The sequence below is a fragment of the Podarcis pityusensis genome (genome assembly GCF_964106645.2).
Source record: "Podarcis pityusensis genome assembly, chromosome: 6".
NCBI lineage: Eukaryota > Metazoa > Chordata > Lepidosauria > Squamata > Lacertidae > Podarcis > Podarcis pityusensis.
Window position 1 is genome coordinate 74,008,957 of NC_138030.1, and position 126,438 is coordinate 74,135,394.

Consider the following 126,438-nt stretch of genomic DNA (forward strand, 5'->3'; position numbering starts at 1 on the left):
TAGGCCTTTTTGAAATACCTGGGGTTATGTGAACGTAGGGCAAGTCCTCAACTTACCAACTTCTTAGTACTAAGACAGTGGTTTTCCACCAGTGTGCCGTGGCACCCTGGGGTGCTTTGAATGATGGTCAGGGGTGCCGCAGGCAACATTGGCCTCTGTCCCTCTTTCCTTCCCTCCCTCCTCTGATGCCCTCTCATGTCTCTGCCTCCTAAAGGCTTGCACAGTAGTTTGTTGCAGCAGCCCTGGCTGCAAGCTCCTCAGACAAATAGTGCCTCTAGGGCTGCTTCCTTAGGCCCTTGTGGGGCAGTGGGAGGAGACACCTCTCTTTGGGGCAGGGGTGCAGATCAGAGACCAGGGGTGGCAGCGGTAGTTGCCCGGAGGACTCCCAAGGAGATAGGAGAGGAGAGGAGGCTGAGGGAACACTCCACAAGGGAGGGTGTTTGAAAAAGACTGAGAGGCTACCGGTTCTGCAGGCAAGGGGTGACACATCTGGGCTCCTGAGCCCACAAGTTGTGCTGCAGAACTAATGGAGTTTGTTAAGGAAGCCGTGGACTCAAAAAGGTTGAAAACCTCTGCACTAAGGGAATACCTGTGAATTATAAGCTTTACCATTACAGATCTCCACAGTCCAGCCTTAGCTGCGCCACTGCATACAGAACATACCCAATAGTTTCCTACCAGAGGATTCTAGTCCATTTATGCTAGGAGGCAAGCATGAAAAAAGTCATGCAGAAAGCCTGACTCTTTCATTGCTTCAGACATGTTGGGCACACCTCTTCAAGTGTGCCATCCTGTGTTGCTGAATGCATGGGAGTCTGGTCATCTATACACTGGGATTTTTCAAACTAGTGCCCTCTAGATGTCATTGACTCCAATTTCCATCAGCCAATGGTGAGGGATGATGGGAGCTGTAGTCCAACAAAAATCAGGAGGGCACCAGGTTGGGGAATGGTGATCTGTGTGCTGATAGGTAAAGTGGCTGGAATGTTTTTTGACTACGAGTTCTAGTGAAGTTTATTTAAGCAGTCTCTCTCCCTCCCTTTAAGAATGCAGATTTCCTATTCTGGAAGAACAACTTTCTCTGTAAGAACATACAAGTGAGCTGAGGACAGTTATATGTTCGGAAATGTTTGCTGCACCTGTCTACTTGCATTTTTTCATCAATGAAAACTTTATTGCTTTTTCAGCACACTGTCTTCCTTAAGTAAGGTGCACAACAGCTGCTTGTCAGCATCTGGTTCTTCTGAGCTACGGTTAAGTGCAACTGAATGTTGGAATAGGTGACCTGCATAAATTTAGGTTTGCCCTTTCGTATTCAGAAACTGTGCTTGAAGACGGGAAGGGGAGCTTTGCTCAACTTGCCTTGCCCTGTCAAAGCTTTAGCAGCGCAATTGTAACCAGGTCTACTTGGAAGTAAGTCCTGCTGAATTCAATAGGTCTCACACCCAGGTTAGTGCAGTTAGGATTGCAGCCTTAGTGACTAGGGAAACTTGGCAAGATCCTGCGGTTCTTGTTGTGGCTGCTGTGAATATTCTACTTCAACTTGCGAGACACATCCCAATGATTAATTCAGCTCATTAGGAAGCAAGCTTACCTAGCTTATGCATGGCACAGCACAACGCTGCTTATGTGAATGGCCTGGGGGGATATAATGCCTCTCCCTTTAAATAGATAAACAGGAGTGCTTTTTTGCATTGCGTTATTCAACTAACCGGGCTAGATGGGGACATAAAGAAACACCATGGAAAACTAGGTATTTCAGAAATCCAAGAGGCAGGCAGTTTTGAATTTTTATTGCAATTCTGCAAACACTTTCCGCTTCCATATTTTGTGTTTTACTACCATTTAAGCAATTGTTTAATAAAACATCTGATTTTTAGTAGCCAGCATTTGACTTTTTTAAAAAATGCACTGAAGTTTTCCTCTTGATAATATCAAGAAGGCAGCCCTGTATACGGAAGTTTTTAATGTTTGATGTTTTAGTATGCTTCTATATTTGTTGGAAGCCACCCAGAGTGGCAAGGGCTAACCAGTCAGATGGGCAGGGTATAAATAAAATAATGATAATTATAACGATAACGATGATAGATTTATTTGAACTGGGAGAATGTTTCACTTCATTCTTTCATAGCAATCATTCAATCCTTGGCTGTTCCCCCACCTCTCTGAGGCTGTGCATACACACACACACACACACACACACACACACACACACAGGATCCCTGGACAGTTAAGTCCAGTCAAAGGCGACTATGGGGTTGCAGCGCTCATCTCACTTTCAGGCTGAGGGAGCTGGTGTTTGCCCACAGACAGCTTTCTGCGTAATGTGGCCAGCACGACTAAACTGCTTCTGGTGCAACTGAACACTGTGATGGAAACCAGAGTGCATGGAAATGCCGTTTACCTTCTTGCCACAGCGGTACCTCTTTATTTACTTGCACTGGCATGCTTTCGAACTGCTAGGTTGGCAGGAGCTGGGATTCAAATTGCCAACCTTCTGATTGGCAAACCCAAGAGGCTCAGTGGTTTAGACCACAGCACCACCCATGTCCCAATCCTGTGCATATAGGAAGTGACTAGGAAGCATTGTGGATTTTGGAGGGGAAGTTCCACAGCTGTCACTGGAAGTACTGGTGGGCATAGTTGCTCCTGTGGCATCACGTTGGCAAACTCTGATGTAGGGTAGCAATTGTGGCAGTGGGGAAGGGATAGCTGGAGAGCTGTGAATTCAAAGAGTACATGTAGTGAGGGGGAAAGTAAATGTAGTGAGGGAAATTGTTCCTCCTTGTATGAAATCAGAACAACCTACATTAGAAAGCTCGGGTCATGCTCTCTTTAATGTTCTCTTTAATTCAATATCTAGATATTTGGGAAGTTCTTTTCACAGGGTTGATAAAGGACCTGCCTTTTCTCCAGTCCGATAAAAAGAATTTCGAAAAGAAATTCCACAAAGCTACTGACATTGTAAGTCGCCTCAGAAACATTCACCAGAGATGCCATTGGCAGCGTTTGTGTGCATGCTAACTGTTGACCCCCAGGAACGTTTGCCACATTAGCCACAAGCCCAAGCATAGCAAAAACATAATTGCTCCAGGACAAAACCAGTATTAATGTTCCATCAAGGCCAGATTTTCACGGTAGTTAATATTCCATAGATGTGCCTATGAGAATATTTTATTCCGGACCTGCAGTCCCAAAAATACATTGCATAGAAAACTGCATGACTCTCGCTGCACTGCACTGGCTCCCAGTGGAGTACAGGGTCAGGTTTAAGGTGCTGGTTTTAACCTTTAAAGTCCTATGTGGCTTAGGACCCACGTACCTACAGGACCGCCTCTCCTGGTATGCCCCACGAAGGACCTTAAGGTCCACAAGTGACAACATTTTGGAGGTCCCAGGTCGCAAGGTGGTTAGATTGGTCTCAACTAGGGCCAGGGCCTTTTCAGTACTGTCCCCGACTTGGTGGAATGCCCTGTCACAAGACACTACGGCCCTGTGGGACTTGACATCTTTCCACAGGGCCTGCAAGACAGAGTGTTCCGCCTGGCCTTTGGTTTGGACTCAGTGTGACCCTTATATTTCCCTCCCCTTATGGTTTTGATCTATGGGCTACTTTTAAAATGAGGCTGCATTTTAAATTGCATTTTAACCTGTATTTTAAATTGGGTTTCTTTTCCTATTATGTTTTTACTGTAATTTTACTGGTGTTAGCCGCCCTGAGCCCGGCTCTGGCCGGGTATAAATAAAATTTATTATTATTATTATTATTATTATTATTTGTTATGTGTGATGGATACACATGTAGATCCATTTCACCAGTGACACTATGTGACAACCTTATCCTGGAGATATGCAGCCCCCCCCCCAAATTGATGTCAGTGCAGGAAATTTATCTTGTATGAAAACAGCTGCATTGATAAAGAAAGTATTAAGCAGTATCAGTGGCTCAGCTACATTGTCTCATATGTAACTGTTGCATCCAGTAGTGTTGATGGAACAGAGAGGAAAACCTTACACACACATACAAACACACAAAAATACACACACTGCAATACTCAAGCAATTGCAATCCCAAATGTAGCATGCAGTTTTCCAATGGAAGAAGATTGACTCTGTAGCAGTGGCTGCATCCACATTATACCTTCAAAGCGCATACCTCAAAGAACGATGGGAACTGTAGTTTACCTCACACAGAGCTGCACCCTTAAACTACAGTTCCCAATGATTCTTTGAGGGGAGAAACGTGCTTTGACAGCATACTGTGTATGCAAGAGAACTCTTTGTGTGCCCTTTGTTTATTCAGTATCACGACCCTTCTTCCATCATGAAATTCAAGGAGGCACACAAGGAGATTCTGGGTGGCTTCTCATCCGGGTACTGGCCAAACCTAGGAGATTTCTGGATTGTCACTATTTTCAGGTAGGACTGAATCATGTTTTGGCAAGCCCAGGTTGCACAATGACTGCTGACTGGAGATTTTTGGGCTTTTTGCGATAAGGAAAGTGAGGAGGGGATTGCGCTAGAAAGTGTGGGTGCTTTGATGGAACATCATCTAAACGCAGGTCAATAGTGCTGCTGAAGACAGAGCGATGCTAGATGAAGTTGTGGCTTTTCCCGTTGGGCAGCCCTTCTGTCGTTTGCACCAGTTTGCATAAGAAGCCTCTCAAGATGGTTGGATTCTGAGAAGCGTCTCTTGTGTTTCTAAGCAGCTAGTACGAGCTGAGAGCCAGCTGCAATGCCAGAGCTTGCAAGCAGCTAGTTCTCAAAGCAGGAGGAGGAGGGAGAAGGAGCTATATATATTATATATATATAATATATTACACACATGGGAAGCTGATGCTTCGATTGACGAGCACGGGGGAGTTACTGCTTCCGCTTCTTTCTTTAAGGGGGAAAAAAGCCACACACAACCAAAAATCCTTAATAGGGGAGGAAAGACGCGAGCGAGAAGGAAGCGCCTTTTCAAAATCCACCCACCTCTCTCCCCACCCCCTCCAGCTCTCCGGCAGCCTTGGAAACGGCATTTGCGCTGCCTCCGCCGCTGCGTTCGGGCAGGGACCGGTTCAAAGCAAGGCAAGGGATTAAGCGCAGGGCGAGCTTTTCGCAGGCGCGGGGGCAGCCAGCGGAGAGGCGCCGGGGGGCCGCATCCCCGCGGCGAAGGATGGAACTTTGAGCGCGCCGGGGGCAAGGAATCCGGTCCTGGAGTGGAAAGGATCCCTCCGATCGTCTCCAAGGCTTGTTGGATCCAAGTCTCCAGTCTGAGGGATTTATTTAACTGGGGGTTTTTTTGGAACGAGTTACTGATTTTTTTTTTTTTTTGCACTCAGGCAAATCTGCAAGAGGAGACTTCCGTGCGCCTGCGGGGGCCTGAGTCCACTACCCACTCTGATCTATACGGGACGCTGCGGGATTAAAGGACCGGCGACGCCCCCCCCACACCAAATCCCCCTCAGTGGTCGCAGCGGAGCGCTGTGCGCGCGCGCGCCGCGACCCGTTTCCCCGGCGCGCAGTTGCTGCGCTCTCCTGCCTCGATCGGAACGCCTCGGAGAGCTGCCGCGGACGGAGCGCGCTTAGGACCCCCCTCCCCAGCCCCTCCAGCGGCGCCCGGGGCTCCGCCTGCTGCGGGGGAAGCCCGTGCTGGTTGTCTCCATCACTCCCCCGGAGGGGCCTTGCCCCACGTGCGCGATCCTGCGCCCAGGACCTCGCCGCCTCCGCCCCTTGCCATCCATGCGCTCGGCCGTGCGCCCGGACGCCTTTGGTCCTGCTCCTGCCTGGGACTAAGGCGCCTCCTCCTTCCCCCGGTGGATGCCTCCGGGAAGCGGGCGGAGCGCGCAGCCGGGGAGGGGGGCTGCCGCTGCCGCCGCCGGAGTACATGCCAGTGCCCTCTCCTCCTGCTCCTCCTCCACCTCCTGCTGCTGCTGCTGCTCTTCTCACCAGAATGCTTTACTTCCAGATGGTGATCATGGCAGGGACTGTGATGCTGGCTTATTACTTCGAGTACACCGACACCTTCTCGGTCAACGTGCAGGGCTTCTTCTGCTACGAGAGCGCCTATCGCAAGCCTTACCCGGGCCCGGAGGAGAGCAGCGCGGTGCCCCCCGTGCTCCTCTACTCGCTGGCGGCGGGGGTGCCCGTGCTGGTGGTAAGCGTCGCTGTCGGCAAGCGAGGTCCCTCCCCTCTGCCTCTCCCACCCTCTGGGTCTGTCCCCCTTTTTCTGGCACACCCCCACCCCCGGGAAATATATACAGTATATGCTTTTCGCCTTTTAAGTTGCTCAACTTGTTGACAAGGTGTCAGGAGGGCACAGGGGTGCCAACTTGAATAAAATATGGGGGGGGGAGAGGCAGGTAAGCCCCATCCCACATAATTGATCACATGATGGGGCACACCCACACCATTGGAATGCCAATGCCTATCAACTTTGGGGAGGCCCTCAAATATTTTATTGGGGGGCGGGAAGGCAAAGGGACCTCAGCCCCTAGGAGTTGGCACCTATCGGAGGGCACAAGGAGGGAGCAATAAATTGAGGGGGGTGGAATCCACTGTCAGTGGGTCAGTTGTTTGGGGGTAAGACATCCTCCTTCATGCTATGCCTTGTTGTTAGTATTTTGAGTGCTGGAATATTATCCAACATTCTTGCACTTCTGTTCCTTTATTGGGATCAGATAGCGCAACCCCCCTTTTTTTTGCTTGAGTCCAAATATGTTCCCTGGTGACTTTGAGATGGGTTCAGCAATTGGGCCACCAGTTGGACTCTCTCATTTGGGGAGGGGGCTCTCCACTCTTCTCAGCCATTTTCTAAGGACAGCTAGTTGAGAGAGGGCCTTCGAGTTTTCAGAAAAGCTAGATTCAGTGCTAATCTGTTTCGGAGAAGGAATAGTGCCTCCCCTGCCCCCATCCTTCTTTAAAAACCAAACCCAACCCTGACATGATTTTTGTTTGGCTCCATTCAAAGCATGTGTTAGTCACAGATCCAGTGGGTAGCATTCTGGAGGAGACCAGTTGCTGATAATAGCCACATGTTAATATTTCAGCCAACGGGAAAACAAAAAAAAGACAAGCTTGGTTATTTCTGACAGTAGATCGCTATTTAAAATGGAGCAGGTGCTTCTTCTGATTTCTGCCTAGTACATTTAAGAGATACACGGTGTGGCACGTGGCATGATGTGCAAGTGAAATCCTAAAATCCTGCTACTTATATGTGGTTTTCTGTACATATCTTTTTTTAAAATAGAAGTAATTACACACACACACACACACACACAGATATGTGGCTGTGTTGTAATGCAGTTCAGCTGGGTTCTCAACTGGGGGGTGGGGAAGAATATCAGCAGCAAAGCAACAAAACATCTGCCTTTAAACGGCTCAGTGTACAAGTTGTAATGTCAGCTGACAAAAGCATTAGCATCATTTAATAATCCTTGACCATATTGAGCAGATGAACAGAAAGGGGAGTGTGTGGCTGTTAGGGCTGGATTATATATAGACATGAACGCACACATGCGTGCATGTACACACACACACACACACAGAGAGAGAGAGAGAGAGAGAGAGAGAGAGAGAGAGATACTGCATAGAATTAGTCTTGTTCTCGAATCTGCTGATTTCCCCCTTGGTAGCAGTAAATATTAAGGCCATAAAGATGAATGGTAATATTTTGGAATTTGCAGTTTAATAAAGCAATGGTCTCCTCGGAAATTCTGAATGGAAAAATAAAACTCAGAGAGAATTTCCTTTCCATCACAGCAGGGCTTTGCTTAGGAGTCTCTTTAATTATAAATCAATCACACTTGCAACCCTGCGAGTCTTCATAGTGATTTTAAACCTGAGAGCCAACTTATGCCCTAATCAAGAAATAATTGAAGCCAGGGCTAGCACAGGTTGCCTCCCACCTTGCAAATGTTAAGGCAGAGTGTTGGATAGAATGATATTGTGCTTTTCTCAGGCTAGGAAGAACTGGAAAGGGGAAAACTTTTTGAGTGCCCTTCCAAGAAACCACACACAAAAACTTAAAGTTTTAAACTATGCAACTGCCTGTCCTCTTTTTAAAAGCTTCTTTGCTTTTCAGTTATATATATATATATATATATATATATATACACACACACACATATACACATACATATATATACATACATATAACAAACAATCCCCATATACCTCCCACCTCCAAGAAACATTCCATGCATCTACACAGTAAATGATAACAGCTGAACATTAAGCGGGGTTGTACTATACTGTAGTTTTGTGTTGATTTTAGCAGCTAAGGGTCTTTGCTTCTTAGCAGAGAGTGACATACTGTATTAAAGTTTGCTTGCATTATAGGAGGGGTCAAAGAAGGGAAAGCATTTGACTGTAGAAATGTCACCTGCTGACACTGAGACTTAAGGTTGCAATCCTGTGCCCATTTACTTGGGAGCAAGCAACACTGAACTCTATGGGACTTACTTGAGTAAGCATGCTTTGGATTGTGATGCAAGTCAGTTCCTTACATGGGGTGCAGGGAGATGGCAGGGCAGGGAAAAAAAGAGAGAGAATATTAGCCCATAATTCCCATAGAGTGCTGGGCTATTTTTTAAAATGTAAGGTAAGCTGAAATCTACTTCCATCAGATACCTGAAATGTAATTAACAGCAGGTATGTGATGGACACCACTGTTGCCGGTGTCAGCAAAAAACCTCAAAGGCATTGCATACTGAAGGTGTCATTTTCTTAATACATTTGGCCCCTTATAGGAACCCTTTAGCAAGTCCATGAGGGCAAAAGATTCTTGCATTGCAAGGGGTTGGACTAGATGACCCTTGTGGTCCCTTACAACTCTACAATACTCTGATTCTGTTAATGTACAGTGCCTTTGCATTAAATGTATTGGAGCAATTAGGGACCCTATTCTTCTCTCCAGATAGTTATTTTTGTATCCATGTGAGTACAGTACAGACCCAGCGGTATGTAGCATGGATGTTATTTTGTTAGCTTGGCTTCATTAGGTGGGCAGGGGCACCTAGGTGTATGAAATTCCAAAAATGGAGAGGATCGTGATAAATCACCAGTCAAGACCTCCATACATCTAAAACACTCTGTCGTGGATCCTCAGTGATCCACACTGGATTTGTGGCCGTGTCTGTATCATCCCAACGTGATTTCGAAAGAAGGAAGTTCACAGCTGCTTTTGTGTGGCTGTGCGATTCTGGATTATTACCCCAGTCCACAGAATTTCTCAAGCAGAGTCAGCGGTACCTACATGACTGCATCTCTGCATATTCACCTGTGGAAGAGGCGATTGCTGATCAGTTGGAGTGGCACAAGTTTAGAAGGGGATGCTGGGTTCAAAACAGTCGAGAAACACTGCCTGTGCCCTGTCATTGATTGGTCCCATTGATTCTATAGTTGAGTTTGGTACCTTTAGAGCTTTCTGCACAGATCAGCCATTCCCGATACAGGGATCTCATATCGAAAGAGATGGCATGAAAGAAAGAGGACACATGGGGGAATAAACCACCTTTTTAATTAGCCACATCACATGACTCTGTCACTGCATCCAATACACATTGGCTGCCAGACTTGTTTCCCAAGATACAAGATATTAATTTTTAAGGAGATTTGCGGTCCAGTTAAATATTCATTACACACTTCTATCTGGCAAGACTGTTTAAAAAGTGGCCGTTAGATACATTTTCTCCTCCTTATTTATCTTTCCAAATGCCTTGTTGCAAGCAGGAAACAGGAACTGGAGGGGAACTGGATGCCTCTGAACTCCCATCAGCCTCAGCCAGCATAGCCAGTGGCCAAGAATGTTGGGAGTTGTAATCCATCAACATCTGGAGGGCCCCACATGGGCTACCCCTGGTTTAGACAATCTTCCAAATCTTGTGTGTGAGAGACACATGAGCAGAGATAAATGAAAACCAAAAGAAAGAGTTGTATATTTGTTGAGTAACTGGTGAGAACAGCTGTTAGCTTCCTCCTTGCTTGTACTTTTGTACGTGGGTAGCATAATCAGGAGAGAGCGCTCAGCCAATTTTAGGCATGGTGACAGGATGGAAGAGAGAGGCAGAGTCTTAAGTATGTGAGCTTCAAACAATTCTACCATTTTTTGTGTGGATCAAAATCTGTACCCCAAATTGTGCCTCGAAGGCCACCAGAAGCCAATTTGGACTGCGGAATAAGTAGCTGAGTATTCTCTTTTCTTTACTGATTGAAGTATTTAATATCTAGAGGTCATAGTCATGTTGAGATATTTTTAGTTTCTCTGTTATGTCTTGAAATCTATTTAAGAAAGTAAAGGAGAACTGTCTCGCTTGATTCTCCACTGTGTGTGCTTTTCTTTGTCAAAAACATGTGAATTGTTATACAGAATTTTTTTATTCAGTTCTACTTACAACCTTTCCTACTATGCTTCCTGGTTCTTTAGTAGGACTGCTTGCCTTTTTTGAACTCTTGCCTTTGAAAGCTGGGAAATACATGTTAGCCTAATCTTTCACCTACAGTTGAAATGATGCGTATATTACTTTTCCAGGAGGACCGCAGTTAACCTACCAGATGTGCTATGAAAAGATGTGCCAATGGCCAACAACTTAGATGTATTTGAAAGGGGGTTAGATAAATTCATGGAGGTCAAGGCATGATGGCTGCATGCTATCTCCAGGATCAGAAGCCTTTGAATACCAATTTCTGGGGAGCAATAGCAGGAGAGGGCTATGTTCCTCCTGTCCTGCTTGTGTACTTTCCATAGGCTTCCCATCTGAGCAAGGGGATGCTGGACTAGAAAAGCCTTTCATTTGATGACTCCTTTTTCTATTTTTCTATTGTGCTTTATCCCTTCTGCTTTCAGTGTCAAACAAAGTTGTCTTCTATCGCTTTATCACTATTTTACTAAGATGCAAAAAGAATATCTTGACAGCTAGCAAACCCGATGCCACAGAACCATTTGGGCGTACGATTTTTGCGAAGTGTTGTGATGGTTTTGTTGCTTTTCATTTACCCTTGTAATCTGCTATTTGCCTGGAGCAAGTAAAATGTACGTTCTGGCAAATGCAAACTGTGTGTCTTTCTGCTTCTCCTCACCATTAAGAGGTACTGAGCTCTAAACCAGGGGTGGGGAACCGAATCTGGCTAGCAGACCAGATGTGGTGTAGTGGTTAAGAGCGGTGGACTCGTAATCTGGTGAACCGGGTTCGCGTCTCCGCTCCTCCACATGCAGCTGCTGGGTGACCTTGGGCTAGTCACACTTCTCTGAAGTCTCTCAGCCTCACTCACCTCACAGAGTGTTTGTTGTGGGGGAGGAAGGGAAAGGAGAATGTTAGCCGCTTTGAGACTCCTTCGGGATATCAAATCCAAACTCTTCTTCTTCCTCATGATCTCCTCATAGGGCAAGTTTGACATGTGGGTAGCCCCGCCAACAGTCAATCACTATTACATCACCATGACAACAGTTCAGCATCCTTCTTGCTCTGAACTCTGCTCCAGATAAGAGCGGCCAACTTAGGGGTGCTCTCAGAGTCCCCCAAACTCATCTTTCCTTCAGAGGTGTCTTGGTAAGTCCCTGGCTCCTAGCATAGGAGAGCTGAGACTCTTCTCATTGTCAAGCTCTCCTTGAGGTTAGCAGACAAGTTCCCTTCACACTTCCCTCAGTGCCTCTTCCGGTAAGGAGTTTACTTCCTAGGTTTCTACATCAGGTTGCAACCCGGAAGGATTTCCCTGTCATCTCTGAGGCTGAGACAGTGTTTCTCTGTGTATCTCTTCCTTCCAAATCTATGCTGCTCCTCTGGCTGCCTCCTTCCCACCTTCTCTCACTCTTCATAGTATGCAGAGGAGGAAAAGCACCACTCACACAGCTGTGAGGTTCCATGGAGGCAAGGCTCAGTTATGTCAAGCCCATGACAAGTCCCAGCTTTCAGCCAGCCTTTGACAGCCAGGTGACTCCCCCCCACCATGGGTTTTGCAAAGTGCTATGCAAGGTGCTGTGTTAAGCAGCTGTTCTGAATTCCCCAAGCTGCATGCACTTTTCCTTGCCATGAGAGGGAGGTGCTTGGAAAATGAATCCCTTCCCCCTCTCCAAATAAACACATTCAACAAGAGAAGGTTTTCTATTTGGATTGTGGCTGGCTGCTGCTGGTGCCACAACACGACTTACAACAGTTGCAAGAAACAGTTGAGAGAGCTGACTCAGATACTCAGCAAACAAAAGGGGCTTCAACGTTCTCAGGGCTCAACAAGAGTTTCATTGAGAAGGAGGGATCAATATTAAAAAAAACCTTTTGCACAAGCACAGTAGTAGTTGATTTTGGGTGCCTGGAGTGCTGAACATTGACCATGTAGCTACAGAATGTAGTTTAACATTCTAGATAGACATTGGCTTGTAATGCAACAGAGAATCATAAGCAGGACAAGTTCATAAACCAAACCAGATTCATATTCAAGCTTTGGCAATATCACTGCTTGAGAGACCAAGGGCCATGTAGGAGCAGAAATGGTCTCCCTACTCCTCATTACCAGTGTTAGAAACTCAGATTTATAAGCTAGGACCAAATGGCTCCTTAAACCAAGGTTACAGTCACCAAAATGAAATGTCTAGTTGTCATTTTGGGGCAAGACAGCTCTAAAGTCTTATTTTTGAAATGATGGACTGACTGTGAGTGATTATCAGTTAAACATCTGGCTAGTTCAGATGCAACTTTGAGTTAAGGTTAAGAGCTTTGAAAATTTAAAGAAGAAAAGTCACTTGATCCAGAGACAGTCCACCTATATACTGGCTTAGTCCAACCTCTTTTCCTTAATGGTGACATGGACCATTCATAACACAGGGATATTCTTCACAACTGTGAGCAGGGCAGTGGGGGCAGGGTGTAAGTGAGGATAGACTAAAACAATTAACTGTAACGTTGTTCATTGCTCCTCCTCAGGCTGCATAGAAAAAGGATTTTGGTTTCTGAAATTCATTCTGGCTGTGCGAATAAAATAGAACTGATAGAATTCTACAGGGTGTGGTATTAGTGTGTGAAAACAGTCAAGATCCAATGATGCCCAGGCATGCAGTTCCAGATGGTGCAGATGTTAGGTGCCATCCTGGCACCCAGACATCTTCACTTGGTCGCAAGTGGCCAATAGTCAGATGCAAAATGTGCCTGGCTAATTTCGAACCCAGTTCATTACATAAAGGTTATATGGCATATCGACTAATAAGGAGATACACTATCCAATCAAATGTGATTTACTTATAAAGATGATAACTGTGGATTATTATTATTATTTGCCAATTAAAAAAAATCCACATAATTCATTCGATAGGGTGTTTTGTTGTGGTTCCTAAATGTCTCGTTGCAGCTAAAATGTGGCTTTTCAAGGACAACTTTGAGAGGGCAGTTGATGGCAGCAAAAACAACATGTCTTGAGGCACTTTAAAGACTTAACAAATTTATTAGGGCATACGGTTCTGTAGAGACCAGAAAAAGTTTGTCCCATAATAAATTTGTTAGTCTTACAAATGTGCCATGGGGCTCTTGGTTGTTTCAAGGACAGTAGCACAGACCTGAAAACTTGAGAAATATGTCAGCTTCTCACATCTCGAGACTTTCTCCCCAAGGCACAGCAGTCAGAAATCACCTTTCTTGGCACTGTTATCATTTGTCCTGTCCTTGGTGGCACATGATTTTCTAGCTACTGCTGTGAACACGTTTTGTATCGTTTGAACAGAAAGGAAGGAAATAAATTTGCTGCCCAGACAATTCAGTGCTTTTTAAGTGATCACCGCATATCTGTTAAAAATTGAGCTCAGAATCGTGAGCATTATGATTTGGATTTGGGGCTCACATTTTGGATTTAGCCTTTTGATGCCTTCTTTGAAGTTTGTTGAGCTGTCAATTTTAGTACTTGGTAGCATTTCAGGACTGATGGGGGCACATCCTGGTGACGTGTAGATATAATGCCTGCTCCTTGTGAAGGAAGCAGAAACCAACATCCTCCCCCTTTCTGTGTACATCACTGGGCAGCGTGTTCGTACAATATCAATACAAACCCAACTTTTGTACATAGGTACAGTGTTGATCCCTTGGAACAACCTTGGACAATTAATCAGCAGGAATTTCATTACCTGGCATATAGGACACCGTTACGAGTCCCTTCTGAACACATTCCCTAGCATGTTGCAGTTTCAATTGCAAGTGCTTTGTGCTTTGCTTACAACCTTCAGAATTCAGCAAAGCCAAACATGCTTTGTTGTCCTGATAAACCTGGATTGGACATTTGACAGGAATTCTCATGTCTTTGCACAACTGTAACAACCATTCACAATCCACAAGTGAATAAGTTCAAAGTCCAGCCTTGAAGCCATTAATTAGGAACTGGCAGGCTTCCCGGAGCAAGAGCACATTCCTTTCATCAATCATCTTGATGCGCAGAGCAGATAACGTCCCGTTGCCTCCGTCGTCCGTCATTCCGATTCGACATCTGGGCCCATAACCAAAAATGTTAGTTTATTCAGCTCTGGCCCATATGGAGCTGATATGGCTTGTCTTATCCTGAGCTCAGCAGAGTGTAATCTTGTAGTCCGCAACGAAAGGATGAGGCCGGTATGGCCACTTTGCTATTTTATTTCACTATACCGAGAACACACAAATGTACATCTTGCCTCTGTGAGAGCAGAGAGCAACAACCTCAACAAAGAAACGACAGAACAAAGAAACCGGAAACCAGTGTACGTCACATCCAGTCTCCCTTTCCTGTGGGAACCCAACAGTAACTGAACTGTGGAATGTAAACATTGTCTTGTGACATGCAGCTGCTGCTCAGTGAAGGAAGCAGAAACCAACATCCCTGTCTCTGCTGGAAAAGATGCACAGTGTCTTACAAAGCACAGTATATTGTGTGCTTCTTTCCCTTCCCACTTTCTGTCCTTCTTTCCGGAGTGAATTCTTCCTTCCTTTTCCTTTCAGCGATAACTATGATGTAGAGTTATACATGCACCACCAGTGTAGGTGATGATTTGGTTTTTAATCTCTACATTGCAGTAATGATATCAGCCATAGTTAGTGTTGATAGCATGAACCCTAAACCATGGATCATAGCAACCAGGGAAGGGAGGAATCTGTGAGGCGTGATTGATTTTCCAAGGCTAGCCCCCTTTGTGCAAACCATGGTTTTCAGGAAGTCAACTTTGTACATGCACTGGTTCTTGGCTAATCACTTTCAACCATACATGAGTAACAACGAATGCTGCCATATGATGCTGATATACATTTCACTTTGCTTGACGTTGAGAGGATTCTGCACATCTAGCCTTTCTCGATCCTGAACACGTTGCATGGAATCTTTTTTAAAAATATATTTCAGTAAGATGTATTGCCACATTTTGTGCTAGAAAAGCTTTATTTACAAGGATAGTGACTGAGAATCTTCATACCTCTAGAGTAGGTCCCATCGTTTCAATAGCACGCAATAGCGTGTTGCCTGTTTCATGTAATGTAAAGGAAATGCACCGTGTATGAACAATGATTAATTGTATGAGTGAAACAGTAATCACAGAGCATCCACGACAGACTGGGCTTTCATGCTTTCCCTTATCACCCAAACCTTTGCAATGGAGGCAGTTTATGCCTTCAGCTGTGATTTGATGGGTGCGTTATTGAATGATGTACAGTAGAGGTGTGTGTCAATCATCCATTATTTTCATGCGTTGCAATCCTGCTGTTTTCGAGACATGTCAGATTCCATTTGGACTTAATATCATCACTAATGTGTTTAAGATCAGGATGCCAGTCATCATTATCTATGTCAAATGAGGGCACCATAGATGATAAGGAGAGCGAGCGTGATCCTTTTTGTAGTCCATTTCTAAGGCAACTTAGATGGTGACATACTGATGTTGTGGGTGCATATGTCATTGCAAATGCTTAGGATAAAGCTATTAGTACAGGCTATGTAGAAATGCGAGGGACACGGGTGGCGCTGTGGGTTAAACCACAGAGCCTAGGACTTGCCGATCGGAAGGTCGGTGGTTCGAATCCCTGTGACGGGGTGAGCGCCCATTGCTCGGTCCCAGCTCCTGCCAACCTAGCAGTTCGAAAGCACGTCAAAGTGCAAGTAGATAAATAGGTACCGCTCTGGCGGGAAGGTAAACGGCATTTCCGTGCGCTGCTCTGGTTCGCCAGAAGCGGCTTAGTTATGCTGGCCACATGACCCGGAAGCTGTACGCAGGCTCCCTCGGCCAATAAAGCAAGATGAGCGCCGCAACCCCAGAGTCGGTCACGACTAGACCTAACGGTCAGGGGTCCCTTTACCTTTACCTTATGTAGAAATACACAATCTATGCCCGTGGCAGGTGTCTCACACTGCCTTTCAACAGACCAGTAGCCAAATACAATATTTCCTTAGACCAAGGTTAAGGAGTCTCTGACCCACTGGTGCAATCCCAACCATTAAGGTCAGGGTAAAGAGGTGTATCTTGAACATGTGGTAAAAACTGTCTAGTGAAGGTGCCAGGCACACCTCTGTGGGGAGGGAATTCCACAAGTTAGGGGCCAACACAGAGAATGCCATCACCTCCGTCACCTTCTGAAGGCAGTGGAACTAACAAGAGGGCTTCCTCTGCTGATTTTCACACATGAAACTGTCTATAGTGAAGAAGGTGGACATTCAGATATTTGGGGCCTATGTCACTTAGGACTTTAAAAGCGCACATGAGCCCCTTAATTGATCTGTCTCCAAGGAGACACACTCTAGCCAGGTAAAAACAAAATGAGGTGGGTGAGGGATGTAGCCTGGGGAGAAGTGTGTGGGCTGGGGAGAGTCCAGAGGGTGAGACAGAGAGGCTGGGGCGGGGTGGCACCTGCCTTTGGCCATCCCTGCTCTAGAAAGAGGAAGTATTGACGTCCTCAGTATGCATTGTACGTAATACAGCCTATAACCTCACTGTATACAATGATAGACCAAATCACAATGCAGATCAGATACTACTCTGAGGGTGTGAGTTCTTTCTTCTGCTAGACTAAAACTGTTTTGCTGTCCATTAAGCAGAGGCGGATCAATAGATGAGGACTTGCAAAAAATCCTTGCATTGGAGAAATGTGTGCTATTAAGGTCCCTTACTTGGGAGGGATGTGCCATAAACATAACGTGTTGGTCTTTTGAGCATAGAGCTGTGTCATATCCAGCCCCTTGTGGGAAGGTTAGCCCACCCACATTGTTACTCTCTTCCCCCTTACTCTTCTCAGTTATCTACTTTTTCTAAGGAAATGGAGTTCATGTGTGCTTGCTTGAAATTTACATGTTAATTGGGTTTTGGGCTCTCAGGTTAATTAGGTTTAACATCTGTTTCACACTGGGATTATTCCTGTGATTGACTGAGGAAGCGATGAGGGTTTTGAGGTTACCAGGCAGGCCGTTGCATGTCTCTTCTCTTAACCCCCCAACCACACATTTTGCTCATATAATTCCCTGGGCTTGGGAACAGGCTAACTTTTGACTCTGCATGTTTCAGCTGATGCTGTTTGTCACACAACTTTAGTGACCAACATCCAGCTGAAGTAGGATTTAGTCAACGTATCTTTTGTTTAATGTCTCCAAATGTAGTGTAGTAAATAATAATGAACAGCCGTGAAATATACTCAAAACTAAAACCCCAGTGAGTTCAATGGGACACTGTTTCAAGGATAGGGGTGCGGGGTGCAGATGCTTCAAATAGTACTTTTGCAAAGGAGATGAGTGGGGATGCTCACCAAACCTTTGACCATCCTCCCCTCTTCTCCTTTGTACCCCTAATGTTGAAGGTGTAAAGGAGCAGTGCTGGGTAAGAGACTGCTAAACAAACAAACAAACAAACAAACAAACAAACAAACGGAAGTGTGTTTGCATCTGGATATGCAAGAGCTGATCTTGTTTTCCAGAGTCCTGCTAAACTTGTGCTAAAGAAGGATGATGAAAGAAGGGACACTTCTCTGAAATATGCTTCTGAATACCAGTTGCTGGAAACCACCGGAGAGAAAAGTGCTATTCTGCTAGTGTCCTGCTTGCATTTGGGTGGCTACGGTCAGAAGAGCATGCTGCAATAGATGAGCCCTTGGCCTGATCCAGCAGGCCCTTCTTTTCAAACCTTGAACTAGTAGAAAATAATGTAGGAAAACAATTCATAACTGATGGTGCCAAAACAAATAATTAAAGCTTGTCTCAGTTTCAGAGTACATAGAACTTCTTCAGCCAGTATGCAGCAATTACCGTAGCTACTATTCTAAGGCCTCTGCCAAAACCCCCAGATTGGCTGTGGTTCCCTAGCACATGTCAGGTAGGTGTTGGGAGGAGGGAAAGGACATGCATAGCCAAAGGGAGACATGTCTCCAAACTTGATTTTCTGATCTGCTGTTGACCTTGTTTGCCTTTGCAGAAAATGTATTCAAGCAGTGATAGTTTTCTCTCTCTCTCTCATGATGACTGATTTATGCAGTAACACTGTAGACAGCAGCGGTTTCAAACTGTGTCCCAGGGAATCCTGCATTCCTTAGAGGTTTCTCAGGGTTTCCTCAATAGGCAGATAAATAATAGGGAGTGAGTTTCTCTGAAAATTTGCTTACCCACCACGACTGATCCTCTCTCCTGTGTGGCCATAGGAGACTGTTAGCTGAGTCTAGGGGTCATTTTTGGTTCATGGAAAAGTGACAGAGAGGTCCAACAGGACTGGTGAACCATACTTCATCCCCCCAGCCTTCCAAGTTTTGCCCTGTAGGGAGATGAAAATGCCCTCTGGGGAACATTCATTCTCTGCCCCCACATCCTGTCTCTTCAGCTAGAAGAAACAGGAGAGGAAGCACCAATCATTAATGATTCCTCTCCCCCCACTACTTCAGAACATGTCAAGCAGCTCTGTGGCTAGAAGGTTGAGATCCACTTTTGAGGTGCAAGAACAAGCTACTGCTGAACTGGCTGGCTATGTTTCTTATGCCAGAACACTTTGTGGTGGAGATCAAGTTGCATCTTGAGGATTTCCTTCTGATGCCGGAGCCCCTCGCACAGTCAGTTGTGCATATGACTTTGTGTACAGGCTTGTGAGGCCGCATGGATGGTATGTTTTCTGCCACTCATGGCCCTTTGGCTCCGAGCTTAAATGATTTATCGTAGCATGAATTTTTTCAGACAACAGCATATGAAAGTTTATGCCACAATAAACCAGCTACTCTCTGAGGTGCCATAGCACTTTAAGGCTTACTGTAAATAGAAGTGCTGCCTGATTCTGAATATTACAGACAAATCCTTTTGCCTTTTGCTAGGCTTTTAGTAATATTCTTATTTTTGAAAAAAACAACACCATGTATGAGCATCATTTTGTGTGTGCGTGTGTCCGTGTGTGCTTTCTGATTTGGCTCCTGTTAAAAACAGTCTTAAATACTCTGCAGTTTCGAGGCTGAAGAAGCAGATTGGATACGTGCTCACACCCGCACAAGAGGCCAATGTGCTATTCTTTTTGCGGTACCTCATATAAAAGATACAAGCTCAGTAACTCAAGCAATTTGTCTACCTGTTTGTCTCTGAAGGGCCTCCTGACCCACTCATTTATCTCTGCAATTCCCAGCTGACATGGAAGGTTTTGCGCATGGTGTGAAAAGACCAATGTTCTGTTGCGCATACAGCCTTCATACTGTGGCTGTGGGTGACATGGCCCTAAAACTGTGCCTGTAATGAGGGTTTCTCATAGATGAGAGTCATATCCAGTCAGAGAGAATCTGCAGATCTGCAGTGATTATTGGGGGTTTGCGATTCAGCATTCCTTCCATTCTAAACCATTGAGTAATAGGGTTTTTGTCTGGAGTCCAAAGGAACAATCTGTCCTCTCCCCCCTGCTGGTTTCAGGAGGCACTGCCAGCCTTGGCGTTCTGAAAAAATGAGATTACTAACAGTTCTTTTAACTTTTCTCCCCCTTTACATAGTACATCTCTGAGGCTCGCTGGAGTCATGATGGCACTAAATAGGATGTGATTCACTCTAATCTATTGTCCCTGGGAAACTCGGAAATAAAATTCTGTACATTTCTTTAAGAAAAGCGATCGCTCATCTTCTCTAAATGAAACACTGAATGCAGGAATGCAGAAATAGCACTCCTATCCTGTATAGTCTTGTGCAACAGAGATTTGTAGTACTTAGCTCTGAAGAGGATAGGTTTCTCAGCTTGTCAGGGTTGGGGCAGTTTCCAGTTGGTACCCTTTGTACAGTTTGTACAATTTGTCATGGATGCTTTAGTTGAGATTCCTGCGCTGTAGGAGGTTTTTGGTCTAGGGTCTCTTCCAACTTTACAGTTCTATGACCATTGTATTAAGAAGAATATAGGATAATCTGCAACAAAGTCTAAGGCAAAAACCTTTCACTGGAAATCCAGAACTTGTCTTCATTTTAATCTCTGGCTGTTCAGTGGTTGAGTTTTTCATTGGGCCATTTGCTCTTCCCAGTCAAATATCTTTTTAAGAGGGGAAACATAAAGGGATATGTTCCTTGGAAATGGAGTACCACATGTGTATTATTTTTATGAAGTAGAATGATGGGTAAGCAAATGCCAAGGGAAAAAGAATGTAACGAGCTTCCATCTGTTCCACTTGGCATATAGCTTTGCGGATTTTAATGGCAATTTTGCCTGTTTAAGGGGAGCTGATAGATGTTCCATTCCGTTCACAGCGACATGCACTTTATAGGGATCTTTTCTTCCTAGGTTTTGCCTACGCTAGGAAGACAGGCTGAAATCTTCAGCCTTCCTCCTGTGCGTTTAATTCCACCAAACAATGTCAATACTAATGCTGAATAAGGCAATGATAACTCTCTTAATGCCATCTTCAGAATGCTGGCTTGGGTCCTAAGTTCCTCTGAGTCAAACTCTGCTCAGGAGATGTTCCTACTAGTGGAATAGGGATACGGCAATTGCGTGGCGAGTTCCCACCCCCCTCCCCCATGGAAATAATGACACATGACACAATTATTAAGGTTAATGGGCCAAATAAGGCCACAACTTTATTGGTTACAGGTGATGAGCGGTATTGGCTTAGGCATTGGTCCTAACCGACTATATATGACTTTAGCCCGTCCGCTTGAAGTCCAGGAAGGGTTAACCACCAGTAGGGGGAGTCCTGCTGATGCACATCAACTAAGAACTCCCCCGGGGTCACCGATTAGGGGTTTGCATTAGGCCCTCACCTCCCCCAGGCTTCGGACAGAGCCACACCCCTTGGAATCCTTTATCGGACTATCCTTCGATATGCGGGGCAGGTGATGGCGCTACCTACCCTCTTCCATTTACAGAACAATACCAATGCCTAATCGCCAATACCAAGAAAGTTGTGACAATTTGCTACAAGGTAGGCGAAAACCAAGTGGCTGCTGCCAATTTGCCAAGTGGAAAAATTCCTACCAGGCCCCTCAACGGTGACCAACAAGGTTCATGGCAAGATGAAGGAACAAAAACCTTATAGGGCGGGAGGGTAGGGAAAACCGGAACAGCTGGCAGGTGGCAAACAGGGAGATCCCCAGCTGTGTTCTGCCTTAAATAGGGCAGGTCATGCCCCCAGAGCCAGCCGATTGGCTGGCCAGGGGGTGACGTGGCAGGGAATCCCCCCAATCGTGTGGGGGCTGGGCTCCAGCCGCCGCATGCATGATGGGGCCGTGAAGCCCGCAACCCTACCTCCTCTGTAGGGCAGAAGTGGCTTTCTGGACAGTTGCTCCTACAGCACCACTATGCCACCCCAAAATGGTTTAACTGTTTGTTTGCTTTTTAAAAAAACAAACAGATTGGTAACATGAGGCCTGGGATGTTAATACTAATTTAGGGTTGCCATACGTCTGGAATTTCTTGGACCTAACCGGTAATCAGCCATCGGAAATAGTGTCCGGGCGGAAATTGCTTTAATGTCTTGGAAAATCTGTATGTATGCCATGTCGGCAGTGTCGTTTGCAGAAGAAGCTTAACAACTTTGGTCAAAACTAAAATATGGCAACCCTATACTAAGTGCACTGAAATTTCAAAAGCAGCAAATAAGTAATCTGCCACATCTGTATGGATGCCAAAGCTGTATTAAAAATCAACTAACAATTGACCAAGGAGAACCTGTTTGTATCTTCAAAAAGGCAGAAGGTGCCTTGAAGGAAATGTCACACAATGCATTTCCAGGAAGCCAGGAATTTTCTGCCACCCTAATAGTTCCATCAGCTTCCTTCATGGAGAAAAGAAAGAAAGAAAAAATCAAAAATTGAACTACTACGGCAATGGAAGCATAGTGCTGTTTTGTGTGTAGCATGACACCTACAAGAACTTATTTTAAAATAAAGCCCTTTGTTGTCTTTGTCGAACATTGTCTGGTGTTATGTACTGAGTTGAATAGGATCCAAACTGTAGCAGTCTGATTGGTCCTAGAACAATAGGATCCAAAAGGCAGCAGTCTGATTGGTCCTAGAACAATAGGATTCAGAATGCAGCAGTCTGATTGGTCCTAGAACAATGCAGCAGTATGATTGGTTGGCAGGAACCACCCAATCCTGCTCCAGATAGAAGTGAATCCACAACCTGATTGGCTTACAGTAGAATTCCAGAATTAGCCAATCATGTGCAGCCCATTGTGTAAATAATGTATATAAAGCAGATACTGTGAGGGGACATTTATTCATTCCTCCTCACCACTATGAGCTGAATAAAGAGCATGAAATCACTTTGCGACTCTGAGTATATTTCACTGGCGACGAGGATGGGATCCCGCTGAGCTGACTGCCACACACAGCACCGCAGCACCGCCAACTGCCGCACCGCTGCCTCGCACCGTGTATCCAGGCTTCAGCTCCGGGGCACAAGGAACTCAGAATGGCAGCCAACAGCAGCTTCTCGCCATTCAACCCAGCATCTGGAGACTGGGAAGCGTACGCCTCCCGTTTCACCTTCCTCCTAGAAGCCAAAGGGGTCACCGACGAAGAAGACGCCAAGAAGAGGGCGATATTCTTCAGCGTCTGCGGAGAGGAGACGTTTGAAATCGCCCGGGCTCTCCTTGCGCCTGAAGACGTCGCTACTGTTCCATACAAAACAATAATGGAACAGCTGAAGGGGCACTTTTCGCCGCAACCCTCAGTGGTGGCTCGTCGAAATGCCTTCTACGCAAAGCGGCAAGCCCCTGGGGAAACCATAACTGGGTTTGTGACCTCTCTCCGCCAAGCCGCCCGGTTCTGCAACTTCTCAGAGCTGGAGAACATGCTTCGTGACCGCCTCGTCGGTGGCCTGAAGGATGAGAAGCTGCAACGACGCCTCTACGCTAAGAAGGACCTAACGTTCCAGGTCGCTCTGGAGGAGGCCCTGGCAACAGAAGCTGCCGAGAGGTCGACCCAAGAGGCACGGCCGAGCCTGCCATCCCAACCGAGGGTCCACCATGAAGACCTCACCGACGACTCAGGATCCGACAGGGAGGAGGTGCACCGAGTACAGCAGCGCACTCAAGCAGCGCACAGACCACAGCTGCCTCGACGAGAAGGAGGGAACTGTGCAAGCTGCGGGGAGAGTCACGAGAGGAGGACCTGCCGTTTCCGCAACGCAGAGTGCAGGCAGTGCAGAAAATCGGGACACATCGCCCGGGTGTGTCGGGCTCGGCCCACCCGACACCAGGCATCAGATGACCAATCCAAGAGCCCCAGGTCCCGGGGCCCAACGCACCAAGGCAACTCGACGGAGCTCACGGACTTCCAGGTATACCAGTTGCCCCACCCCAACGTAGAGAAAATTTATGTAGAGGTACAGATAGAGGGGGCCCCATGCCGCATGGAGCTTGACACGGGTTCAACTCTATCCATAATCTCGGCAAGGACCTTAAGGAAACTGTGTCCCACTGGGGGTCCCAAACTCAGGCCGGCCCCATTCACCCTCCGGGACTTCCAGAAACGTAAGGTCCCCACAATGGGGGTGGGGACCTTCAGGGTGCAATACCGAGGGCGGACGCGGCAACTGGACTTGCTTGTGGTCAAGGGCCCCTACATTAGCTTACTGGGATTGGCATGGTTTGGACCACTGGGGCTAGCTGTCACCGGGGTGAACCACACTAGCTTACAAGTGGACGTGGACACCATATGCAAGGAATTTCCAGGGGTTTTCGATGGGAAATTGGGACAGTATACGGGCCCCCCCATTGCGCTACAGCTTGACCCCGCAGTACGACCGGTCAGGCTCAAGGCCCGCCGGGTCCCGTTCGCCTTGAAACCCCGTATAGACGAGGAATTGGACCGACTCGTAGAGCAAGGAGTGCTGGAGCCGGTGCCTAATGCTCCCTGGGAAACCCCAATCGTCACACCCGTCAAGCCTAATGGTTCGGTCCGCATCTGCGCAGACTACAAATGTACCATAAACAAGGCCCTCACGGCCCACGCATACCCAGTGCCAGTGGTCAGCCATGTCCTTGCCACCCTGGCTGGGTCGAAAATTTTTGGCAAGCTGGACTTGGCCCAAGCATATCAACAGCTGCCAGTAGATGAGGCCACAGCAGAGGCACAGACGATTGTGACGCACAGAGGAGCGTTCAGGGTAAAGCGGCTGCAATTCGGTGTCAGCGTGGCACCAGGCATATTCCAGAATATAATGGACTCTCTCCTTAAAGGGATTCCTGGCGTCACCCCCTTCTTCGATGATGTGTTGATTGCCGGCCCCACACCAGAGGAGTTTGAGGACCGCCTCCGCACCGTTCTGCACCGTTTCCAGACGGCGGGTCTCAAGGTGAAGCGGGAAAAATGTCTACTAGGAGTGCCTCAGGTGGACTTTCTGGGATTTATGGTGGACGCAGAAGGGGTCCACCCGACTGGGGACAAGGTACGGGCCATTTGTGATGCCCCAGCGCCCAAGAGCAAGACTGAACTTCAGGCCTTCTTGGGACTATTGAACTTTTACCATTCCTTCCTTCCCCACAAGGCGGCGGTAGCGGAGCCCCTACACAGACTCCTGGACAAGCGGGCCCCTTGGGTGTGGGGCCAGCGCCAGGAGGCCGCATTCCAGGCAGTCAAGGACTTGCTTGTCTCAAACTCGGTCTTGGCACACTTCGACGAGAGGCTGCCGGTGGTGCTAGCATGCGACGCCTCACCCTATGGCATTGGAGCTGTCCTGGGGCACCAACTCCCGGATGGAAGAGAGGTACCGGTGGCGTACTTTTCCCAGACACTCAACACAACCGAGCGGAACTACTCGCAAATCGACAAGGAGGGTCTGGCAATCGTAAAGGGAGTAAAAAAATTCCATGATTTCTTGTACGGGCGGCCCTTCACCGTGGTGACTGACCACAAGCCGTTGCTTGGCTTGTTTGCCCCCGAAAAGCAGACCCCCCAAGTGCTGTCTCCTCGCGTCCTCAGGTGGTCAATTTTCCTTGCCAGCTACCAGTATGCACTGATTCACCGACCTGGGAAGGCGATGGGCCATGCGGACGCCCTCAGCAGGCTACCACTACCGGAAACAGGCCCTGACCCAGCACCTGCACAAGAGGTTATGAGCCTGGAGCTGCTTCCCGACCGCCCCATTCAGGCACAAGAAGTTGCACACCATTCCAAGAAAGATAGGGTCATCTCCCGGGTCCTGGACTGGGTGTGGAGGGGATGGCCCAGCAGCAGCCCCGGGCCAGAATTCGCCGGCTACACAACCCGCAAACATGAACTGTCGGCCCACAAGGGGTGCCTGTTATGGGGAAGCAGAGTCGTTGTTCCCCAGCCCCTCTGCAAAAGGGTCCTCACAGCCCTACACGAGACACATCCAGGGGTAGTAAGAATGAAGGCCCTTGCCAGGAGTTATGTGTGGTGGCCGGGGATCGATGGAGAGATAGAGGCCTGGGTCAAACACTGCCAGGCCTGCCAAGAATCCCGCCCAGACCCCCCAAGGGCCCCAGTCCAGTCCTGGGAGTCCGCCCGAGCACCATGGTCACGCCTGCATGTGGATTTCGCTGGCCCCTTTCAGGGGAAAACATTCTTCATAGTGGTGGACTCCTACACCAAATGGCTGGAAGTCGCACTGGTACCGTCCACTTCCACGTCCGCAGCCATCCGGGTACTACGCAGGCTGTTTGCAACCCACGGGCTCCCTGACACTCTCGTCTCAGACAACGGGACTGCATTTACGTCAGGAGAATTCCAAACCTTCACAGCGCAGAACGCCATCCGCCACATCCGTTCGGCGCCGTTCCACCCTGCCACCAATGGCCAAGCAGAACGCATGGTGCGGACCACCAAGGACACCCTTCGCCGCATGACGCAAGGGGACTGGGAGTACCGCCTTGCCACATTCCTTCTAGCACAGCACAGCACCCCCAGCTCAACGACTGGCCGGAGCCCCGCTGAACTACTAATGGGTCGGCGCCTTGCAATCAGATTGGACCGCCTTCACCCCGATAGAGCTCAGGATGAGGTAGTGGTGGGGGAAGGCAGGAACCCCCGGACCTTCGAGGCCCAGGACCCAGTGTACGCAAAGAATTTTGGGGCAGGCCCAGCATGGGTACCCGCCACAATCACCAGGGTCACTGGCCCCGTGTCGTACGAGGTGCTAACGGATGGGGGGCAATGCTGGCGCCGCCACTGCGACCAGATACGGCGACGATTCCCGGGAGAAAACCAGGAGGAGGACAGGTCAGAGGAGTCCCAAGGGAACAGCGGGGCAGTGAGGCCCATAGAGCAGGAGGGGCCAGCAGGAGAGGCAGAATCAGTAAATACAGAGAGGACCCGTGAGCCCGAAAGGACACCGGAACCAGAACCACGACTGAGCGAGCCGGTTGCACCAGACCAAACAGCCGCATCACAGCCAGCATCCTTGGAACACGAGCCAGAACCCGGAGCCCGGACCAGGGAACACCCCAGGCCACAACGCACACGTAGGCCGCCGGCATACCTTGAGGACTATGAATGCGACCTCCCGGGCAGGACTGGAACTTAGAGGGGAGGGGTGTTATGTACTGAGTTGAATAGGATCCAAACTGTAGCAGTCTGATTGGTCCTAGAACAATAGGATCCAAAAGGCAGCAGTCTGATTGGTCCTAGAACAATAGGATTCAGAATGCAGCAGTCTGATTGGTCCTAGAACAATGCAGCAGTATGATTGGTTGGCAGGAACCACCCAATCCTGCTCCAGATAGAAGTGAATCCACAACCTGATTGGCTTACAGTAGAATTCCAGAATTAGCCAATCATGTGCAGCCCATTGTGTAAATAATGTATATAAAGCAGATACTGTGAGGGGACATTTATTCATTCCTCCTCACCACTATGAGCTGAATAAAGAGCATGAAATCACTTTGCGACTCTGAGTATATTTCATCTATAAAGCACTTTTGCCTGTCAGCATTATTATACTAAGCATTAACTCTACACATTGTTATGTGTTGGTTCAAAAGAAAAACACTAAAAATAGCATGGTTGTTAAATCACATGGAAGGAAGAAACACCCTCTTCCCTGTTTTCAAAAGGCATATTTGGAAGGATGATACTGGCAGGAAAAAAATGAGTTGCAAAAGGCAGGTTTACAAGCATATTATGCAAAAACTTTGCAGAGACATTTTTGGAAATAATTCACATTGACGTTTGGGTGGCCATCTAGAGGCAAGTCTGTTGACAGTTCGATGAAAAAGAAGCACGGGAAGAGATAAATGATCAAAGGCAGCAGTCAGAAGTGTCAGAGTAGATGTCACCTAAGATGGTTATTATATAATGTACGAGGAACCTACAACAAAATGTTGCTGGCAATGGTGTTCTCACCTCCTAATTGCTCAGGGTGCCTGCCAGCCATGCTCTCCTCCAGCCTTCCATTCCACACCCAAACTTCTCTGTTTTGCTTTTCTGACAGCCAACCTCCCATGCAGCAGTGGTTGGCAAGGTAGGGTGCCCCTCTGCTTACCTGAGCTCCCATCACGGTTGTTGCTGTGACATACCAGAAGGGTGAGAAGGAGGCAAAGTTGGTGTGGTGCAATTGCATTGGCAGGAGAGCTGGATTGACTCCATCACATTTGCATCTTGCTGCTGCCTCGCCCCTCCTTCTTGCCCTCCCAGTATGCCGTAGGGCAAACATTGATAGATGGTCAGGTGAGCAGTTTTGCCATGTCAACCACTAACTATTTCCATGACTATTTCCTCAATGGGCTATTTTTTTGGAGTTTTTGCTCCCTTGGATATTCTGTCAAAAGTTTTTTTTTTGTTTTGTATTCCTGAACACTTAGTAGTTCCCCCAAGCATGCAGATACTCCAGTCTTGTTTCTCAGTGGCTCTGTTTTGGCTATATAGTGGTATCTCGCGTTACATATGCTTCAGGTTACAGACTCCACTAAACCAGAAATAGTATCTCGGGTTAAGAATTTTGCTTCAGGATGAGAACAGAAATTGTGCTCCGGCGGTGCGGCAGCAGTGGGAGGCTCCATTAGCTAAAGTGGTACCTCAGGTTAAAAACAGTTTCAGGTTAAGAACGGACCTCTGGAACGAATTAAGTACTTAACCTGAGGTACCACTGTAATCCTGTTGGCACTAGTTACCCACACTCATTATTCAAAAAAAGTGACCAAACATTTGTATAGCGCTTTTAGGTGTTCAAAGCGCTCCACATTCATTATCTATTTGTAAAGATTACAACAACATTGTAAGGCAACCCTGCATTATCATCCCCCACACTGAGGGGGGAAACAAACAGCTTGCCAAAGGCTACTGTCGGGAGGAGGTCAGCAATAAAACACCCAGTGTCAGTGATGTTAACTCTTTATTCAAAGATGCCCAAACAGTGCAGGCCTAGCGATCACATCATCTCTTCTCTGTAGGTATTGCCCCAATGAGGCAGTTGTGAAGACTGAAGGTCGGTGCCTTCCACTGCTCTCTTGAAGCTCCTCCCCCAGTTCCTTCCCCAGCTTCTTTGTCTTGTCTCTCTTTGTCCCCCCCCCCCATTCCTCTCCATGTTCTGGGAGACCAGGGGGAAGGGGAGCTGGTCGCAACAGGAAGGGGAGACTCCCTGGCTTCTTCAGCAACCTGCTTCATCTCTGCCTCTTGGTCCCACTCCTCTCCAGCCTCTGCTTCTGCCACTGATTCTGAACTGCTCTCTGCCACTGCCTCCTTCTGCTCGCTAAACCCTGTTGCCTCTTCAGCTTCCTCTACCTCCTCCTCCCAGTCTGCTCCCTCTTCTCCCTCTGAACACTCATCGTCATTCCTCCACCAATCTCTGGGCTCTGAGCCTTCCTCCCTTGGGGGTTCCCCAGTTGATGCTTCCTCTGAATCCAGCCAGTCCATGACAGCTACTTACTGACTGCTGACTGTATGGCCCATGTGAGATGTTCAAGAGGCTTTACTGAAATATCAACAATAAACCAAACATCTGATCCTTTCATATTATATATATATATATATATATATATATATGCAGATATCATGTTTTAATAGTTGATGTTTCACTAAGATTCATCCACACTCCCTATTTTTTTTAAATTTCCAATAGAGTGGAGCATTTGTGGCTTCCAGTTATAGCTGTTGGTATAATGGTTGCAGTGAAGCAACCATTTTAAAATTGCTGTTAGATTTGAATTTCAAAGGAAGTTAGTATTGAATATCCATCTGGCATATATTTGTTCTATTCTGCATTGTGCAAACACCTGACCATAGGCTGTTGAGTCTCCAAAATTTCACATCTGATTGCTGCAATATCATGCTTGGATTCATTTCTTACTCACCTATTAGGGGTTTTCATGCCCACTGCTACAGCATGGCTTTAAATTCATAGGGCTGAGTAGGGAAGGGAGCATGGAGCAAGAGTGTCCTGGGAGAATATTGGAGATGCTGTACCTTAAGCGATGTAATCACGCATGGATGGCCTGAAGATCTTAATGTGCTTTATTGCTGCTTGTTTGCACAAGAGGCAGAGGTTTAGGAAAGGACAGATTGTTGTTGTTCTAGGTTCACATCTTCTTTTTTGCCATTTGATGAGTGAAGGCATTCTTGTGTATGTATCAATGGAAAGGTGAGATATTTATTCATAAACGGCCTCCACAGAAGTACATAATTTTGTTTTGCCTTTATAATAATATTTTTTTTTATTTATACCCTGCTCTCCCCAGCCGAAGCCGGGCTCAGGGCGGCTAACAACAATAAAACAGTGCAAAAGTACAACACAACAACACTCTAAAATCATTCATTATAAAATTAATTTACCTGGGCAAACGACACTGAACCAGGTATGAGCATTCGGTGCTGTTCATCTGAGAATGTGCTTATATAAGGCTAAAAAATCCACCCCTTTGTTCTTTTAAAAAGTACCCAAGTGCAAAGGCTGAGCATCCTCTTCAACAATGGTCACCTGAAAGAAGAGGCCTGCAATGTATCACAGCAATTCCTACAACCTCCGGTCCTAGTTTGCATTTTGGCTGCCAGTTGATTACCAATAGCTGTTTAATCCACTTCAACAAGGTATACACCTAGAATTGCTGTGGATTCAATTCAAGTTTCGTACAACAGTAATTGCATTAACAAGCAAACACTTCTTCTAATAGCACATAAATATAGTCTAAGGTAAGCAATAGTGGCACTTAACCATTTCTTACAAAATCTAGATCTTAAGATTTCAGTAGTTCTAAATAGGAGAGCATTTTTCTAAGTTTCCAGCTCTTGTAAGATATCACCACTCAAGTGATGAAAGCAGGCCGGTATGTTCAAACTTCTGAGTGTATACAGTTTCTGAGAATCTTATCATGTGAAGATAGTAAGTCACTACTCCATAAATTAGGGTCACAATTGAAACTACCTTACTGTTTCTTATCATTCCCACAACTTGAACATATACAAAGGGAGTTTATTAATTAAATTACTGACCCTAAAAATTCCTCAACAACACATATAATTCTTCTGAATAAGACAAATTCTAAATTTATTTTTGACAAGTTTGACAATAGTGCATTTTTTGGCTGTTCTTATGATATCACTATATTCAGCTTATCATGTCCAAACATTCCTTCACCCCAAATTTATTGGTCATTGATTGATAAAACATGACTTTAAGTACCATTGTGAACTTGAATGATAGATTGAGCATCCCTTAAGCTTCATATAAACCTTTGCACTCCAACAGTAGGGAGGAAGTCAATGTAGGGTTAAGCAGATTGCTCCATCAGCACAACCATATCTTTTTTCCTGGTGGAACAATTTGTCCCTCCTCTCCCCACATGCTGTTCTGGGATTCTCTTGACCTACATGGGGGATATGGGAGGAGGAGAGAGGGAAAGCCCCATTGCTCTAGTGGAAGTACTTGCGTGGGCTTCTGCTGCTGGAACCAAAAAACTAAATCTTAGTTTTATTCTCTAGCATTCTTCCTCCATATATTAAACCATTCTGGCTTGTGAACGAAGTTGATAGAATTCATTATGAGCTTGCTTTGAGCCTATATCCTTCCTTAGTATAATTATTGCTTTCACTTAATTACCTCTTAACATTTTTAATTATTTCTCAGGACCCGTTCCCATTTTGCAATGGCTTGCTTTTGTTCAATATCTTCTGCTCCTGATTTGGAGAAGTCATTCTTAGCAATTCCAGCAGAGCTAAAGGAGATGCACTGCTGTCAGAGGCCTGGCATATAGGTGGTGTGGTTGACTTAAAAGTGCTGTGTGACTGGATATATAACAGCACAGTATGTGTGTTGCACATGCAAGCTTCTGAACATGCACTCTGTTCTTTGTCAGGAGCTCGTCCTGCACTCGAGTAGGACCCTGGCAGAGACACATGCCCGACTGGCATGTTCTCTCCCTCCTGGTCGATCGTTCGGGAGCTTCAAAAGCTCTCTTCAGCCCGAACATCACAGTGACCGATGCCAACCGACATCGGCACACAGAGTCTGTGCAGTTTGCATAACAGACTTCAGCAACTCAGCATTTTGGCTAATCTACTTTATTTACATATAAACACACACGGAGCACTGCAATATGGCTACCTCTCTCTCTAGTATCAGACAGCAAAGAGAAAAAAAGAACAAAGGACAATAGTCCCACTTCATGGAACACAGTAACACAAATATCCTGTCTCCTCACTTCCCACTCTGTGGAGTCAAAAGATATACCGTCATGTGATATACAAAAATCCCATGACTGCAAACATGGGGCAGGAATTCTAACATCCTTCCTCCTTTTTAATGTGAAGTGGGACATGTGAGTGTAGGGATGTGCTGAAGTATGCTCTTTAGCATGCAGCATGTTCACCAGAAATGGACTTGGATCCTGAGTTGCCCTTCTGTGAATGGAAAGAACTCTGATCCAGTGGATGCTAATAGTGGTAGAAAGGTAGGCAAAGAGATTTTCACCAATTGTCCCTGAAGCCCCCAGTGCCATCTCCCACACTTTTCTGGAGTATCCTCCAACCCCCAGAGCATCATTTTGTTGGCTGGTACAGAGGACTATAGGAGGAAGTGATGGAAACCAGCTCCTTTTGCTAGCAGGGATATCTCATGAGATTGCTCTCTTTTGGCCCAAATTTACATTTCATATCTTCTGTAAAGTGTGTTACATGTGTTGGTTTGGCTTGAGGATGGAAACTCCTCCTGAATGAATGCATGAAATCATGATGAATAATTTCCAAGGCTTTTAATTTAGATTTGTTATCATGAATCAGTAATTTTTTTTTAAATAATAATAATATTATGAATCATCTTAAAAGGAGCCTCTTTTGTTTTGGTGTGCTTGCAGTTATTTCTGAAGTTCATGCAAATCTGCATACCAGGCCTTTTTTCAGGGGGAACTCATAGGAACTCAGTTCTGGCACCTCTCTGCTGGGTTTCAGCCTCTCTCCGGTGGGTGTCATTGCCATTCTAAGAGAATGAGGGAGGTGTTCACATTGAGTTCCGGCACCTGTTTTTTCTAGGGAAATAGCACTGCTGCGTACCATTAGGCTAATAGTTCACATCTGAAACCAGAGGAGGGGTGGCTAACCTGCAAGTTGGATACATTCCACCAAGAGGCTTGGAGTGGACCACAGAATGAGAGTGAATGGGATGGGGAAGGGAAGAAAGATAGAGAGCAGGCAGAAGAGGAGAAAGAGGGAGCTGTCAACCCATCTGCTGTATTCCACTTGGTGTGTCAGTCCTCCCTCTCTCGTGTGTGTGTCTTTGTGTATGTTTGTCTGCACATGCTTGAAAGAGCGGCCAACCCACAATGTAAATTTGGGCCAAAAGAGAGCCATCTAATTTAGCACATTGCATTTTACTTGTACTCATAGGATCGAGGCCATGGTGTGTGGTGATGCGTCAAATTTTTCTTCCAATTTCTTAACGCTCATGCATTCCCAGCATTGGCAATCTAGGCTTGAAGAGAAAACCTCTTTCATGGGGAATGAAAGGGCATACTCAGACGATGTATAAAATAATAGAACAAAAAAGCTTTTAGCTCCGCTGTGTCACAAAACATGCCACTCTATACCGCAGATTGTTTTTCAAAAGGCTGGGGGACTGAATAATAGATCTTGTCACTTGGTGTTGTGTGAAATGCTCTCATATAGATCTCCACCTGAAACTCCCAGTTCAAAATATCTGATTAATATGTTCTTTCCAGCCAGCCAGTCAATCTTTATATATGGCTTTTGCCAAATAATCGTTTCAGCTACAAACTGAAATTTAGTCTTCCCTACTTACCTGTGGTAAGTAGCAATTTCCCCCTGGGGACTGGAATAGAGACAGGTTCCACCGTTACTCCCTTTTGTCAACTCATAAGACTGCATCTATCTCAGCTGTGCCTGCTGTCCTCATTGTTTATATCCAGGACTGGCATTGTGAATTGCTACACACTTTTAATTTCTGTGATCTGTGTTGGCTGCCTCCTTCTGCCCTGATGTCATGGACTAGTTGGGCACAAAGGAATGGTGGGAGGAATCCACTGGGGAACCCCCAAGGGAAGAAGGCTTAGAGACGTGGTATTGGTGGTGGGACAATGAAGAGGGAGAAGACTGGGAACAGGAGGTACTGGAAGCTGAAGAGGTAACAGGTCTGTGGCAGAGTCCAGAATCAGAGACAGAAGCTGAAGCAGGAAGAGGAGGAGGAGTTTGGACTTGATATCCCACCTTTCACTCCTCTTAAGGAGTCTCAAAGCAGCTAACAATCTCCTTTCCCTTCCTCCCCGACAACAAGCACTCTATGAGGTGAGTGGGGCTGAGAGACAGGATTTACCGAGCCAGCCCCATAAAGACATTCCCCCCTCTCCTCCCCCATGTACCCCCAGGCCCCAAAATTGGCTGGAGAGGGGAATGGGAGAATCCTAGAGCAGTGTGTGAGGAGGGGGATAGGTCCACCAGATGAGCCGCAATGCTTCCAAGGTGGAACAATTGTATGACATTGTATCCTCAACATGTATATAAGTATAGGTAAAGGTAAAGGACCCCTGGATGGTTAAGTCCAGTCAAAGGCAATGATGGGGTTGCAGCACTCATCTTGCTTTTCAGGCCGAGGGAGCCAGCGTTTGTCCACAGACAGCTTTCCAGGTCATGTGGCCAGCATGACTGAACCGCTTCTGGCGCAATGGGACACCGTGATGAGTGCCAGAGTTGTTTACCTTCCTGCTGCAGCAGTACTTATTTATCTATTTGCACTGGTGTGCTTTCAAACTGCTTGGTTGGCAGGAGCTGGGGCAGAGCAACAGGAGCTCACCACCGCTGAGCAGATTTGAACCGCTGACCTTCCCGCACTGTAATGTGAGTAAGAAGGAATACAGGAGAGTACATTAAATGCCCTCAATAGTCTTCAGTGGAGTTGTGTGAATACCTGGAATGCCAGATACATTCAGCTTCGTCAGCCTTCCTCAGTAGTCTGCATTCTTACTCCAGTTCCTATGTTGTACGTGTCCAAAATTAAAACGTTTCCTTAAAAAATAAATTTTAAAAATGAACAGATTGACCACATATCTTCCATTCCTATGACTTAAAATGATCTTATGCTCACCAAATACTTCAAAATCACCCTTGCTTATTGCCAGGTGAATGGTCAGTGTCTTCAAATTGCAATAATTAGCAGAATCGCTTGTTAAGAATAACACATTAAAACCACATTTAAAAAACCCTCAACCTTCCTCATTGCAGCATGTCCAGGGGGGTCCCTGGCAGTTCCTCCCTCCCTGTGACACCAGCCCTGATTTTTACCATTTACCTCACAATGTCCATAAAGGGAAAGATGGGCTGTTTTATGCACCTTTGGTAATGTTACGATAGCAAATTAAGCTGACATGTGACCCACATTTTGCCCTAATATAGCTAGCTCCATTATACTCTTTAATGTGTATCGCAGGTCAATTGGTAAATAATATGCCGTGCACAAGCCCCATATCCAAATATCAATAACAAGCTGGAGGTGGTGTGTAATATTTTATGCACAGAAATCAGTCATTGAATTCCTAATTTCATTTATTTGTTTCAGTCTTTTCCTGCCACCGTTCAGAGAAAGGCCTCACCATCAGAATCACCGAAACAATTTAGGCATAGAAACCAGCACGTGAAACTTTAAACCAAGCAGCAGCATAAAAAGGTCCAGATAAAAGAAATTAAACAATTTAACATGATTTGAAGCAGAGAAGCGGCGACAATTTAAGATCACAATCGCAAAGGCAACATTAAATTTACGTGTGGCATCAAATTTGTTTCTTAATGTTCAGTTCCAGTGTCAATCTCATTATTTATTCTAATCAGCAAGATATCCAGCTGAATTTACAAGGAAATTGTTTTCCTTTCCCTTCAAAATGGCTGGTTATTTTTCCCAATAGTGGGGAGAAAAAACAGCATCCTGCTTATAAGGGAATTAAGCAGGGCATTCTGTGTCTATTAAACAAACAAGGAGCAATGGCAACAAGGATATACAACAAAAATGGCCCCAGGGGAAGGCTCAGCATAATGAACTAGAAATTGCTACTGATAGTTCTTTTGCTACTGCTCTTCCTGTCAGCGGTCTCACCTCACAAGCCAATATCAGTTTACAGAAAAGTGCAGTTCTCATTTACAAAACCTCAAAGGACCACAGTTTACACTGTTGGATTTTTCTTTAGAGCAATTGCCAGCATGCAAAGTAGATTTCCCCGAGGCAGCAACAGTTGCTAAGGATGCACAAATGTCACTTTTGGTGAGTCCAAGGGCAGATCTTTAAGATACACCTACCTGCTATGAATCTGCACAACAGCAACAAGCTTGCATTGACTTTTCCTTTGTGGTGTTTAACAGGGATAGGGATTAAGGCACCAGCTATGTATGGGGATGCGGGTGGCACTGTGGGTTAAACCACAGAGCCTAGGACTTGCCAATCAGGAGGTCGGCGGTTCGAATCCCCGCGATGGGGTGAGCTCCCGTTGCTCGGTCCCAGCTCCTGCCAACCTAGCAGTTTTGAAAGCGGGAAGGTAAACAGCGTTTCCGTGCGCTGCTCTGGTTCGCCAGAAGTGGCTTAGTCATGCTGGCCACATGACCCAGAAGCTGTACGCTGGCTCCCTCGGCCAATAAAGCCAGATAAGTGCTGCAACCTGAGAGTTGGCCAGGACTGGACCTAATGGTCAGGGGTCCCTTTACCTTTTTATGTGTGTTGTAGGGGTTAGAGTGCTGGATCAGGAATCTGGGAGACCAGGGTTCAAATCCTCACTTGTCCATGAGGTTCTATGGCACGTGTTACTGCAGCACTGGTGGGCAGTAAGGAAATTTTACCATCAAGAAAGATGCATTAGTGGGCGGTAGGTATAAAAAGGTTGACTACCCCTGCCATAGAGCATAAGGTCAAAGAAATCTGAGAGGTTACCTGCATGGTTAACAAGGGGCACAGGTGGCACTGGGGTCTAAACCACTGAGTCTCTTGGGCTTGCCAATCAGAAGGTTGGCAGTTTGAGTCTGCACAACAGGGTGAGCTCCCATTGTTCTCTTCCAGCTCCTGCCAACCTACCAGTTCGAAAGCACACCAGCACGAGTAGATAAATAGGTACCGCTGTGGCGGGAAGGTAAATGGCGTTTCCGTGCGCTCTGACACTCATCACAGTGATGCATTGTGTCAAAAGCGGTTTACTCATGCTGGCCACATGACCTGGAAAGCTGTCTGTGGACAAATGCCAGCTCCCTCGGCCTGAAAAGCGAGATGAGTGCCGCACCCCTTTGACTGGACTTAACCGTCCAGGGGTCCTTTACCTTTTACTTTTAACAAGCAGAGTCAAAGAAGCTAGAAAAGTCAGGGAATCTACTTTGAAATCTTGTTCAAAGTAAAACTTGAAGACAACATAAATTCTTGAAGACCTTTCAGTAATGCAAGCAAATAAACATTGAGAAGCATATTGATAAAATCATTTCATAAAACAATAATAATTTATTTAAATACACGAGATAGAAGAGACAGTCACAGGGGTAGGAAGATTGCAAGATGACAGAGTTGTAAAAGTATTACTGAAGAAGGGTAGCAAAACTGCAGAGAAAAATGAATTCTTTACATCCACCAGCAGAAGATGTTAGACAGGTACTCACACCTGAAACACGTGTTTTTCAGGAAAGGCATTTGAAGAACGAAGTCAAATGGAGGTGATAAGAGATGAAGTGCCAAGACTAACTGACAAATTAAAAATTAACAAGTCACTAGGCTTGGATGGAATATATCTGAGAGCTTCTGAAGAACTCGAGTGTGAAATTGTTGCTCTAGCAAAAATAGGGAACCTGTCACTAAATTGGTCTCCTTACCAGAGGATTGGACGGTAGCAAGGGTAATATAAATTTTTAAAAAGGTATTCAGATGAAACTTAGAAATTACAGGCCCATAAGTCCGACTTCTGACACTGCTAAGTTGTTGGAAAGCATTATTGAAGCTAAATTGTTCAACGTGCAGAAAAAACAAGTATTGATGTGGAAGAATCAGCATGATTTCTGCAAATGAAAGTCCAGCCTCACTGGTTCTTTAAGAATGTCAAAAAGAATGGTAGACATTATAAGCTTAGAAGCAAAACCTTCTGACAAAAAGTTTAGCAGTCGTTGGATAAAAAGGCAAGCCTTCTTGTGGATTGATCATTGGTTAAATAATATTAAGAAGAGGGTAGAAATAAATATATTTTTTTACAATGGAGTGAAATAAGCAGTGGGCTCCCCTAATAATTTATACTGTATATACAGTCAGAATTTAAGTCTTGACAGATCTTTGATTGACACTTGGGGATTTATTTTTGCTGTAACATGTGGCTTGACAATCACTCATAAAAACTATTTGCAATAAACCTGAATGTGAACCCTAGAGAGAAATAACATTCAATGCTTTGTTACTCAAATTATTGTGCAAGATCAAAGAATTGTTTACTCCATATTCTTGAGCCTCAGAATATGATATTTCTAAACTAAAGCACACAAGCCTTTAGCAGAGAAGAAAGTCAAATTCATATTTGCAGATTTGAATATTGAGATGCATTCTTAGCAGGAAAAAAGTATTAAAAAAATCACAAATTGTCCTTCACTGCCTGTACTTGGATTTACATTTAATAAATCCACAAAGAGCTTAGAGATTGCTGCCTTATACACTACTGTTTTGTGGTGTGTCATTTAGCTCTCAGATTAGGTTTTACTTAGCCTGTTTAAAACATGGGTTAAAAAATTAATAATTTTGAAAATAAAGAATAGTGGTTTGACACAACTAAATATTCAAAACAGGAACTGTCCTTCAATATTATGCATAGTTCAGTGGAAACTTCAAAGGCAGTCTCAAGTGTAAAAAAGAAGCAGGTGAAGATTTTCCTGATGTGAAATGTAATTGACTTGGGAGAGAGGTTCCCCTATTTAATTTTGGTGTGTTAAGACCTTATGTGGCATTCTTCAGGGCACAGGGCAGCCATTGACATGAGTCCTCCACCAAGTCTTTCTTCCCCAGTTAACTTCCAGTAAAAGAAACAAATAACATCATGCAATGAGGGTAAATGTTTATCTGGTCTGATCTCCAGTTTATTGGCTCTTGCCTGAATACGATACACTGGAGACAATTATGCTACACAGGACACAGGTTGGTTGGTTTTTAAACCCAAGATGTGGGAAGGTTGATTGGTGGCAACAATGCACCTCAGATCATGTCTACTTAGGCTGCTGTTATAAAAGACATATAGGAAGTTTCCTTAAAGGTAAAGGGACCCCTGACCATTAGGTCCAGTCGTGGCCGACTCTGGGGTTGCAGCGCTCATCTTGCTTTATTGGCCAAGGGAGCCGGCGTACAGCTTCCAGGTCATGTGGCCAGCATGACTAAGCCGCTTCTGGCGAACCAGAGCAGCGCACAGAAACGCCGTTTACCTTCCCACTGGAGCAGTACCTATTTATCTACTTGCACTTTGACGTGCTTTCGAACTGCTAGGTTGGCTGCTAGGCTGCTGTTGTAAAAGGCATATAGGAAGTTTCCTTAGACTGAGTCAAACCACTGGCTTAGTGTTGTCTGCACTGACTGGAAGTGGCTCTACAAAGTTTCAGGCAGGAGTATTTCCCAGACTTAGCTGGAGATCCTGGGGACTGAACCTGGGATCGAACCTTCAGCATGCACAGCAGATCCTGTACTACTGAGCTGCAGCTCAGGAACAGTAATGAAGCTGGCAAATCCTATCCATAGATTATGTGGATCTAATGATTTGGCCACTGGAATCTATGCTTAAAGTAGAATTGTTTTGTTTTTAATGGGTGTCTTGACTATAGGGTGTCTTGACTTTAAGAACTGCCACAGGGTTAATACAGTAGGTGCAAAATCCCTTCAAAAGAATACACACACGCACGTGCGCGCGCACACACACACACAAGCACACGAGTAGGATTCCACCCCTTTGGTAAGTGGTAAGAGAATAGTGGTTGGAGCAGACTGCTGAGCAGAGTTGTAAACTTCCCAATACCCTCCATTTTCAAAGAATGATAAATTGCCTTTCTAGAAACGAACTACTTGCTAAATGTGAAATAAAGCAGTTCAGCTATATTGAGCCATATATGTTCAACATGTATCATCTGTTCAGCAGCACATGGCAATTATTGGAGGAAATCCTGTCTCGTAAAGATGTCAGATGTGGCGTCCTTTTAGACCTCAGAATTTATTGCCCTGAGTACAAGAATATTAGGTCTATTCTTGGATATTTAATGAGAACATCAGTCATACCTTGAGGCCATATGATATTTCACCTTCATCCTGCAATTTCCAAGTTTTAAAATTCAATGCATTTGGTCTCTTCCAGTAGGTTGAGCGCAAGGATAAGACAATGTGATTTATTCTTGGTGATGTTGGACCCAACTCCCAAAGGCACCAGACAGCTTGGTGAGGGACGGCAAGAGTCTTAAGGGGTGGTGGAAGGTGACTAGCCTTGTTTTAACATCATAAACTTCTTCGTTTAACTTAGCAGTCTGCTTGTAACATGGCAAAATAAGGGTTTTTCGCATTGGTACACAAGGCAGCTACAAAGAAGTTGCAGGATAAACCCATTGTCAAGACTGGATTAGAAGACTGAATGCAGTGACAGAAACAGGACTCATGGTTACAAGGGCAAAAGCCAAAAATGGAGTAGTGATAGAATCAGGAATAAAAAATATGCAGGCCAGGAAACTTATGAATCATCTTAAAAGGTAGTTGTTGACTACTGGAAGTGGAAAGCTTGCCAAGACTAACCTTGCATGACCCAGCAAAACAAACAGGAGTGGAGGAAGGGGGCGGTGGGGGTGGGCTGTCCCGGGTGTCACCACTGAGGTGGGGGTGACAAAATGCTGGGCGGCACTCACCACTCGCCACCGTGTTACTCCCAGGAGAGACGCATGGCTCAGGCACACTGCAGGCCCAGAGCTGCCCTTAACTGCCTGCCCGCTGCCCCCCCCCCCCTCAGCTGCAGGGTGGCTGAGTGAAAGGAAGCAGGCAGACTCTTTGGAGGCCCCATGGAGCGTCCTGCCCCGGCTTGCCCCGCCCCTGGGCACAGGACATGCATGCCGCCCCAGGCACCCAATCGGCTTGCTCCGCCGCTGAATACAAATAATATATTTTTTTCTGTGTGTTGGTTTGGCTTGAGGATGGAAACTCCTCTTGAATGAATGCATGAAATCATGATGAATAATTTCCAAGGCTTGTAATTTAGATTTGTTATCATGAATCAGTAATTGTTTTTTAAAATAATATTATGAATCATCTTAAAAGGTAGCCTTTTTTGTTTTGGTGTGCTTGCAGTTATTTCTGAAGTTCATGCAAATCTGCACACCAGGCCTTTTTTCAGGGGGAACTCATAGGAACTCAGTTCTGGCACCTCTCTGCTGGGTTTCAGCCTCTCTCCGGTGGGTGTCATTGCTATTCTAAGAGAATGAGGGAGGTGTTCATGGTGAGTTCCGGCACCTGTTTTTTCTAGGGAAATAGCACTGCTGCGTACCATTAGGCTAATAGTTCACATCTGAAACCAGAGGAGGGGTGGCTAACCTGCAAGTTGGATACATTCCACCAAGAGGCTTGAAGTGGGCCACAGAATGAGAGTGAATGGGATGGGGAAGGAAAGATAGATAGAGAGCAGGCAGAAGAGGAGAGAAGGGGAACTGTCAACCCATCTGCTGTATTCCACTTGGTGTGTCAGTCCTTCCTCTCTCTCGTGTGTGTGTCTTTGTGTATGTGTGTCTGCACATGCTTGAAAGAGCGGCCAACCCACAATGTAAATTTGGGCCAAAAGAGAGCCATCTAATTTAGCACAGTGCATTTTACTTGTACTTAGTAAACACATTAGGTGGAATTCAATGTAGCGCTCTTCAATAATTCTAGCTTGCCAGATGGAATGATGCCCCCACCCCCCTGCATGCTGCTCTGGGAGTTTTTCTGACCCCCCCCCCCGAGCCAATTGTGTGTGTGTGAGAGAGAGGAAGAGGGTGGGGAGGGGGACACAAGCAGTTGTCTTTGCACAAAGCTTCCACTGATGGGACTGGTTAGATGAAGCCTGCCCATTGAAACTTCCATACTTTCTGAATCTACTTTACTTGGGCAACTTGAATTTTCTGGTGTGTGCTTGATGCCTTCAGAATAGTAACAGTTAGGGAAGATCCTTTGATTTTAGTCTGTTTCCTGCCATTCTGTAATTTTGAAATAAACTCTATTGTTTTCAGTGGGGCTTACTTCCTGATTAATGCGCTGCAACCTGAATACTTTATGCTTTTAAATTTGTTAGGAAAAAAACCCTTTAAAACACCCACTTTGAGAATCTTTGAGAAGCAGGATAAAAGTGTTTTATTAAATTTATAAAATGAAAACTGCATCAGATTGGCATTTTCTTTCATCAGCTTAAACAAGCATCAGAGACTTGACGCAATCCTATGAGTTTCTTCATTCGGATATCACTGAACAAACGATTGTCATGAGAACACTGAAACTAAATGCTCATTTTATGGGGAAAGAGAAGGCTAATGAGAAATAATGCAGCCAAGATTTGGATCGTTAGGTGCAGGTGTCAGCAGGTGCCTCAAAATTAGAAATAATCTGGGAGGGGAGAAGGAGGGGGGAATCTAAACATTGGTCTAACAGCAATTGAGAAGAATGTAGGCAGAAATCTACCGAATTACTTTTACGAGGTTAATAAATAAAATTTGCAGGACAGCTTGTAATTGGCAGTAAAGGAGATTCCAGAATAGAACACGGAACATTGCTTGACCTTCCCAGTGGGAGGAGTGATAACAGAATCATAAATAGCAGCTAATGCTGGAATACAGTTCAAAGTGTGGGCCATGTACTTGTATTGGATGAACTGGATGTAAATCCAAAAGCATGACAGTTTCAGAAGAGTAGAAAAGCCTACATCTCTATCCAAGCATGGACCTAAATCAACCGTTGCATCCAAGGTGTAAAAAACGCCCCCAGCATTTTGAGAAGGCATCTGTTGTGCTAGGATTTGTGTAGGGGACCTTTGGTTGCTAAAATACAGCTCCCATCATCCTTAGCCATGCTTGCTGGGACTGATGGGAGTTTTAGTTCATCATTGTCTGGAGGGCCAAAGGTTCCTCACCCCTGCACTAGTAGGGTGACAAGGCACTTTAATCCACTTTGATTGCGGAAACCTAAATTTGTACTCTGCCCTCGAATCTGGTGTGTAAAGCAGCACGGCAGGAATCCAGAAAACTGATAATAAAGTTTAGTTGTGCCTCACAACTAAATTTTGTTGGTGGGATTCAAGTCCAGAACTGCAGATCAAGGCCAGATATAATCTCCTGAGACCGAACCCATGACATGATCAACAGTCTAAAGATTTGGCAACCAAGCCAGAACCAGGACAATCATCAGATGAGGCCCATTCCAGCTTTCCAGGATGGTCCGTTATGCAGGAAAGCAAATTCTATCAGTAAGGCAAACAACTCTGGTGAGGCAAGCAGGGCTCTAGGAATCACGGAAGAATGGAGAGTCAGACCAGAACAACCAAGAGGCCTTAACTGACCTTAAAAGCCCTGTGTGGCTCAGGATCCCAATAACTTTCAGAGTTCCTCTCCTGATATGAGCCTACCTGGACCCTTCATCTGAGGCTCTCCTCTGGGTGTCCCCTCAGAAGGAGGTTCAGAAGGTGGCTTCTTCACTTGTGGAATTCTCTCCCCAATGAGGTCCACTCCATCACTGACATCTTTTGTGCACCAGCTGAGATCCTATCTCTTCTCCCAGGTGTTTGACAGATCATGATCAATGTTCTCCTCTTTGCTTGATAACTGCTTGCTGATGCTGAAGTTCTGCTGTTTAAGCAGCTCCAGGAGATGTTCCTTGTCCTCCTCTGGCTCCAGCTTTCCGGCAGTAAATCCAGCACCTTCATGGCTAGTCCAGCTCTGTTGACCTCACCACACAAGCTCCCTAAGCCTCACAGTACAGGCTCCTAGCAATCTTTGGCATCACCTTGCCACTGCCAGCCCTCGACTCAGGAACCATACTCTAAAAAATGCTCAAAAACTCCAAAAAATAGTTGGGTCCATAACCTGATGGATAGCGTCTTGCAGCCAACCAACCAACCAACCAACCAACCAACAAACAAACACCATGCAGAGTCAAAGGTCCAAAAGGGGGAAAAAAAAACTTTTACTAAAAGGCAAAGGCTTGTTACAAAAAATTTCAGAAAAAACGTCAGACACATGAAGTACAAACGAAAGTAAGAGAGAGCGAGAGAGCAGCTTGCTGAGCGCAGGAACTTATCTCTCCTGACTCAGTGTGACCTTGAGATAGTCAAAACAATATTTGCATCAGAAATGAACCTTATAGAATCTTCCAGAATCTTCTAGCGCTTTCCAGTTTTTGCCCTCAAAGACTTTAGTCATGACAAGTTTATGGGTCACTGTAAATGGTTTTACTGCAATGGCTTCTCTTTGTTTCTATGTAAATTCTTTTGGCTGTTAATTTTTGTAAGTTGCTTTGTAGTGAGCAAATAATTAAGTCAAAAAATAATAATGAGCCCCATTCCCCAAGAGTTTGAGAGTTCTGAGGTAAAGCTGGCTAGAGTTTGCCCAGAGAATACTACTGTCAGATTTCCTCAGGCATGAACAGCAAATTGGAGCAGATTCTTCTGAACTTGCACCCGCTGCCTTGGCCATTTATCTGCTTCTGGACTCAGTTAAAGTTGCACTGGAAATGAAGTGTCTACATACGGTGCCAAATCCATTGTGTTCTTTACAGTTGCTGTGGGGAGATGGAAGGAGAACAAGATTACCTCTGAAATACACATGCTGTCAAGGCTTTCACTCAACACTTGAGTAAACAACACTTAAAATGCTGTTTTAGGATTGGATATAAAGAGCTCTCTTTGTTGTTGTCATTGTTCTGATTAATTCACATTCAAGGTGAAATTCATATTTACTCAAGGATTGAAAGCAGAGGATATCATAGATATGTGAGAGATGAAGCCCTGTTTATAAGGATTGTAGGACTGGTGTGTGTTTATGTGTTCCATAAGAATCCAGAATTAATTTACTTCCAAGACTTCTAAAATTGTATGCTAAAACTGCCTGGCTTCTTTAACAAGAATATAAAAAACCTGCAGTGAAAAAATTCCAAGCTATCACCCATCATTTCTTCTGATCCCCGTTTCTACCTCACAGGTTGCACCTGAAAATATTTGTCTTAAATGCTCAATAAAAATCTAGAAAGAGGAATTTAAAAAAAAATACATGATAGCATAATAATTATAATACATAATCATAGAAAACTTTAAATAAACGAGTAGCCTAAAGTTTATTCCATAGTGGAATACAAGGTTCATATTTATACAAATCATATCAAATAATCATGAGTGTTGCCAAATAAACTCATATTTAGTAGCAGTGTGTCCACCATGAGTTTGTTTGGTCATATAAAGTCTGCCTGTAGAGAAGGGCAGGTCATTGGTTTTAATACCTGGCCAGTCACTGAAGACAAAACTGAGCTGGGAACAATATCTTCACTTAGTATAATGCAGTTTCCTATGTTCCATGGTGGTTAGGACTGGTGGGCGCCAGGTTGACTATCCCTGCTCTGGCATAATAAGGGAACAGATGACAATCTACAACCTCCCTCCTCCCCCAACATCAGTATACTCAGCACCTCACTCGGTTAGACACTGGCTTCTTTAGGGACTGTTTGCACACACTTTTAAGCATATTTACTGAAGTCCTTTTCTTCTTTGTTCTCTCCCTTCAAGATCATCGTTGGAGAAACTGCAGTGTTTTGCTTACAGATGGCCACGCGGGATTTTGAAAACCAAGAAAAAACAATATTAACCGGAGACTGTTGCTATATAAACCCACTGGTGCGCAGGACTGTCAGATTTCTTGGTAAGACTATCATGCATTCTTTCCAGATCTTCATGTGTCACACAGGCTGTCTACCTGTCAATCATCCATTTTTGTTTAAAGGCATGCGCCCTGACGCAGCACTTTCAAAGCCCTGATGATCAGTGGATTCTCAACGCTTGCAAAGTACTGTGTATAGGGTTTTGCAGCTGATGCCAGTCAGCGGTGCCTGCAAACCCCATTTAGTCCAGTTGGTTTTTCATCTGCCTCACATGTATATGATGCCCAGTGCAGGGCAGGTGAGTGTGGCTTCACCAAAACAATTTTGTGGGCCAAATGAGGAGGCCTGGTGGGATGAATTAGGCTTGCAGGTCAGTGGTTCTCTGCTGCTTCCTTTGAGGTTTTTGTGCCCTTTCAGGATGAAATTCTGTTGCTAAATCATCTACACCAGACTAGTCTTCAAAAACTTCTTACTTTGTTACATCAGACAACCTAGAATTTCATAACTCTTACATTATTATTGATGGGACGTGGGTGGCACTGTGGGTTAAACCACTGAGCCTAGGACTTGCTGATCAGAAGGTTGGCGGTTCGAATCCCTGTGATGGGGTGAGCTTCCGTTGCTCGGTCCCTGCTCCTGTCAACCTAGCAGTTCGAAAGCACATCAAGTGCAAGTAGATAAATAGGTACCACTCCGGCAGGAAGGTAAACAGCGTTTCCGTGCACTGCTCTGGTTTGCCAGAAGTGGCTTAGTCATGCTGGCCACATGACCCGGAAGCTGTATGCCGGCTCCCTTGGCCAGTAAAGTGAGATGAGTGCCGCAACCCCAGAGTTGGTCACGACTGGACCTAATGGTCAGGGGTCTCTTTACCTTTTTACATTATTATTAGTGAGCACCATGTGCAAAGACATGGTCAGCCTTCCGTGCAGATTTGTCCTGTTCTCTTGAGATGCCCACTAGAGTGATGTAAAGCAAAGACAATGCCAGTCTTCACCCTAGATCAGGGTTTTCCAAACTTGGGTCTCCAGTTTTTGGACTACAACTCCCATCATCCCTAGCTAGCAGGACCAGTGGTCAGGGATGATGGGAATTGTAGTTCAAAAAACAGCTGGATACCCTGGTTTGGGAAAACTTTTCCTAAATGGTGGTTTTTGCCAACCTGTTACTCACCAGATGTTTTGGACTACAACTCCCATCAGTCACCCAAAATCTCTGGAGAGCAACAACCTGGTGAAGAATGACCTATGGTAATACTTTCCCCTCACGTTAATATTCATCTTGAGAACTACAAGGAAGCAAATAAATAAATAAAAATAGGATGCTGCACTCCATAGTCCTATAAATCCCAAAACATAAAAATATGCAACAGTGAAAAGGAATCCCTACAAAAAGTGTAATTTTGAGGCATCTGAGAGAATGTTTTTTTTGTTGTTCCTGAAAACCTTTTCAGAATATTTTAAAAGAGAGGCAGTGATTTTCAACTTGGTATTCCCAGACAGGTTTCTAAGGAACTTGATGAAACCCCCCTGAAAGAATTCGTCACATGATAACGCATCTGCTTTTTCTTTTCAGTAATGAGATGAATACATCTGTACTTGATGAACAATAAAGACCCAGGGCCTAATACATGCAGCTTTGATAATAAAAGATTCAAAATAAACATTCCTCAGTTTTGCTAACGTTTGGTGGGAGGAAGGACAAAAACGCACCTAATGATGGAGCTGCTTCCTCTAAGGGAAATGATTACCAACATTTCCCCATTTCATCTATTTTCCCAAGCTTTCTTTGCCTTGCAGAGATTCTAGGACTTTATGTAAGCTATGCTAAAAAACAAACAAAAACAAAGTTCTCTCTTGGATTGCTGTGCCTCTAACTAGCTAGGACAATGCAAATATACAATACTTCCAACAATACCCAAACTATATCTTCTTTCTTCTTTGGCGATCACTCGTAACCGAGCAAGATTGTCTTCCACAAACACGGTTTTAACAATGAGTCCGTAAGTGACTGTGGAGGCCAATTCTGGATCCACATGTCCTTCCACAGTGGGGATATTGGTTTCTGGGCAGGAGTTGATCACAGTGTGGATTTGCCAAGCGTGCCTTCCTCTTAGCACGTTTCTCCTTTGCGTCCTGAGTTTGAGCGTCTTCAAAGCCCATGACACCTTCGGTAAAGGCTGTTCTCCAACTGGAGTGCTCGCAGGCCAGTTTTTCCCAGTTGTCAGTGATTATTGACCCGACTAAGGCTTTCAACATTGTAAATCATAATGCCCTGTGGACTGTCCTTCTGAAAATTGGCTGCCCAGATAAATTTGTAAACATCATTCGGCTCCTCCATGATAATATGACAGCAACCATCGCAGATAACAATGTCTCTCAAAGTGAACCATTCACAGTGGGATCAGGTGTTAAACAGGGTCGTGTTATTGCCCCAACTCTATTCATTATTTTCATTGCCATGATCCTACACTTTGTCGAAGGGAAACTCCCCACTGGAGTAGAAATCATATATCCAACATATGGAAAGCTCTTCAATCTGAGCAGGCTGAGTAAGAGTAAGGTTACCAGTTACAGGTAGGTAGCCGTGTTGGTCTGCCGTAGTCAAAACAAAATAAAAAAATTCCTTCCAGTAGCACCTTAGAGACCAACTAAGTTTGTTATTGGTATGAGATTTCGTGTGCGTGCAAGAAGAAGAAGTGTGCATGCACACGAAAGCTCATACCAATAAGAAACTTAGTTGGTCTCTAAGGTGCTACTGGAAGGAATTTTTTTATTTTGTTTCGGGTAAGGTTACTGTAACTTCCATCACAGAGCTTCAGTATGCTGATGACAATGTAGTGTTCACACGCTCAGAGGATGACCTCCAAACCATCCTAAATACCCAAACTATGTATTAGCATCGTTATTGCTCATGCATTCTGGATGGTATTTTAATGGAGAAATTGCCATTGCTGTTTGAAGTAACGTTTGGTCAGCATTCCAGATTATGAACTCTTCCTTTTCCTCTTCCTTTTCTCCAGGCATTTATGCATTTGGACTTTTTGCAACGGACATCTTTGTAAATGCCGGACAAGTGGTGACTGGGAATCTTGCGCCACATTTTATTGCACTTTGCAAACCCAACTACACCGCTCTTGGATGCCAGCAATTTACGCAGTTCATCAGTGGTGCAGAGGCTTGCTCTGGAAACCCAGATCTTATCATGAAAGCCAGAAAAACATTTCCTTCCAAAGAGGCAGCTCTGAGTATATATGCAGCGACATATTTGGCCGTAAGTAAAGTAGACAGCCTCGTTCTGTGATGCCTCGCCTGCTTCTTGAGCAACTACCGTATCTTGTTCTTCCTAGTTTATTTAAACTTGCTCTGCCTTAACACACATGCCTCATGGGTCAGTGTCAGGGGTGTACTGTGGGAGGTGCCAGGGGAGCCGTGGCCTCGGGTGCACAATTGGGGGGGGGGCATGAACACAGCGCCCCCCAGCACAGCCTGGACCAATGCTCCTCTCTCAGTTGGCTGGCCAGGCTGCCCATTGCTCGGGTGGGCAGCTGGCTCAGTGCAGCCCTATTTTGCTCTTATGGGGGCAAGCAGTGAGGGTTGGGCTGCTACCCTCCTGGCACATGCACCCACTCGCCCCAGGACACAGCAACCAACACTACGCCACTGGTCAGTTTTGCATTTCTTAAAAGTATGAAGACGCGGGTGGCGCTGTGGGTTAAACCACAGGGCCTAGGACCTGCCAATCAGAAGGTTGGCGGTTTGAATCCCCGCGACGGGGTGAGCTCCCGTTGCTTGGTCCCAGCTCCTGCCTACCTAGCAGTTTGAAAGCACATCAAAGTGCAAGTAGATAAATAGGTACCGCTCCGGCGGGAAGGTAAACGCCGTTTCCGTTCGCCAGAAGCGGCTTAGTCATGCTGGCCACATGACCCGGAAGCTGTACACTGGCTCCCTTGGCCAATAAAGCGAGATGAGCGGCACAACCTCAGAGTCGGCCATGGCTGGACCTAATGGTCAGGGTTCCCTTTACCTTTACCTTTAAAAGTATGAAATGCCTCTGTTTTATTTACCATGTGCAGGTGTTTGAAACAAGGGATTTTGGAGGGGGCGGAGAACAGATCATGGGGACCTGCCTCACCCCTCCTGTATCGGCACATTAGAGTGTTTTGTTTGGCATTGCAGCCCGTGAGAAGGGTAGAGTTCAACCTGTTTAGGCCAGGGATGGGCACAAGAAGCTGGGATAGCTCAGTTGGTAGAGCACGAGACTCTTAATCTCAGCGTCATGGGTTTGAGCCCTGTGTTGAGCAAAATGATTGCAGAGGGTTGGAGTAAATGAACCTTGTGGTCCCAGATTGTGTACAGGTATGCGCTAGATGAGGGATGCCTTCTACATATGTTTTGGAATACAATTCCCATAATTCCTGACCATTGGCCAAGCTGGCTGGGCCGATGGGAGTTGTAGTCCATGATACCTGGTGGACACAACAGTGACTACCCCTCATCTAGAGCATGTCTGCAGACAAACTGGGACCCACCAGCTGTGGCAACAGCTCTAAGAAGTGTTTCAGAGTTAAAATGTTAAAATGACTGTAAAACGATTGAAATGTATATAACTGAAAATCATAAATATATTATTATTATTATTATTATTATTATTATTATTATTATTATTAAAATGAAGTGTTTCAGAGTGTGGGGCGGGTCTGGGATAGTTCCAGGCAAATGCAAGACTCTTACCGTTTTGGACGTACTTAGCATTCCACCTAGGTTCATTTGTTCTTCAGATGGACTAAAATAATTAACCAAAATACCCAAGGACCGATCTGAGAAATGCATCCACTGTCAGATTGAGTTTGTCCCCAGATTAAGCAAGGGCATGTTTTAACCTATCAAATGGAATTTTCCTCCAGCTTCCCCATTAATGTTGGCACTGGAGTAGCAGAGAATAAGGGTGGGGGGGAAGCTAATTTCATGCTGCTTTCCCTAGTTTCTGCTGGCCTGGTTTTATGTGGAGTCCCAGCCACAATCTAAGTCTTCCACATGAGTGAAAAATAGGCCTTGGGAGGGCAATTTGACAACCCTGATGTTGACATCTTTGGGTCTTTTTCAGCAGCCAGAAGAGCATGATCACATGTCAGGGACTCTCATATGTACTTTATTTGGGTTTGTAGGTTGTGAGTTGTACATTTGAATCAATTAGGAAATAACTGATGGAAAGCAGGCAAGGAGAAAAATTCCAGGCATGCTGACACAGTTCTGGGTAGGGAGCGAAACTGAAGCAATATCGAGCGCCTCATTAAAATGAGTTAAAATCAAGTGTAACGAGTAACAACATAGCAAAAACTAAATAGTCTAGCTCTCAAAATGCCCTTTATACAAGACTACCTGTGCCGCTGCAACCGCGTTTATCTTGTCAAACTGTTTCCCTTACACTCAACAGCTTTCTCTGCTGATTATTTCAGGAATAATTCTACGGTGGAAACATTTTCCTTTTCCTGAGATCAAGTACAAATAAGAAATGAGTCAGATCTCACACAAAGCAGGCTGTGTCACACATTCTTTTGTGGCCCAAAGTCTTTTCACAAATTCTTGGGTGTATGCCAACTAGAAATATTGAGAATTAAGATGGGAGGGAGAGAAATACCAAAAGCATAGGGAAGAGAAATACTCTTTGGTTATTCCCCATAGTATATTTTCGTTTATTTTTTTATTTTTTTTAAAGACTGAAAACGTATATAAAAGCTACTTAAAAATAGTTTCTGCTTTCAAAAAGTTACTGGCATGCACTTGAGCACTTGTGCTGCAATTTCAGTGCAGGTAAAGCTTCAGATTTATGTCATTACTAGAAATACACATGGCTCATATCTACCAGGAGTCATGTGTGGTGAGTCCAGTTCCGTGAATTCCCCTCCCAGCTGAGATCAGTCGTCTCTCCCCTGCTCCCCCGATTGAAGTTTATTATTAATTATATTTGCACATTGCCCTTCATCTGAAGTTCACAGAGTAGTTCACAATATAAAGATTTTTTTATGTAAAATAATTTTAAGTAAAATGAAGTCTGCTTTTCTGTTGGATCCCATTGGTATGTCTTCTGTAATCCCTGTTGCAAACTCAGTGGTGTATAAATTATATAAAGAACAAAGTGCATACAAGTGACATAGAAAAAATAAATCTGTTAGCATCTAAAGCCTTGGTCAAACAGCCTGCACAACTTACGGTTCACGAGTCCAAAGGTAGTCGCAAAGTATGGACTTGAGGAACTTCCTGTTTTTTTTACTTCCTGCCAAGCACGCAGTAGTCACCAAGACATGGGAGGCTACATATTTGGGTAATGAATTATGTCCTGTCTTTGGAGGTTTGGAACAGGGAGTGGGATACTGCCATGGTTGCAGCGGGGCAACAGGTGGACCCGGTAATAATAATAATAATAATAATAATAATAATAATAATTTATTATTTGTACCCCGCCCATTTGGCTGGGTTTCTCCAACAAAGATTAAAAATACATTAAAAACATCCCTGAAAAAGGCTGCCTTCAGACGTCTTCTAAATGTCAGATAGTTGTTTATCTCTTTGACATCTGACGGGAGGACGTTCCACAGAGCAGGCGCCACTATCGAAAAGGCCCTCTGCCTGGTTCCCTGTATCTTTGCTTCTTCCAATGAGGGAACTGCCAGAAGGCCCTCAGCGCTGGACCTCAGCGTCCAGGCAGAACGACGGGGGTGGAGACGCTTCTTCAGGTATACTGGGCCGAGGCCATTTAGGGCTTTAAAGGTCAACACCAACACTTTGAATTGTGCTCGGAAACGTACTAGGAGCCAATGTAGGTCTTTCAAGACTGGTGCTATGTAGTCTCGGTGGCCGTCACCAGTCTAGCTGCCGCTTTCTGGATTAATTGCATTTTCCGGGTCACCTTCAATGGTAGCCCCACATAGAGCGCATTGCAGTAGTCCAAGCGGGAGATAACCAGAGCATGCACCACTCTGGCAGGTAGGGTCTCAGCCTGTGTACCAGGTGGAGCTGGTAGACAGCTGCCCTGGACACAGAATTGACCTGCACTTCCATGGACAGCTGTGAGTCCAAAAATGACTCCCAGGTTGTGCATCTGGTCCTTCAGGGGCACAGTTACCCCATTCAGGACCAGGGCGTCCTCCACACCAGCCTGCCCCCTGTCCCCCAGCCCCCTGGCTGGCAGAGGAGGGTAGGGGTGGCGTGGCTCACCTGGCTTCTCAGCTGTTGCCATTAACTGAGAGGGGAGAGGCACTAGGCTGGTTGGTGCAATGCAGGTGCTGCGTTAGGAGTGTCCGATGGGCTCCTGTGCTGCCCTGGCACTGCAGAATCTGCAGCAGTTTCTTCACCACATTGATTCCCTCTGGGGCATCCAGGTAAATAGCAGTGCCCCACCAGCTGCTGCCAGTTGGCATACGTGAATAGGGAGCAGGGAAATAACTTGGGTATCATCCAGGGCTACTTCACCAGTCCACCAGAAACATCCAGTGGGGGTGGGTGGGCAGGACTATGGAACTTGAAGACCAGCATAGAGTCAAATTAATTTGAAACCCATTATCATGATTAGTACCGTATTTTTCTGTGTATAAGACTAGTCCCTCCCCCCAAAATGTCAAAAATTAGGGGGCGTCTTGTACATGGATACATCTTCCCCCATTTTCTTAAATCTGAGTCCCCCAAAATAGGGGTGTCTTATACATGGGGGCATCTTATAGACGGAAAAATACAGTATTTGTTACATTTGAATGCCACCCTTTATTTGAAGATCACAGCGTAGTTCACAACATAAAAATCGAAAACAAAATACATAATACATAAATACATTATAAAAACAAAAACAAGCCAATAAGCCGCCTTCCACGATCCAACACATGGGTACTTGCTGAGTTCAATAGGACTGACTACCTAAGTGGGCGTCTAGGTTTTAAGATACAGATAATCATTAAGGCATCTTAATGATGCTTCATCCCCTTGATCATCTAAACCAGGAAAAACCATTTAGGCTAGTTACCAGCTTACATTGGCTAATTCCATAAGTTCAATAACTGTTGAGTGAAGAAACATTGCATGCTGTGTTAGGATCCAACAGTGACCTTATGAAGTGACCTTGCATATGGGTACTGTGGGTTGGGAATATGGTACCTCTGATCTCCTAAACAACAGCAGTGTAAGCATGGCCTTTTAGGCTGCTGGAGGCTGGGATTGAACAATGGAGAACAATGGAGAATGGTAGCCACTGTAATGAGTAGTGTTTTGGACATGGACTTGGGAGGTCAGGGTCAGACACCTGAAACTTGTAGGACAGATGGAGAACACATAGTCCTCCAGATGTTCCTCACCTGCATAACAAACAACATTTAGAGGGACGCAGGTTTTGGGCCACCACCTTCCACCCTAGCATTTCTCATGGTGGTTGTGAGGAGATGAAATGGTGAAAACTCAGGAAAGCAGCCCTGACCTCCTTGGTGGATGGGTGAGAGAGAAAAGTACACAAATATCCAATTTTACTCACGTTCAGTTCTATGCATTCTGCACTCTTAACTGAGAGGAGTAGCCAATGTTATGTCTCACACCATTATGCCCATGTTAATTATCTCCAGGGTATCTTCTAGCTTTTAAATATCTTAGCATATTGTTTTATTAACAATAGGCTCCCTTTTTTCGCCACTGTTTAGTGTGGGTTGATGCTGCTATGACAACTTGGGACTTTCTCTCCTGCTGGATATGCAGCCTTCTACCAACAGCTTTTATATTGCCTGTTTGGAAAACTTCGTGGTTATTTATTTTGTACTGTTGTTGTTTTTTAACCAAGAATCTCCCAGGAAAGATGGGAATGTTGTGGAAGTTTAGGAAATTGCCTCCTTACCTTCTCTCATGTGTAAAACACTCTAAATCAATTTATTTTGCACAGTTGGACACACTAGCAAAAATAAATACACTATGGGGTGGGGGGGGAAATCAAATTGGATATCATCATTTATGAAGAGTTTTATCCCCTCTACTTTTGCTACTTTCCAATGTGATACAATTTGTTCTGTTAGGGATGTTGGAATTGGCATCAGCTTGTAAATCTGTTTTCAGTAAACACTACTTGTCTCATCCTTCATTTTCAACAGAAACCCAAAAGCCAAGTACAGTCATAACCTTTAACTATGGCTAGTGATAATCATGGTATGTTGGTTAACACCCCCAACACCCAGTGGCTAAGTGATGAGATTTGGCTTCCCTTGGAGAACAATGAGCCCAGCATTTGTCACCTCCGGGCATTTCCTGGAGTGTATAAATGTCTTCAAGCTTGGGGAGGTGGCAGGGGAAAGAGTCCTTTTTCCAAGGGCAAAATGGTGTTGGAATGGAGGAACTTCGCAAAGGTTTTGATTTTATATGATTCATAAAGCTAGGTATATTCCCTGAGCTGTCAAATCGAAAGGATACATTCAGGCATAATATTTGTAATTGTTAACAACTTTAAAGATGTGGCCCCCCCCGTAATATTCGTAACAGTTTGGTTCTGTTATTGTTTGTATGTTCATGTGTTAGCTTGTAGATATAAGGTAAAATAGAACAAATAAAGGAACAACCAGGCCAACATGGAAAGGTCGGCGAGAGGGCCATTTTGGGTTTTGGTGGACCACAGGTTGTAGCAAGCTTGCCCTTGACACATTCCTTGCAAATACGACTGCTGGCTTTCACTTTGGTGATTGTGCTGGTCCTTTTGGAAGCTCTCAGGCAGGATGAAAGGATTCACCCACTGGATCATTTGCAGTGACTTAGGCCGCCTTCTCCCCTGGGCCCCCACTGCTCATTCACACAGGTTGAGAGATGGGAGAGAAGGGGAAGGAACTGTTGAGGCAGCGACGGGGACTCAGAAATTTCTCCAAGCTAGTCTCTTGTCTTCAGGCCATGCCCTTCCTCAGCCCCGCTTCCTCAGATGTTTTTGCCTTGGCTGGAAGGTGTGCTTGAACTCTTGACAATCCTTCTTGTTTCCCTGGATAGAAGTTAGGGGTGTGTGACTGTGTGCATAAACTACTGTGCAAAGGTAAAATTTACATTCCTTTACCCGCCTACTTTTCTTTCTGGTCCCACCCACTACAGTGGTACCTCGGGTTAAGAACTTAATTCGTTCTGGAGGTCTGTTCTTAACCTGAAACTGTTCTTAACCTGAGGTACCACTTTAGCTAACAGGGCCTTGCGGCGCCGCCATGCGATTTCTGTTCTCTTCCTGAAGCAAAGTTCTTAACCTGAGGTACTATTTCTGGGTTAGTGGAGTCTGTAACCTGAAGCGTCTGTAACCTGAAGCGTCTGTAACCTGAAGCATCTGTAACCTGAGGTACCACTGTACTGGCATTTGGCCCTCAGAAGGTTGGCCAGAAGGGAATGTGGCCCTTGGTTCCCCATCCCTAAATTTAGGGCGGCAGAAGGAAGGAGCCACAAGTGCAGACCCTCTTCCTGTTAGAGCACTGTAAGGAGCAGAAAGAAGGCTCAGGTTGACACCTGAGACTCCTACTTCTAATTTGCCTCTGTTTTAATAAAACAATGAAAGGGAACAGGACACAAGGACACACACGTTGTTTTCCCCTTCCCTACCAGTTCTGCTTGTTGCTCGTATTCTTTGATAAAGGAGCAAGACTCCTTGACCTATTAACTGCTTTTTTGACTATGAAAAATGGCCGAGGCTGCGATTCTGGACAAGAGCAGAAGGCGTGACACTAATTGGCTAACACCGCTGAGCGATTGATCTCCTGCCCTCCCATTCCAGTTGTGCATGAAGTCCTTCTGCATACTTCCTCTCATCTCACATATGTGTGGAGGCACTGCAGGAGGCTGCCGTTTCAGCGGTATGATGGTGACGCTGCTTTCTCCCTCGCTTCCAGATGGCACAGTCTTTCAGCTCACTCCCCTCCACCACACCTCTCTGCTTCCCAACGGCTTGCTCTGAGGCTGGGTGATGAATAACTGCTGGCTGAATATCAATGCAAACGAGGAGGTGGTCCCGTAGAAAACATTTGGAGGAAATGCCATTGCGGGGACTGCTTGGAAGTTGGGCTATACATTAAAGATAGATAGATACAATAGATGATAGATAGATAGATAGATAGATAGATAGATAGATAGATAGATGATAGATAGATGATAGATGATAGATAGATGATAGATAGATAGATGATATAGATAGATGATAGATAGATACATGATATAGATATAGATGATAGATAGATGATAGGTAGATATAGATGAGAGATAGATAGATAGATAGATAGATAGATAGATAGACAGATGATTAGATGATAGATATAGGCATTTTACTTGCTTGATGTACAGTGGTACCTCGGGTTACATACGCTTCAGGTTACAGATGCTTCAGGTTACAGACTCCGCTAACCCAGAAATAGTACCTCAGGTTAAGAACTTTGCTTCAGGATGAGAACAGAAATTGTGCTCCAGCGGCATGGCAGCAGCAGGAGGCCCCATAGGCTAAAGTGCTTCAGGTTAAGAACAGTTTCAGGTTAAGAACGGACCTCTGGAATGAATTAAGTACTTAACCCGAGGTATTGGTTTTCCCTCTACCTAAATTCATACCTGTTTCCAGTTAAGCCAAGCTGGAGTTGAAAAGCTCTTGTATTTTTTTCAGGTAACAAGTGATAATTAAAAGATCCCCCCCCCCAACTCGATGGAAGGGCTGTAGCTCAGTGACACAGCATCTGGTTTGCATGTAGAAGAACCAGGTCTAATCTTCAGGTCTGGTTGGAAAACAACCCTGTCTGAAACCCCAGAGAGTTACTGCCAGTCAGTGTGGACTATACTGAGCAAGATAGCGCAGTCATCTGACTTGGTATAAGTCAACTTCCTATGTTCCTGTGTTGTGGTTACAGGTTGTCTCCATGTCTAGCAAGTTCAGATAGAGCCTCAATACTTCATCCCACGACATACTTCTCAAAGCATACTTCTCAGTTGTATACACAGGAGCCATGTTTGCTGCACACCAGCAAACTGTATCTGCACAAATAAAGTGTTCTTCTAAGAATACCAGTTGCTGGGGATCACAAGTGCGAAGAGTGCTGTTGCATTGAGGTTTTGCTTGTGAGCTTCCCATTGGCATCTGCTTGGTCATTGAGACAACACTATGCTTGACTAGATGGGCCTTTACCCCGATCCAGCGGGGGCGGCTCTTCCTGTATTCTTCAGAAAATACCCAAATAGTACTGCCGCACAAAATGTGAATCTCAGACCTCAGTGCAACCCTGCCCTACAATCATGTCAGCTTTGTTCAGTGAAGATCTTTGTACCCACATAAAGCTTTGGATGGGGGAAAGAAATGGAAGAAATTTGAGGTTATCCTTTGAGGGTTAGTTTCCTTATGGCTATAGCCTGGTTGACACGTAATGCTAAACCACAGTTTAGCCTTTTTAAGCATAAGCTCATGTGTTCACCCTTCCCCTTGTCCTGCATGCCTGCAAGGAGCCTGAAAGCTTTGTCTTCAGTTTTCAACTAACCATAGTTACTGGTTATTTGACAACTGTGGTTAGGGTGAACTATGGTCTAGGAAAACTAGCCAGAATCATTAACCACAATTTGAGGTCTGTTGGTTTCCCTAAACTAGGCACATCCTTGGATTTAGAGGTCACCCCCAGCTATTACCATGATTTCTCCCCTGATTCTACACTTCCTGCTTCTTTGTTTGGCAGCCATGCTCTCCTCCAGGGCTGGGAGAGCTGGCCAGGCCTGTTGGTGATTTAAAAATGGAGCCTGAAGGGAGTGGGAAAGCAATTGCACTCTGTAGTCACATACTATAGTTCCCTTTCCACTTATTGTCAGGAGTTCAGCCTACACTCGAGTAGGACCCTGGCAGAGACACATGCCCGACTGGCATGTTCCCTCCCTCCTGGTCGATCGCTCGGGAGCTTCATAAGCTTTCTTCAGCCCAAACATCACAGCGACCGATGCCAACTGACACCGGCACACTTAGGGATCTGCAGAGTTTGCGCAACTTGCGTGTAACAGACCTCAGCGACTCAGCATTTTGGCTAATCTACTTTATTTACATATAAACACACATGGAGCACTGCAACATGGCTCTCTCTGGCGTCAGACAGCAAAAAGAAAAAGAACAAAGGACAATAGTTCCACTTCATGGAACACAAACATCCTGTTTCCGTCACTGCCCACTCTGGGGAGTCAAAGCATATACCGTTATGTGATAGACAAAAATCCCATGACCGCAATCATAGATCAGGAATTCTAACATCCTCCCCCAATTCATGCTCTGTTTTGCAGTCATCAGTGTAACTGCAACAACCATACAGATGTCATACACACAGTATACCCCGTATCACCTGTTCCACCCTTGGAACTACCTGCAACTGGATTAGCCTTGGGGGCCTGCCTGATGCCTCCGTCTCCCTGGCAGTATCCCAACACTTCTTTGCAGCTCCATTATCAAAACAGCAGCTGACCATCCAAGTTATCTCTTGTCAAGTTATCAATAAAAGTGTCACTTGGATTTGAAAGTGCATTTTCCTTCTGGTGTTTTAAAAACAGCAATGGTTTCCCTTGGGAGGTTAGCAGCAAGGTTGGACACCCGACCTTGGCTCAATCCAGAAGAAGAAATGAGAGCGGGGAAACTCTGGTCATCTCTCTCTGAGTGTGGAAGCTCCAGAGGTCGCAGAATTTGGTCCCCAAATCCATTCCTAGCAGCGCCACTGTGCTAAATCACAACTAACATTAACCACAGTTTTGTGTAAGGTTTTTATGTAGTGAGCAACCATGGTTAATGGACTATAGAAGCGAAAGGGGGAAGAGGGAAGTACAGGAATCCACATTGCCGCATGTCCTCTTAATGCTCAACTTCAGTTGAGCATTACATGCAAACACAGTCATTGTCATTTACTGTTTTTCTTATGGTAATACTGCTTGCGTGGTCAGAAATCTAAAATCTGAGTTGTGTGCATTTCATAAATACTTCATTAAATGAAAAACTAAATTGATAATGAAGCATCAGAGCCCTTGGCATACAGGTACTTTTTTGAGATACAAAGCGAAGCGACGTTCATTATTCATTAGCAGTGTTTGTTTTCTTACCTTGATGTGGGCTTTGCGTTGCACAGGAAAAGTTCAGCTCATTTTTGTCTTCTGGTAATCTGTGTAATAAACAAATATAATTAGGCCGGGTCAGTTTCAGGGAGATTTATCACTTGCCTTGCAGTGAAGTTTTATCCTTTAAGGTGCTAGGAAGATGTAAATCTTAATTCGCTCCGGAGGTCCGTTCTTAACCTGAAACTATTCTTAACCTGAAGCACCACTTTAGCTAATGGGGCCTCCCACTGCTGCCGCACCATGAGAACACGATTTCTGTTCTCATCCTAAAGCAAAGTTCTTAACCTAAAGCACTATTTCTGGGTTAGCGGAGTCTGTAACCTGAAGCGTATGTAACCCGAGGTACCACTGTATATAAAATGACAAAATACACGATAAAAGCAAGAACAAAACCCACAAACCAGTAAACCTCCCCCCCCCCCCGCAAAAAATAAAAAGTACATTTAAAGGGGTAGAAGATGTTAATCAGCCCAGACACTGAGGTCCAGCTCTAAGGGCCTTCTGGCAGTTCCCTCACTGTCAGAAGTGAGGTTACAGGGAAGCAGGCACAGGGCTTTCTCTGTAGTGGCGCCCGCCCTGTGGAATGACCTCCCATCGGATGTCAAGGAAATAAGTAACTATACAACCTTTAGAAGACATCTGAAGGCAGCACTGTAGAGGCTGGTTTTTAATGTTTTATTATGCCTTGTATATGCTGGAAGCTGTCCAGAGTGGCTGGGGCAACCGAGTCAGAGGGACAGGGTACAAATAATAAAATTATTATTATTATTATTATTAAAGGCCTGGTTGAAGAGTAACGTTTCCATCTGGCGCCTAAAGTTGTATAATGAAGGTGCCAGCTTGCCCCTTCATCCTTCTAAATCATGCCTGCCTTTGCCACTTTTCAAGGTATTAGGTGGATACCCAATTCGTATTCTCTCATCTCCCACCAGATGCCTAGTCCAACCTTTAGGCTGCTTAAATCCTGTTGAAGTCGGTCGGATTTAAACAGCTTGGCTGTGCAGAAGCTTACAGCTTTTGCTTCGAGTAAAAGGAAGGAGAGAGGAAAACAAGCTTAACTGTCCTACTTGCAACCCTGAAGTCGTATCTGTAGAGTCACAATAATACAGTGATTACTATATTGATCAAGAACCCGAAATTTTTATTTTTATTTAATGAAAAACTAAGCCTGCAGTCACAAGAATTGGCTGTTCAGTTCCAAACCTGTGAAATTCAGCTCTTCCTCCTTCTATATTTATTTACACCCACTTTCTTGACCTGCCCTGTCTCTTGTACTTATTATCTTTTTCCTTGGCAGGAACTGGATATAAGGGCTTTCAGGAAAGGAAGTTGTTCTGGTGTTGTTCATCCTTACATTGTGCTCAGCCTGCCCTGAAGGTCTTTGTGAATTTTGATGAAACTGATGAGGACTCAGCTATACAGCTACAAATAAAACGTTTTGAATGTGTTGTAAAGTGCAGCACACAATTGTGCCATCAGATGGCAAAAGTGAGCTATGCCAAATTCAATATATCTTTTGAAACGTTAATGTGTTTTATATTGCCCCACTCCCTCCCTCCCTCTTTTATTTTATTTAACAATATATAAAAAACACTTTTTTTAAAAAAAAGCCCTCTAAGCATTTTACATAACATAAGAGAAAAAAAATCATGAGAAATTGCTGATACAGTCAACAGATTTTAAGAAGCTAAAAGATATAAGAAAAGCATCACAATATAAAACCAAGTGGGTTTTTTTATTAAAAAAAAACACAAATATATATTTTTTAACATGTGTCTGGGGAGGCTTGCCTAAACATAGAAGCTTTTAACAGGTGTCGAACACAGTACAGTAAAGTCGGTTCCAGAAAATAGGTGCTGCCACACCAAAAGATTGATTTGTCGCAACTGCAGAAATGAACATTATATGGAACTTGTTATAGTGCCATTTCCGCAGATGGAAGCATATATTGAACACGGAAGATAAAACTTTGTGGTTTTTCAGAAATAAAATAATACGAGAGATTTTTAAATAATAATAATAATAATTGAACTAAATACAGTGGTACCTCGGGTTACAGACGCTTCGGGTTATAGACGCTTCAGGTTACAGACTCTGCTAACCCAGAAATAGTACCTTGGGTTAAGAACTTTGCTTCAGGATGAGAACAGAAATTGTGCTCCGGTGGTGCAGCAGCAGCAGCGGGAGGCCCCGTTAGCTAAAGTGGTGCTTCAGGTTAAGAACAGTTTCAGGTTAAGAATGGACCTCCGGAATGAATTACGTTCTTAAGCAGAGGTACCACTGTAGAGTATTTAAAGTAAAAGTTCCTTTTTTCAAAAAACAAACAAACACAGTTTGGTTAAAATTAAACCTGAATTATACAAGCACCTTATTTCCTTGAGCTAAACCCATCTCCCTTAGACAAAAGCTGAATTTGGGGTGGGGTTGCGCAAAGAAACATGGGCAATACTTTCCTGGAAGCAATCACTGGAAATATGGCAGATGAGGTCATATACAGTGGTACCTCAGGATGCGAACAGGATCCGTTCTGGAGCCCCGTTTGCATCCTGAACATAATGTAAGACGTGACAGTGTGTCTGCGCATGCGCGGGTTGTGTTTTGCCACTTCTGCGCATGCGTGTGACGTCATTTTGACCATCTGCGCATGCGCGAGTGGCGAAACCTGGAAGTAACGCACCCCGTTACTTCTGGGTCGCCACAGAGCTCAACCTGAAGCGTATTTATCCCGAGGTATGACTTTACTATATTACTGGTGGAACTGGACATGTCAGGGACATGTCATCACATGCACAGGACTCTGTCTCTAGTTCCTGGTTCCAGGAGATGCCCTCCTTAATTATCACTAGGAGGAGGATTCTACCCATGCCAGTGAGCTTGTGCCCTTTTATTTTTATAGCTACCTGAGCTATTCAGTTTGCTTAGTTCTCAAAATATGTATCTTGACCCTTTATTTGCTTTTCAACCTATGAAAGGAAATGATTCTACCCAGTAACTACTAGCTTCTCATTCTGGCACTGTCAGGGGTTGGACTGAGGAGGAATGGTGGGAACACACCCCTCTTCCTGCAGCTTCCCAAGAAGAGGAGGACAGTATAGATTTAGAACAGCGGTTTGCAGAAGGTCATAGTTCAGAGGCTGCAGAGGGGAGAAGCTGGGGAATATTGGGAGAGGTGTTACGATATAGAAGCAATGCGGCCGCGAGCTGGTAGCTTGAAAGCAAAACATAATGGGAATGTTGGGACTGTTCCGTGGGAAACAGAGGGACAGTCAATTCACAGTGCAGAGGGCACCGGAATTAGCTCAGAGTGTAATATGAGCTGTACAGGAAGTACAGGAGGAGTGTCTCTCGACTGCTGGAGCTTGAAGAGAGCAGTCATGATTTTTGTAACGCTGCAAAGACAGAAATAAAGGCATGTAAATACGTTTCTGTCTATCTCTTTCCCCTGCCTGGGGGGCAGGAAAGAGGGGGTGTGTTCTTCTCACTCTGAGAAGGATCGCCTATCGCGACCTAGCCTGGATCCTGCCGGGAATGCAGACAGGGAGGTCAACAGGAGATCAAGCCGGGTGCCTGGAGAGTGGCCAGTTTCTCCTGGTAAAGGCTTGAATCCCAACAAGAGGGACAGCAGGAAGAAGACGGACCAGGAAAGGGACAGCTGACAGACTCAGTGTCTTTGGAAAGCATGCCAGACCACCCCCCCCCCAGGTCCCAGCAAGCATTGAGAGTAGTAGAACAGAAAGCTCGGAGGCAGAAAGCACAGATCAGCTGGTGACGTAGAATAGGAGGAACTGGGAGTGGGGCTTTACTTGGAGCAACACCATTATCTAAGAGAGACTGCCTTCCTTCGTGTCTCTCTGTGAATATTGAATAAACTACTTGGTAAGAACTCTTCTTGTTTATCTGCTTCTTGGCATCTCACCGTGGAAGGGATAAGATTCCCTGATAGGCACACAAAATCAGCAAAGATCTTAGATGTTCAATAAGCGACACACCATCTTCTAAAAGGAGTAAGGATGCAACATTTATATAAGGTTAGCACCAACTAAGTTCTGCCAGAGTAGAACCTTTGAAATTAAATTAGCCAAGTTTCTTTGTCTCTTACTGCACTGAATTTATTTGTTGGTCAGGGACGCGGGTGGCGCTGTGGGTAAAACCTCAGCGCCTAGGACTTGCTGATCGTAAGGTCAGCAGTTCGAATCCCCGCGGCGGGGTGAGCTCCCGTCGTTCGGTCCCAGCTCCTGCCCACCTAGCAGTTCGAAAGCACCCCTAAGTGCAAGTAGATAAATAGGTACCGCTTTATAGTGGGAAGGTAAACGGTGTTTCCGTGTGCTGTGCTGGTGCTGGCTCACCAGAACAGCTTCGTCACGCTGGCCACGTGACCCGGATGTTTCTGCGGACAGCGCTGGCTCCCGGCCTCTTAAGTGAGATGAGCGCACAACCCTAGAGTCGGACACGACTGGCCCGTACGGGCAGGGGTACCTTTACCTTTACCTTTACTTACCATCTTGGTCATTTCAACCACCACTAAAAAGGAAATATATACATACTATACAAGCTATACAAAATACACATAGAGACACCATTACAAGGCAGTATAACCCAATTAGTGCATATGTATATTAGAAAAAAACAAGCTGAGACAAATAAGTTTCTCAAATTCATTGCTGATCAGATATTTACAGTCCACCATATTACCCTTAATGTACCTTCTCGGCTTTTGAGCAGTAGTCGCAAATCTTGCAATGTTGTGTGCCACAAAATTATCAAAGCCAGACAAAAAATACATGATATTCACTTGGTCGTCCACTTCAAAGTTTGTTATGCTCCTCAATTTTGCTGGGTCTGCTCTAAGTAAAATTATTATTGAGTACGACCCAAAAATTATACAAAGTGTACACTCCTAGGTAGTGTAAATGCTCTCTTTAGGTGTCAAATTTTAAACACATTTTATTGGTTAGATTAACCAAGAAGTTAGCAACATTGGTGCCTTCCTTCCTTTCCATTCATATATCTTGTTTTCCTCCCAGTTGCTCAAGGCAGCACACCTTGATCTCTTTGCTCCTCCTCTTTTTTTTAACCCTCACACCAACTATTTGAGAAATAGTTACCATTCTCAGCTAATGACTCTCACGCCTAGTCCAGAACTCAAAATGCTCCATAATGAAACCCAGCCAACTATTCTGGCCTTTTCTTTTCTTTGTTGCTGCTTTAAATAGCCTTGATTTGTATTGACCTGCTGCACTATGAACCTGCAATATCAAAGTTTCAAATGCATTTTTCTAGTCATGATTTCCACAAGCCGTTTTCTCAGCAAGATTCGTTTACCTTTCATCTTCCAGTATGTATAACGGTGAAGATGAGTATTCCTGACCTCTGGTGGAGTTTACCACAAATTACCATGTTATTACATAATTATGAGAACCAATTGTTTTGTCTAACTTTACAAAAAAGATTTAATATGTCTAGGGTGAAAGAATGAATTTATTTATTACCATGCCATGGGCTGGGCGATGATCATTTATTGTGCATTTATCATCATAAGAGGCTGCAATAATAAAATATTCCCTCCTCTTTGATATTTGCTAAATCGGACCGTTTGACCCAATTATATAAAATTTGTTTTTTTGTGCTTTGTTTTTTCTTATTTAAGAATTTTGAATTTTATTTATTGTGTTTTTTAAAAAATAAACCCCCCCATGAATGTATGTTTGCATGTTTGAGCTTGTTCCCAAGCATTTTCAGCAACATGCTTAGCATGTTCCTCCCTTTGTTTCCTCCCTTTGCCTCTGGCCAACGGGACTGGCCCATAACATTTTGTTGCCCGAGGTGGAAGAGTGTGAACAGTTAGAAAAAGATAATGGCTGCCTAGCAACTCCAGAGCAGCATATTGTGGATTTCTCTGAGCAGATGACTTCTGTAGGTCCACTGAAGGATTCTCCTTGGTTCTTGGTACAATCATCTATTCTAGGCTGTACCTGTCACGCTAGGCATATTAAGGTAAAGGTAAGGTAAGGGACGCGGGTGGCGCTGTGGGTTAAACCACAGAGCCTAGGACTTGCTGATCAGAAGGTCGGTGGTTCGAATCCCCGCTCCCGTTGCTTGGTCCCTGCTCCTGCCAACCTTGCAGTTTGAAAGCACATCAAAGTGCAAGTAGATAAGTACCGCTCCGGCAGGAAGGTAAATGGCATTTCTGTGCGCTTCTCTGGTTCGCCAGAAGTGGCATAGTCATGCTGGCCACATGACCCGGAAGCTGTACACCTGCTCCCTCAGCCAATAAAGTGAGATGAGTGCCGCAGCCCCAAAGTCGGTCACGACTGGACCTAATGGTCAGGGGTCCCTTTACCTTTACCTTTACCTTTTCAGGTAAGGTAGGACATGGGTGGCGCTGTGGTCTAAACCACTGAGCCTCTTGGGCTTGTTGATTGAAAGGTTGGTGGTTCGAATCCCCACGATGGGGTGAGCTCCCGTTGTTTGGTCCCAGCTCCTGCCAACCTAGCAATTCGAAAGCACGCTAGTGCAAGTAGATAAATAGATACCAATGCAGTGGAAAGGTAAATGGTGTTTCTGTGTGCTCTGGTCCCCATCACTGTGTTCCGTTGTGCCAGAAGCGGTTTAGTCATGCTGGCCACATGACCTGGAAAGCTGTCTGTGGACAAATGCCGGCTCCCTGAAGGCGAGATGAGTGCCGCAACCTCATAGTCACCTTTGACTGGACTTAACCGTCTAGGGGTCCTTTACCCTAGGCATATTGAATGGAGCTTGTTTCCAGTAAGGATGTTTACTTTATACCCACTGAATTTAGTGAGGGTTACTTCCAAGTAGACTTGTATAAAGGTAAAGGGACCCCTGACCATTAGGTCCAGTTGTGACCGACTCTGGGATTGTGGCGCTCATCTCGCTTTATTGGCCGAGGGAGCCGGCGTACAGCTTCCGGGTCATGTGGCCAGCATGACTGAGCCGCTTCTGGCGAACCAGAGCAGCACACGGAAATGCCATTTACCTTCCTGCTGGAGGTATTTATCTACTTGCACTTTGACGTGCTTTTGAACTGCTAGGTTGGCAGGAGCAGGGACTGAGCAACGGGAGCTCACCCCGTCGTGGGGATTTTAACCACCGACCTTCTGATCGGCAAGTCCTAACCTCTGTGATTTAACCCATAGCGCCACCCACGTCCCTAAGACTTGTATATAGAAGTGTGGTATTGTGGAGAAGTAAAATTAAGGATACACAGCTGTAACTTCTGCATTATAGTCATGGTGTTGTTAGTATGCTTGTTTGGTATGTGTGCCACTGTACATACCTGCAGACTAAGGCTGGGTAAGCCCTAAGGCACATTCAAAGCACAGTGTTTCCCTCAAAGAATTCTGGGTGCTGTAGTTTGTTAAGAGGTACAGTGGTACCTCAGTTTAAGAACAGTCTGGTTTAAGAACAATTTGGTTTACAAACTCCGCAAAACCGGAAATAGTGTCTTGGTTTGAGAACATTACCTTGTTCTAAGAATGGAATCCAAGCGGTGGAAGGGCACTGGGGGCGGGAGGATCATTAGGGAAAGCGCGCCTCATTTTAAGAACAGTTTTGGTTTAAGAATGGACTTCCAGAACAGATTACGTTTGTAAACCGAGGTACCACTATACTTGGAATTACATACCCTTCAACATTTCTCTGATAAAAATAGGGACGTCCCATTCTGTAATGATAATTTCGCTATTCATACCTCACACATCTTACTAGGTTGCCCCAGCCACTGTGGGCAGCTTCCAACATATATAAAAACACAATGAAACGTTAAACGTTAAAAATAACTTCCCTATACAAGATTGCCTTCAGATGGCTCGGGAGTCAAATAACTCCATAACCTCCAACATTTCTCCAATGAAAACAGGGACATCTTAAGAAAAAGCAGGACATTCCAGGATCAAATCAGAAACCAGGACAGCTTCTCTAAATCAGGGACATCCCTGGAAAATAGGGACACTTGGAGGGTCTGGAATGGTATCTATCTGAAGGATATACTACAGTATCCAGAATACTTTGAGGGAAATAATGTGCTTTGAATATGCTTTAAAGGTATATTGCATGCACAGTTTGCGTCTGTGTGTTCAGAGACTAGCCTCTTCTGGAATAGAAAGGACTGGGGGGAATTAGATCAAATGTGCTAAGGGAAATGTCCAGGGTTCTATTCTGCAATCCTGGCTCTGTTGCCAGAGGAGGTGTTCATGTCTATCCATAGAATCGGCTCATAAACTTAAGCACATTTAATTAAATGCACAGGATCACAGGCTGCATTAACTTTGGGTCAAAATCTGAGAAGCAGAGTGCCCTTGGACAGTGGTGGGGAGCAACAGAGACAAGATCAGAGCTTTCCCAAGAAGTGAGATTTATTGGGAGAGAAGAACAAAGTGGTCGTATAATAATTGACTGTGAAGGCTGTTCCAGAGAAGGGAAGGAGGGGTGGGGATGAGAAGTGATATGGCTGTCAGCCACGGAGGCTGTAATGTACAGTGGATTGCTTCAGGGAGGGGAAAGGAGAAGGTGTAGTGGGAATAGGAAAGCTGGAGAGAGAGAGAGAGAGAGAGAGAGAGAGAGAGAGAGAGAGAGAGAGAGACTTATGCTTTGTCTGTACAAGGATCAGTAGCATTAGGGTAAGCTGAAAAATAAAATAAAAAGGAGAGACTTCCTTCAATCTCAGCTAGTCTTCATGGCACACAGTCTACTGTTAGCAGGAATGAGGGAAAAGGAAAATGCAAAGCTAGGCATCCAGAGTAAGTCAGGTTGATTTTTTTGTAGCAAGACTTCTCCTGGGATCACCTAGAGTTCAGGGATCCCGAGGTTCAAAAGCAGGAACTCATCCAGGAATTCTAGAGGCCATACAAATAGAGTGTTTGCAAGCATGGCGCTAACAGTGGCATACTAAGTTGGAAACCAATTGTAAGACTGTGGAAAAGAGAATTCCTGCACAGCAAAAACAGTCAATTTCACGTAATTATTTCATATGTAAAGAACGTTGTATCATTTCTGTGCACTGTAACAAGAGTGTGTCTAGAAGAGAGGGCCTAAAAGGGAGAGGGGCCTGGAGACTAAGGGTTTGTTCACACCAGAGTATGTTGTGGATTCAAAGTTTGCTTGTGTTCTCATTAAATGAGCATCATCAGCATGACACCCACTGCGGAGAGCTGCAATTTCACACATTTTCTCCACTGAATTTGGATTTTCCCAATTGGGGGATAATTCAATAAGGGGAGAAATAAATGACCCCAAACTGCTGCACTGTGGTCGGTGGATGATTTGCATCAGGTTCCCCCCCTCCCATGAATGGATCAATCCTTCCCTTGTCCTTTCCATGTCCCACACTCATCCCGAGCTGCGAGTGTTGCTTTGATTTTTTAAAAATAAAAAAGTGTTCACTCAGATTGACAAACAAAGGGGGGGGGGAGGAGAAAAGCATTAAGAATAAATAAAAAATGCCCTTGCAGGTACAAGAAGTGGGAAAGAGAAAGGGGAGGAAAATAAGTGGCAATCTTTCATGTGAGGGACTCCAAATTGCACCCAGGGAGAAGACATGGAGCAGTGCTGGTGAAGAGTTAAGACTGGGGAGAATCCCAAGGAGCTGAATGAGAGGCTTAGACTTTGGTCCTCAGACTGAAAGTTCCCTGCCCCTGAAATAGCTCATAAAATCAAAAGTAGACCCCCCCCCCGATTTGTCGTGCTTTTCATTTGAATGTCTCAAAATGACAGCAGTGATTTCCCCCACATTTCAAAAAACCAACAACATAACTTTAAACAAAGTTTAGGCAATCCTTGCTGAGTTTATGAAGGCTCTATTTACCAGGGAGCTTGAATTTGAATTCCATTACTAAAAGCAATGTGTAGTTTTTCCTGAACATTCTGTAAATGTTTTCTCTTGACAGATACACAAGCTCTCGTTTCTATTTCTCTCCCTGCCAGCACACAAAACCTCTGTAGCACTGCGCAATCAGAATCAAGTTCAAGAAAGACCAAGATTAAAAATGGCAACAATACTGGAGGGCAGGATTTAACAAGAATATGGTACTGGAGGAGTTAGTACAGTCTGTGAAATGAATACAGTATCAGTTTTGACTGAATGCGGTCACAGATTTATTTGCTTGTAGGTTGCCTTTTACATTTAAACCCCTCCCAAGGTGACTTCCTATATATAAATTCATGGTGTAAAACTGATAACCTATTTAAAACAATAAGAGGAACCCACAATACCTTTCAGGGGAATCCATTGCATAATCTTTCAAAGTTTTGGTTCCCCTGCCATACCACTTCCATATTTTTAATTGCTGCCAGTCAATGAATCAATCAGTCAATCAATCATAGACATGTTCAGTCTATGGCTGGCTATTGATTTGTTTATATACTGCTTCTAACGGACGTATCTTAAGCAATGTACAGTAAAATCAACACACAAGAGACAAAAGAGGTTGAAGAACAACTACTGTGTCATTGCGTCTTACACACATTTCACTTGTGTGATTTCAACTATACACAGTTGCATAACTATTGTTCTTCAGTATCTTTGCAATTCTCCTTGGTATCCTTTCTAGTTTGTCAATGTCTGTCTTGGATTGCAGTAACTAAAAGGGGTAGTGTTTAAAGATGCCAGCCTGTTTTGTTAAATTCCTGCAGTTTTGTTTTAATAAGATGAGTCTATTCTATAAAGACAATTAAGAATAATGGAACATTTTGATACTGTTCACTGGCATCACCAATAGGTATGAGACTGATATTATTATTATTATTATTATTATTATTATTATTATTATTATTTAGATACGGTTGGAAGCCTTGATCTTACAGGATTTATGAGTTTGGAAAATGCACCTTTTAGAGTGTTCTCAGTATGATGTGTAAAGGTTGAGAGTATTTTGTGTGAAAGTGAAAAGCCAGTTTAATTTAGAACAATTTGTTGTGGTGGTGGTGGTGATTATCCCGTTGTGTGTGCTATTGAGGCTCACAAGGAAAGTAGGCAGCGTGTGGTGAAGTCAAGTAAAAAAAGATAATGCCTAGTTGAGATAAGCAAGGTTGAGTCACAGTAGGCCATGTCAGGTTCATCAGGTAAGGTGTAGTTTAGCCTTTCTCAAACTTGGGTTCCTATGTTATTGGACTACAACTCCCATCATTCCTCTCCAGCATAGCCAGTTGTCAGGGATTATGGGAGTTGTAGTTTAATAACATATGGGGACTCAAGGTTGAGGAAGGCTGGTGTAGAAAGTCAAAGCAGGCCAGGTTGGGAAAGTATGGTCAAAATTTCGCTTAACAAAAAACAGGACCTTGGATAGCTCCAAGAGAGCCCTGCTAGCTGAAGTCCCCTTCTACTGAAATAGCTATGGGAAGAGGTTGGCTCATCCAGGAATGAAACAGAACCGAAAATTTCTGTCAACCAGAGCCTTCTGACAAGACCTGTAACATGGTTGGCTTGGCTACCCGTAGAACAGCAGGCTGGTTAGTTAAAAGGCCCTTGCCTGATTTTGCAGAAAGCTATTCCCAGCCCTGCCCAACCCAAGGCCCCTCCTGGAGACCATCTGCTTCGGATCCAACCCCAAATCAATTCAGGGGCGGGGCTAATGCTTAACTAAGATGCTAATTAAATGTATGGTTGGAAGAAATGTTCTTCCCTCATCCCTGACCAAGAGCAGGAGGGTTCAATTCTGTGCAGGGTGCTTCTTCGCAAATGCCTTCCCCACAGGAAAGGTGCTTGTTAAGAAAGTATGCCCAGCAGGATGGAATTCCAACACTCTTTCCCCAAATATCTCCCTGCCAGGCCTCCTCACAGTCCACTCCCTAGGCCCCGTTGCCATAGCAACCCCACAGGCCTACCTCCATATGTGATGCAGCCTCCACAGCAGGGCTAGGCTGTATTTGGGCTCTACCAGCCATAGCTCTCCGCTTACTTCTTCCTGATCGGGATGCATTTTCACCAAGTTTTCTGCAGCCCAGTCATAGGCCTGGATGGTTGCCATGGGAACAGGGCCTTGGAAGAGGCCACAAGGAGGCCTGGAGTGGGGATTATATAGGGCACGCCTTCAAAAATGCCTTCCCTGTGCTGAGAGTCAAGTCCACACTTTATGTGGCAAGTGTTTTGTCCCCCCTGCTGGTTCAGCATAATGTGTGAACAGCGGCACATAAATACAGTAACTCAGAGCAGGGCTTTAGGTGTGGCTGCCTCTGTTCTGTGGGACAGCATCCCTGCTGACATACAAAAGGCACTCACTATTTGTACTTCCCAGAAATCATTGAAGACATTTTTATTTTCACAAGTTTTTTCAGCTACGTTTGAAAATCTCTGCTTATTCATTTTGTATTTTTCTTAATGCTATCTTTACTATTGCCTCTAAAACCCATTTTTAGCTTTTCATGGTATATTTGTAAATCACCTTGACACATAGGTAATCACTGAATAATAAATTTTATAATAATAATTGTACATTTGAAAACATTTGGCAGGAAGCCATGGGCTTCCAGGGATATGCACCAGGTTTTTTTAAGGACAAACATCTGTGCTTTTGAGTTTGCTGCAGGAGAAACCATTGAATCTTGGCCAGTAGGATGGCCACATTAGTTTGGGTCTGTGTTAAATGCAGACCTTAGGGAATACACCTCCCAAAAGCAGCTGAGTGTTTATTGGTATTTGAAGACAGATGCTGTGAGAAAGACAAGAGAAACTGAATTCTTTCTCGGTTCATCAGTATTATATGCTAATATAGCAACTTATCTTACTACAGAAGAGAGAATTCACTGCAATTTGGGGAACAGAAATAAAAGAAGAGCTGCAAAAACAACACTGATTCCCGACTGCAGGGAGAAAGAAGGAAAAGTGGTATTAGAGATGCAGCCTTTTTAAGTCATTGTTTATTCTCTATGTTAGGCAGAATTGTTTTTGTTAGCTTGCCATTCATAAAGGAGCACATTCACAAGCAGATGATGAGCTTCAGCATTTTTCTCTCAAGAAAAAAAATGTAATGTTTGCTACTATTTTTTCTTTTTTGCTTATGGAAATGTACGTTAAGCAAAATGACTAAAGTGTCATATTCTGAAAAGGACTGGAAGTTTAGCCTTCACAAAGGATCCCAGTGTGTATTATGGACAGACACATGTACAGACAGAGAGCCTTGCAAAAACTAGCCGGGCAATGAAAGTAAATAGTCTACATGCAGGGACTGGAGCTACTACTTGTAGCAAGCGGTTGCCATGAGGAATGGTTCCAACCATATTATCTCTTTCTTCTTAAACTGCCACCAAGAATATCTGTCAACAGCATGGGGGAAAACTTGGTGTGTGGTGTGGGCTTCAACTTGATGAGATGCTTACAAATTTAGTCAGCATATAAATTCAATTTCAGGTAGTGCATCATGGACCTGGATTTCCAGTTCTAGTTTAGCCTTGACTATGACCCTATGAAGAGGGAGAAAAACTTTAGTTTTTTTAAGAAGAGAATTGGAAGTACTGTAGTATGATGAAGTCATTGATTCCCTTGGTGTATATCAGCCTATCCCAATCTGGTGCTCCCCAGATGTTTTAGACAGCAACTCCCACCATCCCTTTTTATTGGCAGTGCTTGGTGGGAGTTGTAGTCCAAAAACATATGGCGATTACAGTGATGGGGAAGGATGATGCACACCAGGAGAAACAAGCATGGCGCCCTTTAGATGTTTGGGCTATAACTTCCATCAGCTTCAACCAGCATTACCAAGGATGATAGGAGTTGTAGTCCATAAGATCAGGAGCACAGCATGTTTGCTACTCCTGGTGCACACTCACCTTTCCTTTGTCCCACTGCCATCTCTGGTCAAATAGGTTTTGCAGGCATTTCAGAAACTCCCCCAAAACTGCAGAACCCTGTTTTCCAGGAGTGGCTATCATACTGCCTTCAAGATGCCAAAGAAAGCATCTCTAGCCTTGATCAGTAAAGCTCCCGATCAGTGTAGATTACTTGCTTCATAGGATTAATCTTCAGGATGAATTGGGTGATTGCCTCTTAGTTGTAACCTACACTGATAACAGGTTTCAAACATTGTTGCTGACCGGTTCTTGCATCCGGTGACTAGAAGCAGTGGAGAGCCATCAGGAATTCAAAGTGTAGCGTTTTGTTGTTTGTGTTTCATTCCTGAGTCTGTTGAACACATTTTACTGGGCAGCGAAGAAAGATGTTAAGTCACAGTTTAATGCAGAGTTATGTGCAATCAGTCCATTGATTTTACTTAAAAGTGCGCCAGTGTTGGATGGCAGCCATAGACTGCAGCAAGATTACTTGCTAGTCTGCAGCTTGCTGGAAATGTTAAGAGCAAAGATGTTTCTTGATTAACCATAGAGACATTTCAGCTTATGTCCTCTCCACACAATGAGGTTGATTAGCATTAATTGCCCTTAGTGAACATGAAGAGGCAAGAGGCAGAAGTGCATTAGCTCTCCAATAACACTGAAAGTGGTGGGCGCAATTTTTCTTGCTGCTGTCAGGGCCCATTGTTAGCTTATTCAGCCCAGAACACTGGATGAGTGCATGGTGCTGTTTCGACTGTGTGCACAAAGGAGAGGGGCGGGGGCAGGCAAAACAACACTAAGCACTTGTTTCTGCTGGGCTTTCCACTCTTCCTCCCCCATGACCATCTACTACCAACTGCCCTGTGGGAAGATACAGGGAAGTGAGGGAAGCAGAGATGGATTCCCTACTCCTGTTCAATCTGGACTCCCCTTTCTGACAACAGCATTTTGCCAACAATTGCTCTGTGAGAGCAGGTAAATACATCAATCTCCTGCTGGATGGTTCCTTCTCCTACCATCTATCTATCATCTATCTCTATCTATCTATCTATCATCTCTCTCTAATCATCTATATCTATCTATCATCTATCTATCTATCTATCTATCATCTATCTATCTATCTATCATCTATCTATCATCTATCTATCTATCATCTATCTCTATCTGTCTATATCTATCTCTCATCTATCTATATCTATCTATCAGCTATCTATATCTATCATCTATCTATCTATCATCTATCTATCTATCTATCTATCTATCATCTATCTATCTCTATCTATCATCTATCTATCTATCATCTATCTATCTCTATCTATCTATCTATCTATCTATCTATCTATCTATCTATGTATCACCTATCTATCTATCTATCTATCTATCTATCATCTATCTATCTATCTATCATCTATCTATCATCTATCTATCTATCTAATCATCTATCTATCTATCTATCTATCGATCTATCTAATCATCTATCTATCTCTCTCTTATCACCACCGGCCTGGTGGAAGTTGGTAGATAACAAAGGAAGCAGGTGAAGACAACATCCACCTGGTCCTAATGCAGCTAGACTGTCGTTGTCCCCACCATACACAGGGTCATTTACCACTAATTGCCTGGTGGGAAGGAGCCAGAAAGAAAGGGAGGAAGGTGAGGACAACATCAGACATGTATTCCTGCTGGTTTTGTTTTGTTTCAGGTGTATTACTTTTAGTGTATCCATTTGATAAATGGTTTCAGGTGCTTTGAGCACTTCTGTCTAAATTGCAGGGGTATATAAACAATTAAATGAATCAAGGCTTAAATTTGTATGTACTACATTGGATTGTTTAAAATCATTATGTTCTATTCCCCACCAACCAGCAAAGTAAGTTTTGCCTTTTTAAAAATCTGAGCAACGCTTTCCCCACTTAAGAATGAAAACTCACGCTGCTTTCATCCCCTCCCCGGTCTTTTCACCCTCAGATGTATATCACCAACACGATAAAGGCCAGAGGAACAAGACTGGCAAAACCAGTCCTTTGCTTGAGTTTAATGTGCATGGCATTTCTTACTGGTATCAACAGAGTAGCAGAATATCGAAATCATTGGTCAGACGTGATAGCAGGATTTCTAGTTGGCATTTCTATAGCAGCGTTTCTGGTAAGTACGGCTGCACGTGACTCTTTCTATGACTATGAGTTTGACCATGAATGGGTTCCTCACATGCTTTATTCATCAGAATGCAGGCGGCATGCTTGAATAACAATCATTCATAAATATAAACAAATGCACAGTTAATGCTAATCCTGAGCTCAATATGTGCTCCAGCATGGAACACATTCATATGAGAGATCACTGATTTCACTAGTTTAAATTGTTACATGCGTTCATCCCTTTGCCTGCAGTGAAAGTGTCTCCTCCACTGAGCTGTGTGCATCTGCAACTACTGGATCCCATGTTTAAAATAATATGTTAGTTTTTAAAAAAGGTTATTATCTAAACCTCACCATTCAGTTCCAAATGAGTCCACTGTATTGGAAGACTTCAGCACAAATTGGGGCTGAGGCCAATGTGAGTTCATGTTTGTCAGCAATGTCACTAAATTATTGTCAGTGCAATGTGTTAACTGGCTTTCCTTTTTTTTAAAAAAAGTTCAAAATACTATACAGTCATTTAGAAAATGGCATTTTTGTTGCAGCCTTCGGACAATGTGGATCCACGTTGCACAAGTTGAGTACAGAAAGTCACCATGTGCTGGAAGATATGCCACGTTATTTACAATAGTGGGCAATGCAGGCAGAGCTGCATTGCTAACCTGGTTTCCCAAAACAGTATGTCACTGCTGGCTGTTAAGAGGGAGGCGGGAGGTAGTGGGAAGCTTGATGTGGTGCAGTTGCAATAGTGGGGGTGTTGGATTGGCTTCGCTGCTGTACCTGTGAAGAACTATCTGTTGCCTTGTCTCTCCCTCTCGATAACTGGCAGCGATGTGCAGTGTTGGGAAACCAGGTCAGCAATACCACACCAGCCACTACTGTTTATTTTATCTATGAGCTCTTGATGGTTAGACTATTCTGTTCAAAGAGTGCATGTTGATTGATAAGTGCATATTGAGAAGTGCATTAAGTTGATGTATAAGTGCATGTTGATGTTTGTTGAAAAAACACTCCAGAGGCATCTAAAAATGTCTATTTACAAGCAATTGTTGGTAGGCATCTAAAAATGTCTATTTACAAGCAATTGTTGGTAAATTCAAAGAACGGCAATGTACACTGGCATCTTCTTGATAATTATCCTAAGCATATACTAGCTGTGTTTTTACAGTGTTGTGCTTGTGCTGTAATCTCATTCATTATGGAAGAATGATTTAATAATTAGCATTTCTATCGGAGGACATTGTACAGTTGATGTGGGTGTTCAGGATCCAATCTATTAAACTCTCTCATAATATCTGATTTCTTCCTTCTCTTTCTAGGTTGTGTGTGTGGTAAATAATTTTAGAGGTAGACAACCAGAACATGAACATTCTCACATGGACAATCTGGCTCAAATGCCTATGATCAGCCTCCCTCGAGTAGAGAGTCCTTTAGAAAAGGTAATGGATGCTCTTCTTGAATTTGAAATGTCACTTCCTTTCTAAATTCTGGTGACACAAAAGGAGAACTTTCTGATTCATAGCCACAAGCTACCATTCACCGAATGCTAGGACAACTGCAGACTTGGGATAGCAAGGGAAATCTTGCATATAATGCCAAGCCGGTATTTAGTGCAGGGGTGGAGAACCTAGGGAACATGGGCTGAATGTGGCACTCCAGCCCTTTCTGTCTAGCCCTTGGGAGTCTTCCATGGCCACACACCCTTCCCAGGCCACACCCACTCTCTCCAAACCACACCCTCCCTTTGATAATGCCTGTTGCTCATCTTAATGGGAGATGGAGAAGTGTGTGTGTAGAAACCTCAGACTTCTGCATGGTTGTAAAATAACCTAGTGTACAAAGTAAGAGTCACATCCATTGGCTTTCCCACTTTTGTCTCCAGTTCCTGCCCACCAGCTGGTTGCCCTTGAGGGAATGTGGACCTTGGATTGAAAAATGTTACCCATCTCCCCAGGTTTCGTGCTCTGTGCATGAGTGACATCAAGTCTTGGGTTTCCACACTTTTCTCTCCTCCTTTGGCAAACCCTGAGGGGGAAATCAGAAGCAGCATGTTGTGATTTAAAATTGCCTAGAAGTCTTTGGAACTCAGGGGAGCTGCAAGTATTTTAAACAAAGGTTTGTTCACACAAGACAACTTCACACCACTGTGTATGATCCAGCTTCCCTCCAACCTGGTCTCTTCCAGATGTTTTGGACTTGACTTCCAATATCCCAGATGATTGGCCATGGTGGCTGGGGCTGATGGGGGTCTGGAGGATACCAGGTCGTGGAAGGCTTGCTGAAACGATCTAGAATTCCCCTGAGTTCAGATGCAACCATGAATTATAGGTGCTTTAAAACCCGGTGTGGATGCTTTCAAAATCCTCTCGCCATGCCAAGGTGGAGCTTGTGGTTTCCCATTATATGCAGCACAGGCATGGTAGCTTCAAACCAAAATCCAGTAGAGGGTACCAAAGAACATCTTCATTGCTCCTCTCCTCCCAACATATTCTTTATATGAGAAGAAACATCTAGTGGAAGAAATTCAGGAAGTGAGTCAGCCAAGAGACAGCTGCATGAAAGAGTAGAAGGTTCAGGATGATAGGCAAGTGTCAGGGCTGCCTCAGGTCTCAGCTCACAAAAGACCAACGCCAAGTTCTTCTTACATACAAAAGTGTTTATTGGAGTTCATTGTTTGCTTCACATCCGAGGCGCGCAGCCCCACGTCTGCTACGCTTAGACCGTTGAAGTCCCCTCTGAGTCAGTCCCTCCCCTGCACCAGTTTAAGAGGCTTGCGCTGCTCCACCTCTTCCTCTCTTTCCTTTTCCGCAGGGTCTTCCTGCCCGCTGGGGTTTCGCCCCTCCTGGATTCCCCTGACGCGGAATCCCCAGATTGCTCTTCCCCCCTCCTGCGGGCTTTGGGACCCGGCTCCTCCTCCGGGCTCCCTGTACTTCCGCGCGCCTCCACATTTGAACTTGGCGTGCGCGCCCAACCTCTAACCTTCCTTTTGACAGTTACACTACTCCCTTCACTACTCCCCTCCCCTTCCGGGAGGGTGGCTTGCTCCGACCTCCCTCCCTTCTCTGCTGCCGGAGCTGCTTCCCCTGATACACTGGAACCTCCACCCCCTTCGCTGCACTCTGGCGGGTAGGCTGGTCCTGACGCCCAGCTGCCACTTTGGGATCCCCCGCTGGCCCCCTGCTCCTGACACGTCCCCCCTGGGGCTCCCCTGGCCTTGACCACCGGCGCCCCCTTCTGGGAATCCTCTGATTCGCTGGAAAGACTCATGGAATCTCTTGAGTCATTGTCCTCCGCTTCCTCGCTGTCCTGGGATTCATCCCCATCGCTCTCCATCTCCTGCCTACCCTGTGCCTCTGTCCCTGAACCCCTGACAGCAAGTCTTCCAGCAAACTCCCCCGCCCCCACTTCCCAGGCACAGAACTGCTAATGAAGTGAGCAGAATTTTGGTCTCTGGTAGGATTAAGCAATCAGGCATCACACTGCACTTCCTTTGATCAGGACAGCAGAACTGTGAATGGTTAGGAGTTATTATTACCTTGCCAAAGCAAGGGCTGGAAAGCCTGCAGCAATCACAGGTGATTCTAGGAGATGTCAGTCAGAATAAATAATACATGGGTATATTAGGCAGTAAGGAACATTTTTAGTTCCGAAAAGATGCCACATGGTTACATAATAGAAAGTCAGATTGTGTCAGAATGGCTTTTTGTGACAAAAGCAACCACTGAAATGGATAATGAGGCAGGACAAAATGTTTTAGAAATATTAATTACCTTGAAAAAAAGTTAGATTACCCCTTATTTGCACAAATCTGTCATTATCCATTAACCTAGCATGTAATATACAGCCCATTAGTGGTGGTCAGTGCTCCTATCATTTATTTACTTTTTAACCTTATACACAGTCTAGAGAACTAGAGAACATTTAGAGCATCTTACATGTCAACACAAGGGACGCGGGGGGCACTGTGGGTTAAACCACAGAGTCTAGGACTTGCCGATCAGAAGGTCGGCAGTTCGAATCCCCGCGATGCGGTGAGCTCCCGTTGCTCGGTCTCTGCTCCTGCCAACCTAGCAGTTCGAAAGCACATCAAAGTGCAAGTAGATAAATAGGTGCCACTCCGGCAGGAAGGTAAACGGCGTTTCCGTGTGCTGCTCTGGTTCGCCAGAAGTGGCTTAGTCATGCTGGCCACATGACCCAGAAGCTGTACGCCAGCTCCCTCGGCCCATAGAGCGAGATGAGCACCGCAACCCCAGAGTCAATCACGACTGGACCTAATGGTCAGGGGTCCCTTTACCTTTACCTTTACATGTCAACATGAGAGGTTGTTTTATTACTGTTCATTATACTGCAAAATTCTACACTTAAATGTGCACCTGGAGTTTCTACCAGGCGCACTCACCAGGGAGTTGTGGGCAGTGAGTGGCATTCAGCTAAGTTTGACTCAGAGTGTATCTATTGGAATGAATGAAGATGGCTAAATTAGGTCCATTAATTTCAGCGGCTCTGCTCTGAGTACAGATTCATTGAATACTAATCACTTTTCATAGACCCACAGGCAACTAGTCACACAAAACAACTTTTTGCCCCAAATGCGGATACACACTCCTGGTTTCCATCAAAAGAGGCACCCAGCCAGCACGAGAGAGCTCAGAAGATCAATACAGTGTAGGTGAGGTATATATCTGCATTGCCAGGGTGCATGAGAAGCAGCTTGCCACCATGGAAGCTCCTGGGTTGCAGTGGTAATACATGAAGTGGCTTAAAGAAAGAGATGAGAGTTGTTGTTCCTTGCTATTGTTTCACTTGTTTATTTTACCACGGCACTCGGTATCCTTGTCTTTGGGATATAACCCTGTGATTTCCCTGAAATTTGTGGGAGTTACAGATGATCAGGGACAAGTGTAAGAGCCTTTGTGTGTTTCAATGCCATCGGAGAATAAACAGATTTCTTCTTGGAATTCTTTGACACACCACTCAACGCAAAGATGCCTGGGACGCTTTGTCATAAGGAGGTCACCATCTCCTTTGCTCGAGCCAGCATTTGCTTGATGAATGTGCATCTTCTACACAAGCCATTCTGTTAGGCCTTTGCTAGATGTCAGAATGAAGCAAGATACTTGGGAAAGGGTTTAGCCTTCCCCAAAGGAACTGTGGAAGGGGCAGCCAAATATCCCATCGGAAGAGTTGTGTGGGTTGAAGAGAGCTCCGTCCTTCAGTGGGTCATCTTGTGCCCCATCACTTTAGGCAATTTACTGAGAGCCCAGCTCACTTCCACTCTCAGAGCTGGACTGAGAGAAAAGTATCAAGGAGGAGGTGAGGAGCTCCATTCGAAGATGAGGTGGGGGAGATTTCAGATTTCCTCACCCATGGACTTTTTCTGATGTTAAAAAAGCCAGTCCCCACCTGCTGCTTTGTTAATGAGTGGGGAAATTAAATGACCCACTCCCACCACCACTCCATGAATGTTGTATTTCATGTACAGACTGTTCCTTCTCAGATGGAGAGGAGAATATCCATGGCTGGGAATCTGGGCACATCATAACCACCTTGTGGAATCATATGGATTATTCCAAATCTAGCATGTGAAAGGACTCTACCTGTGTGTTTCAATGGAGAGCACTTTCTTGTGAGGGGGAATCCTGATTGGCCTGGGATTCCCTCTTATGTGGAAGAACTCCAGAAGCCTGTCTGAAGCAAAAATAAAACCTCTGTGAGCCTATCAGAGGTGGAGGTGGTGGGGGGAGCATGTGAAGGTTGTGTGTGTTTGTGTGTCCCCCTATCAACTTGTTAAATAACCAAAGAATAGTGGAATGTATTGGGAAGGAAACTCTTTCCTTTCAAGGCAGGCGTATGAAAGCTCAGACATGGAGCACAAAGGCGGCCTCCCAGGCCTCTCCATTCAGCCCTCAAGAGACTCCCCAGGCAGGCCACACTTCTTCCCCCAGACTCCACCCATTATTTCTCCTGCTGCATGCCTTCCTTGGGTGCATTTGCCTGATCAGAAAGTGTCCCTGAACTGTGATGATTCCTCTTGCTTGTCTGGCTGGTTGGCTGTCTGGCTGGCTGACTGGCTGTCTGGCTGGAGCTTATCCTTCCTAGCTGTGGCAATTGCAGAGCAGACGGAACTCAGGGCACTTTCCTGGCTTTGGCTAGAAGACTAGTGTTCTAGTGGTGCTCTTGGACACTGCACAAGCTGTCAGCTTGCTCTTCCTTCTTCCCCAGGTGATGGCCAGGACAGTGGGGGCCCACAGTGAACCTGATAGAACACAAACAGGGAGAGATGTTTTGAGACTGTAGGAAAACACAGAACTGGATAAGGAATGGCACTGTGAATCATTAGTGAAAAAAATGGCAGCTTGGCGTTTCCCATCTGTCTAGCTGAAATGCAGTATGTTACTTTACAAAGGGGAATCAAAGCCTGGTATGAATATTAGGAAGCCTCCTCTTGCCTTTGCTTGTCAAGAGAGCAATAACCTCTGCTTACTGCATTTCAGGCTTCAGCTTTTCCCTCTCCCAGCTCAGCCACTGACCTCAGGAAACCAGAGCTAGAAGGTCTAGATTTGGCACAGCTGCCCACAGGCCTGCCTTATCCCTTATGTTCAGTTTGAAAATTCAGTGTGACATTTGCATTGTCTCTGCTTAAATATATCCTTGGATCTATTCAAAGTGTTGGAAGGTCAGGAAATTCTTGTTATGCCCAGCTTTCTTCTCTGATTCACCAGGCATCTGTACACCTGTGGTCCTCGGATGAAGGGTGGTACAGGAATTTAATGAATAATAATGACAATACTGTAACGATGATGCTACAAACAATGGAAATTGTTGAGCTGGTTTTGCTGCTCTTCTAAAATATTCTGACAGCTGAAATGAGTATTCACGGTGTTTGGAGTATGATGCAAACCAAGAGCTCTGTTTGCTGTACCTTTCTCTGTCTATCCTATAAAACCAGCCATCTCTACAATCTAAACTATATTTCTTTCATTTGCCATAATGATCCATACCTTTTACTATCACATGTACTGTCACTGTGGCTTAGGATATCTTCCTAAATTGCATTCCATGATGCGCTGGGACTGCTTGTGGAAGAGAAAATTGACAAACCACCCACACTTAGCATGTAGAACAACTTTGTATGGAACTTTAGATCCCAGGCTGGTAGAAGTTAGCACTAAGGGAAAACTGATCCATTCCTCTATCTTGAGAGGCACACATTTACCTGCTTTGCATTTTCTAAAGCAAACACACACACACAAACATGACATAACTATTATCAGCAGCTAGGGACTGGGCAGAAATGGGAAAAGCTCTCATTTAAAGGTGAGCATATCCAGTTCAGACTATCTGAAACAATCTGCAACCTGAAACAGCTATCAATTCAAATTAGCCCTTTACTGAATTTTGCAATGTATTTCTTAAGCCATATGTGTACACAAATGCATATGTTTAAGTAAATCATGCATAAAAATGCATATATTAGCAAAAATAACAAGCGAAATTTGTCATATCTGGGGAAAGAAAAATGTGTATATTAGGGGAAATTGCATACAAGCCTTCTGTATTAGAAGAAATTTGCACTAAAATGCGGATGAAATTGCATGAAAATTATTTTTTTTTAAAAGTTGCAATCTGATGTCGAGAACTGAATTTAAGACTGGAAGACTGAGAAACTGAGATAAACCAAAATTGAGAGATTCACCTATTCCCACTGGCAACCCAAGAAACTGAAAGGATAAAAATTCCTTGCCCCCCCTCTCTTTATCCCCTGTACACTGCCATCTGTGCCACCTTGTGCCCTCCCTCCTTAAGATGTGCTTGGATGCAATCTCAAACTAAATCAGGAGTTTTTTTAAAAAGCAAGCAAGCAGAAACTACTGCTCTGTTGCCCAGACAAAGGCAAAAGGTCAAGCTTCTGAAATTTATACTAGGCCAGGCTCATCTGTGATTTCCCAGTGTTCAAGAGAGAACTTGCATTCCAAACAGACAGAAAATACCAAGAATGATTTAAAGCAAGGCTCTGCTTGACTAATGATCCACAATGTCATTCTTACCCATTGAGCACAGAGGATGTAAACATGCCTAGGGTTGTGTCATTTTTAAGAAATGCAACACTTTCAACTGTTGCCCATAGGCTGTGATTGTACTTTGTGCACAAAAGATAATCATTTTCCCACTGTAACTTTAAAAAATGAACTTAATTGAGAGTGTTACCTAGCATAGAGAATGCAGACTAATGGTAATGACCAGCAATTAATTATATGCTCATTCTATGTAATTGACAGTCAAGTGATCAAGTTTAACAGAGCTAGAGACAAGCCTTATGTGTTTAGCATAAAAGCTGGGGGAACTATGCCTCACCTCCAAGGATTGCTAATTAACATGCTTTTAACCCCAGCTATGAGTATATTTATCCTTAGGATTGTAAGATGAGGAATGGGAGGCAATAAATATTTCCTGTGTTCAATTCTCCCTGTGCAAAACTCTTCCTTGCCACTTCCAGGTTTCTCTTCAGCTCAAATATGTTCTCTTTCTCTAATTGCTGCCCAAACCAAGCTCTGCATTTTGCAATGAAAGAAAGAAAATACTTCCAAAACGAAAAACACTAGCTTCTCTACCTCCTTATGATCACTGCACCCGGGTCTTGTTTGCAGGCCAAAGATTGAGAATCCACTACACCCTAGGGAAAAAGAACCAGAGTAGATGGAAAAGGCAATGAGAAATATCTTCCAAGTAGGACCTTGCACAGATTCAGTGGGTAGACCACGAGACTCTTAATCTTAGGGTTGTGGGTTTGAGCCCCCATTGGACAAAAGATTCCTGAATTGCAGGGAGTTGGTCTAGGTGACCCTCATGGTCTCTTTCAACTTTACAATTCTATGATAGAATGGAAAAGATATGCCTCTGTGCCTGAAGCTACATGGAAGTAGAAAGTGCCACTGGTATTATATCCAGTGTAAGTTGGTTGGGCATCCTGACCTCAACAAAGAAATTGGGCTGGGGACATAGGCAACTGCCCTCTAACAGGAGCAAGGGAGGAGCAGGGCCAATGAGTTGTTTATCTCTCTCTCTCTCTCTCTCTCTCTCTCTCTCTCTCTCTCTCACACACACACACACGCTGTCAGGAGTGCAGGTTCCCACCTTGATAACACAGTAAGCGTAGGTAATTAAAAAGGAGGATTTATTGCAAAAACAGATAGCTCTGGACGGCTCTAACAAAGCCTCCGGCATCATCACTCAAGATGACCCTTCTGAAGATTCCTTCCAATGTCAACAGAAGATATTGAACTTATGGTGCTTACGTCTCTTGTGTTGCTTCCTGTCTTGTAGCCCTCCCATTCTCCGACTCCTTGGACCTATTGGATTAGCTCCAACCCCTTCATGTTCTGACATGCTATCTCTGTGTTTATTCGTGCCTGTTTGAGCTTCCTGCAAGCTTTGACTGTGTTCTAGCCTGCTCTCCACTACTGCCTTATCAGCCTGCCCTTCAAGGTCAGGAATAACCAAAGTCTGCAGCTGCCAGCTCTCCCCTGCCTGACTAACATCTAAGCCTCTCTGTTCTTGGCTGCTTTCTGCAGTTGGCTGCAAACCTTTGTTAGGAGCTGGCTCATTCCTGACACCCACACACTCAAAATAGTTTAAAGCAGACATTTCCCCCCTTTTGGTGTCTTCTCCTTCTCACTGTATTCAAATGTCTCCCTTTTCCATTCTCTTCTTTACCTAAACTTCTGCCATTATTTTAAACCATAATGTTCCCTCCCCCCAGTAGCCCTCCCTTCTCACTCCCATGCCATAGCCACTGGTGTTGTGCAACTGCCTTCACATTTGCTTCCCTATCTCATCCTGATTTCACATAATTCCAGGATTCTGATGAGGCACTACAAATCCTCCGATAGGGGCTACACAATGATATTCATACATTTTGTTAGAGAGAGAGAGAGAGAGAGAGAGAGAGAGAGAGATTTAAAGCATATTTTTTCCTGTTCTTCAGTCAAGAAAATCTTCCAGAGCAGCATACAAAGTTATGAGACAATCCTTGTCCTCCGGTTTATAATCTTAAAGACATGACATGAAAAGGGATTCGAATGAGAGAGATGACACACAAACTTGAGTGTTAGACTTATTTCCTTTATCGCCTTTTGTTTTGTTTTGTTTATTTATAGTCTGCCTGTCTGTCATATATGTATATACTTCCCACAAGAATATGAATAAATATATTTTCACGTGGGAAGTGCTGGCTGTTCTTGTTCAGATGTCACTAAATGTTAATACACAAGCCAACCATAAACCAAGGCCACAATCCCATGCCCACTTACCTGTTGGTAAGTCCCATTGAATATAGTGGGATGTACTTCTGAATAAACATGTCTAGGGTTACAACTGTTATTCTCAAAAGAGCTGGAAAAGATGTTATTTGAGGTCTCAAGCTGCAGATGGGGTGCAAAAGACCTTTATTCAAAATAGCTGTTGCATCATGATAAGATCACATGGAATTGTTCTCATATTGCCTTATTTATTTATTTATTACATTTATATTTATATACTGCCCTTCCTTCCAAAGGAGTTGAGGGTGGCAAGCAATAAGTGGCAAAACAATAAAAGCATCTTTAAAACATTTTTTAAAATCTGTACAATCTCAAGGTAGCACTGGTTGTCTTTACATGCAATGCATCTTTCTTTTCCTCCTAAATATATATACATTAACTTGCCTGAAGGCTGAAATAAAATCAGTCAATAGGCATTTCCACAGTTCATAATCCTTCCCACTCCACTTAAACTTGATTCTGAAAGCAGCTCATAGCAAGCAAGAGCCAGTGTGGTGTGGTGGTTAAGAGTGGTGGACTCGTAATCTGGTGAACCGGGTTCGCATCTCCGCTCCTCCACATGCAGCTGCTGGGTGACCTTGGGCTAGTCACACTTCTCTGAAGTCTTTCAGCCTCACCTCACAGAGTGTTTGTTGTGGGGGAGGAAGGGAAAAGGAGATTGTTAGCTGCTTTGAGGCTCCTTAGGGTAGTGATAAAGCAGGATATCAAATCCAGAATCCAATACCATACAGTCAAACCTCGGTTCCCGAATGGCTCCGTTTTCGAACGTTTCGGCTCCCAAACGCTGAAAACCTGGAAGTAAATGCTTCAGTTTTCGAACGTTTTTCAGAACCCGAATGTCCGACATGGTGTCCGATTGACCTCAAGAAGCTCTTGCAACCAACCGGAAGCCACGCCTCAGTTGTTGAACGTTTCGCAAGTTGAACGGTCTTCCGGAACGGATTATGTTTGACAACTGATGTTTGACTGTACCTGTTAAATCAGTTCAGAATGCTGATTGGGATGGTGTGAGGGTTCGTTCTCAACTGGGCTTAGATCCAGGCACAACTGAAAGGTTAAAATATGCTCCACAGGCCCAGAATTAGGCAGGAGGTTATTTTTGTCTGCTTGGTTGCAGATATATCAGTATATCTAGAACAACTGGAATGTATTACAGCGAACTCCACAATATGCGATATTGTTTGCACAGAACATCCACATTTCTTTCCCCATCACATATTTCTCCCCATTCACCGGCATTTTCCTTCAGGGAGCTGCCTATAAACTGTTGTTATTACTCTTCATGCTTTGTGCTTCGCCTTTCATATTTTATTTTATTTTTTGCTTCACTTGAAGTGCTGGTTAGATGACAGTACATAATGTGGAAAATATGTCTAACTCGATTCTGTCTGTGTAATTATTGTACATTTTGCAGAGTCGAGACATTGGTAATGGTCAAGAGGAGCCATTCCAGCAGAGCTCTTTTAAAGCACGCCTCTTTAGGGTTTTCTCCTGGATAGTAGGAATGGACCAGTTTGAGCATCTTCATATAAGGCAATAAACGTATGTGCGCATATAAGCGCACTGGTGTGCTTTACATGTGTTCTCACGAAGGCGGACATGTTAGCCTTCAGTGCAGGCTAAGGGCATTTTGAGAAACGGAACTTTTGTGAAGTATTCTTTTGTATTCTATACTTGGTTTGCCTCTGCTGTAACAGGGGGAGGCAAAAAGAATTCATTTGCTGAGGAGATGTGCATTTGCAAAATTTGCACTTCAGTACTGACATCTCTCATAATATCATTTTAATGCTCTGAAATCAGATCTAGAATACAAAGTATAAATAAGGAGTCTGTAGTCAAAATTTATATACAGATCTCCAATATTTAATACAGCCCCTTTCTTATTTTTCACAAAACATATTTTATATGACTGTGATACTCCTTCATATATATATATATTTAAAAATTAATAGAATAAACATTTAGCATAGTGCTAAATATGCTGAAATGTTTGACTGAAAACCTGCACTTGAGGTTCAGCCTTCGCATCCTGCTTTCCTAATGGGAGGGTGATTTTACTGGTTTGATCCCTTTGGGCTTTCGTGTTATGCCATTTTCTCTGGTTCTCCCGTGATGCATTGGTGGGAAATAATCATTACAATGCATGCTGTGCTTCTAATCTTTTCTGTTGCTGCTGCCAGTTACTGCCTCTGACGATTAGAACAAAACAAACTCGTGTAGTGCTCTGGTAGGAAGCCAAAGAGGAGGCTGATGCGAACTAATTGTGAACACTGACGGGTAGAAACAAACATTCATTTGGGAGCCTGCGTGTGTGTGCTGCTTGCTCGCACGACATTTCAATTTGTCTGCTGTGTGTGTGTGCTGTGGGAGTGCACCTCAAGGACTTGCTAAAGATTGCATGGTTAGAGAACTCCAGAGTTCACCAATTTGGGGTCAGACATATTACAAGCCCGCTTACTTGATCAAATATCTGCATTAGAATATATATCTCTTCAAGGTTAGATTTCACAAAGACGCATTTTAAAGAGCAAGGCTTGTAGCTCATTATTACAGGTGCCTAAAGGCATTCCTGAAGAATAATCGTATGAATGATTATTTGAACAACTGGCACCGGTGTGTGAAGGGTTGTGGCAGGATGGCAGCAGTAGCCTTCTGGTGACACAGTGTGCCAGGATAGGAATGGAGCGCACACAATTGCAGAACACCTTCGCACAGCCCAAAGCCCAGCCCAAAGCTCCCTCAATGTCATGGACTTGATGGACGCAGAGGAATGGTGGGAGGAACCCGCTGGAGAACCCCCAAGGGAAGAAGGTTCAGACCTGGGTATGAGTGGTGGGACAACAAAGAGGGAGAAGACTGGAGGGAGGAGGTGTTGGAAGCTGAAGTGGTAACAGGGCTTAGTGAGCAGGGAGAGTCTGTGGCAGAGAGAAGTCCAGAACAAGAGGCAGAAGCTGAAACAGGAGAGGAGGGAGGCCAAGTGGCAGAGATGAGTCTGGCTGGTGAAGAGGCATGGGTGTCTCCTCTTCCTTCTGCAACAAGCTCCTTTCCCCTCTGGTCTCCCAGAACTAGGAGAGGCGTGAAGTAGGAGGAGCATAGAATGGCCTACAGGCACAATCTCTGATTGCTTGGGAAACACCCGGCTGGAGGGAGGAAACAGCCGGCTGTCAGGAGGCAATGACCTTTAGTCTTGGCAACTGCTTCATGGGGGCAAGACTTGAGTTGCTGTGCTCATTAGGCCTGACACTTCTGTCCAGATTCTGTTTTACTAATAGAGAGTTAACTCCAGCTTACTCAGTGTGATTAACTGCTGGGCTGCTCCTGTCACTCAGCTTTACTGCCATCCCATCCAAATGTTGTAATCTGCCCTGGGACATTCGGGTGATGAGCAGGAAATAAATAAATAAGTAGGTCTTAACACTTAATTCAAGCGCTGGAGACCCAGCTGAAATCAGAGAAAGTCATACAAAAGTCCTGTTGAAATTAATGGGACATAAATTGGTCACAATTAACTTACCATATTGACTGCAAGGGGACTTAAGCACCTTGACAAATGTATGCCCTGTATCTTCCGTCTAGAACATCCATTTTTTTGCCATCAACCTTTTCTGGTTAAGAACTAAACCACAGGCTTATTTTGAATGCCACAATTTGCTATTGAGTACTTGGTTGTAAAAGCAAAATACCATGCAAGTCTGTGACTGTGGGCCTCAGATAATTTGTCAGTATAGTTAGACTTAAGTTTCTGTTTACAGAAGACCATACTTTGTGTTTTATATACAAACATGTATTTTTAAATGTTTGCTAATGTGCACAAACAATGGAGAAATAAAATCAGCCTGTTGAAAGAAGCAGAGTGAAGATCAGATCAAATAAAGGGGGCGTCTCACTGATTGAAAAAGAAGAAGCATTGTTAATGTGTACTGTCAATGAGCAAATGTCATTTTCATTCTAACATTTTGCTGCTTCATTCTGTGCCATGTGTCTCTCTGGGAGTAATTAATACTTTTTTAAAGTGAAAATGAAGGAAGAAATAAATGCAGCATTAAAATTGTATTAACAATGAAACACAATATGATCCGCTATCAGACACTGTCTAATTTGTTGCCTGGAATTTAAATCCTAATTATTATAAGATCCTTATAGAATTACACCTAAGTTACCCAATACTCACATTGCTAAGCAATGGCAAATAAAGTAAATGTAGAAACAAGGTGAAACTAAATGTTATAATAAAAGAGAAACATTAGGTCCTCAGTCCCATATTTTCCTTGTAATGAAAATACAGGTGGAGGACCTCTGGCCTACTCTGTGGTCCAGCATGACAAAACCCAGTTGGGGTGGAAGGTGGATACAAAACACTGGAAAACAAAGATCTCTGATGTTGTTCCAGCAAGGAACAAGCTGAAACTGAGTCTTATATAGTTGCAGTAACAGCAGGTGCAGCCTGGAAGGAGCACCTGTTCTACAAGATGCTATTTGACCCAAAGGGCATCAGCCTTCTCCTGTAATCTCCTACTTTTCTGGAGTAGAGGACCCTCTGGGAGCCTTCCAGTGGAGTTCTCTGAGTCAGAAGATGGCAGTGCCCAGAGCCAGCCCACCCCAGAGGCAAGGTGAGGCGATGGCCTTGGGTGGCAGGATCCACAGGGCAGCAGATCCTGATGTAGTTCTTTATCCCCCCCCCCCCCCGCTTGTTCCTGATGTAGAATTTAACTCTCCCCTTCTTCCCAGGCAGAAAGTGGGGGAGCCATTTTGTTGTTTGCCAAAATGTCTTCTGCCGGCCCTGGCAGTGCCACATCCTTGGGCCAGGGGGAGGGGGCTCTGCTGCCCCCCAGGTTCATCTGATAGCAGTACTTCTGGGGCTCTGCCCCTCAGGTTCCGAGTCCTTGCCTCCATCACCTAATGAAGAGAAAGGAGGCTGACTCTGGGCCCCTGACAATTTCCAAGCGAGAACTGTCGGATAGGAAAGTAGTGTTTAACCCAGGCATAGGCAAACTCGGCCCTCCAGATGTTTTGGGACTACAATTCCCATCATCCCTGACCACTGGTCCTGTTAGCTAGGGATGATGGGAGTTGTAGTCCCAAAACATCTGGAGGGCCGAGTTTGCCTATGCCTGGCTTAACCCTTCTCCTACCTGCTGATTCACCCTGCAAAAAGAGACCCAGGCTGTTTTTCATATTTTTTTTACCTCAAGTGGCCTGCAAAACTGGAAGTCAGTCAGAACAGAGGAAAATCAACTGGGGAGGGTTGGGAGTTTCAAGAGAGAATTGGCAAGTGTGTTATCTATGTTGTGGCGGCAGTGGGTTAAGTACAGCACACTCCTTTGGAATGTTCGTTCTTCCTTCAAATGTCCCCTCAGCCTCCCCGCATTCACATTGCGTTGACAATGACCTAAAACGGGTGGAGTCTTTTTTTTCTTTTTTCAATTTTTTAAATTAATTTTCCAAAGAATTTTTTAAACAGACAAACAAATAAACAAACAAACATAAATCATTACCTTAGTTAAACCAATCTTAGTATCATTGTTAAGTGACTTCCTTGTGTCCCCCTGGTTGAATTTCAGTGCGTATCTTTTTTAACGGTTTTCCAAAACCAATATTCTCTTAAAATTAACTTAATCACTTAACCTCTTTCTTTCTATCCAATTCTGCATTTAAACATATCAATTCATCACATTACATATTTAAATCCTAAGCCTATCTGATATTTGCAAGCTTTCCAATTTAAATTATCTTAACATATTTAGCTAAATAGTCTTTAAATTTCCTCCATTCCTCCTGGTAGTCCTCCTCCTTCTGGTCGTGGACTCTTCCAGTCAGGTCGGCTAGCTTTGAAAAGTCCATCATCTTCATCTGCCAATCTTCCAGTGTTGGTATTTCTTGTGTTTTCCAGTTCTTTGCTAACAAAATGCTTGCTGCAGTTGTGGCATACAAAAATAATTTAACATCTTTTGGGGGCAATTCCAAACCTGTTATTCCAAGAAGAAAGGCCTCTGGTTTCTTAATAAATGTATATTTCAACATTTTTTTCAGTTCGCTATAATAAAATGGGTGGAGTCTTGTGAAACATTTTGGACTTCTTGTAGGAATGTGTTTGCACCACCGCAGCGCAACAAAACTCTGAAAGCATGTGACTGTTCCCAAAGTGGTAGGGTAGAAATGCCCTGCCTTATTTCTTCCCCCAAACGCCAAGCGAAGAGGCTGTGTGGCTTAGATAAAGTAAGAGAGGTGAGGTTTAAGCGCACAGTCTATTCTAAGCCCCGGCATCCTTTAAAATTTCCCAGGGGGCTCCTGATTTAAGTGGTACCAATGGAAGGGATGGCAGGGTAAATTAAACCCATGCTAAAAGAGTAATAAATCAACAAACGGCAGGCACAAACACACGCTGCCAGCACACACACACACACGACTTAAAATTAGAGAGGAACAGGCAAGGGCAATGGAGAGGAAAAACGTACAAGCACCCTGGCCAACAAATTAAAATGTAAGGCAAACCCACTCAGTCACCCAGACCAGCCAGGCAATCGGACGGGCAAGGGCAATAGAGGGAAAAAACATACAGGCACCCTGGCCAAAATTAAAATAAAACGCACAGCCACCAAGGCAGAGGCAGGGGAAGGAAAGTGAGGAGACAAGGGAGATAGAAAGATGGCACTCACACTCAGACCTCGCTGGGGGTGGAGAGACCACGTGCTGGGCAAGGGAACAAGCTGCAGCTTAAGAAAGGTAATTCGCACTTAGACCGCCCAAACAAATCCAGCACCAGGAGTGGGGGATAAAAGGTTAAATGTGGGTTTTTACACAGAAAAGAGGACACAGCAAGACAGCAAGGCAAACTTGGGTGCCTAGGTTTTTAAAAGCAGTAAAGCAATGAGCGCACGCAAGCCTCCTAAATTTAAAAAGGCAAGCCAGGAACCAGACAGCCTCCACACACACAAACACCCCCGACTCCAAACCTCGTGGTTGAGCTCTTCCCTGCGATGACTCCTGACTCAAAGAAAATGTGTGTGCAAAGGTGGGGATGGCTTGCGCGGCTGCGTTTGAGCAGCAAGCCATGCCCCCGCCGAGCTTCCCTATTGGGTGCCCAACTGGGGAGGGGCGTGGCACACCAGCCCTGGAGTTGAAGCAGGGGGCAGAGCGCCCCCTGCATGACGCAGGAATCGTCTCCCGATCACAACCCCTTCCCTTCCTGTGATGAGGAAAGGCTTTGTGAAACATTTTAGACTTCTTGCAGGAATGTGTGTTTGCACCACCGCAGCGCAACAGAACTCCGAAAGCATGCGACTGTTCCCAAAGTGGTAGGGTAGGAAATGCACATTGTTGTTTTGTCAGTTACTGTATAGACTTTTAACTGTTTTCTTCTCTCTCTCTCTCTCTGTCTCCCCCAACCCTACGCCTTTTTTACATTTTTGTAGAACCACATCACGGCCTTTGCAGAAGTCACATGATGTTGAGACGGATGTCTATTCGCTGCACTGGACGTCATCCCTTTTCACAGTTCACTCATAATAACTGACATGTTTTCCAGCAGAGGAGAAAAATAAAACTTTTGTCTGGTTTTATGACCTGATTAGCAGCATTAAGATTTACATCAGCCTATGAAGAACATGCCAGAAATGTCAAAAGTTAGGAATATTTTCCAACAAAAAGCATTGCACCATTTAGGGGATGAGGGTTTTGGGGTGGGGATGTATTGGGAAAGCATGAATCTGTTCACATCACATAAATATATCATTTCCCATCTCTGGCTGCCCCTCCCACCCCCACCTAGCCATGTAAGTATCCGACGGAACATTATTATGTCTGATTTTTCATTGTTACTTATTTTTACATTTTAGCATGACACTTGTTCCCATTCAAACAGATTTCAGTGTATACACTTCTTTTTCTTTTCTTTTTTCATTTCTAAAAATCCCATACTCAAATGCTGTTTGCACTTCGTATTATGCCGTGTTTCACATACACATTTATATCTTAAGACTGGTGCTTCTGCTTTTGAAGAAACAACAACCCGCCAATTTTTACTGTAATAAGTATATTGTATCATAATTTTAAAAGAAATTATTTATTTGGATATTTTCCTGACTTCATGTGGTTGAATAGTTGATTTTGTAGTTCTTGAATGTCTACAATGTACCCTGTAGTTAGGATTAGAAGTGAGAACACTTAGGCATTGGGATATCCTATTATTTTAGCGATTAACAATCTCATACTGAAGGTTAATGGCTCTGTTCTGAGGTCCAGCATATTCTCCCCACCCGCCATTCGTAACATAAAAGTAAAATGATTGCTTTCATTGATAGTACTTGAAGGTTAATGTGACATAGCTAGCAACCTGTTTCCAAAAGTCATCTCAAAACCTTTGATTCTGGCATGAAGAAGGAGCAATATATAAGATGCGCTTGGCTCCCAGCCTGAGGGGTCCTCACATCCTTCTCCCTTGTTCTGATGATGATGGTGATCTTTGTTATTATTATTTTAATTTATCACCTACCCTTCACCACAAGGTTCCAAGGTGGGTTGCGACAATTTAAAATATTATATTACAAAATACTTTAAAAATAAATTACAGTCACAAGAATAGTAGGGGTCCTAAAATATATGTTGTAGCTGTGTAAGGCTAGGGTTAAGAGTTGCTTCTTCCTTGTTTGGTGGAAACTACACAATGAAGGTGTTGGACACACTTCTGTGGGAGGGAATTCACTACCATAGAGAATACCCTCTCCTGGGCTGACATGCCCCCAAACCTCGGAGGGTGGTGGAACCATCAAGAGGTTGCCTTCTGCTGATCTGAGATCTGTCCCCATCCTTTGTGTGAAGCAGTGGTGAATGGTGGGTGCTCCAGTGCTAGAAAGTGAAGCTTTATAGGGTAAGGAGAATGTTGGCCAACATGGAGTAGCCAATAGAGGAGGCCAGAGTTCCTCCCCGTGGCACATTATTGCTGTAGCAATGGGTTTCCCTATTCCTTTTACAAGTATGTGGACTTAAGATGCCCAGCTCTGCTTCACTGATATCAGTTTCAGCACATTCCTCTCTTCTGCAGCAGCTATGGCTAGGTGTATGATCAAGAATAAATCGCTGACAACTTAATGATATAGTCCTTCACACCCTAACAGTACCAGATCAGTGTGAATGGTTTGTAAGGATCCTGTAGTCATTTCAATACCTAATATAACCATGTTCTATCGCAGTTCTCTGCTATTTCTCCTGGAACTGGATTCACCATCTCTTATGACTTTCTCCCGACTCCTCTCTTCCCCTTTCTTCTCCAAAAAGTGGAAGCACCGCTGCTATGGTTCACCTTAAGTCATGTTGTAGCCCTGTTGCAGGTGTTCTGGAGCACTAACTCCCATTTTTACTGAGGGTTAAAATCTGGATTTGGTCACTTCGGGTCCCATCTCTAAGTCACCAATGCCAAACCACTTGTTGATTTGTTGACTCCAACCCACAGTGTGAAGATCACCGCTCCCTACTGCTTAAGGCACTCTTGAAAATGGGATTCGGGCTTCCAAATAAAGGGTCTTTTCACATTGCCTTTCAAACACCATAACAACCAAAGTAAAATGGGGCTATATCACAGCCTTTCTATGCCAGGAGGCTTCACGTTTCAATTTCTTTAGTCTGGGAGGCAGTAGGGGGTGGGTGCTTTTTTTCCCTTTTAAAGGACTCGTGAAAAAATGGTCTTGAAAATGGTAAGAAGTTTAACCAAAGTACTATCATCCTTCCAATTATTTATTGTATATCTCAGGAATTTTTTCAGTTACGCCAGGAGAGTATGTGAGAATACACAAGAGAAGGCCTAGTGAACAATTTTGCACGTGTTCCTAATTTTCAAAATCACAAAGGAACATAAAATCCAAAACATCTTCACACCTTGTGAACAACAACAAAAGTATTTTGGCTTCCGGGTCAGTGCCACTGGTGAATGGCGGAGTTCCTCCGACTGGAGGAACGGGCTCCGTGGAAACTGGGTCTTCCCGCCGCAGCGAAGGTGGGGACCCGCTAGAAATCCCAGGCGGAGGAAGCCTGGGAACGTGGGGTTTGGCAGGGCACCAGAAGCGCCCCCCTACTCGCGGGGAATCCCATCTAGGGGCTCCGGAGCGAAGTGGGGTGAGAAGCGCAGTGCTACGAACTGACTGCTACTTTCACGGAGTGAAGCCGCACAGCCATTGCTTGAGATCTAATTTACTCTGGCAACCTACAGACATAGTTTCACATTTCCTCCCCGGTGTGTCAACATGAGCTAGGCCTTTCTACAACAGACTTTGCACACAATCCAACTTATGCACCTTTATATTCCCTTGATTTCACTGAGAAAGTTAGGCATGCACTTAATTTCCTCCATTTGAAATCAGAGGGAGGAAAAATATGCTGCCCTTTGCCCTGATTAGCTCCCTTCCCTTTCCATTAATTGCTTTGAGCAAACATACTGAGACTTCCCTAGTAAAAAGGTAACCCAGCTATTTGCTCCTGCTAAAGTGAAATTTGTACAGGGCAAATGTCCAAGGAAAATTGTCCCTTGAGCCATGCTTTACCCATATACTTAATGTTTTGCTCTGTCTGGCAGCAGATGAAACTGCAACATAAATTCTATGTGGCTCGTGTACACTTGCCAAATTTTTAATCAAATGATGTGGTGCTCCATGCCATCCACAATTATTCTCATGGGCATTTTATTATCTTCATTCAACATGGCAAATTAAACTCTGTTCTCATCAACAGAAGATCCGAATTCTACGATCATCAGAATTACATGACTTTAGCCTTTTCTAGAGTTTGCTACTTCAGACTGAGGGTTATGGGTGGGGGGAATCACGTTGTTCAATACACCCTCTTGTTAAAATCCTCCTAAATTTTCTCAGACTAGCATGCCATGAAGGTTGCAACATAATCTTCAACATGTTACCTTCCTGTGTGCAGGAAAGTTAATTGTTGTCAATGTTTCCTTATGTGATCTCCCCCTTGCAGTCTGAAGTGATGCAGTCTGAAAGAGCTTGTACCATGTGATTCTGCTAATCATGTAGCTTGACTCATGATATTTCTTTCAGAGATAGATCAAATGCACTCTTGTATCCAGCCTGCACAATGGATGGTGATGACCATGTAACTTCAATAGCCAATTTCCAGCTCTTGGTCTAGGAGCATTCTTAAGGAGGGGACATGTCTTCTCTAGGGATGGATCCAGTTGTGTGATTTTGGATCAGAGGCAGTTGGCATACAAGTGTTTCCCAAAGATTATGTGATACTGTGTGGATCTTTTTAAAAAGAAGGGGGTAAAGTGCTCACTAGAAGCAAAGAATTGAGCCCTTAACTATAAGTCTAATGTGTGTTAAGAGCATCATTTCTTAAAGGATCAATTACGTTTGATAAATCATAGCATATCCCATATGCTCCCCTTGCTTGTTTCATTTCTTGGTCTAGCTGTTTAGGACCCTCCTTATGTACAATTGTTCACAACGAGGATTTCAGGGAAATCCTCGCTTGGTCAGTGCAGTACATCAATTCTGCAGATTTTATATCTGATTCTTAAGTTCAGGAAGAGACTCTTTTATGTTAAAAGAAAGACTATTCTTTTTCAGCATATTGTCTTATGTAAATCAGCATGTAACTGAGTCTGTCTCTCAGGATTTATAAGAGCCTAGTATTTGGGTTAAATTGATCATGTTATCTTTGTGAATCAGCAGTAACAGGGTGGGGAAGAGACACACTGCTGTGTACTGTATTTTTAAATAAAGTAATTTTTTTCAAGCATTCGTTGCAAGTTTCTTTCTTAGAGAAAGTCCCCTTGAGGGACTCAAAATGTTGTCAGGCTGCTTGTTTGTAAGATGTGATGAATAAATGAGGTACTGGCATTTACAATGGGAAAAAACAATTGTGCGGGGGAACGAGCTTCAGTGGTAAGAAAGAAGGCTCCATATTTGTCTGGTGGACTCTGTATACATCTGATGGGCTGCGTTGAGCTTGAGTCAAGTAGGAAGGCCTATTCGTGGCAGTTCTCTGCCTCTACTCTGCCCCAAAGCTCACAGGTTTGTGGGCTGGTGAATATCTCTGAGCCTCACCTATCTCTCAGGGTGGCTGTGAGGATAAAACGAGGAGGGGAGGAACCATGGAGAAACTGCGGTATGAATAAGTAAATCTATGTCTCTCAGAAGTCATCTCTGATGAGTTCTTCCATTATTCTAGATTAAGGTAGGTAGCTGTGTTGGTCTGAAGCAGTCAAGATAGATAGATAGATAGATAGATAGATAGATAGATAGATAGATAGATTAATTAAAAAATTGCCCAGTACCACCTTAGAGACCAATTAAGTTTGTTCTGGGTATAAGCTTTTGTGTGCATGCACACGAAAGCTTATACCCAGAACAAACGTAGTTGGTCTCTAAGGTGCTACTGGGCAATTTTTTGAGTTCTTCCATGCACAGCATTTGAAATGTGAATTTGTGACAAGGCATATGGGGATACCAGCTGGGTGCACATCCATACTGATGTCCGTAGATGTATTTTCTGGCATTTCTGCAATTATGAAATGCAGAAGGCATATGGAGGCAGCAGCTGGGCTTGCAACTCTCTTCAGCTTTTACAAAAGTTCCTTCTAGAAATATATATTAAAAAAGGTGGGGATAATGTCACTCCCCACCCCCACCCCCGACTGCAAATTTCATGGCTATTTGCAGTTTCATTCTCACTCTAATGTGCTTTACAGAGAACCACTTCATGGCCATTTTCAAGTCATTTCCTGCATTTGTAACGACAGGGAGCTTTGCAAATTACTTAACAGTATTATGCATGTGTGTCTGTATATTCCCTCCTCCTTCACCACCAAATCTTCCTATATACTGTGCTGAATGCAGGTGTGACTATAAGTGCTCTCCTGCGTTAGCATAATATATTCAGTAAAAAAAAACAAACGGGGCGAAAGATGATTGAGCATCTGGTGTGGAGGAAAAGGCAATGCAAGAAAGAAGAGGTAGATAAAAATCCAAAGCTGCAGAGCAGAGATGCAGAAATTTACATTAATTTCTCCAAGTGGCACAAAGTCACAATGGTGTTGCTTTGCAAATTGGTGTCTCTACGGTCGCCATATATACTGGAAAATTCTGGTAGTGTCCAGAGGCTAACATGGCTGCCTGAAGGGGATTTTAAATTTAAGATGAAATGTCTGGGATTTTGTCTGTTCCCCAGTGGAAGCGCAAGCTCTGTGGAGAGGTTGCTTCCTTGTTGCCTCCCAGATGGTGATTTCGGAAGGTTACTCGCTGCCCTGCTGCCAGCAGCTGCCGATCTCTGAAAAAAAAGCTCAGCAACTGTGTCTGTTCTTACTTCTTGAAATATGGGAACCCTAGCAAATATGGCTGCCTTCTCTTTCTCGTAATACTGTGCAGAGCAGTTTGCAGCAAGTTCAGAAGACAAATTAGAGAAGGTATCAAGTGTTTAAGAGACATCTTAATGAAACCTCTCAGGAGGTCCACGGCCAGGCATCTAGTCCTGTTCGACTGCAAAATGGCAGGATGTGTCAGCTCTTGACACTGGTCTGTGGATGGTGGTGCCAGCTGGGAGTTGTTACCTTCTTTGAATGACTAGTTCTTTTCCCTCAAAAAACTGAGGCATGTGAGCTTGCTGAGACCTTGCCATGCATTAATATTTGAGGAGATTTCCAGGCTCCTTGCCAGAGCCACACTGGCAGCCATAACAGATATTGGTGCATTGTTGTCATAATGCACTTGGTGTTCTAATCCTTTCAGGGACCAGTGACAACAATTCTGGAAACTACATAAGCACACACACAGGTTATAGGCACACACTTTGAGAGTAACTGTTGTCTTGAGGATTGGTTTCTTCTCATTTTGTCCTGCAGGCCTTGGAGATATGCTGATCTCATTCTAGAAGCTGGGCTTTTAGTGTTGCAGCTGCAGCCCTCTGAAATCAATTTACAGCTGAAATTAGAAAGTTGCCTAGCATCATTATGTTGCGGGGCGGGACTGTTGAAGACATTTTTTGTTTAAGAAGGTTCTCCCTGAAGTGTCACCCCCATCATATAAGGAATACAGTGGTACCTCGGGTTACATGCGCTTCAGGTTACATATGCTTCAGGTTACAGACTCCGCTAACCCAGAAATAGTGCTTCAGGTTAAGAACTTTGCTTCAGGATGAGAACAGAAATCGTGCTCCGGTGGCGCGGTGGCAGCAGGAGGCCCCATTAGCTAAAGTGGTGCTTCAGGTTAAGAACAGTTTCAGGTTAAGTACGGACCTCCGGAATGAATTAAGTACTTAACCTGAGGTACCACTGTATTGATTGTCTAATTTTAGAAATGGTTTTATTATTTTTAGAATCTGTATTTCATCTTATTGCACACCACAGATTGCTTTGACTGCAAAGTGGTTTAATAATATTTGAAATAAGAGTAATATGAATGGGGAGAAACCTGGCATCCAACTTTCTTCACCTCTTTTCCATACCTGGAGGGGCTGCCTTTAGTGAGGTAGGTGTGCACTTCAAACTATACTTAACGTATATAACATATATAAAGGGCTGTCTAGTTTCAAAATAAAGAACTGTAAGAAGGGAGTTGTCCACCAACCACTAGCATCTAGATAACAGACTGTGCAGGCAAACAGATCTCATGATTTCAGTCTCCCCACCCACAAGATGAAATGTGTTTCTATTTAAATTACAGTAATTATTTCTAAATTTGCATCTGTACATATACATTGGTAGCATTATTATCAATTTATGATAGGGTGGAAGGTTCGCAGGCTATGAAGGACTTGCTCACGAATTTATTGACAGCTGCACGAGTTGCTATAGCTAGGAAGTGGAAGGGGAAAGGTGACTATAAAATTGAAGAATGGTATAAAGAGGTGTGGGATATAGCTATTAATGATAAATTAACATGTGCTATTAAGGTAAGACGGGGAATATGTGGGAGAAATGATTTTGAGGAGATATGGAAGGTGCTTGTAGAATTTGTACTCTTAAAATGGAAAAGGGTCACACCATTGCAAGAGGTGTTGAAATTTTGGGAGTTGGATAGTTACAATGGAATGGTCTTGCAGGTGGGATGCACATTTTTATTCTTATTAGTTATGATTACTTTGTCAAAATAAAAATAAAAATATAAAAATATACATATAAATTTACTATGATGAAATGTACAGTTGTATCTTGGAAGTCAGACAGAATCCATTCTGGAAGTCCATTCGACTTCCAAAGTGCGGCTTCTGATTGGCTGCAGGATGCTCCTGCAGCCAATCGGAAGCCCCGGAAGCTCCATCAGACGTTCGGCTTCAGAAAAAATGTTCGAAAACCAAAACACTCACTTCTGGTTTTTGAACGTTCAGGAGCCAAAACGTTTGACTCTCAAGGTGTCCAGGAGCCAAGGTACGACTGTATTGCATTTCTATTTAAATAATAATAACATAATAATTTCTAATTTTGTATTTATACATATTCATTGACATATGCATTTTTTATGAAAACCTGACATTTTGGGGGTGGGGAACGATACATAAATGGCCACCCTACCAACCAGCTGAGGGGAACTGGAGTCCAAATCCAGCCTTTCCTCTTGCTCTGTTAACAGCTGATTGGTTGGATTTCACCTTTTCCTTCAAAAGGCTGAGCTCCTGAACAGGCTGAAAAATTGTTTGCACAACCCCCATTGGTTCATGTGATTCCCCATTCACACAATGAAGCATGCACTGAAGCCTGCTTTTCTGACCTTACAGCTCCCAGCTACAGTTAAATGGCAAACAATAACAAATGTAATTGTATGTAATTGTAAATGTAACAAATGTAATTTTTTATAAAATGCTTTGTCATTATTGTTTTCAATAGAATGCAGAAAACAGGGAAGAATAGCCTTTTGAGCCATGCTGTGAATCTCTCTTTGTGTCCCTCCCTCCTGGAAACTGAAATAGTGCTCTAAAATTGTACTATAAATATCATAATCATATCCATTTGGATCAGAACTCAATATTCAGCTAGCACCGAGACACAGTTGGTCTGCCTGTAAGCAGTAAAGACACCAGTCAGTAAAGAGAGCGAATGCATGATCTGAAAGTCAGATTGTTCCTGTTTTCACAATAATTTGCTCACAGGGGATAACAGACAAAATACTCTGAGGAGAATGCAGGATTTTAAACAGAAAGGCCATCAAGCAAGTCTAAGGAAATATTGATTGTAGCTACAATTTAAAAATCTATAGGTCCCCTCCCCAAAAAAATTATATTGACCTCAGCCATCTGAAATAATTTCACACATTTCCCTTTATCTAAAGTTTTTCTTAACTCCCCATCCCCTTGTTACATACCATCCCAATCTCCAAGCAGGGGTATCAGGCACACTTAGAGTGCTTCCTTGCGGACAATGAGGCACAGCAGAGACTGTGGTGTCTTTATGATATATGGTTTATTTGCACATTTATACAACCTGAGCCTGGATGGCAAGAGTGCAGAGCATTCACATCCCAAGAGGGTCCTGTTCCTTCCATTGCTGCAGCCTCAGATTCCAAGAGACCCCAGACATTGTGTCTGGCCCTCTCCCCAGCATAAAACAGACAGCCCCGCCTCAAGCTTGCAAAACTGACACATTTTCCCATGTTCTCTTACACCAGCACCCACTGCAAACCTGGATTTTCCCCCTCACTCCATTCTGGCATCATCTTCTGTTAATTTCCTAGAGCATGGGGTGGGTCACATAGTCTTAGACTTGCTGATGGCTTCTTTCTCTGTCTTTTCTTAGGGCAATGACTCGGCCATTCCAATGATTTCCTCTTGATCATTCCTCTTGATGGCGCCTATGCCAGGCAGTTTCCTGGGCAAGGAAAGCTGAATCCAGCTATTTAAAGTCTAACTTTCAGTTTAACCCACCAAGCAATAGATTCATTCTAACTTTTATTAGACCCAGGAATTTAGGAGAATCTGCCCTGCCCCATAATCACACATATATACACACAAAGAGAATGATATATATATATATATATATATATATATATATATATATAGGGCTGAAAATAGGGCAAAATGTAATGATGTAAAATTAGATATCTGTAATAGGAAGGGAAACTCAAACTATTTTTTTCTAGTTTATAAAATTATAAAGAAGAATAGATAGGCATGTGTAGCTACCACTCATTTATTAATTCTTTCCTGCTTTTTCATTCCTGGACAGAAAATAAGTGCCTTCTTTTATTATGGACAAGATATAAAAAGCTTTCACCTCTGGGCTAAAAACAACTAGACCAGCAAGAATTTGATTAAACTGAGTACTATAAATGCTGATTACAAGTGAGGTTTTTTTATTAGCTGCACTGGCAATAAAAAAATATCTACCAGTTCTATTACTGCTATTCTTCTGTGATGAGATTTCATCTTTCAACGTAATACATTTGGGGATCCCTTTCCTCTTATCACTGTTCAGTATCACAGCAGTGTACACAACACATTTCTCTTGAAACTGCTACTGCAATGGAATGAAGAAAGCATTTCCATGCAGAGATGACTTAGGGAGGCTGTTAAAGGGTAGCGAATTGGCAAGTATTTACCGAGATGTGAGTCCCACTGAGTTAAATGGAGCTTTACTTCCATGCAGACATGTCAACTTGTGGAGGAGATTGGGGGTGCCGACACTGCACACAGCTTCCTGACCTCAAGTCAGGTCGGAGGAACAGGTCGGTGGCAGCCCAGCTTCAATGGCTGGCAGCTCCTCCTCCTTCGTCTACAGAGGAGGAGAAGATGGGAGGCAGCCAAGTTTCACCCTAACAATTCTGCAGCCACAGTGTGGTTGCAATGGTTAGAGTATTGGACTATGACCTGGCAGACCAGGGTTCAAACCTCCACTCAGCCATTATTTATTGAATTTGTAGACTGCCCTATACATGGGGGTTTCAGGGTGGTTCACAGAATAAAATCAATATATAAAACCACAAAATACCTAATAAAAATTAAAACAACAACCCAATAAAAAAGGTTAAGGTACCCCTGACCATTGTCGGCATGCAGAGGGCTGGGAAGCCAGCTGGCTACCCCTGGCTGGGCTGTCTCCTTCCAGCCCTCTGGTGCGAAGACCATCACCTCTGCTCCAACGTAAATCAGCAACCCGGGCTTCTGAGCCAGGGCACACTATCAGCAGATCGAACTGCGCACACAGAATAGGTGTGAGGCTTGTGGAAGCATACTACAACTACAGATTTATTAATCATAAATCAGGACAAAGAAACATGTCATCTCTCTCTCATGTCGTCTCAGAGAGAACAGCTAAAAACAAAAGCTATACATGCAACGGATGTTCCCAGCATACTGTGCTGGAATGTAAACAGACATGTGACATGTAACGATCCCATATCTGTTCCATAAGGTGGAACAGAAATGTCAACAACCATTAGGTCCAGTTACGGACGACTCTGGGGTTGCGGCGCTCATCTCGCTCTATAGGCCAAGGGAGCCGGCGTTAAAACACATTTTAAAAGGGCATAGGATGTAAATCAAATCAATCAAAGGCCTGGTTAAAAAGGAATGTTTTTGCCTGGTGCCTAAAGGTGTATAATGAAGGCGCCAGGCAGACTTCCCAGGGGAGAGAATTCCACAGACGGGGGGCCACTGGAGAGGAGGCCCATTCTTGTGTTGCCATCCTCTGGACCTCTTGAGGGCCTCAGAAGGAGGGCCTCAGAAGAAGATCTCAGGGTCTGGGTAGGTTCATATGGAAAGAAGCGGTCCTTAAGGTGAGCCATAAAGCTCACTGGGTGGCTTTGGGCCAGTCACCATTTCTCAGCTCAACTTACCTCACAGGATGAAACAGGGAGGTGAAAAACCACATATACACCTTGAGCTCCTTGGAAGAAAGATGTGGCCCATAAATGTACTAAAACTTAAATAAACTCCAGGACATATCCAAGACTCTTCTGCTTACCTGTGAAGTACAGTAGTGGTAGGCAAAAGACCCTTCTGGAAAGTTGGTTCTCCATTATTATTTTCTTTCTTAACTTCATGACCAACTTCCAATAATCCCCAGAGTTCCCCACAACACAGTTTAAAAAATCCCTGCCATAGAGTGCAGCCGTTAACAAAACCAATTAGTTTCAAAGGGAATTTATATTAATCCTAATCTTCATTTAACCTCTAAAGTGTCAGGATGTATTTGTGTTCCTTTTGGAGCTACAGGCTAACAGGATTACTGGACTTCATCTATCTCCTACTATTCAATAAAAGAAAAGTATTACTTTCACTCTAAAGCAAGTAAGCTTCGGGGATATTTATTCCATAGTCTCCTCGCCAATTCTTTGCAGAAATGATTGAAGAAGGCTGCCTTCCCAGGAAACGAGAGGTTTATTAAGATGGTAACCTTGTCTGTGCTCATTCATGACTAAACCTAGTTTACTGTGGGACATAAAGTCAGGGAGCTGACCTTTTGTCATCATTTTAAAAATCCCTTGGCAATCTCTGCACAGTTATTGTAGAGAAGTGGCTAAATTTCTGCTAGATTCTACCCATATGAGTTCAGTCAGACATCCCACATCACCTTTTTGGGGGTCTCTCTCCCCCACCCCAAGTCTTGGCCTCATATCCAGTGATGGCTTTTAAATTTTATTTTAAGAACTGAATTTTGTCTTTCATGGTTATGCCCTGAGGGCTCTTCTGTTGTTGTGGGGTCATAAACAGGAAACATAAATAAATATAACTCATACAAAATAAACCCAAGCAAGGCTTGTGAGCTCCCAGAGGAATATGGCAGGTTTCTGTTGCAAGCAGGAAGCTGGACTAGATGACTGATGGTCTGATCTAGCAAGGAAGTCCTTTCTGAATGGTAGAACATCTGTTTTGTGTGCAGCAGGGCCCAGGTTAGATCCTTAGCATCTCTCTTCCTGGCTATTGAAATCTGACAGAGGGAGCTGGGCATGTGGACCCTGGAAGTGGTGAATGCCGTATTGAGGGGCAGGGTAATCCCTGCTATCCTAAAGAAGAAGTGGCCAGATCCCTGTTACACAATCCAGTTAAGTTCACATACCCTCCAGTGTTCCTCTGATGAAAAGAGAGACATCCTATTCCATAGCCTCCAACATTTCTCCCATGAAAATAGGGACGTCCTAAGGACATTCTGGGGTCAAATCAGAAACCAGGACGGCTTCTGGTGGAACGCTCTGCCACAAGAGATTAGGGCCCCGGGGGGACTTGACATCTTTCTGCAGGGCCTGCAAGACAGAGCTGTTCCGCCAAGCCTTTGGCCAGGGCACAGCCTGACTCCCTCCTTTGGCAATCTTCACAGAACTCTAGCCCAATGGTTGCCATCAATTTGATTTGAAGTAATTTTTTAATGAAATGATTTTACAATGTTGTATTATTTTATTGTTGTTAGCCGCCCTGAGCCCAGCCTCGGCTGGGGTGGGCGGGATATAAATAAAATTATTATTATTATTATTACTATTATTATTATTACTATTATTATTATTATTATTATTATTATTATTATTATTATTCTGTAAATCCAAGACTGTTCCTTGAAACTAGGGACACTTGGAGTGTCTGAGTTCATTTGGCGTGAGGGAACTGTCACCCGGTCTCCAATACTGAGTGCTTTAGAAAGGTAGTAGAGCAGCTAATGTCTGGATAACTCGAGAGTGAGGCAACTCATATGCTGGGAGATGTTGGTACCCCTCAAGTCTCCCTCCTGAGCTCCCTTACCATACCCTTCTGTTGGAGAAGAAAGCAGTGTGTCACATGCCTTCCCCTCCACCTTTATAACTAACTCGCTGATCTCCCTCAAGAGGCAGGGCAGTGCTCTGTTGCTAGTATTGAAGTAGGATTCACTACTAGACGCATAATACTATTTGTGTGTACATGCCATTTTGTCCTTTGCCTCAGGCTGCAAAACAACTTGGACTGGCCTTGACTCTAGGGAGTATTGGGCGATTCTGATTATTTGGATCCATCCCAGTGTGACTTGCTGGAAACAGCATTGGTCAGTCTGAAGCCTGACTTACACCAGAGGTGGGAGCATAGCATGGCTTTCAGTAACAGTTTGAAATACTGTTTTGAGAATTTTTTCCCTCGGTGTGTCACATTTTTGAGCTGTATTTCATTGTATGTTCAGTATCTGACTTGTAAATCACTTTCGGAAGAGTATTTTCCTGAAAAGTGGTTTAAAAATGTATTAAATAAATCAATTTGCTCCATCTCCTGCATTACAGTGGTACCTCGGGTTACATACGCTTCAGGTTACAAACGCTTCAGGTTATGGACTCCACTAACCCAGAAATAGTACCTCAGGTTAAGAACTTTGCTTCAGGATGAGAACAGAAATTGTGCGGTGGTGGTGCGGCAGCAGCAGCAGGCCCCATTAGCTAAAGTGGTGCTTCAGGTTAAGAACAGTTTCAGGTTAAGAACGGACCTCCAGAACGAATTAAGTACATAACCAGAGGTACCACTGTATATCCTTATCTGCCCCCATCACCAACAGTCATTCAGTATTCCACAGTGACTGAGCATGCTCAGTTTTCATTGTTTTGGGTATTCCCTGCTCCCTAAAGATTATTATTTTTTGTACTTCTGAAAAACTGGCTTCTCTGAGCCTGCTGCAAACTCTCTGCTGTGCACGGATGGTTCCATCTTGGCCACACAGGAACCAACATTTGAGGAACTGAGATTGCTATTAGAATATATGACCCTGAAAAGCAAAATAAACAAAACCTAGAAAGTGATAAGAGGGAAAGCGTGCAGGGTGGGGGAGGGGGGAGAGAGAGAATCAAAATAAAAAAATGTCACCCCATACAGCAGCCGATATTATATGTCTGAAATTAATGAAGGGAAATGTTAATAATTGAGATCAGCATGAGGGAAGGAATAGACTCGATTATTCCTTGGCATCGTCAAAAAGCACAAAGCAGCCCCCAGTGAAAGGACCTCTCATTGCAAATACCATTAATAATTCAGCGCATTACTTGCATATCTGAAGGCTGCCAAATCCCACCTTCTAAGACTCTGTTGAAAGCGATGCTGCTTTTCATTCTGCCAATATATTTGATGATTTTAATAAAGTAGAGAGGAAAAAATTGAATTATCAGGAGAAAAGAAGAAGAAGAAGAAGAAATTAAAAATGCATGGGGGTCTGGGGAATGGAAAAGACAAACTACGGGAGATGTGGAAAGGACAAGGTTACACCGAGTGAAGAGAAAAAGGAGAATCCACAAGCAGCGCTGGGTTGGCCCTCAGGATGTTGCCAGATGACAGCTCCCATCACCGCTGACCACTGGCCGTGCTCACTGGGGCTGATGGGAGTCCAACAACATCTGGAGGACCACTAATTCCCCACCCCTGATAGATGGAGAGATGGCTTGTGGACCACTAACAAGAGAACCCCTGAGAAATCCAGAGTTGGTCCTACCTGGTTTCTAGGTATCTTCCCATTAGGAACAGAAGGATCTGCCTTATACCAAGTCAGACCAATGGCCAGTATTGCCTACGCCAGGTATCTTCAGGCTATTTAGACCCAGAACCTACTTTTGACCCAAACATGCCTATGGTTGACCGACTGTATTTCTTAATCATTCACCATATATTTGCATGGTGGTAATATTCCTGTGTGGAAGACAGGACTGGCTGGCGTGCTCTGGTCCATGGGGTCACAAAGAGTTGGACACGAAAAACGTTCAAAAACTGGAACACTTGCTTCTGGGTTTTTAGAGTTTGAGAACCAAGGCATTTGAGAACCAAGGCATTTGAGAACCAAGGTACCACTGTATTGTAAACCACCTCGTGATCCTAAGATGAAGAGCAGTATGGAAATTAAATAAATAAATGGCTAATTATATATTAACAAATAATGCATGACTTATTTAAACCAATGGTTTTATTAAGGCAATCACAAAAATGGCTGTCTTCCAGAAAATTCCAGTTATTACTGGAAACTTTACAGGAGGCCGGAGAACAGCAGATTGATAGTAACTCATGCTTCTGTGAGTTCAAGAAAATATACAATATGAGGGGGATGGGACCAGAAAGCATGTGTGGCTTTGAGATTTTTTTAATAAAAAAACCCACTGCTTGACATTTTCAGTTGGAGAGACGGTCACAGACCAGCCTCCACTTTCATGCAGCTGTTGTGTTAACTTCAAGAGCCATATGCATGCAAAGATATAGGATTCCCGAATATTTTCCCCTCCAATTTCATCACTATTTATATAAATGTGAAAGCGTAAGCGTACAGATATAGCTGCCCATTCTTTTCCACATCTGAAAATATTCAATATGACCTTTCCTTCTAACAGGGAGCTGTGGCTTCCCTTCTCCCTCATTCAATTTTATATGCACCACAACCTCTTTCAAAAAGTAGTAAACACACGCCAGGGAATTTTAAAAAATTGTTGCTGTTTATAATCTATTGCTGGCTTTTGATCTGTTTTTATTCTCTTCCTGGTTTCATTCTGTTTTAGAGTTCATGGTAATGACTTTGTATCCAAGATAAAGTGCCCATCGACCCTTTGTTATTGAGCAGTATAAGAATCTTAAAAAATAAGTAAACTAAAACTAAAATAACATTTTCAAAACTGGCTCACCATGAAGAAGCAAATAAACCCCCAAAACAGTACTAACCAGCACCAACCATTCCAAGAGGGCATTTATTGATCATTTTTAATTGATTTTAGCTTTGATTTTTTTAAATGAGTGCCCTTTAAGCATTTGGAGCTGCCTCAGTTCTCAGATAAACCCTCCAAGTGTATATTTGTCAATAGGAGGTAGTGCAACGGAATGATTTAATAAAGTATGCTGAAAGACTGGAAGCTTTAAATCCATAGGCCAAATAATGGAGTAAAACGGTTTGTTGGTTTTTTTAGTTTCTTATTAGCAAGTCACACAAGCACATGAGGTTTAAAAATAAAAATATGTTCCCGGAACCTGCTGAAAAACAAAATTTCTTTTCCCCATGACAGGGATAAGGTTTCTACTTGTGTAGTAGTTACAGGATTCTTGAAGTTAAACATTCACTTTCCAGACTTATATTAGAAACAATGTTGTCCGAAGAATGGTGAGGGAAAGCACAAATAAGGAAGATTATCCCATGGTAACAATTCCCGGTGGATGCTAAATCTGAATCCCCTGGGGCAGTAGAAGGTAAAGGTAAAGGACCCCTGACAGTTAAGTCCAGTCACGAACGACTCTGGGGTTGCGGCGCTCATCTCGCTTTACTGGCCAAGGGAGCCGACGTTTGTTTGCAGACAGTTTTTCCGAGTCCTGTGGCCAGCATGACTAAGTCGCTTCTGGCAAAACCAGAGCAGCGCACAGAAACACCGTTTATCTTCCCACCGCAGTGGTACCTATTTATCTATTTGCATTGGTGTGCTTTTGAACTGCTAGGTTGGCTGGAGCTGGGACATAGCAACAGGAGCTCACCCTGTCGTGGGGATTCGAACCCTTGACCTTCCGATTAGCAAGCCTTAGGCTCAGCACCACGTGCATCCCTGAATCCTCTGGGGCAGTAATATATATCAAAGCAAGGATTTCTGCTTGTGCAATCAGACTTATCCCTGTCTCCTACCCTACCTCACACCCTGTGCCCTCAAATCTTCTCCAGAGTGTTGGGAGAAACCCTAGAACATATTTAGGGGGCACGGAGGAGGAGGAGGAGAGGAAAACCCTGTTGCACAAGTTGAAATCCTTGCGCTGAAGGGGTGCATTACTTAGCTCTACTTTGCATACAACTCCCGGGCACTAAATCCACCTGATGCATCCCCAAACAGCTAACAGGTGTGATTGCAGATTTATAAACCAAAGCAAACTAGAAGGCTTCAGAAGTTTGATCGGCAACAGTAACTATGCACATGGCACTGGGCTCTCTGTGTGGTTCGTCATCCAACTAAGCAGCGGAGTCCGAAAGCCTGCGTACGTGTGTGTGTGTGTTCCCCTCCTCCCAGCTGTTTTGGAGCATGTGCTTTTTTTCAACTGAAAGTTCCCTTTTATTCCCTTCATTAAGTCAAAACAGGCATCTATCCTGGGATTTTGTAAGATGCAAAACAATTCCTTTAAATTAAAGCCAGACTATTAATCACCTAAAAATTCTTTAAAAATTGCCCGACAGCTCTGTTATTTATTCCTGGTGTGTTCATTTTATTTCCCAGTTTGTGTTCAAATCAATTCACAGATTTTAACGGGCGCCGCCTGGCTGTTGGCTCGATGGTAAGGCAACTGCTTTTGAAGCTGAAGGTCCCAGGTTCACACCTTGGCACCTAGGCACCAACTCTGTTGGGCTGAGGACAGCTCAGCCCCCCCCCCATTATGTGGGGACAGGGCTGAGTCTCCCCCTCCCCCATCTTAAGGGTTTGGGTCCTACTGGGCCTCCTCATGGTGGTGGAGAGCCTCGCCTAGGCTCCCCGCAGTGGTGATGTCCCCTTGAGGACGCAGTGGTGGAGGGTCCCGCTGGGCCTCCCCACTGTGATGTTGGGCCTTGTTGAGCCTCACAGCCTCCTTCTGACCTGTGTGATATCATGTGTGTCATGTGTGATGTCACGAGCATGCAACGAGCACCGCCAATGTTGTGCGGAACTTGGCACCTCTGCCCTGGCATGTTCAGGTAGGGCTTGCGAAAGATTCCTGCTTGGAACCCTAGAGTAGCACTGTCACTCATCATAGACAGCAGTGAGCTAGATAGTCCCATAGTTTGACGCAGCATAAGGCAGCTTGCTACCATGACAGCCCGATTTCTGGCCTGGGAGCTCCCGCTATTTGGAAAGGATCTCTGTCGCCATTCTTGAATTTTCACTCTTTCGATTGTTTCTAAGAACGGTCCCGTAGAGAGGTGTCAGAGGAGACGGGATCCAAAAGTGACAAGTTCTGTGAACTTGGAGTGACGATCATTGTTGCCAATAGCACTTGGAAACCATGAACTCCCAGCCTCTGCCAAGCTTATTAAACTTCATAATGATTGATGCTGTTGAATCTCATTATAAAGGGGAGGATTCAGTCGAATCCTTGATGGAATTGCAGAGTTCAGAACTTAGCCCGTGGTTATCGTTTGCTGTACGGCATATTCCCAGCTAAGGCCTTTTGATTTTTAAAACCATTCCTCCCAGGATTTGCATTTCAGCACTCATTATTATATTGCTGCTAGCTTGGGAGTTGAAAATATTGTTCCAGTTCCCAAGAGTTTTAGTGCCATGTTTATTATACTGCAGGGGATATATTTCACCATTTCATTTTCCACAGAGATATTAAATAACGGTTGGATCTGACTTTTTTCCTCTCTCATAAAGAGCCCATCTTCTGAATTTCTTAATTGCTAGGAGGCTGCATTAAGCATTATGTTGGTAAGCTATTTGAAGGTTTGCGCCACAGAATGCGAGCTTATACGGCTCATATGTGAATCCCAGGAAAATGAGTGTTCCTGCCATCATAGACTATATAATGAAGTCTGTAGTAAGTGCCTTTCTTGCTACTTGAATTACAGCTACTTCCCATGTTGCAAGATGGAAGAGTATGAGCCATGATTCACGTGCTTTTCCATACAGCAGCAAGAAAAAGCAGGCAGCAAAACTTCCAAAGTGGTACATGTTTCTATTTGTACTGAAACACAAATATGGCTTGCTTAAGCTATGTGGTCTAAACTTGGAGCATCCAGCTTAGACCTCCTTACTGGTAAGCTTTGCATGGTGGAAGTGAGAGAACAAAGTGTTTGGTAACCTTCCCTCGCAAGGTGAGGGGGTGTGAGCTAGCCAAGCCTAACAGGAGAGCTTACTCTATGGTCTTAACCCCTTCATGCATTAATTAGAGTTAAGCATTTTGGTTATAAGAGGTATCCCACAGGAGGGACATGATGGAGGGTCCAGGGCCAGCCAGCATGTCCCTGCTCTCCCTCCAACAGTTCTAATCACATAAGAGAATTGAACCCCTCAAGGGGGCTCATTCTTGTAGTCAACTGGAATATTCTGCATTTGTGGGTCAGGAGTGACAGAGGATGTTATCAATTACCAATTAGGTTTCCTTTTATATCATGCAGTACATTTCTCGCTAATAATTTACAGTCCCTTCCTAATAGATGCCTATTTCACATAGAGATGTGATTTTCAGGAGCAGGTCCATGACACCCAGGCAGCCCTAATCTCTGTTCATATGTACGTTTGTGTGTCTACTGGGCTTTTCAGGTATTGCCAATCAACCGATGGCTGCAACCCTCCTTCAACCCAGCCACATCTTTACCTGTCCCACAGCTGATGTAATAATAATAATAATAATAATAATAATAATAATAATAATAATGCTTGTGGGTCACAAGTTCCTCACCCAAGTGGTACATAGCATGGACAAGGGTGGCATTCAACTAAATATTTGCATTAGTGCATGGACTTTTGCCATCCCAATGGGATTTCCTCTCTCTCTATTCCCTGCATGGACCCTGCACCCTCTACCAATTTGTTCCAGAGGGCTAAGGGAAACCCCATAACAGATTTAGGAGGTTGTGGAGGGCGGGAGGGAGGAGGGGGAATGATCCATTGCTTATAACACTGTTGAATGCTACCCAATGTGATCACAAAGTCTGACTGTCAATTTCAGTTTTAGACATGTTTTCCACTGCAGATTAAATTTGCCTATGTGGCATCTTTATGGAGCAATATTTTCATTTGTGGGAGGGGAGTATAATTGCTTTGTTGTTTTTGTTTTAACTATTTCCTTGTGTTTTCGCCTTGTATTTTTATCCTGTGAACTGCCCTGAGATCTTGTGATTAAGGGCAGTATATAAATCTTAATAATAATAATAATAATAATAATAATAATAATCTCTGCTTCTACAGGTTTGCTTTATGTCTGTGCTGGAGGTTCCTCTCATGCCCATTGCCAGGGAGATTTCATTTCGGAATCTCATCTTGTCTATTGACAAATGAGTGTTCCTTAACAAACCAGTCCATTTTAAAAAAAGATTGCTTTCATTAAGATGCCTACCTGTGACTTCGAGTGATTGGCGATAAGAACGTTTCTGCTTGGAAAAATAAGTACACCTTTATACAGCAAGCGGGGGGGGGGGGATAATTGAGAGAAACAGAGATATACGATTGCCGGAGAAATCCCTATGGCAATATTCTTTATTAATAGTACAAATAAACTCTTTTGTTTTGAGGAGATGAAATGAAGTTCTGTATCAGCAATAATACAATCGAGTAGCATTTTAATAGAGTTGAGTGCATCTAATTTGAAATGAATAATTTATTGAGTGAGTTTACCCATTTTTATTTATTTGTAGGTTTTTCTTGAGTTCATCCTTTACTCTCATAATTGCATTGTAAATTAGAAGCTTGCGGAGATATGCGTACAAGGGACTCTGGGAATAGCTTGGCTTAAGGCAGGGCAAGATGATGAAGAAGGACAAGATTATGATAAGACAACATAGTAAATTGTATTACGTTGTAAGGTGTGAGACAAATTGCAACAGCGAAAAGCAAATCATATAGACATATACTAGGTGAATAAGTCTTGTCCTCATGTAGCCCCTCCTGTTTCCCTCGCACACTCTGATTAACACTTGGTTTTGATTTGGGAGCAATACATAGTTATGACTTACATCCGAACCAAGTCAGGGCCATCTTTACCCGGGGGGGGGGTGCAAGGGGTGCGAGCGCCGAATTCTGGGGCAGCGGCAAATGTATACCTACTGTATACTGGTCCCTCTTGATTGGCAGCAGTGAAAAGCAGTGGAGCAAAAGTCCTCCCCCCCCCCCCCCGTTGCTCTGTTACTTCGTAGCATCAGATATTCCTGTCAAGTCAGAAAACAAAAGCAGTTACAGTGGTACCTCTGGTTAAGTACTTAATTCATTCCAGAGGTCCGTTCTTAACCTGAAACTGTTCTTAACCTGAAGCAACACTTTAGCTAATGGGGCCTCCAGCTGCCGCCACACAATTTCTGTTCTCATCCTGAAGCAAAGTTCTTAACCCAAGGTACTATTTCTGGGTTAGCAGAGTTTGTAACCTGAAGCGTCTGTAACCTGAAGCGTCTGTAACCTGAAGCGTATGTAACCCAAGGTACCACTGTACAGGTGAGCGATTTCCCTCCTAGGTAAAAGGTCAACAACTTTGGCTTCCCCTTTCCCAAAAAAAGCTCAATAATGGTTAATTTGGGGGTGGCTAAACTAAATTTGGGCGTGCTGGGCGGATCTTTGCACCCCAGTGGCACATATGCTAAAGACGGCCCTGACCCAAGCAAACTGTGGTTGATGCAAACCAGTTTTCCAGCCAGCCAGGATTGTAAGCCCAATTCAAGCTGTGGTTTGCCAATCGAGATATGATTGGCTTAAAATGCAGTTCAGATGAAGCAGAAAACTATGGTTTGCTGCTGAAGCAGAAGTGAGTGAAGGCACTGGGGACAGAGAAGAGAAAACATTTTTATCACTTTAAGTCCATCTTTAGTTGTTGGGGTTTTTTTGTCTTTGTTTTAGTATGTTCTTAGCTGTATTTATGGCATCTTTGTGAATTGCCTTGAGATATATGGCAAAGGGATTTCATAAATAAATAAAACAAATGAGCACAGGGCTCATTTGCATAGGCATCCCTCCTCCAAGGTTCAGTCTGCATTTTGGTCTAAAGTGACTCTCTGCTTATTCTTAATTTCAAACATTTCATCTTCTTTTCAAAGCCACCCTCAAGCCTTGCTGGAATCAATCACTTATGTGCTTACCTTGACTGTCACAACAGGCTTGACAAATTGAGTTGTTTGGAAGAAGGTGTTTTCAATAACAAACTTTTTTTTAAAAAAAAAAAGAAAGAAATGAAAATCTCCCACCTCTATATTTCACCGGACAGCAGAACAGACAGGGTATGATTGTCTTATAGTCGAACACCTTAGCCTTTTTCACATATACAACAATTCAGGTAGTAGGCCGGTTTCTGGGCTCCATTTCTGAATCTAGGTGGGAGAAATTTCAGAACTGAAATGGATACTATGGAAGTGGGATCTAGCTTAGCCTTCCCCTGAGTACGACAGTCTTCTTGTTGCAAGGCAACAAGGTAACAGGGTAGTTTTGAGGGTAAAAGGGAGGAAGGATGAATTGCAGAACCCTGAGGTTTGGAGAAAGCGTGGAATGGTTATTAAATAAATTAATTAGCTGCTAAATAAATCCATGCAATTATGAGTTCCTGTGTATATTAGAAAGAGTGCCATGATATCCTTTTTGTGTGTGTGTGCGCATGGAAAAAAAGGGTATCCTTTACTGAGCTTTCAAAAACTACAACATACAAACAAGACGAGCAATAACACTGGGCAACAATTTTTTACTTTTTGAATGTTGTCTAGATTTCTACAACTGATTTAGGGTATTTTTGCACTGCTGAATCAGGAAATGGCATCCGTTTCTCTCCATCAGGTCAGGTTTTTGTGTTATGTTGATTTGAAAAAAATCAGATCTTGTGACAAAATCGATTACATTTTTGTGGCATTATCAGCTGATTTTTGTGAACACATATCATCCTAAATATGTTTTTAAGAGAAAAAAATGTTTTCCCAACAACATATATTGATTACCTGATAGAAACATTGATTACTGTAAACTGAATGGTGGGCATTGATAAAGGTAAGTACACGTAAATTGCATGTTGCTTCACCATTTTTCAAACTTCAGGGCTTGAACTTCTGTTTCTTGGAACTCCTGGAATGCTCAGCGGCAGGGAGGTCTCTCTTCAGAGTCCAACAGTAGTCAGCCATCATGACTGCGTCCCAGCGACCCTGATACCTGGTCTCCATCTCTTTCATGTCCTGATGGAATCTCTCCCCCGGCTCGTCACTCACTGAACCCAGGTTCTCAGGAAACCGGTCCATATGTGAAAATAGGTAGTGCATCTTGACGCTCATGTTGCAGCCCAGGTTTCTGAAAGCAGTCAGCATGTTGTTGACAAGTTCTGCATAGTTTCTGGCCTTATTTTTGCCAAGAAAGTTCTTCACTACCAGAACAAATGCCTTCCATGCTTCCAGTTCCACTTTGTTCATTGAGTTTCCGAACTCTGGATCTCTGATGAGCTGACGGATCTGAGGACCGTCAAAGATGCCAGCTTTCAACTTCTCCATGGTCAATCCTGGAAAAGCCTGGCACAAGTAAGTGAAGTAGTCACCATCCTTGTCCAGAGCCTTGGTGAACTGCTTGATTAAGCAGAGCTTGATAAGCAGCGGTGGGAAGAGTATTCTGTCTCTGTCCACCAGAGGGTTGTTGACGACGTTCTTTTCTTTGCAAGGCACCAATTCCTCCCGCACAGGCCAGTCCTTCTTTGTGTAATGCTGAGCATGGTCCCTACTATCCCACATGCACAGAAAACATGGGTACTTGGTGAAGCCAGACTGTTGTCCCAACAAAAAGTTCACCATCTTCAGGTCAACACAAATAAACCACTTATGCTGATCATAACCAATTTTCTCCAGCACATACTTCACCGCTTCATAGTTCTCCTTCAGTGTACTCAAGTGAGCCAGGGGTATAGAGGCAAACTGGTTGCCGTTGTGTAGCAGAACACATTTCAGTGATCGCTTGCTGCTGTCAATGAACAGTCTCCAATCTTTGGGTTTGTACTGTGGCACTCCAAGCTTGAGCAGAAGCTGCGCAATATCTGCACAGTACACCAAGTCCTTCTCTTCCAAGAAAAAACGGAGGTACTCTTGATGCCTGTTGCGGAAGAAGCTGATGCGAGCACTGTCAGAGAGGAGGTTTTTTTCCCTTCAATCTGGATGCCAACAGTTCGGCAGAGTCCTTTGACAAGCTGAGGTCATGAACTAGATCATTCAACTCCTTTTGGGAAAATGGATGTGGAGCATCATCTTCAAGAACCACTTCTTCTTCTTCATGTCCTTCAACACTGGAGGCATCTTCGTCACTAATGTCAGGAAGTTCTCCGAAGATAGGCACTGGAATTTCATCACAATGAGCTACAGGATGACGTGCTGATTGAAGATCAGGATACTTGAGGCTGCTCCGGTTCTTTCTGTTGATCCCAGTCACATCAACAGCGCAGAAGTAGCAGTCAGTGACATGGTTTGTCGGCTCCCTCCAAACCATGGGAATTCCTAAGTTCAGACTACTCTTGCCATTGGTCCACCCACGTAGAGTCTCGGTGCATGCCTTGCACACCATGTATGGTGCCCAAGCTTTATCCTGGTCACCAAGTTTAATACCAAAATAACTTTATGCTTTGCCGCACCAATTTATGGAAGATTCTGAAGTTTTATGACTTCAAACTGATCCCTTTTCGACATAATCACCCAGAACTATCGGACCTGAATACTTCTTGTCATTAAAATAATCATTTCCAATCAAAACAATTTTTCAACATGGAATTTTACCCCCATCATCAATAAGGTATTGATAAGGTAGCCTCGCCATAACCAGTGGTACCTCGGGTTAAGAACTTAATTTGTTCTGGAGGCCCGTTCTTAACCTGAAACTGTTCTTAACCTGAGGTACCACTTTAGCTAATGGGGCTTCCCACTGCCGCCATGCGATTTCTGTTCTCATCCTGAAGCGAAGTTCTTAACCCGAGGTACTATTTCTGGGTTAGCAGAGTCTATAACCTGAAGCGTCTGTAACCCAAGGTACCACTGTACAAGCATGTGGCACTGAGGGGCAGGCAGGGCCGGATTTAGGTTTGATGAGGCCCTAAGCTACTGAAGGTAATGGGGGCTTTTATATGTCCAGCTGTCCTTTGTCAACAACAAATTGTCACTGTTTTTTGTGTTGAATATATGCTATATGGTAATTTATGGACCTAATGGGTACCTAAAGCCATTTGCACATAACAAAATATGTATTTTATCAACACAAAACACTGTTGCTGTATGTAGGTTTTATTTTATTTGTTTTTTATCTTATATTTTGGAAATGTGCATCAAGCATTTTTTGCCTTTAAATTTTTTTTTTTGAGGGGCCCCAAGAGAGTGGGGCTTTAAGCTATAGCTTGTTTAGCTTATACGTAAATCTGGCACTGAGGGCAGGGCACTCTGCAGTGTGTTATTTTTATTTGTAAAGCATGTAAACGGTGTCCATACAACATCACAATGGTCTCACTTCATAACAGCTCCTAGATCCCTTCTGTGATTGGTTCAGACAAGGCACACACTCTCAAACCATCCATCCCTACAGGAATCAGATGCAGACTCCCAATGTTTGGCGATTTTGAGTCTGGCTCCAGCCAGCAGCAGAGCTGGGTGGCATTTAAGTGCCATGATGTCCCCCAAAAAGAGAATTTGCTCTATGCAATGGTTGTTATCCAGCTCAGGATGCCATGACACTTCTTTACTTGGTAGAAGCCATACATGCTCTTGCGACATCCCATTCCTGCCAGAGAGTTAAGCCCATTGTTTCTCAGAAACCCAACTATCCCACCCATTAACAAAGTCTTAACTTGTGCTGGTAGGATTGCGCAACAACAATACACCCAAGCCCTGGTCACAGTTTGCATCATGTTTATTGGCATGTTGCCATTTGAGAAATTGCTTTGAAGGTGCCTGCATGGGCAGGGAAGCATCTGATTAAACAGATCGGCTTTCAGCTTAAAAATTCTTAACCATAATAGCATCATAGGAGACTTAATTGTATAGCATGTCAGACTGCACTTTATGGCCAAGCTGACAGATTTTGGCAGATAATGTTTCCTATTATGTTAATTACAGCCTAAACAATCCATGATTAGTGCTGGAGAATGAATTTTGGTTGTGAAATCTCCTCCTGCCTGAAATGTTTAGAAGCATATTTGATTGCTGTACAACTCATTTTCCTAATTATCACGTGCATCTCAAAATGCAGGCTTATGCCCGACTTCCATTCCAGCTGCCTTTACAACACGAACTGTGACAGCTATTTTCCCCTCAATGTCAGGTGAATTGCTACAGTTATATACATAGTTTTTCTAAGGTTTAATCTTGTCTGCTTTTTCTTATGTCTTCATTTAGTGCATTTATGCTGCAGAATCATTGATATCCCCTCCCCACCCCCCCAGATTTTACTGACTTCCAATTATAGAGGTTTCTGAACATAAACTTTGATTAATTTGTAACAGTAACGAGAAATGCTACATCAAAAGACACCCACCTGCTTACTGACAAACACTGCAGTTCATTCATGGTGCTTTTTCAGGAATCACATGCTGTTTGGGGCTATCCATGACTAATGATCAAAATAAGGTTTAATAGCAGGAAACAGTGAACGGGTCATGCAAAAGTACTGTGTGATTTAATAAATGATGCTCTTAAAAATGCACCCGCCATTTGAACCTAACATAGGCATGTGGAACCTTTTTTCAGGTTGATGGCCACAATCCTGTGGGAGAGCTTTAGATGCATATTTTGCTAGTTAGTATATGAAGGAGTTAAGGATCACAGAGTTCTAATTGCTAGAGTTGGTTCAGTTGGTTAAGCCCCACCCCCACCCCGGTGAGGGAGGAAGTGATGTATTTCTGATTTTCCTTTCCTCACTTCTTTACGATGTGGCCATGGGGGGAAGATGTACCTCTCAATAGCTCCCAGACTCAGACACATGTCTGAAGCTAACTTCCTGCATCTCTTCTACTAAGCTGCTGTGGGGCATGGCCTAGAGCCACTATTGAAAAGGCCTTCTGCCTGGTTCCCTGTAACTTCGCTTCTCACAATGAGGGCCCCAGCAGAAGACCCTCAGATGAGGACCTCAGTGTCTGGGCTGAGCGATAGGTGTGGAGACCCTCCTTCAGGTATACTGGGCCAAGGCCGGTTAGGGCTTTAAAGGTCAGCACTAAAGGTATGCAAAGGTAGCTTTGCATGCACAGAACAAGATGAGTGCTCTAAATGTAATTGTACACGAAATATCACAATGTAACACATACTAATACTCTGATTGGCATGAGATTAAACAATACCGTATATATTGTCTCTGGTCAGTCTTGAAGTGATATATACAATTCTACAAATGACTTTCAATGCCTCCACGTCCAAAAGTTCAACTATATTGTACTGAATTCCAGAGTGCAGATTCTCTGTATTAAATCTTGTAGTTGAAAAATGGTGTACAAGGAGGACTCTGACAATGAGACCATTTCACCAGGAGCTGAGTGCCCTCACAAGGCAGGAACTGACCTAATAGTTGAGCATTAAGTTGCCTGTATATGTAAGTGTAATATTTTAATATTTTGGATTATATTAGGTGGCATTTTGCGTATAGGATTGTATTATATGAGTCATTAACCGCATGTCATGTATCATATAGCAATGTACTTGGACCGACCTGATGAAGCCTTTACAACAGGAATTTAATCCAATCAGTATTTGTTGATGTTTTCCAGACATTTTTAATGGTTATCTTTGTTGAATTTATTTGTATATGTTGTATTCGGCCTTGCTATATTTTTATGAATGTGCAAATTCATAAGTAAATAAGTAAACAAACTCCAATTTCCTTCAATGTTTCAGAAAAACACTGGCATTGAGAATTCTGTAATATGCCAGTTTACCGTATTTAATCCATTGGATGGCAGATAAGACAAGGAATTGACTAAAGTTGTTGATTTGTGGTGTCACTGTTGAAAGCATAAAGGATGTAATTCTGTTGCAAGATGATGTTGATGGGACTTTAGCCATTGACTTCTTCCAAAGGTCACTGTAACTTGAAAAGGATTATACATGACAGCATTTTAAACACCAGGATTTATAGGTTTACGCCTACAACCCAGAACCCGTCAAATTCTCAGTGATGCGTTGAGTTAAATAAGCTAACATTTGGCAAGGGAGTCCAAGCGCTGTACTTGAGGCTTGTGGGAGATTTCATGTCTCATGAATGCTGGAAAAGTTTCATAAATATCATGAAATTGTAAGGTGTGCTCTTGGGAAGGAGCAGGTGGGATTCATAACCCTTGAATTGCTTTTAGTAGCCCCAGTAAGCCAAGTAAATAACCCAAGGTACTATTGTCATTGTATAACCCCAACAGACTGTGATATGGTAAAAACAAACAAACAAAATAAAGCAAAACAAAACGTGAATGTAGGCAAAAATGTATCTGTTAGGGAGAAATGTGCAAGTAATTCATATATTAGTAGAAAACTACATACAAAAAATACATGACTAAATTGCCTAGAGACATGTGCAAAAGGCAATTTATAAATCCACAAACCAATAAATATTAGAGGAACTTGTTTGCTATAACATCCATATCAAGCAAAACTGCATACAAGTGAGTGTATCAGGTGAAATGCAGACTAAAATGCATTTTTGTGAGGACCTTGTTCAAACAAAATTTGCAAACTAACATGGAAATGTGGATAACTTAAAACTGGAAAAATGGGAAACGGAGAGAAACCAAAACTGATTGATTCAGCCAGCACTACCTGCAATTAATGATGCTAAACCACAGAAAGAGAGTAGTCTATGCAGGTGTTCTGCACTAAAAACAGGCACCAGCATTTCTGCCTCTTCTGCATGTATCTGGGCTGATCAGGTGAAACTACAGGAAGGGGAGATGAAGGTGAAGGTGAAGGTGAATGCGAGAGATGCGAGGGACTTGGTGGAACCAAGAGAAGCCCAAGGGAAGAGTGCCAGTAGTGAAATGAAGCTGAAAAGGCTGAGATGTTGCTGGTCCCTAGAGCTTGAGTGGGCTGAACGCAGAGACACTGCCTAAAGTTTGGGGTTTCAATACTGCTTGATGAGCAGCTACTGCAAAAAGCAGAGGAGAGAAGCGGGGTGGGGGTAGGGAGCTGGACAGAAAATTATATCGTTCCCCAATAAAGGCTCCCTCATCCAAAGGAGGTGTGTGAGAACCTCTCATGCCCAAGCTACTAAGCATTAGGAATTTTGTCATTGGGCCAACGTTCAAGCCAGTTGGAGCCACTGGATTCTTGGAGAAGGTTCTTGAGCAGGCGCTCTTGGGGGAAGCTGATTTTCTAGATCCATTTCAGTCAGCATTTAGGCTTCATCCAGTTAAGAGCCAAAAGTAAGGGTCAGTAGCTTTGGTTGCCCTGTATGATGACCTCTGTTGGGGGAGAGACAGGAGGAATGTGTCTTTGTTAACTCTACTTGACCTCCCAGCGGCTTTTGATACCATCAACCATTATAACCTCCTGGAGCAGCTGTCTGACTTAGAGGTGAGTGGCACTGCTTTGCAGTGCTTCCAGTCCTACTTGGGTGTTCGCTTCCAGAAGATGATGCTTGTAGAGTGCTCTTCGGCCCTGGAGCCTTCAATGTGGGGTTCCTCAGGGTTCAGTTTTATCCCCCATGCTGTTCAAAATCTACATGAAACCACTGAGTGATCCCAGAACAAATGAAGGCCACACAATTTTTCTCCTAGCAGAGAATCCAGTGTGAGGGCAGGGAGCCCTTCTGAACCATAGGGAGATTCTTTTCGGTTGGGGGTTAAGTATTTGTGAAACTGCAACACTTTGGTGCCCGCAGTTTCTTTGCACGGGAGAAGGATGGGGAGAAAAGCAAAACAACTGGCCACAAACGATGACCTCTCATTTGCCATGCACCCCCATGACTTCCTAGCAGTCCTGCCAGGTTCCTTGGGCACCACTGCGCATGGACAGATGAGAGCCAAATTACTTCTAATTCTTTTGTGTGGGTGCAAATTGCTGGTGTTACTTTTCACCAGATTGGGAGCTTAATGGAACAATCAGTCAGATGCAAATCCATCCAGAGGCAACAGCACAGTTTGGGGGGGGCACTGCTTTTAGCCTAACCCACGTTATAGGAAATGCTAGGCTGCTATTAGTTTTGTATTCTACCTATAATACAAAACTAAAAATTTCCATCCCTGCAGTGTGCTAAAATCAAGCTACTGTCCCCATGCATTTTTTAAAAAGTACAAGAGATCTAGTTCAGATGTGCACACAATAATGCGCCGGTTTTATTGACTCAATGGAGCAAAGCCGCAGATCAGAAGCGGACCAGAGCGTATTACATATTGTATGTCTAATGATTAGGTTTGGAAGATAACATTTGGAAGCAACAAGTTCAGGAGAGTAATTTTGTTTAATAATAATTAATTTTGTTTTGCAATAATTTTGTTTTCACATGGCATTAAACTACCCAAAAGGGAGAATGCAGTGGAAGGGGAGAGCAAAGCATTTCCCCACAAACAATGAAATTGAATGATTTCTAATCTCCTGCCCCACTTTTTAGTGTCCAGGGGAATTTCAGAAACTTGCCAAAATGTTCGGGATTTTGAGGTTTATTGTCTAAGAAAAGCTCAACAACTTTGAGTTTCCTAAAAAAAAAGCTCAACACATTTTGTGTCCTGAATTTTACTTCTAGAAACATGGCAACCCTAACCCAGAGGTGCGAAGATCAGCATCCTGACCCAAATATGTACACCTAAGCTGGTATAGGCATACATAAACACTACCTGTTGAATTGAGAGCTTGGGTTAAACTGTGGAGACCAAGCATAACCATTATGGCTAGCAACCATAGACAGCCATCAATAATTTGTCCAATTCCCTTTTAATGCCATCCAAGTTGGTTGCTATTGTGGCTTCCTGTGCATAAAGTAGGAAAGGCATATTTTAAAGGTCTAACCATATAGATTTCCAAACTTTTCTTTGCTGCACATTTTGTGACTTTCAATCTCTGCTAGGGTTCTCTCACCAAAGAGTCCTTGACCCAAACTAGAGTCTTGGCATCCAGGAAGTCTCCATTTCTGCATTATTATTATTGGCGCAAACAAGAATTAAGCCACAGTATGTTGGATGAGACTTACTCCCAGGTGAGTGAGTACAGGATTTCAGCATGAATGACTTTTTAGAATACTAAATTGACAGGGGGGCAACTTCTCTGCAACCAGCTGGGAAGATGATGGGCAGTGACTGGGTCTATCCTTGTAAGGAAAAGAGCCCAGATGGGGAGCGGTTCTGTGCCATACAGCAGTTCCAGCTGTCACCTCTTCCCTCTCCCTTCTAGTTTATAACATTGATGAATTAGCCCATTAATGAAAAGCAAATGTTAAAAACCCATGTAGCACTTAGCAAGCACCTCCAAGGGACACGGCTGGCCAACTCTCTCTCTCTCTCTCTCTCTCTCTCTCTCTCTCTCTCTCTCTCTCTGTCTCTCTCTCTCTCTCCTCATACTGGCATTTAAAATCACTTAGACAGATAAGACAGAAGCACCTAATAAAACGTGACATTTCATTTTATTATCTATATTTGTTAAGCAAGTTCTTAACAATCCATCTCGTTGCCGTCAGTGCTGCAAAACACTCCGATTCTGACAGGCGGCAGTTGGTACCAGGCCGAGATGATTTCTGTGGGTCAAAACTGGGAACTGAGGACAAATAAGTATTAATTGCAACCGTGTAACTAGGTTCTGTAGGATGCAGGAAGAGAGCATGTCATGAAAATTCAACCACAAAAATCCTAGCATGGGGATGACTCACTCTTGCCAAACTTATCTCTAATCCAATGGAGTAAAAATCATTTTCATGTCTATTTTCTTGCTCATGCTTGTGAATTAGACTTTCTGAGAGAGAGAGAGAGAGAGAGAGAGAGAGAGAGAGAGAGAGAGAGAGAATGTATGTATGTATGTATCGGGGGGGGGGGGAGGAAGAATCTGAGGTTAAATCCTTGCTCAGATGTGATGAGTTTACTGGGTGAACATGAGCAAAGTATGTTAGAAAAACAGGAATGTTAGGAGGAATGAATGAAACAATCACATGTACACTGTCCCGAGCTTGTAAAAGGAAGGATCTGGGACGGTAAAAATGTAAGCTGCCTTGATGACCTTAAGATGGGTATAAATGGTTTTAAATCAGGGTTTCCCAAACTTGGGTCTCCAGCTGTTTTGGGACCACAACTCCCATCATTCCTAGCTAGCAGGACCAGTGGTTAAGATGGTGGATGGGATTTGTAGTTCTAAAACAGCTGGAGTCCCAAGTTTGGGGAACCTGCTTTAAATCAATATAAACCATAACAGCACAAGCTTAGTTTCTCTGGCCCTTCCATGCAGTGATGATGTTGGAGAGAAATGCCAGGTGCTGGGGGGTGGAGATCTTTGTTCCCACCACAGGGCTCGGCTTGCATATCAGAGGTGTGGGCAATTAGATTGAGAAGCGCTCTATTCCCAATTTTGAAGATCTGGATATGCATACTTGTTAGGCGGGAATTAGCCAGCAGTAGATAACACAAAGTAAGTGAAGTTAAATCTTCATTAGAAAAAACAACAACCAGGAGCTGCACAGGAGTGCAGCACAGCATATTTTCTTTGGTAGGTCTTGCCCACCATGAAGCATTTACAGAGACTGGGGGTTCCTGCCATGCCACAGCTGCCTGTCCCATCCGCTCCAGGCTCCCCCCCCCCAGCAATCTGAGACTGTGCCTGTGTGATGCTAACTTCTCCCCTGCCCTCTTCATGCCTCTCCTGATTCTGGGGAGGGGAGCTTGTCACAGTGGGAGGGGAAGACACCTGTGACTCTTAACCTAGGGTTACCAGATGTACCCGTTTCTGGTGGAAAGTCTCCGGATTTGTGAATAAGTCCCCAGAGAAATTCCATCCCCGGAATGTCCCC

The 126,438-nt window shown here is 44.0% G+C and overlaps 1 protein-coding gene and 1 long non-coding RNA gene across 2 annotated transcripts; one reads left to right on the forward strand and one right to left on the reverse strand.

The window, feature by feature from the left end:
- Positions 1-5,331: 5,331 nt before the first annotated feature.
- Positions 5,332-93,540, forward strand: PLPPR5 (phospholipid phosphatase related 5). Its single transcript, XM_081008799.1, has 6 exons — positions 5,332-6,142; positions 45,558-45,690; positions 48,669-48,919; positions 75,493-75,669; positions 76,982-77,101; positions 93,394-93,540. Exons 1-6 carry the CDS (start codon positions 5,873-5,875, stop codon positions 93,424-93,426), a joined length of 984 nt encoding a protein of 327 aa, XP_080864925.1. The 5' UTR covers positions 5,332-5,872; the 3' UTR covers positions 93,427-93,540.
- Positions 43,989-72,140, reverse strand: LOC308478802. Its single transcript, XR_013987292.1, has 3 exons — positions 71,584-72,140; positions 59,728-59,786; positions 43,989-44,560 (listed from the first exon to the last, which is right to left on the reverse strand). It is a non-coding gene; the product is annotated as an uncharacterized lncRNA (long non-coding RNA).
- Positions 93,541-126,438: the final 32,898 nt, after the last annotated feature.

What these genes read in the sequence shown, in the direction of transcription:
- PLPPR5 (XM_081008799.1), top strand. Translation starts at nt 5,873, where the DNA reads ATGCCAGTGCCCTCTCCTCCTGCTCCTCCTCCACCTCCTGCTGCTGCT. An exon ending in CGGGGGTGCCCGTGCTGGTG is followed by an intron (nt 6,143 to 45,557) that starts GTAAGCGTCGCT and finishes TCTCCCTTCAAG; the next exon opens with ATCATCGTTGGAGAAACTGC. An exon ending in CAGGACTGTCAGATTTCTTG is followed by an intron (nt 45,691 to 48,668) that starts GTAAGACTATCA and finishes CCTTTTCTCCAG; the next exon opens with GCATTTATGCATTTGGACTT.